Below are 121896 nucleotides of genomic sequence, written 5' to 3'. Positions count from 1 at the left end.
ACGGCATCGCACTTCCACATTTATTGTGTCTGCCTTGAAGGCTCCACCCCACTCATGAATATTGATGAGCGGTCATAGAGAGGCACAATGCATAGAAAGAGTTATACTTTTTGCAGTATGCCGTTGACTCTGTCCTGAGTATTGTCCTTGCTTAACACACCACATCTCATCTAAATCAGTTACCCAGAGTACGACTCCGGATTAACCAGTTTACATAGAAATTCAAGCTCAAGGACGCTCAGGTTCAACACTTAAGGGGGTTAAAGAGACCAACAGCTTCCAAACTCGTCTGCAGTCCACACTGCACATGTGAAAAGCAGGGTGTCAAACAAACAGACACCCCATAACCCTACACTGGACAGAAGCGGCTTAAAAATTGTCCCCACAGGTGGCGCAGTGGTAGTGCTGCTGCTTTGCAGTAAGGAGACTGTGGAAGATTGTGGGTTCGCTTCCTGGTTCCTCCCTGTGTGGATAGCGCTTTGAGTACTGAGAAAAGCGCTACACTAATCCCTCCTCCATCGCGGGGGTTGCGTTCCAGAGCCACCCGCGAAATAAGAAAATCCGCGAAGTAGAAACCATATGTTCATATGGTTATTTTTATATATTTTAAGCTCTTATAAACTCTCCCACACTATTATAAACATTTCACGCACAATTATACAGCATAAACCCTTTGTATTCTCTTAGATATTAGGTAAGATTCGTTGAAATTATGTATGTAAACAGTAAAACCTAAATATTATTTTAAAGATATCGAGCGTCTCCGATATCACATATGTTACAGCCATTACGACAGACAGGCCACCAGCAATAAATACATACAATGCAAGAAAAATTGTGTACAGTAAAATGTGTGTACAGTGACACTAAACTATGTACATGTAATAAGTACTGTACGTCAATAATTAATTATGGTTACTCACCAACAATGACACGACGACTTGTCCGATAACGATGAGTTTAATTTTACTGCACAACAAAGGATAGCGTTACAGCTCTTCTAAAGGAGCCTCTTCAGGCGACTGTGTAGCACCGCCATTGTTCTTCTTCCAGCACTCTTCAATCCAAATCCCTAAAGCAGATTCCATCCAGACTGCTGCCTTATCACGTCCACTTGCAACTCGTTTTGCACCCTGGTTAAAGGACACTGCGGCCATAGATCTTATATGCTTTTCCTCCTTTTTAAATAAAAAGAATTGTGGACTCATTGATGCCGTAATGATGTCCTGCAGCGGTGTAGCTGTTCTCTTCCTTCAACATATCCAAAACTTTTACCTTTTCTGCAATCATTTGCATCTTCTGTTGGCGCTTGGACACGGCCCCTGAAGCAGTAGCACGTTAATGCTGAATGAGTGAGATTAGACTTCCTGGTTAATGCAGCACTCTGTCTCTGAGCCAATCAGCAGCACACAGGAACTTAATTGCGTGCTCTGATTGGGTAGCTTCTCAGCCATCCGCCAATAGCATCTCTTGTATGAAATCAACTGGGCAAATCAACTGAGGAAGCAAAGTACCAGAAGTAAAAAGACCCATTGTCCGCAGAAACCCGCAAAGCAGCGAAAAATCCACGTTATAATTTAGATATGCCTACATATAAAATCCGCGATAGAGTGAAGCCGCGAAAGACGAAGTGCAATATAGCAAGGGATCACTGTATATAAAATGTAATGAATTATTATTAAAAATGGACAGAGACAAAGAAAATAAAAGCTTTAAAGTCGAGAGACAAGTCCCTTAAGCATTAACGCTTATGCTATATATCATTTTTATTAATTCTTCAATTTCAAGTCAGCCAAAACAAGCTAGCAGTGCTTACCGAGATCACCCAAAATAAAATGTGTAGCCCCGCTTACTTTTCAAAATGGCCAGCCTGATGATTCAACTTTTTAACAAGTTCAACTGAAACAAGAGCCATCACTGAATGTCTAATTTATGTTTTTCTGTGTTCCCATGATTGGTGGGTGATTTTGTAAAAGGGGCTGTTGACAGTTTTGAGAAGGTCTACCACCATTTACAATTATCTTGAGGTGCAGATGAGAAATCAGCGAGTAAATTTACTGCCAGTTTGTTTCTTCAAGCATCTCAATCACTAAAATAAAATACATGTCTCATACAAAAAAATAATTTGCTAATAGTAATAACTCACTTATTTTTATACCTCAACCATGATTCTGGCAAATCTATACTGCAGTGAAGCTGGGTTTCTCACCAGCACCAGGCCCTTCCTGTCTGAGGACTGCTGGGACAGCATGTGCAAGAGTCCTGCTACGCTCACAAGGCCCAGGGCCTCCCCGCAGCCTGCCGTCAGGGAGAAATCTCCACGCAGTACAAACCCAATTGTAACTCTGGTGCAGTGAGAAGTTATACTTGGCAAAGGCTCAGGCCACAGCCCGGAAATCAGTTTACTCGGTAACTCCGAACAGCCGATACCCTGAACCTTACAGGAGGCTCCAGGAGAGGATGCCAACTTCTTCTTCTTCAGCTCCTTGATTTTCTTCTTGAAGTGATCTTTGTGCTTGGGCTCTTGAGGACCACAAAATGTAAGGTCTGCACAAAGCATCTGTATATCTCCAGGGTCTGGAATACAAATGAGTGCATGACTTGTAGGGGACCCTTTCTTCAGCAGTGACAGCCGAGTCCAGACAAGACACCGTGGATTATGGGCAGAAATCAAAAGAGCAGCACCACTTGGAATCTGCTGCCTTGAGAAGCTGGCTGGACAATTTGCCCGTTTCCCTTTTCCAGAAGTGGGTAAGCACCAAGCTGAGATCTGCTTCAGTACAGTTCTGTTCCTAGAAGAAAACAAACCAATTAAAATTACTCTTTGGTTACAAACAAACGATCAGATCTGAAAAGGCTATGGGTGAAAAAAAAAAAAAAATCACATGAAAGTTTTTAAAGCTGGGGGTTTGTTTCAAATTAGCAACACTTCTAATAAACACGTTAAACATATGAAAGTACTGGGCATAGCTGGCACACGCTTGACTCCTGCACCCTGGGACCAAAGCAGGAATTTATGACTTTAAACAAAATCTGCTTGAAATAAAACACAAGCCTGAAAGCCACAGCACAAGTTACACTTACGAGGGTGGAAATGAGTGCCAGGTAAGACTGAACAAACCTTAAAATGCTGAAGTCCGCTGCACCAGGACTGCCTTTCATTTCTTCATCTGCACATTTCACCTTCACACCTTTGGACATTTGTTCTCCGCTGCTTTCCGGTGCAGGCAGGGCCCCCCTGCACTCTTCAGGGACACCCCTCTCATCTTCAATCTTTAGTATCATCTCCCATTCCTCAACCAGCTGCTGCCAAGGACAGAGGAAGGGTGCCACGCTGCCATGTTTTATGTAATTTGGTCTTTTGCTAGGTGGTCGTCTGAAAGGAATAATATACTGTAGATTTATAACAATATTAACAATATCTACTGGATTCAAGTAAGGACTTTGCCCTGGACACTCCACACCTTTCATTTGGTTTCTTCTGGGCCTTTCACAGCTACAGACTTGCTTTTGTGTTTTGGGTCACTGTCATGCTGTAAATTCCAAATACGCTTCAGCCTCAGGCCAAGGACACTACACTCATGAATATGAAGGTAAAGTACAGAATTCAAGGGTCCTTCACTAATATCGAGCCTTCCAGGTCCTGAGGCAGCAAAGTATCCCGATACCATCTCACTAGCACCCCCTATGTTGTGTTGTAGGTATGACGTTCTTACTGTCAAACACAATATTAGCTTTATGCCAGGTATAGTGAGCCCCATGTCAGTCAACGAGTTCTACCTTTGACTTATCGGTCTACAGAACATCACCCCAAAAGACTTGGGGGTCATACAGGTGTGTCTTTGCAAAAATGAGTTGACCCGTGATGTCACTGTTGGAAAGCGGAGGGTTTCACCTTGCCACGCTCTTCCAAGGACCCCCTTTTTACTTGGTCTCTATCTTTTTGTTGAGTCATGAACATGGATAACAGCTAAGACATACGGACGCTTGCAGTTGTTCAGGTGCTCATCTGCCATTCTCTACTACGGTATAATAATGCTCTTCACTCTGGTGCGGGGGAAATGACTTTAGAACCTTTCCCTGATTGTCAAGTTTCAACATCTTTTCCATAAATCTTCTGGAACTTCCTCTGATCGAGGCACAGCCCACGTGGGCGACTACTTCACTTTTATGGCAAGAGTCTGTAAAGAATGAGGTGTAGGTTTAGATTCAGTATGGCTGGCTGTGTTCAGTCAGGAGAGCCGGATTATCAATTAAGTTTGGTCAGTGGTCTGAGTGAGTGAACTGAGGGGGCAACGGCCTTCTCACACAGGCAAGAACTTTCTTGTATTATATATATATATATATATATATATATAGCAATGGAGCCGATGGTGTTATGTTTAAATAGCAATGGTTTATGTTTATTCTGGATTCTTTTATGGAAAATTACATTTTGTCTAAAGATCCAAAGTCACTCAGTGTGACAAATATGCAAATAGACGATATCAAGGAGGGGCATCCTAAAAAAAATAATTATATAAAATATAAAACACATACATACACACACAATTACATATACATAAATATCTAAAATGAAGATTACTGTTGTAATAACAGGGATTAGAACACTGATCTTCATACTTTGAGCACTGACAAGAATGACTTACTTAAATGTATTACAATAAAGCTAAATTTAACAAAAATATTTTCAATAAAAAATGTCAGAAAATCTCATCTCCACAGTTCAGGGTTGGGAGAAATCTTAAATATCATCTGTTAATAACAAAAAAATGTATGTTATTAAAATTAACAAAATTTAAAAACAATTGCTACATTTAAGAGATCCTGAAGTTGAAACAGCAGCACCTCTTATATTTGTCCAGAAGCTCCTTTTTTTGTTCACCACTAAATCTCATACCAGCAGCACAGTCTGGGAAGTCATCTGGGAAATGCGCCGTTCCTTTGTGCTGCGAGTGTTTAAGCCCCTCCTGCAGTCCTCCAGCTCGAGCCCCTCTGTAGATCTGTAGCAAGACAAACGACAAGCACAATTCCCACCAGCAGTGTTCTACCTGGAATGCACAGAGGGCCTTGCAAAAAGTACTCAGACCATTTACCAAACAACTCCTGCACGGATACTTTGTTCTCAGTGATATTATTTCAGATGACTAAAAGTCACTGATATTGTTTTATGTTAGAAGTCTTATAAAGAGGAAATAAAATAGGAATTACTGCTGCTTGTGTTCACGCCCCACATGTTCATGTTTTATAGGACTCTATTTTGCACCACTAATGACTTGAAGTCTTCTGTATGTTTGAGCTTTGCACCATGTAGCCAGTTACTGATCTGCATCTTTTCAGCACTGGGGTCTCTTGTAGGGCTGCATGGCTTTGAAAATAAAGAGACCCTGGGTCTCATTGTGCCACCACACACTTTTGTCAAGTCAAGTTTACTGTCACGTCTACTTGGCACAATGAAATTCTTACTTGCATATCTCTTTAGAACAGTTTGCAAAAAAGCAATAAATGGTATACATAGTAGTCCAAAAAATCCAATGATATAATTGTTGCATGCTATTGCATTACACAATCAAGAGTGGAGTGAAAAAACACAAGAGAGAAAATTCCAGCACTTTAAAATCAACAACTGTATCACGACTCATTTGTGAAAAGAAAGAAATAAAAAGGCTATTATACCTCGAATGAACATTCATGACGTGTGTGACTATAATGAGCAATCCTGGCCTTGTACACCCATATCATTGAAAATATTCCACCATATGGAAAAATGCTTTGCTACCTCTCCAATACAGCTAGTTAGCGCCCATTACAGACCACCTTTACGTCCAATTTGATCAACACGAGATCAGCTTCAAAGCTATAAGCTTTGACAAATGTAAACAGAGTTCAAATTAAAAAGCAATCCAAGTCTTTCTGCACATGAAGTCTGTTTACCGGGAACGCCGCTCACCATCACTCACTGACAGCCAATTTAATAACCGGAGAACTGAAAAGAGGGAACGTGTAAACTCCGACAAAGATGGTTATCTGGCTGAGGTCTGAGTCCATGTAATAATGCAGCCACAACTTAGTAGTCATGTCATGTCACAGGAGCCAACCTGGTACATTAGTTAATGGAAGATGGCTGTTAGAGTGGGCTGTACCCCAGGTCTAAAGTGAACAACAGCAGCCAGCTGTTAAATTCTATCCACTGCAAACATGAACCAGTTAGCAAATATGAAAATGTATGTAAACAAGTACTGAGGGAGCAGAATAACATCCATTTATCCATCCAATTTCTTAAGATTTACAGATTTTATTTTTTTCTCCAGCTTTCTGGAGTTTTTTTTTTGTCCACCCTGGCCATCGGACCTTACTCCTTTTCTATGTTAACTAATGTTGTCTTATTTTAATTTCTTATTTTGTCTTTTATTTTTCTTTTCTTCATTATGTAAAGCACTTTGAGCTACTTTTTGTATGAAAATGTGCTATATAAATAAATGTTGTTGTTGTTGTTGACCCACATTTCCTGAGCTGGTTCAAAGAGAAACTACAGCCTGCCCTTACCAAGCATTGGGCGCAGGGCATAAGCAATCCCTGGTTAAGGCCCCAGCCCAGGGGTGGGCAATGTCGGTCCTGGAGGGCCGCAGTGGCTGTAGGTTTTCATTCCAACCCAATTGCTTAATTAGAAACCAATCCTTGCCAATCTCAGACCTGATTTAATTTTACGGCTTGTTAGTCTGCGCTTCTTATATCGCAGATTTTTTCCTTTCTAAGGACATCATCCAAATGATTTGAAGCCTAAAACAGATCATTTTCAGTCTGTCACGTTTTTCTATTAAGTATTTTATTAAATCAAACGGTGTATGATGAACACACACATACTGTATGTAATTGGAAAAAAGCTAGCTGGAGAACTGCTGGCTGCTTTGTCATTTCCATCTTATTGCTAATAAGGAGCCATTAAAACTCTGAAATAAGCACTTAAGGGTGGAGAACCTTAACAAGCGAGACCACTAAAATGAAGCATCAAAATGTCACTTAAGCAATAAGTGCATCATCAACAATAATGGACTTCTCATTTAGAAACTGGGCTGGAACAAAAACATGCAGCCACTGCGGCTCTCCAGGACCGACATTGCCCACCCCTGTCCCAGCCCATTGCAGGGTGAAGACACCCTCACACCACACCAGTGGCCAATTCAGTATCGTCAATTCACCTAACATGCAAGGAGCAACTGCAAGAAACCAAAGCAAATGTGTAACAGGTAAACTCTATGCAGGGAGCACATGGGACATGAACGTTGGTCTGCACCATTTAGCAGAATAGCATAACATTCACAATTCTGCTTAGTCTAATTCATGATTTTGGGGGCAGAACTCACCCTGGCAGAATTAGGTATAAGGCAGAAGGAAGACCACCATAGGCAAATCTAGAACTTAAACTTCAAAACCCTCATACACAAGTGCCAGTGTTCTCATTCTACACACTACTGACGGGCCACCGGGTAATCGCGGTCACCCTTACAATAACACTGCATTCCCGACCAACTCTGGGGGCAGAGGTAAAAGCACGGAGTCACTGCATTTTGAAACAAATGGAAATTTATCACATTAATGTGAAACTTTCTACAGAGCACAGTGTGACCAAATTCTGCAACTTGGTGATCACAGTGAAAACTTGGAAACCTTGTGATGAGCCACCCACTGCAATTCACATTTGCAGTTGACGTGCCTTCCATGTAAGTCTTGCTTTGAGAAATCCGACACTACCTTTAGGCAATAATGGGACTCCCCATTATTAATGTAATAACCTGAAGTCTCACCTACTTTGAGACAGCACTTTAAGAATGCATTAGTCCTATCCCAAGGGTCTGTTGATTTAGCTCACCCAGATAAACTGCTTACTTTCCTGTTTACCAGCATACTGGAAAAGTCTTGTGCCAGGATCAGCACGTCCACGTAAACTAGGCTACCTCATTGGTGTGCACGTGCGTTTTCTAACTCTCATTCGTTCTTCCAAAATAGCGAACGTTTAAAAAACACAGAATGCATCTGTCTTACTTGTAGTTGGTGTAAATGACACTCATAAATTATGTGTATACCCTTTGACGGACTATGATCCTGTCCTGGTTTAAATTCTATTCAGGAAAATATACAGGGAACATCAGCCCATAAAATATCATGAAATGGCCCACTTCAGTTAACTAATCTTTATTAAAAATCGAAACCTTAAAATACAAAAAGCAAAGCCTAAGCTGTAGTCAAGGACTACGTTCACGGAAACAAAACGTTTATACTACCGAGTTAGACACCTGAGCACACAGCTGGAAGGAGGATCGTGAGCGGAGAACATTAACTGTATACTGGAAAAAGTGACTGTTTCATAGACGCTTCAACTTACTTCTGAGTGATCTTAAAAGGGGAGAATTTTGCACTTTCCCACTCTATGTGATGTTGCGATACTGTGAATGATAGCACTTTCTACAATGGAAAAATTAAAAAGCCATGGCTTGAAAACTTCAGAATCCGGAGTTAAGTTCTCTTGGCTATCTGCATCTGTAAATGGCGATTCTCAACAATTAATATAGAGGCAGGCTGTTCATTTCCAAAAAGTCACCTTCAGTCTCAGGGTATCAGTGCAGTATATTATATAAGAGGCAACATGCGTTCCCAGGTGTCACATCAAGCTATATGCAGAAGCCTTTAATCTTTTTTTTCTGGTTGCACCGTAACATATTTAGTATTTCTATAAATGTACTCTATTCAGTTGCTTTACTTTCATCAACACACAAAAAAAATATTAAAAACAGCTAAACCTGAACTTCTTTTGGTCTGGACCCAGCAGAAACCTTGCTTTTCTTTCAAAACTCTGACTAGATATTTGCATGTATAAAACAATGTGGTACTGTAATCCCTCGCTATATCGCGCTTCAACTTTCACGGCTTCACTCTTTCGCGGATTTTATATGTAAACATATTTAAATATATATCGCGGATTTTTTGCTGGTTTGCGGATTTCTGCGGACAATGGGTCTTTTAATTTCTGGTACATGCTTCCTCAGTTGGTTTGCCCAGTTGATTTCATACAAGGGACGCTATTGGCAGATGGCTGAGAAGCTACCCAACCAGAGCGCGTATTACGTATTAAATAAAACTCCACAAATATATTGTGAGCACGGGGGCTCTTCGCGCCCCTACAGGATACGGCCGCTCCTCAAAAAATGCTGAAAGATTACCTTCACATTGCTCTCTTCTTTGCTAGGCTTACATATGGCTGCTTTATCAAGCGATATGCTTCCTGCACAGTGCTTCGCATACTTAAAAGATGAAACAGCACTTATTGATTTTTACTTCTCTCTCTCTCTCTCTCTGTCTTGCTCTGACATTCTCTGCTCCTGACGGAGGGGGTGTGAGCAGGGGGGCGGTTCGCACCCCTAGACGATACGGACGCTTGTCTAAAAATGCTGAAAGATTACCTTCACGTTGCTCCCTTCTGTGCAGCTGCTTCGTGAAGCGACATGCTGCACGGTGCTGCGCATACTTAAAAGCTCGAAGGGCACGTATTGATTTTTGATTGTTTGTTTTTCTCTGTCTGTCTGTCTCTCTCTCTCTCTCTGACATTCTCTGCTCCTGACGGATGGGGTGTGAGCTGCTGCCTTCCTTGCAACTGCTTTGTGCCGTGGTGCTTCGCATACTTAAAAACCAAACAGCCCTATTGATTTTTGATTGTTTGCTTTTTTCTCTATCTCTCTGACATGATCTGCTCCTGACGCGCACTCCTTTGAAGAGGAAGATATGTTTGCATTCTTTTAATTGTGAGACTGAACTGTCATCTCTGTCTTGTCATGGAGCACAGTTTAAACTTTTGAAAAAGAGACAAATGTTTGTTTGCAGTGTTTGAATAACGTTCCTGTCTCTCTACAACCTCCTGTGTTTCTGTGCAAATCTGTGACCCAAGCATGACAATATAAAAATAACCATATAAACATATGGTTTCTACTTCGCAGATTTTCACCTTTCGCGGGGGGTTCTGGAACGCAACCCCCGCGATCGAGGAGGGATTACTGTAATGAGATATGTGGACACTCAAGAAGTTCCAGTAGCACTACTGCAGTAATTACTAGTAACACTCCTCTCAGGCAAAAATCTGGCAACAGAATGCAACTGAATCTGTACTGACTTGCTGCCACCATCTACTGAGATAAAGGCCTTGTCCAACTGGTACGCCATGGTGTGCCACCACCAGCTGCAGTACTGCTACAGGGTCCATTTGCCATTTACACAGGTTCAACTGTAGCTGTCAATCTGTTCCTTTACAAATAAACAGTGCCTGGGTACGGGTGCTAGAGAAACACATAGTTGAATTGTGTCTATCACTTCAGCAAGCTCTGACTCCGGAATATTCTAACAAGATTTGATGCAAATTAATGCACCAAATAATTGCTGTTGTCATTCATTCAACGTAGATGACACCTCATCTTATGATGCTACCTTTGCTGCTACTAAAAAATATTAGCAAGACCCATTTTCCAGAAAAGGTTATTAAACGATTAATTCAAACAAACACTTCTACATGAACCTATTCACTAATTGACTAAGTGCCTTCACTAAGTGAGTAACGATTGAAGGTATGCTAAAAGTTTATTAATACTTTTAATTCATAGGATTTCCATTTATTCCATTATCACATAATAGTAATATTGATAAAGTGAAAGGGAAACTAATAAACAATAACAGAATGACAACTGTTACCTACCAAAGAAATCCAGAAAGCCATTCCCCAGCCTTTTGGAATCAGGATATCCCAACCACTTCCCCAGCCTAGGCACTCCTGTCCTGTTAGTTTTCCAGACTGATGTATCAACAGAATGGGAATTTTGGATTCTTTTGCTCCAAGGTCTAAACGAGAACCTGGTACAAGAATCTCCATTTTCATGCGATTCAGTTCCTGAAATACAGGAGAACATTTAACATTTTCAACAAAACATTCAATGCAAGGCATTTTTCATCCATCCATTGTCCAACCCACTATATCCTAACGACAGGGTCACGGGGGTCTGCTGGAGCCAATCCCAGCCAACACAAGGCGCAAGTTAGGAAACAAACCCCGGGCAGGGCGCCAGCCCACCGCAGGCAAGGCATTTTTCCCCAAGTAAAAGGAACTATAATGTAGGCTTATAACATTTAGGTACTAGTCTTTATAAAGAAAAAAAAACAAAAAATTTTACCCAATCTGTCAGGGCACGTTAAAACAACAGACATCATACAGTTAAGCTTCTCTTTTGTTTGCAAGGTCCAAACCACCCGTGTTTCTTATTCCTTGACATCGTATGATATGCATTATATTTATATATGGTGGAGCATTCATTAGTTGTGAGCTGTCATGCCTAAAAAGCCCACCTCTACACCTTAAGATTACTCTCTGGGGAGAGTTGCAGACTAGTTGGAGTGAGTCACTGGAGGGCCCCGTCAACTCCTAGCAAGACTACTAACTTGATAGTCGGGTTGGCCTTCTGGACTGTCTGTCACTTTATGATGTTGGCTGGAAGGGTGTTTGTAAATAGCCCTTCAGGCACCTTTGGTGACGTCCCAGCGCTGGGAGGACCGCAGCCGCTAAATATTCCAGCTGCCTGTTGCCGGGGTGAGGTTTCCATAACAACCGAGAGGGGCAAGGATGTTTTGGCGGGAAACGTTTTCTTTTTAAGGGGAATGGCGGATCAAGGAAAGGAGGAGGAAAAAAGCAAGGAAAAGGCTGAAGGCAAGGCGGCGACCATCTACACTCAAAGAATCATTCAGGATCTTTCTTTACCCAGGGACGTCTGCTATTTGTGGGTGGCCACCCCAAAGAAATAATCAGGTGACAAAACCCCGAGAAGAGGCCAGGTACTGGTGTTCTCCGGGTGCTCCTGTCTGGCGAGTCGGATCCCTGAGTTTGCATTTCTTCGTGATAGTCCGCGGAGAAGCCGTTTCACCAGAGGACTGTTCTGTTTCCTCCTGCCATACGGGAGGAACTGAACTGTAGGGCTTACTGCTTTCTTATATGTGGACTAAGTTAAATCTTTCTTTTTGCGTTCTCAAAGAACAGTTTTTTTTTATTATTTACTTTTTTTATTGTCTGTGTCAAACCGGGGGTTAGGATTTGGGCGCTGGGGAAGAGGGTTCACTAATGAGCACTCAGGCACCGGGCAAGTATACAAAGCACTTTAAAAACAACCTGAAGGCTGACCAAAGTATTGTACAAAGAAAAACAACACAAACGCATAAGAACTGAAGAGATTCTTAATCGAAAGTATAAAAAGTATACAAATAGCCAACATATTATACAGGGTTAAAAGCCAGACAGTAAAAATGTGTTTTTTAGATAGACAGACAGACAGACTTTATTAATCCCAATGGGAAATTCACATTCTCCAGCAGCAGCATACTGATACAATAAATAGTATTAAAGAATGATAATAATGCAGGTGAAAAACAGACAATAACTTTGTATAATGTTAAATGTTAACGTTTACCCCCCCGGGTGGAATTGAAGAGTCGCATAGTTTGGGGGAGGAACGATCTCCTCAATCTGTCTGTGGAGCAGGACAGTGACAGCAGTCTGTCTCTGAAGCTACTCTTCTGTCTGGAGATGATACTATTTAGTGGATGCAGTGGATTCTCCATAATTGATAGGAGCCTGCTGAGCGCCCTTCGCTCTGCCACAGATGTTAAACTGTCCAGCTCCATGCCAACAATAGAGCCTGCCTTCCTCACCAGTTTGTCCAGGCGTGAGGCGTCTTTCCTCTTAATGCTGCCTCCCCAGCACACCACCGCGTAGAAGAGGGCGCTCGCCACAACCATCTGATAGAACATCTGCAGCATCTTATTGCAGATGTTGAAGGACGCCAGCCTTCTAAGGAAGTATAGTTGGCTCTGTCCTTTCTTGCACAGAGCATCAGTATTGGCAGTCCAGTCCAATTTATCATCCAGCTGCACTCCCAGATATTTATAGGTCTGCACCATCTGCACACAGTCACCTTTGATGATCACGGGGTCTAGGAGACTGCCTAACGTGCAACGGCAAATCGTTTTGGGGCTGCAACTGAAAAAGCTCGATCACCTTGGAGTTTGCATCGTGCCTTGGGAACGCGTAAAACCATCTGGTCTGCTGACCTGAGAGAGCGAAACGATACGTAAGGGTGCAGCAGTTCCAACAAATAAAGAGGGGCAAACCCATTAAGAGATTTAAAAACAAATACAAGGATCTTAAAATGGATTCAAAAACGAACTGGAAGCCAGTGAAGGGAAGCCAAAATCGGGGTAACATGCTCATGCTTTCTTGTGCCAGTTAAAAATCAAGCAGCAGCGTTTTGCACCAGCTGTAGGCGAGCCATGGAGGCCTGGCTAATTCCAAAAAGAAGCGCATTGCAGTAATCTAGACGAGATGTTATAAAAGCATGCATCACTGTTTCAAGGTTGCGCTTAGACAACACAGGCTTGATTTTTGACAGCCGCCTCAACTGGAAAAAAGCAAGATTTTACCACTGTGTTCACATGGCTATCAAGTTTTAAAGTGGAATCCATTTTTACACCTAAATTTGTGATCATAGATTTCTCAAATTGAGCCACAGTGGAAAGGTCGATGCAGGGGGTCCCACTGGTCCTATTGGGCCTAAATAGCATGACTTCTGTTTTGTCCTCATTAAAATTTAGAAAATTTAATGCCATCCAACTCCTTATGTCAATAAGGAAATCAAGCAGGGGCTGGACAGAACATGGACCTTGGCGTTTCAGAGGGAAATACACTTGACAGTCATCTGCATAAAGATGAAAGGAAATACCGTGTTTCCGAAAAATTGCGCAGAATGGCAGCAGGTACAAGGAGAACAGAAGAGGTCCCAGGATGGAGCCCTGTGGTACCCCCCGGGGGAGGGCAACAGAGGTGGAAGTAAAACCATCAATACTGACACAAAAACTTCTAACTGAAAGGTAGGACCTAAACCATTGGAGAGCTAAACAAACCTGTGATGCTCACCCACTGCTCCAGCCTAAAGATGAGGATCTCATGGTCTATCGTGTCAAATGCAGCTGTTAAATCCAAAAGCGTAAGTAGTACACAGTCACCAGAGTCCACTGTCAAAGGAATATCATTAAAAACCCTTACCAGAGAGGACTCAGTGCTGTGGTGACTTTTAAACTCAGACTGGAACACTTCCAGAATTGCATGTTCGTCCAGAAAGGACTTCAATTGGGTATAGATGACTTTTTCCAAGAGTTTGGACAAAAAAAGGTAGCTTGGAAATAGGCCTGAAGTTAGACATAACAGAGTGGTCCAGACCTGTTTTTTTCAGCAGTGGTTGCACGACAGCATGTTTAAAATTTTTAGGCACCACACTAGAGGTTAAACTACTATTAATAATAGTAAGAATAGAAGGACCCAAGGTAGAAAAGACCTCCTTAAGAAGTCGAGGAGGAACAACATCAAGGGGGGAGCCAGATGGCTTCATACTGAAAACCAGCTGCTTTAAAAAGGACAAAGTGACAGGCTCAAAGTGGTCAAACACTGCCAAACAGGGTATTAAAATGGAGGATCATGAGAAGGTGGTGAAATGAGGGCCCTAGTGCTTACAACCTTCAAGAAAAAGTAAAGAAATTTATCGCAAGTTTCCCTAGAGGCTTCCAGAAAGACAGGTTCATGAACATTAAGTACAGAACTCAATGTGTTAAAAAGTACACAGGGGTTGTGAGAGTTAGACCCAATAACTTCAGAAAAAAATTTTGATCTTGCAGCTTTCAAGACTTTGATAACACAAACAACTTTCTCTCAATATTTCAAAAGAAACCTGCAACCTGTCCTTTTTCCACCTCCACTCAGCTCTCCTGCACTCCCGTCTATATGCACGGGTATTAGCATTTAACCACGGCTCGGAGCAGGGCTTTAGTTTCCACAAAGTCCAAAGCAGTTTGGCAAGCAGAATTAAATTGAAGTGTTAGCTCTTCAGTATTGGAAGACACCGAGGGCTGTGAGGTCACTTCATAATTAAAAACAGCTGAAAACTGTTTTTATCTATATATCTAATATATATATCTAATATATTTATCAGTCCCACTTTCTGTTGCACTTTATTTTTCGCCAATTATTTAAAGGCGTGCATGGGGACAAGAGGGGCCGAGGACAGAATATGGTAATGCTATTATAACCTTCAAATATCATCCACTCCCCTGTCGGGTTGTGAAGTCTAGGAATCGCGTTCCCGTATTTTGCGGTTACTACAAACTTGCCAAGATTATGTAAATGAAAAGTACAACTCAAAATTGCTGTCCTTAACAGTGCAGTAATTAGACAAACAAAGGAAACTAAATATTACTGAAGAGAAAATACTAGCACCAAAACTTCAGAATGAAAATAATGTAATTCAGAAGTTAGGACTATTTAAAAAAAACATTTTCTTCAAGAGGGCGGCATGGTGGCGCAGTGGTAGCGCTGCTGCCTCGCAGTTAGGAGACCCGGGTTCGCTTCCCGGGTTCTCCCCGTGTCTGTGTGGGTTTCCTCCCACAGTCCAAAGACATGCTGGTTAGGTGGATTGGCGATTCTAAATTGGCCCTAGTGTGTGCTTGGTGTGTGGGTGTGTTTGTGTGTGTGTGTCCTGCGGTGGGTTGGCACCCTGCCCAGGATTGCTTCCTGCCTTGTGCCCTGTGTTGGCCGGGATTGGCTCCAGCAGACCCCCGTGACCCTGTGTTCAGATTCAGCGGGTTGGAAAATGGATGGATGGATTTTCTTCAAGACCAGATTTAATTGATACATTTAGTGTACTAAAGATTTGACAAGAACCACAAGTAAATGGGAATTAAATATACATAAGGAAAGCACGGAAAAAAGAATTTTGAAAATTTCTTGTAACTTTTCACCTAATAATGTTATCTTCTTCTTTTGGCTATTCTCATTCAGGGGTCGCCACAGGAGGTCATCCGTCTCCACCTTTCACCACCCTTTACATCAATTTCTGCCGTACCAACTGCCTTCCTGTCCTCCCTCAGTGCATCCATAAGCTCCATCTCACTTGGTCACCAAACTGTCATACCTGTGTTGTCCCTCTAATGTACTCACTCCTAATCCTGTCTACCCTTGTTACTCCAAGCAAAAATTGTAACATCTTCAACTCTGCCTAATAAATAATGTTTTAAAATTCTACACACTGGGTTTAAAACAAATTTACATCTTTCTAAACTTCAAATGTATTAAATAGGGAAGAAGATTAAAGGTTAAAATTTAATATTTAGGCTATGAAAAACAGACAACCAATTTATCATGTTTAGTATAAGAAAACAAATTATATCAAAACATCCAGTTTTTTTTTTTTTTTTTTACCTGTTCTGAAATTTTGCTTCTAGTAACATCATCACGTACTGCCTGGTCCCAAATGGGGCTTGCTGAAGTTTCATCTGTAATGCCTTCAACAGTTAATTGCCGAACCTTCTCAAAATCTAAAAAGTAAAGAAAAAAAGTTATAGAAATTGTCTATGCTGAGATTAAGTGCTAAACAAAAACATTACAAACTATACACAGATGTACACTCTATATTTAAGCAGCTACTCTCAGAAAGCTGAACCCTACTTACTTGAACAAATTTAGTAATGAAAGTTCATTCACGTACACTTATGAATATTTTATAAAACCTTCAAAACTGACAATACTACTACTACCATCCAGCACCTTTTTTTACCAAACCAAAAATAAAATGCTTAACAGAATCACATTACAAACAAGTGAAGAGTTGGATTACAATAATTAAGAGTACACAATGCAGGACGTGTTTATATTAACAGAATCCTGTGCCTCAAGTGTTGTGACAGCAATTAGCGTCTTTCACACTATTAATTTATGAGAGAACAGTGGAAGCCTACCTTTAGCCACCATATAAAACTAAGTGTTGAACTTTCAGCAAAACGGACATTAAAATAAGATGGCAAGAACAAACTACTACAGCCACTGTGCCCCACCAGGGCCAGGAATGACCATCTCTAACTTAATGTCAACCATTGCTATTAAACTCTTATTTCACATGCTTCACCAATACCTCTGCTTACAAACTTAGAAATTAACAGATTTACTGTACTTAAAATTATTTTTAAAACTCAGAACAATAGCTATTGTTGTCAAAGCTTTTAATAAACTGGACTATACAATTTTTACAGTACTATTGTGGTTATAACAAGAAAATAAAAGCTAATAACATGAAAAATATAACTGATCTTCATTCCCTAACAAATGGCTCTCAGCTAAGTAGAATATACACTGCTAGGTCCTTCTCAAGCAACACAGTGAGAAAAGCAACAAGGAGCACAGTGTCCAGCCAAAGGACATATCCATTACCCAACAAGAACATGCTTCTAACTAAAATTGACAGCAATAAACGCTTGAAGACATCTAAACTTAAATTCATCATTTCAGGCAAATCGCGACACAAATGAAAAACATTTTTCAATGTGAAAACAACATTTCTGTTCTTATCCTTTCATCAGTTAGAATTAGAGTTTCAGTATAGTTGTGGTTTCTTCTTGCACCGCTTGTTTGGATTTGCTACGTTTTGGCTTTTACTTCTACAATAAAACAAATTTTCATTCTGTACAGTTATCAAGGAGATTCTAAGTTGGGGACATTCTCATTTCAGTGTAAATCACATCAACTTAGGTATACAAGCATTGCTTTTGCTGCAACAAAATGGTATATATGTGAGCAACTGCAAATAAAGTTACTTATTAAACAAAGAAAGAGAAGCAGGAACATCTTGATGGGTTTTACTTCCATATCAATGTCCCATTTGTAGCCTCCACAGTCAGATGCTGCTCATCATTGGTACCTCAAAATGAACATACATAGGAAAAGGGGCTTACAAAGTTAGGACCTATTTTCAAAATGCCTCCCTGTGACCCACTTCCAAGTGGAGACTCACTGTATTAGAACAATGCTTGTTTATCTCATACAGTATGTATGGTATAAACTCACGTATAAGTCGGGTCTTGAAACCCAAAAAATATCATAAAAATCTGACTCCGAATTATACGGCGATCAAAATTTGACAATTTTTTTTTTTTATACATCTTCTTCCTTCCTCAAACCTCACATCAGTTTCTCAGACATCGAATTTTGTTGCAGCAGTGCAGTTACCAAATTCTTTTGCTACTTCAACGACTTAATTTAAAACCAGCTTCATATTTTCTTCTGATCGAACACTCCATCGTAGATAAAGGATGTTCTTACGATAAAGGTGTATGAAGGTGTGAGACACAAAAACACAAAACAGTGCAAAACATCGCTTCGGAATAGTTCAGGTATTACCGTGTGGTCACGTAAGCACAATACATAGGAGAAAAAAAAAAAAAGGCCGTGCACTCCACTGGTTACTCCCTCAGGTGGGCATTAACATATCATAATCTCTTGGACCAATAGAGTGAGTTTTCCACATTCGACTTATACAACCATTATACAATACTGGAAACTATACCATAAAATCAAGCCAGACTTATCCACGGGAGAACTTAAACGTGGGTATATACGGTACTTCACTCTTTACATGTGCACTTCATTCTTTACATGTGCAATTCTTATTCTGTTTCAATGTGAGCAGAACTGTCTCCTTAAATATCAGTGCTCAGATTTTTCATCAAGTAGAGGTAAACCTCAGGATATGTGTGTGTTTTTTTTATACTTGCTGGTGGTTTAGTTCAGCAATCACTGGTTTAATTTTAATATTTATTCTCATTACTACAAAGAAGGAATTTGCTACAAATTTTACCTTAACATTATACTGTATAAGCACCCCAAAATAAAAGGTTAGAAAAATAATATTAATGTTTTCAAATTAACTTTAGTTCGGCCACTTATGCAGATTTTTTTTGTTCCCTTACATGCTAAGTGTTTTGGCCTATAGCACAGCTGAACTACAAGCATAATATCTCGGTCTTACATTGTAAAATGTTACAAGAATGATAAGAACTTTCATACTATTGCAGTTCCAGAAATTTGTTATGTGGCATAATTTTTGTTACCAAAGATGAAAAAGAAATGTGGGTAGATAACTGCCATTGGTGATGCATGCTTGTCAAATCTTTTCTTTACAAACAACTATGCAAAGTAAAAAAAATAAATAATTTTTGCTTTATTTTATATAATATACATTTTGAAATTGCATTCTATTGTACATAACTATTCACACCAAAAGATTACTTTTTAATATTTCAATAAGACAAAAATGTAATAAAAGAAAATATGTATATAGCAGACACTGGTTTACAGAAGGTTAAGGGAGCAGTTAGCACAATTAAGACAAAAAGCAAAACATTTTGTAATCGTGGAACAGTCACCTCATGCACTGTAGCTGAAGATACACCTTAAAGAACATTAACAAACATCACAAACCAAAGCAAAATTGACTTCTTTGGCATAATAATAATAATAATGTGAAATTAATCAATTTCTGCTTAACAGAACTGGATGGTAATTCATAATTCTTCATTCGTTTAAAATGTCACTGTGACACATGTGGAAATGCACCTTTTACCAGGACTGGATCATAATTCTTGACATTCCTTTAAAATACCAATATGACGGATGTGAAAATGTACTTTATTCTGTAACTGAGACAGAAACATCATTTACAAATGCAACAGGATAGCTGTCAATTGGCATAAAATAGGGATTCTACTGAGACTTTTGATTATATAATTTAAGCTTTGTTATTAAGTACAGTACAAGTGTTTCCCCAGGACTCATTTTAAAGTGATTCTGCACGACTCTTGGTTTAACTGAAGCAGCAGCTACAACAACATTTATTTATATAGCACATTCTCATACAAAAACGTATCTCAAAGTGGTTTTGAGCTAGACATTTAACTTATGTTACAGCACATCCTCTCTGCTAAACAGAAAAAAAAAGATGTGAAAAACAATTTTCACATATGTAAATGAGTAATTCTTAAACTAAAGCAAATGTGACAAACCAATCAAATAAACATCTGTACTTTATCTTACACACCAGTAATATTTGAATATTCTAACTTACCCCAACAGATCACTGATAAACACAGGACATTACTGCCTACCTTAAATCATGCTAATAGCATTCAATTTTAAACTTATTACTGTATTCTCTTTGTGTTCTCTACTAACTTCACTAGACTTGAAAAGTAACCTGGACATTAAATTTGGACGAAGTTTTTTTCATATATATCCATAACACAGCTAATGACCACTCCACTTTTTGAGCCATTCTTGACTTCAAATCTGCAGTCCTGACTAAAAGGTTATGAACTTCTGTTTCTTTAGATTATATATAAGATGATTACATATACATATATAATATGTCTATGCGTGGAAGTGTGTGTCTATCTGGCCCGGAAGTGCAAGGCTACAGCATGAAGCTGAAAGAAAGTGACTCCATCGCCAAAGTGAATCCGCTGAAGAAAGACAAAACGAGAGAGAAACTCGCTAACCACTGATAGACAAGGGGGGTGAGCACATCCGCAAAACAAAACCGCCGACCCTGCATTTCAATTTTTTTTCTGACAATTTGAATAGTTTCTGAGAGCCCAGGCATGGGCTTACACAGTTAGTTGTTTAATAAAAACTAGTCATTCTCTACAAAGGCTTTACTTACAAATTCTATTTTATGTACTGCAAAATGGATATAAGGAATAGAAACAAAAAAGTTAGAATTAGATTATGTGCAAAAGGAAACAAAGCATATGATTTATTTTATACCAGTCAAAGGTGAAGTATAACCAAGTTCTAACAAATTGGCACTAAATAAAATGTATAAAAGACCTAAACAAAGTTTAAAAGAGACTGCCAGCTACATAAAAAAGGATGACACCTTCCTCTGGGTTAGCGTAATAGATCAGAGGACACTGAGAAGAGTGCTTTAAATACTGTTTGTAAATGTTATAAAGACGCAGCAAAAGATTCATTTGAAATACATTTTTTCTGCTTCTTGACTGTTTAAGATCACACTGAGTCTACCTAGGTGATCTGCCTCTCCGTCTTCAATTCAAGTACACATTATGGAAAAGCATCTTTCCTGTTTATCTTATATACCAAGATTTATCAAAAAATGCATGCATTTTGCAAGTTTTGAATAAAAGAATGGATATCGGACATGTCGATTATTAAGTGATTTTTTTTCTTTTTACCATGGATGTTTTTCACATCGTTTGGCATTGGACAGAACGGGTTACCATAAAATTTCATTACACAGGTAAAATTCCATTACAACGAATATCTTTACAACAAAATTTTCATTACAACTAAGTATTTTTATGGTCCCGACAGTTTCCCCATATGACAAAGTCTATAGAAATCTTGTTACTACAAAGTACTTTCAGCAGATACTTTCATTACAACGAAATGCCCAAAAGACCTTGAAATACCTGAATGAATCACTCCCAGAGCAGTTAGTTCTGTGGTCGCCACTCAGTTGTGCACAACGATCCCCAAACAAACACTGAAAATTTTTTTTTCTTTCTTCAAAATTTCCTTGTACTGTTTTTTTGCTGTGGTTGTTTCCTGTGGTTTTCAGTGATACCTTTTTTGCTTATTGCTTGTCAACATTTGAAAAACATTGATTGAAATATGACTCATTGTCACCCTCCTATAGAAATGGCAGACATGAAAAAAAACGACAACAGTTCACATTAGAAAAAAACACTTGAAATTTTTGCGGCAAAAAGAAAAGACGTTGCCAGTGAATTTGGAATTTCGCCATCGACAGTGTTAACTTTCTTTTTTTTACTCGGTCTTTCAAGAAGAAAAATCTTAGGTTGCAATCGTATGCAAACTGCTGCATTTGAAGATGTCAAAAAAAAGCAGTTTTTATGTGGTTAAGTGATGCTTGTTCAAGAAACATTACTATTAGTGCGGCACTCATTCAAGAAAAAGCAACGTCACTGTTGTGAGGTTTCTAAACTCTCTTGGGACTTCCCCCCCCCCATGGGACAACACGCCAAAGAGTGTCCTGAAGTGCGATCACTGCGTCTGTGGAAAATTGTTTATCCATTGCCTCGGCAACAGCGGACTCACACGCTGCTGCAGCTCGGTGCCGAAGCAAACAGAAAAGATTTTGATGGGTGATGCAAGGAACTTTGTAACCTAGCCACAACCCTGTGTCTGTGTGGCAGATCCCGCTACAATAACCATGCTGTTCCCGTTTCAAGCTGAAAAAAAGCTGGTTTTGATAAAGTATGGAGACTCCGCCTCATGTTTTAGGGTGCAAGACGGGGGCCTTATAGCGCAACCACAATCTTTTAGAATTTGCTTTTGTGGCGCTTTGCTGCAGCACTGTGAGCCTGCTGTTGACCTACCCCGGCAACGGACAAACAGATGCAGCAATTGCGCCTCGGGACGCACTTCGGCGTGTCATCCCATTGGGTGGGGGCAATCCCAAAAGAGTTTGGAAACCTCACAATATGAAGGAGGATGATTCGGCTTCTGATTGATAACTGTGCCTCGCACAGCATACTTCCATATTTAGACAATGTTCGCGTTGAATTCCTCCCACCCAGTTGCACGGCAGCGCTTCAGCCATTGGATTTGGGCATCATTCACATCCTGAAAGTGTATTATCGCAAGGAAATGCTGAGAAAAATTGTCAGCATAACTTGGACAGGAGGAGATTAAAATTAACGCGAAAGAACACCTGGACACAAGTTAAAGAAAGCACTATAGCAACAAATACAGAATCTCATTACTACAAAATTTTCATTACAACGAAATATTTTTTAGGTCCATGGCACTTCGTTGTAACGGAATTTTTCCCGAATTATAAACTGTTCTCTCTTATTCTGCATGAAGATAACATTTTTTCCTCAGCCATCATTACAAACTAAAAGGGGTAAACAAAATAAAAAAATATTTTTGGGTCAATTATTTCTTTAAAACTTTGTTTTTTAAAGAATGAAAATAAAGTTTTGTAAGACTGGTTAATCATGTGAATGCAAACTATTGTATTAAAAGTATTGCTTACTTGTGCAAACATAGCTTCTATCACTTTCATGTTAAATTAAAAAGCTTTATTAACCAATAATAAAAGTAGCTTTCATATGCGTGTCCATCAATTGTTAGTACAGTAATCCCTCCTCCATCGCGGGGGTTGCGTTCCAGAGCCACCCGCGAAATAGGAAAATCCTCGAAGTAGAAACCATATGTTTATATGGTTATTTTTAGAATGTCATGCTTGGGTCACAGATTTGCGCAGAAACACAGGAGGTTGTAGAGAGACAGGAACTTTATTCAAACACTGCAAACAAACATTTGTCTCTTTTTCAAAAGTTTAAACTGTGATCCATGACAAGACAGAGATGACAGTTCTGTCTCACAATTAAAAGAATGCAAACATATCTTCCTTTTCAAAGGAGTGCGCGTCAGGAGAGAGAGAACAAAGCAAGAAGTCAAAAAAAAAAATCAATAGGGCTTTTTGGCTTTTAAGTATGCGAAGCACCGCGGTACAAAGCTGTTGAAGGCGGCAGCTCACACCCCCTCTGTCAGGAGCAGGAAAAGAGAGAGAGAGAGCCACAGAAAAACAAAGTCAAAAATCAATACTTTGAGCTTTTAAGTATGTGAAGCACCGTGCAGCATGACCTTCAGGAAGCAGCTGCACACAGCCCCCCTGCTCACACCCCCCTACGTCAGCGCAAGAGAGAGAGAGAGAGAGAGAGAGAAAGTAAGCTGGGTAGCTTCTCAGCCATCTGCCAATAGCGTCCCTTGTATGAAATCAACTGGGCAAACCAACTGAGGAAGCATGTGCCAGAAATTAAAAGACCCATTGTCCGCAGAAACCCGCGAAGCAGCGAAAAATCCGCGATATATATTTAAATATGCTTACATATAAAATCCGCGATGGAGTGAAGCCGCGAAAGGCGAAGCGCGATATAGCGAGGGATCACTGTATTGTTGAATGGTTAGTAATATTTGAAAGTATATCATTCTGCCAAAACAACACACAGATCACTATATTTTTCCATTAGGCCTTGCCAGGATTTGAACCTGGTTCATCTGCATGGCCAAGCAGAGGCTCCCAGAGAGCAGAAGACCTGAACAGGCTAGATAGTAATCTGTATGTATACAAAAAACAGAAGCAAAAAGTACCATTTTAGGAATACAACAGAAAACTGATATGACATGCAAACACAAAGAGATGTGCATGTTAATCATACATATATGTAGTACAAAAGCAGACCAAGTAAAAATAGCTGCTACCTGACACCAAGTTAGTAAAGCTTTTAAGAATAATGTTTTACAGTGTGAACTATACTTAATATTAAGAATGCTTGACATGCATGGTCTATAATAATATCTTAATTGTTGCTTTAATGATGTGCGAGCTGATATTATAGAGTAGGTCACTCACACCACAAAAAACCACCAAAAACAAGCCTTGGGAGTCCATGCATTCACTGTCTCATACAGTAGAAACTAACAGGATAGACTACTGCACATGTGGAAAGTAAGTGCAATGACTTGGACGGCCAGCATGCATCTGCCTAAAAATGAGTGAGCAAAACAGTGCCAGGGAATAAAAATAGCCTTACAATCTATACCGTTCGATTTAATTTAAAAGATAGCAATCTGCAAACTATGTTGGACAGCTCGATAACTAACTTGTTTCGCCATCTGTGAACTAACCATTGCACAGAATTTGAAGAATAAGAAAATCTTCAGGAATCAACCGTCCACGACAGATCTAAATCACCCAAAGTACAAGCACTCAAACTTTAGCGGATTCATACGATAAAAAAAGCAACAGATGGCATGACACAGCTACAAGAAGGCCACATGGTTTGCATGACAACAGGCAGTAGGTCTAACGTTGTCAGTGCATTGCAGATTATTGACTGGAAGAGGCTTCCTTGTTCAGATTGCCATTGATGAGTAATTTGGGTTCCTCTATAAAATATCATTTAAGTGAAATTGATCTAGTACAGAGCCCTGCACATGTCGGGGCAAAAAAAAAAAAAAAAAAAAACAGTTCAAACAAATTATGCAGTAAAGGCCTTTCAGCGGCTATTATTTAAATAAATAAATAAAATTCAAAAGGTGGAGAGTATCTGCACACCACCATTAAAAAAAAAAAAAAAAAAAAAGATCAAGAGCTACTTGATACCTGAGGTGGACAGTGATCTAAATCCGCTTGAGTGGTAGAAAACACAAGTAGTACATTCCTCCAAATTATGGAAAATTGCAAAAAAGTACCTGTTAAACCGTACCTCAAGCAGCCCTTCTGAGAGGGCTTTCAGCACCAAAGGAAATGTAATCATGCTGCTCTGAAGCCAGGTGCTGTGGACGGCCAGTTTTTTTTGTCACACAACTTGAAGTTTCCTCAGTAGAATTTTACAATTGTATTTTTTTCTGACATCTTTGTGCAATATTGGACAGAACAAAGTTAATTTGTTTTAAATTGTTATAGGTTTGGGTTTTTTTTATATCCGTGTGCAATATATGACAGAAGTTGTTAACAAATGCTATATTTTTTTTTGTACAGTATTTGACAGAATTTGGGATTTTTACACTATACTACGGTGTGCTAGATTTTTATTCTCACTTGCAAGATGCACAATTTACCTTACAACAGAGCAGTTTATGTTTATACAGACTGTAATTTTCAGGCCCTATAGTTAAATTATAATTGGTGTTTTATTCCCTTTGCTTTCATATCTTGCTTACATTAAAGGTTAAGTGTATGCTTAAAATGCTCTCATTAGAAGAGGTTTGTTGGTCTTTTGTGTAAATCCTGTAGGCCACTTTGAAATGGTTTACTTCACTGTGTAATCTCTAATACTTCAACTTCTGTTTCCAAGTAAATAAGACCTGTTTTTCTTAACTGTTTCCATTAATCTGATTAGTAAGCTGCAATTAATATCCTATTAACAAGACTAGGCTAGATCAGTAAGACCTTTAGATACACATTTATTAAAGGAAGCAAAATAATGTCTAATTATTGTTACTGTCAAGGTCCAAGAAAATAGATATAATTTGCCAATATCACACACCCCTACTTAATATTCAATATCACTTAATTATTAAAAGGGAAATGATTACTATTGTGACATCTACACAAGTCATACAAATTTTTTTAATTAACATTGACTTTTCAATTTACAATTATATGTGATTTCTCTTCAGTAAGAAAATACATGACCTGATGCAAGTTAAAAAAGAGCTACACTTCATACTAAGAAAAGAGTAGTTTAACATGTATTTATTTCCTAGTTACCTGGCAGCATTGAAAGATTAGGCATAGATTTTGTTCTCTTCCTTGGCAGAGTGAGCCTAGGATCATCTACTACAAGCCCAAGAACAGTACCCGCTGATATTTCTGCAGGTGATGCAATACCTTCAAAAATTAAAAAAAACAAATTGCATATGAGATTATATACACACACGTAAATCACACACACTACACAAATTTTATATATGTGTGTTTAAGCATTTGAAATATAATATAAAAATATAAATAAAAAGTAGTATTAACCAATAACAGCAAAACATGCACATTACTCCCAATTTTTTTTTTTCTATACTAGTACTTTTCAGCAAGAGTTGTTATAAAATTCTCAGCAGAACTTTGACAACTTCAAAATATCCAAGATCACACTCTAGTTTTTATTGTCTTGGGAATACCAACATTAATTGGGAGACACAGTATGCAAAACCGAGCGAAGAACTTGCGTACGCCATGGTCTGAGCTACCGTGAAAATGTGCGTGGCTTTATTGCAAGTTTAGGTTTTATGCATCGCGATTTGAGTGTGGAAACGAGAGAACGCAACATTTTTGTGCGTACGCACCATTTATACATGAGGCCCCAGAAGAGTATTAGCTCAGATTTCAATACTTCCATTCTGATTTGGCTGTGAACCATGTGTATGTGTCAAAGACTACAGTCACACAAGGCAAAAAGGATATCGTCTAAATGGTACAAAAAGTAGTAGTTAAGACATGCTATATCAAATTCTTATGTCCTCTTAAATTAGATTTGTCTTATTGCTGAAAAAATTATAGCAACAATTTTTACTTTCAAATGGTGACTAAAAAAAAAAAAAAAACATGTAACTGTGGCTCCTAGGGCTAAAACTCTTGCAGCACTGCCCATAAGATGCCCTTGCATAAAAGCTCAAATATTTCCTCCATACATTTTTAAGAATCCCAGTAGAACCAAAGTGACACCTTGTTTAGAGCTGCTCCCGTTTTCTAAGGGTATGAATGATTGGTAGTAACAAAGAAATTTTGCTGGCACTTTAACTGCTACAAGCTCTAGCTGTATGGAGCACAAATTAAGGAATGTGAATACACTTGCACCACACATAGTCTCAATATAACTTTACCAGCTCCTGCTACTTTCCCAGCCATCAATATGATAATCGAAATTCCAACAGACATTTTTCACAGTCAAGCCATAACCTACATATGCTATTTTATATACTCCAAGTAAGTGGTGACCATACAGGATATATATTTATAAAGACATGCTTAAAAATTAAATAAAACTAATGTAGTTCAACAAAAGGAATAAGGCCAGAGTACCTATCCATTGCACAGAAAGGAAAAATGATTACATATGTAAATAAACCTTCCTAGACACTGTTAACATTGTTAATATGTTAAGAAAAAGAACTAAGTCATTACAAAAGTGAAGTTTCAGAGTCCCAAAACAGTGGAATGTATGGACTTCTCAACTCTGAACTTGATTACTGGGTGATGAAAACTCAAATCATATAACTAAATATATGCTACAATGAATATTATAAAGAACATGTTGTAATTCTCCTTATGTGCTAATCTCTGTATCCATATTCATAAACTTTGGAAATGTGCATAAGAAAAATCACTTTTGTCACATTATCCATGTCATTTATCTACTCAAATGCACACAACATCCAAAACAGCTTTTTTTTAAATATTGTTAAATATTCCAAGAAAATGAAAGCAATGAACAAACATGAAGCTAAATCCAGCTAATTCACGCTTTGGAAAAATATGAAAAGCATAAACTTGTAAGTACTGTCATGTGAAAATTAAAAAATGGCAAACCCACTATAAATGTGCATTATAGTTTGAATATTTAAAACTGACATTTTCAGTAGTTTCCACTTAGTGTCATGTTTTTTCAGCATGCCATTTTATCTTTGTAAGCCACTTTCAGGAACAACCTAATCATGGTTTATGGGTTGAAACAATTTTGCTGTATTGAGAAAAAGCAGTGTTAACTTTCAAATGCAAAATAATTTCTGTTAGTACTTTGTTCTGACCTCCAAAAAAAGCAGATTTTAAATCTGTAAGTAGCTGGTTTTAAATTTAAAAGTCCCATTAGGTAAATACTGCAATCAAACAATGAAACCACTTTAGGTAGTGTCCCATTTGCAAGGGGGAGCTGATGGACTGCAGTATCCTAAGTAGCAAAACATACCCCTTAGTAACTGAAAAAGGTTCTGTTGACGCTCATGCAAAAATAAATTGTCTTCATTGCAATACTCTGGCCACCAGGAGCAGTGCTTTTCATGTTGAGAATGGAAGATCTACAGAGAAAAGAAAAACAAAGTTGGCAAAATTAATTGGTTTTTAAGTTTCACATCTGCCTATTTTCTGAAATAAAAACATGCATCAACAATGAGGTATACTTATTTGTTTATGAAACTGTTAATGCAATTTAATTCTCACAAAGCAGAAATTAAAGACAAGCTCATGAAAACAAATATGTTCCAATTTTTAGTACATTCCTACCTTGCATAATGAAGCAGGATACAAAGCATCACTAAGAACTGAGTGAGACAGTGGGCCAATTAAACGGTATCTTAAAATTTCCAAGGTAAGGTCTCTAAAAGGCAACATACAAAAATATTACTCGGACATCATAACCGTTTATAACCTCTATTATAAAATGTGTTTTTTTGTTTTGTTTTGTTTTTTAAAATTGTATAAAACTATAAATACCAGATACAAAGGTGGTACTTCAAGGCCACCTTTCAGGTCTACAGATTATAAAAATGGGAGCAAATTTCTGCTAGTCTTAAACTGGTCACATCTTCCTACTTTCATCAACCTGTGTGCAATCATAAATTACTAGTGTAGAAAATACCTCTTTAAATTGATTTAAAATAGATTTTATAGCAAGCTTCTGCCACCACAACTAATCTAATAACTATTTTAAAACTTATTATTATTCAGGTTACTGAAGCAGGACATCAGGTCGGGGGAGGACCCAATGGGGAGGAAAATGGTCAGGCCCCAATGAATGGGGTTCAACAGCTTACCCATGCCTTTGGGCACAGGGAAGGCACACGTTGACCAAGACAGTATAGTTCATGAAAAGGATTTCATAAAATGAGCTATACTTTTGTAATAGTAGATAAAGGAATTCACTGGAATGGAACCAGCGGATAATGAGGATTTACTGTATTCCCATTTAGGAGCCATTAATTTTTTGTTGCAAGCCCTGCCCAGCCTAGTAAATAAAAGAAACTCCCCTAACCAGTAAGAGTAAACTGTTTTAATTTTCTACTAGGTATATTTGAATATCAGGGAGTCCAGAAAGAGCAGAGGTACCCAGAGAAATACATTGAACAGCTTATTTATTCACCATTCAATTATACACTTAGTACTAAGGTATTCACTGAAACTCAGTATTGACTAAAGTGTTCAAAAACTAACTTTAATGCAACTGGGCACTGTTGTAACAAACAAATCTAGATGAAAGCATAATACGGTCGTACAGAATGTGGATCAATTTGACAGAGAAACACAGCATCTTCACAACTGTCTTTTGATGAGCAACAACCATAACATTTATTTCTGTATCATATTTTCACTTAAACCATGTAGTGCTTTATATACAAAGAAAAACAAATTAAAATTAGATAACATTGCATAGATTGCCTACAAAAATAAACAATGCACACTTACACAAGATAAACACATAAGAGAAAGTTTTTAATATACTATAGAATTGTTTTTTATGTCACTAAATGACAGTCTGGTAAGGTCAGTTGGCCAGAGAGACCAAAAAAAAAAAAAAAAACACCCAACAATCTGTAGGTGTTCCAGGGAAAAAGACTGTCCAGCCACAGCCGAACAAATATTCTTACATAATACTTTGTTTTTGAAGGCCTTGTCTTGCTTGCAGGATTTGATGGAAAGCAAAGCTACCAAAACACGATACAGAACAAATACTACTCACTATAAAGTCCTGATGACTATTGATTGCCTTTTAAATACTGTACAATGATAAAATCTAAATCCACAAAAGATCATTCTAACCTTAACACAATTCCTGTAGTTTGAGATTTCCAACAAGCTGGTATTAATGTTGGACTTGTTTTTTCTCTAATGAACTTCTTTACAGTTATTTCTTCTAAAGGTGTCCCATCTTTCCTCTTTCTTTTACTTCCAACAGAGACAGGTTCAGGCATTTCTTCAACTGTAGACACTACTGTTGATGGCTCTGGAAGTGGAATACTTTGGACAACTGGCTCCCCACACTGGCAAACAGTCTTAAGCTGTGGTATAAGATCCTATTGAATGTTAAGGAAAAAGACATGTATATGAAGCAATACACATTTAATATAATCATTTCTCCTTCCAAACAAAGTTTGAAAACATACTGCATATTTCAGAAAAGTTACAGTTAAGTGAATGCCAATGGGGACTACTACAGAGCTTTCTTAACTAGTTAATTAAAGGATTATCATACTAAGGGAAAAATGGTTGCACATTATGCGAACATAGAAACAGGAGTTAAGTAGTAAGTCTGGTAAGCCAGTTTGTGTTTTCTATTAATTAAAACTGTTTATTATGAAGCAAGAGACCGTACTTATGATGGTGCCTACAATGGCAGCCACAGTACTTTGGTGCTCCGTCTGTCTTTTAGTGTTAAATTCGTTTTCACCATGCAAAGTTATATAACATATAAACAGGAAGAGCTTCTGGACTCCGGTGGCACTGTGCCACCTGATGCAACTCCAGATATAACTACATCCACGGATCTTACAATTTTGTTGATCACAGGTGCCCATGCAGAGGCAAAAGAGCTGACTTGACATTGGCAAAAAGGCAACAAATTGTAGCTGTTCATACGTACTACAACAGACTTCTCTTTTTTATCTGCTCTGTGCTTTACTGAAACATAGCTGAATGACTATTCCCAACTCTGCATTACACCTACCTGACTTCACACTACACCGAGCAGATCGCATTACCAAACTTTGCAACAAAAGAAAGGGCAGAGGAGTGTGTTTCTATGTTAATCAAGGTTGGTGTAACAATGTGACTGTTCTTATTAAGTCATGCTCACCCAACCTAGAATTGTTTATTATAAATTGTAATCCGTTTTATTTACTGCACAAATTTTCTTCCATAATTCTAGCCCTCATGCTAATACTCACTAAGTGCAGTGGCGATACACCTTATGTAATCACGGAGACTGAAAGAGACAACCTGGACACTCAAATCGTTCATTAATCTGTGTGATTTTAACTAGGTCCTTCCTAAATATCAACAGCAAATAAAATGCCCTACCAGAGATGGAGATATTTTAGATCACTGCTATACAGTTATTAAGGATGCTTATCATGCCTTCTCCCATTGTCCCCTCGTAAATTCTGACTATTCTATGATTCACCTTATTTCTGCTTACAAACAAAAGCTGGAAACTGTAAAATCAGTAACAAGAACAGTTAGAAAGTGGACCAGTAAGGCAATAGAGGAGTTTCAGCACTGCTTTGCCTGTATAAACTGGAGTGATTTCAAAACTGCTACCTCCAACAATCACAAATACACAGATGCTGTAATTTCATATATTAGTTTTTAAGATGTTTGCAAAAACAATTGTGATGCTTAGCAATGATAAGTCTTCGTTCGCCTCAGAGCTCAGATGACTGCATCAGAACAAAGAGTGTGCTTTCAGATCTAGCAATCATGAGGAATACAGGAAAGCCAAGTAGGTCTTGGAGAAAGGGGTCAAAAGGTGTGAAAAGAAAGTACTCCAATAAGCTGCAGGAGCAATTGACTGCAAAATGACAGCACATCAGTGTGGGGAGGTCTTAAAACAGGTCTCAAACTGCAAGAAACAAAAACAGTTCTGCTAATTCCAGTCTGGCTAATCAGTTAGTTTTACAGTTGCTTTGAAAGACATATGGAGCTTATTCAAAAAGCAAAATAAGACAGACCCGTCCTTATTTCTGCTTCCACACTCGGGCACTGTACAGACCTGGGGCCTCATGTATAAACGGTGCGGACGCACAGAAATGTTGCGCAAGAACGTTTCCACGTTCAAATCGCGATGTATAAAACCTACACTTGGCGTAAAGCCATGCACTTTTCCACGGTACCTCATATCATGGAGTTCTCCGCTCGGTTTTGCAGACTGGCGGCACCCAGCGTCAAAGCAGTGCTACTGTTCCTGTGTGGTTACCCTTTCTTAGATCCACATTCACGACAGCGGCTTTATCAAATACACGGAAATTAACCGCATATCGTTCATAAATTTAATGCATCTGATTGTAATTAACCTGTAACAATATAATGGTCCACAGAATGGTCAAACTATTCTAAATACCATAGCTGCTTTAGCGTTGTTACTCTCACTGCACCTTCTTCTTCTTCTGTCAGCTGTTCCCGTTAGGAGTTGCCACAGCGGATCATCTTTTTCCATATTACTCGCACTGCACCACTTGGAGTATTTATATCACTGTATCCGAGTGTGAATCACAGATCTACAGCGATTGGAAAGAGAATTATCGGTACAGCATCAAGCACCCGCTGCCTCAGCCATTCAATATTTGAACTGCTCTCATCCGGCCAATGCTTCACAGCCTTTCCTGTTCGGACCTCGCGGTTCACAAACAGTTTCATCCCAAGAACTATACACTCACTTGATCAGTCCATCAAGTGCTCATTGTAGAACGGTTTGTACTTGCAAGTTACCGTGAGGTAATTGTACTTATGATACAGTTATAATATTGCACAACTTGAGCCACTTTATAAAGCGCGTATTTACATATGATGACGATATAATTTTTAAGATGAAATGCAGCAAAATATGTTGATTATATTATACAGATAAAACTAACTTTAACTACACGGTGTCGCAGCGCTAGCGAGCTTGAGCTTCGTTCACGGATTGTTCCTGCATCGCGCTGTTTTCATGCTGTGGCTGGCGCGACACTGGAAGGATAGATGGATAGAATAATTAAACATTACAAAGATATTTCGATGTTCCTTAAAAGTTTTGAAGAATCGCCGTTCTAAGCTTACAGATGGCTTAACGTCTATTACTGAGCTGATTCTGTGGCGATTGGGGTATTTGGAGAAAGAAAAGTAAGGACAGGAATTGGGGGTTAGTACGTTTGAAAAAGACAGTACTTCTGTAATAAAGCATTTCATTGAAGGTCGCGCATGGCGCAGCAAGCATCTTGCTGTAAGACATGAACAATCACTGCACCACCGTGTTCCCATGTTTAATAACATGCTTTAACTCATATCATCATGAAAATGATATCACATATACTTCTCAGTATTTTAATTACTCAGAGAGCTGTAATATTACGAACGTAATGGATTCTGCGTCCTGTCGGAGGAAGAGCACATAGTGATTCAGGCACATAGAGCATATATAAGATCAAATACAAAACAAAGCATTTAACGTGCTACTTTAGTTACGTTGGGATTTGAGAAACTAGTAAATTAAACGATTTTAAGATTAAGTTTATGATGTTCTACTTTAATGACAAAATAAACTACGTGATTAAAGTGGAAATTTCGAGATTAAAGTTGACATTTCGTGCTTTTTTCACACTGTGTGCCTTTATTTTCCACTGTACCCTAATAAGCTGCACCCGAATTCTACGCAGGGCGTTATGCATGAGGCCCAGTTGTCTACAGTATTTGCAGACATTGATAACCAATCTCTGGATATTTGCACTGTTCCTGCCTGCTTCAAGACCTTCACCATCGTTTTGGTAAATAAATAAAAAGGTCACAGGCCTAAATGACTAGACACCAGTAGTTTAAACCTCTATAGTAACAATTATTATTCTGAATGACCTCAAGAATTCTACAAAAGACTTCCTGGATCCATTACACATTGCATACAGAGCCTACCAGTCTGTGGATGATGCAGTGAATTTAGGTCTGAACTGTATTTGCCATCACCTTGATAAGCCAGGGGCATATGCGAGGATCTTGAAAGCAGACCTAAAGTCCACAAACAAAACAATCATCACAGACCTCCTAGATAAGAAACTCACTAAGTTCAACCTAACATTGGATCACAGACTTTCTTACAGATATGAACAGTATGTACACCTGGGCAAACATGTCTGACCCGTTAACCCCTTAGTACTGGTGCACCACAGGGAAGTGTCCTTTCCCCACTACTCTTCTCACTTTAGAAAAATGACTGTACCTCTGGCGATTTGTCTGTCCAACTTCTTAAATTTGCAGATGACATCATACCAATAGGACTCATTTAAAACAATGATGAGTCCATATACAGACAAGAGATGAGAAATCTCATACTGCTGTGTAGCCATAATAATTCAGACCTTAACATTCAAAAAACTCAGGAGATGATCATAAATTTCAGGAAACAGCTACCTGCTCACACATTACTTGCTATAAATGGCTCAGCCATTGGGATGACAATCATTTAAATTTCTGGGCACTGTGCTGTCACAAAACCTTAAGTGGGACAATAACACCACATTCATTATTAAGAAAGCCCATCACAGAATGTCTTTTTGCATGAGCGGAGAATCCCTCAAGCAATATTGGTCCAATTCTACACAGTTACTATCAAGCCCATTCTGACCTCATCTATAACTGTCTGGTTTGGTGCTGTCTCTCTTCAGGCTAAGGCCAATTTTCAACACACCATCAAAGCTTGTGAAAGGATCATAGGCTGTAACTTACTGTACACTGAAGTCCTAAATGAGTCTAGGGTGGGGCTGGGCAATATGGAAAAGAAAAAAAAAAAAAAAAAAAAAAAAAAAAAAAAAAAAAAATCACAGTAATTTTTTTCATATCATTTAATATCAATATACATCACAATATAAATCAAATCACTATTTCTGTCAAGCTTAAAGGTTCCTTTTTACTCCTAAGTGAGATGTGAAGATACCATAAGGTTAATTATGGTTAAAATATTATACATTTACGGTTAGAAGCTGACAAATGTACTGTTGCACATTATACAACTGCATTTCAAATAAATAAAACAGGTATTATATTATATAATTACATAAATTCTTAATTCTGACCAGTGAAAAGTGTCAAGAGTTACAGGAGAACATAAACAAAGTGGGCAACTAAATTCTGTGGTCAATTCCAAATCATTAGAACATGTAATACTAAAAATACAGTCTCACTTTCTGACCAGTCAAAAGCTTTCGTTTTACAGGAGAACACAAAGTAAATTCTTCAGTCATTTCCAAATTAATAAAGTAGGTATTAATATAAAATAAAATCTCAAAAAAATTACCTCTATACTGTATTTTTCCTTTGTATAGATTCAAACTGTTTTAAATGGTTGAGAAACACACCCACAAAACAAACATTCTGTATATATCCTCGGTACAAATTCAAGCAGCTTTCAAGAAATCCCCATTATTGTAGCACTTGCTTGGGTCTAAGGACTGTAAAGTCTTGAATTGTGCATGCTCTAAAGGATGGCACTGCTTCAGACAGTACAAACAATTAGCGCTACTAACCACCGTTGTGGGAAAATGCTTTCGACAATTTGCAGTGCACACTACTCTGTTTCTTGTCAGACTCTAAACGGCCAAAATATCTCAACACTTCTTTTCAACAATATCCTCGTTTTTTGAGTCTTGGGCTGTCTGTTAGACTGTCTTCTTCGGTAAAGCTGATTTTTCGAGTTTTCGTTAACAGTTTCTGTCATCATTTTCACTTTTGCCTTGCTCCTACTCCCAAAGTATGCGCGGCTTCTGTAGACCAAATATTAGCACGTGTGCTGTTGCCAGCTGCTATGCTACGTTGTGCGTGTGTGTCAACTTAATCTGATGTGGTTGTAACTCTATTCCAGCCACATAAATAATAGTTCAGTGAAACACTACTCTCATTATCATTGTATTTTCATGTTGTCTATCAAAACAGATGGAGCAATTACTATCAACTTCTACTAACCATGTCTTATATTTATCAAGGAAAAGTTATAATATACAGTGCATCAGGAAAGTATTCACAGCGCATCAGGTTTTCCACATTTTGTTATGTTACAGCCTTATTCCAAAATGGATTAAATTCATTTTTTTCCTCAGAATTCTATACACAACACCCCATAATGACAACGTGAAAAAAGTTTACTTGAGATTTGTGCAAATTTATTAAAAATAAAAAAACTAAGAAATCACACGTACAAAAGTATTCACAGCCTTTGCTCAATACTTTGTCGATGCACCTTTGGCAGCAATTTCAGCCTCAAGTCTTTTTGAATATGATGCCACAAGCTTGGCACACCTATCCTTGGCCAGTTTCGCCCATTCCTCTTTGCAGCACCTCTCAAGCTGATTCAGGTTGGATGGGAAGCATCGGTGCACAGCCATTTTAAGATCTCTCCAGAGATGTTCAATCGGATTCAAGTCTGGGCTCTGGCTGGGCCACTCAAGGACATTCAGAGTTGTCCTGAAGCCACTCCTTTGATATCCTGGCTGTGTGCTTAGGGTCGTTGTCCTGCTGAAAGATGAACCATCACCCCAGTCTGAGGTCAAGAGTGCTCTGGAGCTCTCTTTATCATTTTACCCCCAGGCACTAGTCCAGGATAAGGAAGAGGGACACAAAGATCAATCGCTGATCCGACTCACCCTGAGTATCACCTATTCCAAAGACTTTCTTCCGGCAAAAGTCTTCATGCACTGAAAACTAAAACAACACATCACCTAAACAATTTTTTTCCCCCCACACGCACTTATTCTTACTAATCAGTTCTGAGCTTCCACTCATCTGCACACTACACTGCCTAGACATATTAATCCTACCATCTCCATTGTTTTGTATTGCCCTTGTTCACTGAATCATATGTTTGCATTTCATATTTTATCTTCTTATATCTTTTATATTCTGTGTTTCCTTGTATGTTGCACCAATACAATCAAGACAAATTCCTAGTACACATTAGTGTACATGGCCAATAAAGTGGATTCCGACGAGAGAAGAGACATGATACAAGTTGGCCACATATGTTAATAAGAATTTCACTGTAATCTGTACAGAATATGTGACAATATTATTACTACTACACTAGACTAATGAAATCTGCAGAAGGCAGGCTGCCAGTGTAAGATACAAAAAAATAAATAAATAAATAAAAACACCCCAAAAGGAGGGTTTGTCATCCCAATTAGCTGGAAAAGGGTGCAAAAAGTTAACAAATAATCTTTAGGCAGTGACAAGAGCACACATGGAATTGCAAAACGATAATTCCCAGGACATTTTTCAGATATGGAATCCATAGTACACTCTAGTATTGTAAATGCTGATGGGGATTAGCGGTGTACTGATACCCACGGACACCAGAGGGCAGTGTTATTTGGAATACTTTGATTTGTAGATGAAGCAGAATTTAACAATTAATATTTAATACTAATAATTTAATTAATAATATTTATTAATAAAGATTTTTTACTTTCACTTCACCAAGTGCCTGGGCTAAATTAAAGAAATGAGATCAAACACTTTATCCATTGTAATCGCCTCATTACCAGTCATTCAGCCCAAATATTTTAAAACATGAAAATCAAGTCTGTAGATATTGTTGTCAGTATCAACTGGTATTTGACACTGAATATTTAACGTGCAAAAATATCTTATTTACAGGAAGGGAAAAAAAGGTTTATTTAGCATTTGTAAAACATCACTAACAGTCATATACACAAAAGAGTGTTAGGCATCAGAAGAAATTTTAGAAACCTGCTTTAGTGCTGGATGAAACCAGATCCAAAGCTGCCTATCTTCCGACATTTTCTTTGGCTTCCACAAGAATGTTACAGGGCCCAAAGGTTCCAATGGATACTTCTCAGCCTTATAGAGAACTAATGATCCCTGCTTTTTGCCAGAAAGGCACCCAACTGCTGCAAAAGTCAACCCTACAAGCATAAGAACATGACAAAAAAAAATCTGTGGTAATCCGTTAAAAAGACATTTTTGGCAACCTGCCAATTAGAAAAAGCCCTAGAAGGGGGGAAAAAAAAAAAAAGTTGCAAACTTAAATCACTGAAAACTCAAATTTTACAATAATGAAGAAATCACTGAATGAGCAGTACAGTCATCTCACTATATAAAAGCGGTCGGGATTGTCCTTCCGTCCCGTGATGCGCAGTCACCTTCTGCGCACGTCCGAAGCCGAATGCGCAGCCGCCTTCTGTGCAGCTGCCCGAAAAACCTTACGAGACCGACATCGCGGCAGGTGGCGTATTTACGGCCGTGAAAATTCAAAGAGAAAGGCGACTTCGATTAAAGCTCTAGAGGCCTGAAAGGCAATTTCGACTACAGCTCGAGGCCTAATTACGCATTCCTTCAATACACCTATATCAGGTTTGTGGTGCTTATACTTATTACTATTCTACTCGTGCCCGTTTCATCTTACGTTGTCGAAACGGGCTCTTTGTCTAGTGTATTTTAAAAATTGTCTTGAAGTGTCGGGTAAACACATAATATATACTTAAATTTCACCTCTGCATTTTCAGCATTATGAGCAACAACTCCCTATTCAAGTGTTTAGGCTACTTTTACAGAATTTTGGCTTTTTTTATTTTACTTTATTAGCAAACTATTATGTTCTCCATTTCTTCACAAATAGCTACATTGACATTTGATGGACTCACTCCAGTTGTCTAGGTTAGGTTCAAAAACAGCAAGTTGCTGGCAAGGGAAAACCAGTGTTATTCATGGTTGACATCAGTACTAGTGGTTTTAAACTTTACACTTAAGTTTATTTATTAAAAAAAAAAAACCACCACACACAACACACCACTTGGGACTGGAAATATTGTAAAGGTACAGAATGCAGGCTGGAGTTTCTTGACATGCACTGCAACACCGCAGATTAAAGTTTCACTCAAATGCAAAATCTGCAGGTCAGGCTTTTCATTTTCAATTCGAGAAGAGGCAAACTTTTTCATACTTTTACCAATTCTATTTTTGTATATGCTTTGTTTAGTTTTGTAAGGTGTGTGTCATATTTGACATTTTATAGAAAATTAAAAGGTGTGCTTTGTTCACCAAATCACAAGTAGAACAAATACAAATGCTTATGAACAGCTTTGGACCCATTCCAACTTGCAATATGTATTTTTATAGAGTATTACAGTACCTTCCACTACACATCAAATAAGAAAAAGATTAAATCAGACAAATCAGAGCATACAAAATTCCACGGTTTGTCACAGCCAATACAAAAAAAGGAATTTCTTCTTTAAGAATTTCCATGTATTATGTATGCAGAACAGTAAACATGAACTTAAATGAGAATACATTTGTGAATTGATTTACTTAAGTTTTCTTACCTCATCTTTCAGAAAAGTTTAGAAGTTATATTTCAAACTTAAACAGTATTTCATATTAAAAACAAAAAAAACAGCATTATGTAATGAAATTCTATTCCTAATATCACAAATTAAAAAACCCATTATAGCACATTTAAAGCATAATAAAATTTTTCATGTACAGAATTTTAAAAAGTGTCATATTCTATACACATTAAATAAATAGGTCACATTTTCCAAAATGAAAGTATAAATTATATGAAGATTCCTTGGATAACATATTTAATTAAGGTTTTTAGTTGAACTTAAACACTTTCATTAATATACCACAGAAAAACATTTAACACATTGTGATTATAGTCTTTACCAGTTTCTCTGTTGGTAAGTCTGGCCAGTGCTTTTAGTAGTTCATTTTCTCCTCCAGTTAGCTCCAAACAACAGTAATAAGACAAATCCTTATTGAAAAGAAAAATATCTGTGTGAACTTTCAAACCCAAAACTTCAGCATTGTAACCAGCAAAATTATAAACATAACCCGCAAGGAGCCACTTAACAAATATAAAAATACTCAGGAATAATACCACCGATTCTTTAACATAATAATAATAAACATGGAAGAAACCAAGTGTGCTCATTTTCCAATACTGTATTTAAAACCTGATTTCTTGAAATATTTAGACATTTTCAGTATCACTACCATGCTTCATGGTTTTTGCTTAAATTTTAAATGATGCCAAAAGTTTAATCTAATTCTTGCTTAATTTAAAAACACTGTGAAACTTCACTATGTTTAAGAGGAAATTTTGTCAACAATTTTCACAGTAATTTTACTAAAAAAATGATTTCTCACCTGTAAGAGACAGTGTTTTGTCATCGCTCTGTAACATGCCCTGTAACATTTACTTGTTGGTTTGTCTCCAAGACAATACCCCCATTTCTTAACCATATGAAATCTTTTTGCATGCCAGATGTGAGTTTCAAGCCACAGATTTTTCCTTTGCCTTCGATTAAATTCCAGAAGTAGATTTCCATGTCGTCTGCGAGCTTTGCGGCTTTTATTTTTAGACTGCTCCTTCTTTTGTTGTGAGGCTTTTTCAAGCTAAATACAGATAAAGCATCATGAATCAAACACTTCTAATCAATACATTACTGTATTTAACAACATAAATTGCATAATACTCTCCAACTCGATTATCAAATTCAGGATCACAGACCACCAGAGCCAACCACAGCAAGACAGCCCTGAGGTGTGCAAATAGCCATCAATATTGATGGTACATAGAGTAAATCATCACTGAATTTTTAAAGAAGCAACTATATATTAAAAAAGCACAGTAAAAAATACAAACTATAACCACTCTGAAGAACTAAAAGGTTCCCAACCTAAGTTTGCTATTCATTTGCAAATATACAACTTTTTCACCTATTACTAATGAAGGGATGTTTTGTGATTTTAGCTGCATAGAAATTAGCAGTGCTACTTTCAAGTCCCCATAAACCACTGAGTCACTGTAATGCCCCTGTATGTACAGACTTTGCATACTGTCCCTTTTTGTCACCCTTATTAATGCACTCGAAATTTGGCTAAATAACACAACCTTATTTTAAGCTTCAGCATTAGCCAGACACATTTTCAGAGTTTCAAAACAGAATCTCTTATTTCTTCTTCTGGCTACTGTTGGTTGAAAATTTGTCTTATGAAGACTTCTGGTATTGTTAATCTTTTAGCTGTACCAGGCACACTAGTTGACGAAGCTCTTTGTAATCCGGTTGTTTCTTACAGCCTTCAAATGTAATACTTTTACTGACTACTTTATGTGAATTCAGTGTTATCTTTCCATATAGGTAAGCAGACATTGTGATGTTCTGTGCAGTCCAAAACAGATTTTGCTTAAACCTCAGTCCATTTTTTAATGTAATTGCACATCTGGCTTGTATTCTTTTGTTCATGAAATTTTACAGGTGGAATGGTCACTTAACTATTAGAACCATGTCCTCTTCCATTGACCATTTTTAGATTAATTATTTGTAACTTTTGCACTGCTTCAAAAATTAAGGTGAGCAATTCTCTGCTTGTAAGCTACACTGGCTTGATTAAATTGATTAGTTTTAACAAGGACGTAACTGTCATCCTAGAAAACTGGCTTGATTAAATTGATTTGTTTTAATAAGGATGTAACTGTCATCCTAGAATTCTTATAAAATGCAAATCGTTTGAAAAATAGCTGAATTGCCAGGTGTCAGTACAAGTCCAAGGCACCAGTCATTTTTTCAATGTCAAAAATTCATTCTTGGTGTCTGCAGAAAGTGGTAAGCTTTTATAAGAATTCCACTGTCCTGGCAGGAAGGCCCGATGTACTATAAGCCACAGTGAAGAAGAGTAGAGACAACATGATCCTACTATACCAGTGTTTCATAAACTATGGATGACTGACATGTTTATGATGGATCTTCACATGATCGTGTAATACAATTATCTGGATTGCTACAAGCATGAATTCTGTGCTCTGTCAACCTCAATTTAGCATACTATTCATTGTGGTAGTATGCAGTCTGAAACACAACCTACAAAAAAATGCCAGTGATGCACCATAGCAAGCTTTCATTTCTAAGGTACAAAAATATCTATATTTCTAAACGACAGTTGTATATATGCATGGATGCAGGACGCATCGAAGCGCACGCGCACTGTGACTCAGCGCCCCAGAGTCAAACCCAGCAGCTTCCCAGACTCAGTAGATAGCGCCCAAACAACACAACCTGTAAACTAAACTTCAAGTAACAATACAACCGCCTCCCGAACGCGCACACCACCGCATATAAAACCTTCGTTTAGTAATGTTAACAAAGGTTGTATATATGCACGGATGCCAGACACAACCCGTGCCAAAGGCGCACGCGCACTTGCACAGCGCCCAACAGTCAAACCCAGCAGCTTCCCAAAGTCAGTAAGTGGCACCCAAACAACACAACACAACCTGTAAACTAAACTTGACGTAAAGCATGTATGCCAACAAGTTGCCATGGTGACACATTTAAAAATTGACATAGAATAACTAGACGCCTCATGACTAGCAGAATCGTACGTCAACGTCGCCGCCATATTGTGAGTGGCACTGCTGTGGAGTGAAATAATGAATAATGTGCTGCTTGGGATTGTACAAACCGCTGTACGCTCCACACCAGATCCCTGGGGATTACATTTCATAGGTAAGGCTGAACAATTGTTTTGGTTATATTTGGCTGTTAGAAAATCCCATTTTATAATCTTTACTTTAGCTAAGCCAGGCTAAGCTAGCAAAGCTATGCATTTATGTGCTCAAGTGAGCCTCCAAACAACATTTTGGCTAAACGTATTTAGTCACTATGTAGATTGTTGTTAGCTGTTAACATTTGTCAAACTTGATGATGTTTTTTCTCAAGGAGCACATTGAGGAAACACAGTTTGAAATTGACAACCATCATTTTATGTTCATGTCTTTAGTTGTGTCTGTCTTCCACAAACTAAGGCTGCACCATGTTGCCAGACTGAATACTCTCAAATTACAAGATCTGAGTGAGCGAGAGGAGTGTAAGTCTGGAGGAGATCAGTGAGGTTGTGGAGAGCTTTAAATGTTAAGAGCGGTATTTAGTATTCTATTCTGTAGTTAACTGGGAGCCAGTGAAGTTGAGAGAGAATACGTGTAATATGTTCAGTGGATTTACAACAGCAGGATATTATCCTGGCAGCAGAATTTTGAAGAAGTTCTAAGCGATTGATAAGTTTTTGTGGGATGCCAGATAGAATACCATTACATTAATCTATACGTGACGTGACTCGGGCATTAAACAATACAGTGGAACCTCGGTTCACGACCATAATTCGTTCCAAAACTCTGGTCGTAAACCGAGTTGGTTGTGAACCGAAGCAATTTGTCCCATAGGATTGTATGTAAATACAATTAATCCATTCCAGACCTGTACGAACTGTATGTATATATATATTTTTTTAATTTTTAAGCACAAGTATAGTTAATTATACCATAGAATGCACAGCGTAATGGTAAACTAAATGTAAAAACATTGAACAACACTGAGAAAACCTTGAACAACAGAGAAAACTAACACTACAATATTTCGTGCTATAGTGCTAGGAACCGCTCGCTAAAAACACTTTTTTTAATGAGTTTTAAGCACAGGGGAAAAAATGAACATTTGAAAAATCCGTAATTTAATAAACCACCAAGAAAAGTAACATTATTAAACCACCAAGAAAAGTAACATTGCAACAATGCAGGCTACGAACCAATCACTGTAAATAGAACTGAAAACTAAAACAAGCCTTCTCTACCTTATGCGTCCCTTGCTCGCTCTCTCTCGCCTGTGTGTGTGTGTGTGTGTGTGTGTGTGTGTGCGTGCGTCTCTCTTTTGCGAGCCTGGAGCGCCTCTCTCTCTCGCTCTCTCTCTCTCTTGTTCGCTGCACAGGAAATGCACAGGGAGAGACTGAACATGTACAGACCGAAAGGGAACCTGGCTTGTTCGTATACCGAGTGTATGGTCGTGAACCGAGGCAAAAGTTTGGCGAGCTTTTTGGTCGTAAACAGAGTTGTACGTGTACCGAGACGTTCGTGAACCGAGGTTCCACTGTACTTCAGTACTGTGTTGCGTAAGACCAGGACAAAGTCTGGAAATGTTTCGAAGATAGAAGAAGGCAGTCCCCGAAATGTTACTTATTATTAACCATTCCTCCCATATATTATAATTATTTAATAATTGCCATTATTAGTGTATACATGGATGTAAATAATTGCATTTAAACGATTTGCCAAAATCTGTTGTATGTAAACGATACTGTTTTAAACATTATTGTTTTTTCATCAGAAAACCCGGTTTCCACGTCTACCTGTATTAGTTTAAATGGCACTTTTGCCACTCACAATAAGGCTGACATATCGTGTCTACTGGGAAACAAAGTGAATGCGGCGTCTATCTATATATGTGTATGTATTTAAACTTGAGGTAGTGGTGACTACTGACAGTGCCAGCAGTCAGCTACTCCACAGTGCCTGCAGTCAGGGGTTCAATTATGATTCCTAACAGCAAACGACTTCTAGCTAACAACACATCCATAGAAAAACAAACACGAGACTGCATGGATAAAAACAATGAACGAAGACGCCTACAACGCACTTCTGAAACACCAGAACCAAACGAGTCATGACTCCAAAAAGAAACAGCTTTACTACAAATATATTTACTTCATTAAATGAACTTTCCCAGGACGCTCCCACCCTCCATGATCTTACATCACTACAAAGATTGGAGGGAACAGAAAGTAATTGCCATTCTTGTATTTGCGATTCTTTAGAGAATCGGGGGGTTTACTGGTAATAAACTAGCCAACCTGCAGCATAGTATACGCCACATAATTATGTATTGATGGGTGAACACTTCCTGAAAGACACAGTTGTCCAAATGGGGTGGGTTTGAGGATACAACTGTAAGTGAATGAAAAGATGGAACTCTTGAGAGAGCAACATACAATTGTCCGTTACTGAAAACTGGAGGACCGCTGCCACGCCCCCACCTCCCAGAGCGAAGGACAGGGCTGGACGGCGGTCGTGCACGGAGGGCGGAACGGGGTGAGAGGGGAAGGACGCCCTTTCCGCCTCTCCGGAGAGAGGGCGAGGAAGCGGGCCCAAGGTTTTGGGTCTTAACCGTCCAACGACGGGTTGGCACAACCGGTAACGATCCTTCTGCATGTTCACCTACGGAAACCCTGTTACGACATTTACATCCTCTAGATAGGCAAGTTCAATCGTCTGACGCCCATTCCGCCCCGGCACCCCCGCCATTCTAGTCTGCCGATTTCTTAGTCATCGTTCAGTACGCACTGCCTGCTCATGTGCCCGCCCCCAACTCCTCACCTGAATTGCTTTTGTCTGTGTACAGTCCACATGCACTTGTGAGTCACGTTGACTGTTCATTTTCCAAACACCGCCTCAGTCGCTTTCGTCTGTGCTACAGTTCACATGCACCTCTGAGCCACGTTCCGGCCAGGTGAGGTTTCCCGTGTTGAGTCCAATTAAGCCAAAGGCTCCACACCTGGTGGTGCCCTTCCATCAATTTCTTTAAGTTTCAGCTTTGCAACCATACTCCCCCCGGAACCCAAAGACGTTGGTTACCCGGTTGGTTTAGAAATGGCCGCAGCACTAGATGAATGACAAAATGTAAATGATGGGTGGAGCATAAGGAAATGACAATTTCAGCGCATAAACCAGGGGTGTATATAGTACTATAGCAGTGCTGAATGCTAAATGTAGTTTCATTAGCAATGGACAACTGATTGGTTGTTTACTCAGTTGTTAAACTGTAAGCAGGTATTTCTACTACTGTGTCAATAAAGTTGTACTGCTTAGTTATAAAGAGAGTTGAAGCAGAGAAAAGAAGTAGCTTGCGTAGCTCAGTGTTCGAAGTTCATGGATTATCATTAAAAGGACTTAGCAAGTAGTACACATTCTGTATACATTCAACGTTACTTTATCAATGACTCGTCTGCTACATTAATGACATCACTTGAAAGCCAAGAAAAAACCCGAGGCCATAATAAGTTGAAGCTCCTGTCACTGTTCTTAACAACACCACATTAAATAGTACAACTTTTACAAATAAATTTAATTCTACTTTGTATTAATAAATTTGAATCCATAGAATGACAAATTGAAAAGAAAAAAAAAGTAAATTTAGACTATGGACAGAAATTTAGAACCTCAGTACATAAAGTGCTATATTGCAATGATAGATACAGCAAGTCTGTTGCCCATTTCAGAAAAATACTAGCAGAATGTGTAACCAAAAACCGAAAGAGGGCTTGTTTTCTGAGATATTACTTACATTTTTGTATTGTCCAAGGTTAATAAAACCAAAAAGGTGTTAAGCTTCTAATTAATAAGGACATTTCTCCCTGAAGTACCATTCCTTCTGTTATGAATCAACCTTGTGAATTTCCCATTGGGATTAATAAAGTATCTATCTAAAAAAAAACTCCGAACAGCAAAAGGCATACATGTCATTAGGACGTAAAACTAAATATAAAGTAAAATCTGCTAAATCACATATTACCTTAATAGGAATGCACCAGTCAACAACTGACAAAAACAAGCATGAATATACAGGCCTTTAGGAAGGAAATCAACTAGAATGCAGTTCAAGGATACATTTTACCTAAACATAAGGACAAAAGCCCCACACCAATTCCAAATCACAAAAATATACTGGAAAAACAAAACAGCGGTATCAACAGATGAATTAACTTTCTTATTTTTACAACTTTTCAGGCCTTAGCCAGATAAGGGATCTACAAATTCTCCATCATACCTCTCTTTTGGCAATTGCACGGAGCCTTCTGGGAATACGTTTTACATTACTGCTCATTGCTCTTCTCCTCATATGCTTGGGCAAGGCCTGGAAGACCTGAGAATTTGAATTTTTATTCGAAACAGCTTTCAGCATGGCTTTGACTTCAGCTGCTCGAGCCTGAGCAAAAGTAGTTGCTAAGCAGAAAACACAAAATGGAAAAGATATATAAAAACAATTTTATATTGTCAATTATAAATAAAATATTTTTGAAACAGCTTAACCCAACTCAAATATGTAAAGGACCGGTGCATACTAAGAAAGCAAGGGAGCACAAGGTAGGAACCAACCCTGAACAGAGTACCAGTCTGTAGCCGGGTTAACTCATACATATGAATACATGGGAACAATTTGGAAAGCTCAATTTGACTAACAAAGTCTCTGGGGATGTGGGAGACAATCAGCAAAGACATGGGAAAAAAATATGCAGCCTCCAGTCTGACAGTGACCTGGCATGGGATTCAAAGCCAAGACACTGGATTCCCGAGGCTCCAGTGCCTTATCTATGTCCATGTTAACTAAAAGTAAGCTTTACAGATTATAAAGAAAGAAAGAAAGAAAGAAAGTTACTACATTCAAAAGCAAATTGTATTCCTACAGTTAAGGTCTTCATTCTTCTAGGTGTTTCTAGATTGTTCAATAGTTTCAGAGGTTACAGCAAGGAAAAAAAATCCTTAAGACACAAATATTTAACAGTAAACATTGGAAATTGGTTACTACAAAAACTACACTAACAGAACTGGCAAAATAAATTGGTACAAACTCCTGTATTAACAAAAAGGCTGGGTGGGAGTGGGTGGGTTGGATTACTTTATATGCCCATTTAATCAATAAATCCTGTCAATTTGTCTTTACTTAATAAAATGTTCATCCCAAAAAAATGTAAACAATAAACACATTTAAAATGGTTCTTTTTGCTATGAGAAAAGAATATTCAACTGGTGCAAAAAAGTAAAAATAAGAAAATAACAACACTTTCATGTTACAGACACATGTAAACAACTTTAAACTGCTGTGGCACACGGCTGGGGATCCTGCCTAGCCGGGACGCCTGCAAGGACAGGGAGAGGGCCAATACCTCTACTGGACTATGAGAGGGCAGCCGCCCTGGTCTACATCAAGGACACAGGATCAGAGCTTAGAAGCTCAACCCTGTTGGGGCCGTGGCCACCACCAGGGGGAGCCCATACAATTATAGAGCCTTGGACTGCAGCAGCACTTCTGCCACACCAGGAAATACCGCCAGAAGAGCGTCACAAAGCACCTGGGGCACATCTGGGACAGTATAAAAGAGACAGCCTCACTCCCTTAGTCAAGCCGGAGACGGGTGGAAGAGGATGGAGCTTGCATGTGGAGGAGTGAGAGCGGCAGAAAGAGAAAATGAAGGGACCGAGTATTTGGTTGGTTACAGCATTGTGTGGTGTTGTACATCGAAGAGTAATAAACATGTGTTTGTTGGACATCTGGTATCTGTCTGTCTGTGTTCGGGGGCAGGACCTCCACAGTGCATGGTCTTTTCTTCACAGCTGTGGAATTCTAAAAGACTACTGCAAAAATATAGTTGCATTCTTTCACTGATCTTGAAAACACATTTGTGTTTTCCAATACCTTCATACAAGTCAGTGAGTTATTAATTTATTATGAATGAGATCATGCTCAGCAATAAATGTGGTAATATGTATTATTTTGATTATAAACAGTCTGGTGAAGATGCAGCAGCAGCTTTGGGGACATTCTCTCCTGGGGTCAAATTTATTATAAAACTTTAGGTACACACACACACACACACTCACACACACACACACAAAAGAGGCCCAAAACGTGTGTGCAACTTTCCACATAAATGTCAAAATTTATAAAAGAAAACTTGCTGGGAGAACTTGCATACAGTTATGGCCCTCCGACTAATGTATCCAATATTTTGGAGAAATTAGGAAGTGACAACACCCTTGATAAAGTAAGGAAATGCAGCTAAACCTGCTAAATGATGACTTACGTATGTAACCAAGCTGTTATTACAATGTGTGTTGACATGACAAACATATCAAAGCTCAAAAATGATGAATATGATGGATAGATTATGTTATTTCCCTTTTAAGATGACCAATGCTGTGTAATGCAGTGACATCCCATTTGCATACATGTTATCTGTGATGCCAAGATGAGAGTAACAAACGTTATGGCATGGTGGTCTGGGTCAACACACATTTAAATTTATTTTAAGGCAAAGCAGCTTTGGCAGAGGACTTGCTGATGGCACTGAACACTGAGTTTTTTCTAAGGCCTATAGGCTACTATTCATTGTAACAGCAGGCATGTTATTGTTATGTGCCAGATGACGGTGGCTACCCACTAAGACACCAACGCCTTTCCCCAGCCCCCAAAATGCAGAGGAGTGGCGCTATAATGCCATCCATGCTCTTGTTTGCTCTGTTGCACAACACACCGTATACTCCTCAAAGAGAGGCAACCGTGTCTCATTGAATTAGATGGAGGCTGCTTAACCAGCCGATAAAGGTTTGGAGAATCATTAGAGCATATGTAAAAGGTTGATGAGTATAGTTCACATATGGTCGTTTTAGGGTTCAAGATGCATTCATGTACTCACATGAACAACAGTACTGTGATTTACAAAGGGTAAATTGCATATGGCAGGTTTATAAATCTTTGTTGGCACAGGCATTTTCCAGTTTTTTTGTGTACACATTTTCAAACTTTACCAAAACGTTTTATAAATGTAAATTGGAGAGCACAAACTTCCTTTCGCTTGTGTTGTGCTGTTACAGTAAACCATACTATAGCTGAACATACTTTGTTCAGACAAGCACTAGGTTTGTTTAATTTGCCAAGGTGTCGTTCTTCACCCCATTTTTCCACACTCTAGGTTTACTTTTTAACTTGCATATTTCACACCCTTAACTAAGTTCTGTTACATTTGAGCCCTAAATCATGCTCACAACACACAGAAAGTAAGTTACTGATGACTTTTTAATAGACTACCCTACTCACATACTGCATCCATTTCATAAAATACATGGGGACAGTGTTCATCATCATTTTTCTCACATTGCTACACTTACAATTTGTTGATAACCTATGATTTTAGAATTGTATAATTTGTTGATAATATATATAAAAAAAAGTTTGCTAATGAAAATAAAACGTATTGTTTACTTTTAAGGCAACTTTTTCCCCATTAAGACAGACCATTTATTGGGTTAGACATAGTCAGACAACTTATAATTAAAAAAAAAAAGTCAGTTAATTCCAACAGAAAAATAAACTATAAATGCATTTTAAGCATTTTACCTGTTATATACTTAGGAAACCCCTGTGAAGTCTGACCATCTCTATAATGGCTTTGTTCATGATAATGTTTGAAACTAGAGGATGGCGTCCAAGGTTGGTCTCTCTGTGGTTGAATTCCCCCATATTTTCTTTCTATAGTGGAAAGATTATAAAATAAAAGTTCAAATTTGCATTATGTTGGCAAATCAGAAACTACACCATTATGGCACAAACATTTCCACCAAATTTGGAACAAATACTGACAGTGTGGTATGCTATCTTTAGAGATGGGGAAAATGTGGTACAAAATTCTACCTTTGTGTATATGAAAAACAAAAAAAATCCTTAATTCACACAGAAGGATTATTAAAGCAGCTTTGAGTAAAAGGTTGGCGCCAACAATTCCCCCCCAAAAAAACGGCCCAAATTGGTTTTCATATGCACATTACAATGTAAAGTCAAGGTGAATGGTTGCCATGTGTGCGAGTAGACTGCAGTGGATTGGCTTCTATTGGGTGCCGTTCCCTGCCTTGGGTTCAATGCTGTTGGAATAGACTCCCTTGACACATTTTAATGTAGCTGAACACAACTGGAAAACCTACTGGTTTTGCTAATTAATTCTTTCTGTGTCAGATACTTTTACACACAATCTGCATAAATATCCAAAACATAAAGTAACGAAAAAAATTAAGCTTTTACCATAAGTAAAATTACTCATGTGCCTTTCAACAGTTTCATGACATGGGTCAGATAACGGAATAAGTATTATATGACCAGCAGCACAAGCCATTCTACTGAAAAAAGAAGAAAAAATGATTTTCAAACTTGAGTGTACCTTGTTGCTGAGCGCCTGCTCCATTATAGTTTTTAGAAGAGCTCACACCAGGATCGCCAGTGTGGAAAGTAACACTTGTGGGCTGGTGTTTCATCTTCTTCTCATATTTTCTTCCTTTGGCACCAGACATTTTTATCAGTCACAACCCCTAAATCACACTGAAGAAGAAAAGAGTAATCACAAAACAGTAAATTGAAAAATTAACCATTTTTTCACATTTCACTTAAAAGCCAAACAGCAGAACAGTTACGCAATAATGAACTGGGCATTGAAAGAAAATTAGATATAACTGAGAGTTTAATTTTAAATAGTTTTAATTATGGTGTCGGTGTTTAATCTGGTAGCATAATGCGAAAAGCAGGCAAGCTCACCCTGTACGGCGCGCATGTTCATTGGCAGGCATAAACGGAGGCACTGCGGCATACTGGGAATGCATATACTTAACAGGCACGTTTTTGCCCCTTGTCAACTAATATGTAACACTACCGACACTGCAAAGTATTAAAATGTTTTTACATTGACACTGCACTAAAATAATGAGGGTCTGCCTTTTCTGAAATAAAAAAAGAAAAGAAAAACACACGCAAAAGCTACCAAACGTGGTAAAGGTGCACATGTGTCACAAAACCTAAAATATAACTCAGCAGAGACAAACAAAACACAAAGCATGTGGAAAAAAACAACTGGATTGGAACATTAAAAACCGAAAATAGAATTGCGTCACCTTACTTATGACGGGGTACCCCAAACATACCAACACGCCACGGTACTACATTACTGCGTACCAGTTAAGAAAGCTACGAAGAACCCTACGGAAACATATCCGGTTACGTGACGCACATCTGGTGGAGCTTTCTGGGAAATTGAGTCAGGAAGTATTGACTACAAAGGACTAAGGTAGCTAAAGACTGCTAAAAATACTACACCGTACTGCTGACTTCAATGCATATTTCTCATTGGAAAAAATAGTTACAATTATTGTTCATTTCGCAGGTTTAGTGAGCGTGCACTGTGTTTTATTAGAAATAGCGGGTCACACGTATATAATCCTTAACTACTTTATTAACATCCACCAAAACAGCAATAATCTCGTTTTCGTTATCACGTCAAACATAGCAATCCACCACCTGCGTTTTTGGCCAGACACCACCCAGTACTTGTGTGGAATTAACACATTAACCCCGTATCTAGATGAAACCGACATGCGTCAGTTGCTAGTTTTTCCTTCGTACATGTTGGTAATATTACATGTTGGCAATATTACATGTTGGCGTGCTCAACCTTTCACTGGATACAATGATTAGAAAACTGATGGAAAGATCTGAGACAGATATTTAGACAGTACCATTCACCCATGAACTGAATCAGGAGGGTTAAATAATCAATAGATGGGTGGATTTATGCTGTAAATGAGTTTTAAGACTGGTACGCTACCTACATTGCAGTAAAGGATATAAAAAGCCATTAAATGTATAACATTTTGAATTTTCATTAACATTACTTTGAGGAAAATTAACAATAAAGATAATACAAATACATCTAAATAGATTTGAGCAACTGCCTTTAAATGGAGCATAAGAATATCTTCACTAATGTGAGTTACTAAAATGGAAAGGATTACTTATCCTACCCTGACAAATCTCATAAAATGCATTTACCTATAGTCAAGTTTTAATTTCATTTCTGAAGTATGCCAGGCTGATTTATTTAGACTAGGGGTCCCCTACTCTGGTCCTGGAGGGCCCCAGTGGCTGCAGGTTTTCATTCTAACCCTTTTCTTAATTAGTGACCCGTTTCTGCTGCTAATTAACTTCTTTTGAATTGATTTGAATTGAATTGTTTTTTAAGCTATAAGGTCTTGTCAATTATATTTATACATAAATGAATGTCATTTGGAAGATGGTAGGAATACTAATAAATATAGTACAAAGACTGTTATTAACAATGATGTGTAAGTCCAACTCAAAATGATTTATGTCATTATAATAATAATAATAATAAGTTACATTTATTGAGCGCCTTTCACAATTTTAATAATAATTTTTAATAATCATTGAATCTGCTCATTATGCATACACAAGGCTGGCTCTAGGGGTGCCATGACCAAGGGAGAACTAAACAGTAGGCATGCAGGCACCTGCCTCTAAGGTGGACCTTCCCCCCCAATTTGTCGATTTTATATACAATCGCAAGAGTTCCAATCTCCAAGGGACATACTTATTGATTGCAGTTGTGGATCCAACCGTGCAGATCTAAAACAGGAACTCTACTTTGCACGTCTCTTTTAGGGTTGCTTGCAACCGAGTCTGCCTAGGTGCGCAACATACCCTTAAGATGGCCCTGCGCATACAAGATACTCAACATTCACAATAGCTGCTAAATGAAAAGGGGTTCATTTCTAAATTATCAATGAAATTTATTATTCCAGTGAGTTTCAAGTATACACCATAATGACTAGGAACAACTGCAATGAATCAGAGTCCATTAATTAATATTTTCTTTTATTGTACCAATAATATTGCATCCTGGCAATCTTTTCAAAATTGTATTGCCTCTATAAATATTAAGATTTTACATGTAACAATATGAAAGTTAATACAAAGTGCAGTGGTGGTGAAGTTGTTACTGCTCCCCTACAGCTTCTGAGTTCTGTGTTAAAATTCCAGGTGCTATCTGTGTGGATTGCTCTTATCTTGTTTACATGTGTTTTCCTCTTTCATCCTACCCAAGGATGTGTGTTAAGAAAACTAGGTTATCTCAGAGTGGGTATAACAATAGTAATACTCATGCATTTATTTGATGGCACCTGTAAGGTGACAATCTGAGAAAGATTATGTTAGTAGTAATAGAAAGAGTGTTATCCAGAATAACACCAACATGGTTGGCCTTTATAGAGATGGGTATAGTGCATCCAGCAATGGATGGACTGAAGCTGCAAATCTTTGAAGTCCAAAGCCTTAACCACTAACCTACACTGCCTAAATACACACCAACACACGCAGGGCCCATTTAGCATCACCAGTTCACCTAACTTGCATGCCTTTGGACTATGGCAAGAAACAAGAGCACCCAGATGAAACCTACACACAAATGGGGAGAATATGCAAACTCCATCTAAGGATCACCCAGGACTTGGAAAAAAATTGCAAAATTTTACATCTTGAAAAAGAAGCTTAGAATGAAGAACCATTTTATTTGGTATTCATACCTAACAGACAGTTGGTGCACTATTTGTCTTGAGCCATTACCAAAATGTCACAAAGGAAGCTAAATTATTAAAAAGAAAGAAAGGATTATTTACAAAAGTGAATATAATGGAAGAGAACATGGTAGTGGAGAACAAAACATGAAAAGGAATAAAGAAAACCTAAAGCCTTCTGGCCTTTTTAAATGCAAGACTGATTCCCATATTCTCAAGAGGTAACCCAGAAATAACCTGCCAACTCTGCTCTTGCAAAGGCTTTAAACAGAAAGGTTTCTTAAGCCCAGCCAAAAAACATGTCTGGGGACATCCTGATGATAAAATTTGGGATTGAAAAAAGACGTTGTAACCCCTGGAACTATACCCCTGGCACTCCTTATATCAGTCCTACGAGTCTCTGCAACCCTGACCCTCATTTCCTATTTTAAGGGCCAGACAACACTCAATACAATGGATAGCAGAAAGGAAATTATAACTCAAAGAGTCACCTTGCTGCCCTCTATCAGATGGGGAATTCCTAACACACACCTTAATGTTCCCCACTATACTCTCACCTTCTTTATGCCCCAGGAGCACTGAATGCTTAGTTCTCTGTTAGACAGTGGTCCATTTCTACTACCACAGCCAAACAAGCTGCCAGCATCAGGGTGCACTCTAACAGGCCCATGTTCTGTCTTGAATGGAGTAAAATTAACTGTAATCTCTAATCTCAATCTCAACCCAGCCCTTCTCTTCCACATGAGACTCTGTAAGGTATGCTGACTGTGAAGACACTAACTTGTGAACGGATAAATAAGAAAATTACGTTTTAATATGATTATAAAATATACTATTTGTACTAAAGAAATCGTAGTGCCTTCAATATTGAAAAATACCATTACGCCAAATGGTTGTAATTGATCTTCCAACCAGCAGATGGCAGCAGTAAATAATCCTTCTGTTTTCATTTAAAAGGGAGAAAACGAACCACTCGAGGGGGTTCAATGTTATTCATACTGAACTTTGTGTTGTCTGTACAAATGTGACGGGCATATGTAGTCTTTTGAATAAACGGCGGACAGTTGTGTGAACGTACAGGTACGAATAATCGCACGAACGACTTGGTGTGCTCTTTTTTTGCGATTGGTAAAATATCAAATGGAACGAGGTGCAAAGATAATATCGTTTTTGATCGGGGCCCAGCATCGAACCACAAGAAACGGGGCTTCCAAATAACTTTCTTGTCAATTACGTTGATGATTTGTGCGAATTGGTAATGGTAAACGACTCGGGACTGAGGTAAATGAAAGACCTAAAAGTAATTGTTCAGACAGCGGAGCTTTACTTTGTGAAACGCGTGAATCTACTAAGATTCTTTTGAAGGGACCTTTAATGTCTATTTAAATTTGCTTTGATCTAGAAATAAGGGTCGTGGTCAAAAAGGTGGGTTGCATGCTGATGCCAGCCTTCACCTTATTACTGGTTTTCCGAAGCGGCATATGTTCATGCCCACAGGAGAAGTAACCTGCTGTGAAACAGTGTCTATCGTGGTACAGGAAAACTTTTTTTCCCCCTGTATGTATTTATATTACATTTTGCTTATTTCACTGTTTTGCGTTCGCAATCCTATTCATTCTTATGCAAGCAGACATGATACCAATTATTTTAAGATGTACTTTTAAATTTTCTGTAGAGAAAGTCAGATCTGTGTGGAAAGTCGTTCGTATATTTGTGAATTAATCCTGAATATAACCATTTTTCTTATAGATCAACATGGACACTCAAAAGGATGTTCCACCACCTAAGCAGCAACCAATGATATACATTTGTGGAGGTAACTAAGCTTATTTTATTTTATTAAATGTAATTAAGCGGATGCACACTGTTAGGAATTGATTACTTTTATTATTTAATTGGACTAAAGTCTTTATGAGGTTTGAATCACAATTCATTGTATGTCTGTAGTTTGCATGTTCTTCCATACATGAGTTTTCCTTAAATGAGTAAAGTTGTCATCTAGGTTGGAGTTTCTAAACTGACTCGTGTGAATGTGCAGAAGTGATAGACACACAGAAACTTTATTAACCCCAGGGAAAATTGCAACAGAAGACAAAAAAGGCACAATTACTCATAACAAAAGTTATCATTATCTTAAGTATGTTAACCAGATACAAATACACATATAACAAGAATTGCCTGTAAGTAAATGTAGGAATGTGTAAAGTGATTATAACTTGTAAGTTAGTTTTACAGTACATGATGTCGGTCATTGATACAGTGTATTCAGCAGACAGGGAACAATACCACCTCTGCTGTGGGGTGATTTATTATGGAGTCTGATGGCTGATTGTAGAATTATCTTTTATGTGGCATTCCTTAGAGCAACACAGTTGCCTGTCTGTTACTAAATGTGTTTCTCTGTTTAGCCAAAGCCTCATATGGGTGTGAGAGTCATTGTCCAGAATATTAAGCAGCTTCCTTCTTCAAATAAGACCAGCATTTTTAATCCGTTAGATTAGTCTATTAGCATTAATGTGTTAATACCATTTTCCCAGCCCCATTTTCTTAACCATGTCAGATACAGGTTAATGACACATGAAGCCTATCTTGGCAATACTGGGCACATTGTAGGAACACATGTCTAAGTAATGATGCCAGTGCATCTCGGAGTACACTCTTACACACCAGGCTAGTGTAGAGACTCTCAGAAATCAATAATGGGTGAGCTGTGGTGTAGTACTAGTGTCACAGGCTTATCACCATAAAAATGTGAGGTTTCAGTTTATTTTAAATGAATTTCAAAACTTTCTAAAAGCCTGTTGTCACTTTTTCATTCTGGGGTATTGAGTTTTGCTTAAGGGGATGGGGGATAATTTGAATAATTTTAGCATGGGGGAATAATTTGAATCATTTTAGCATAAGACTGCAATATAATGTGTAAAAAGTAAAGGGTTCTGAGGCACTGTACACACATACACTCTCACCGCTTTATTGAAAGCATGCTTTAGGGATTTTAGTCCCTGTTGCCTCATGCCCAATTTGAACGATTTTAGCATGACATAACACAATCTGAAAAAGTGAAGAGGTCTGAATATGTTCTGAATGTGTTGTATGTTATTGTTTAACAAGAACAAAATTTATTTATAGAGCACATTTTTATACAAAGAATGTCTTGCAGTGCTTTACAAGACAACAAAAAAAGTTAAATGAAAAACAAACAAGATTAGGGAATAATAATATTAAAGAATAAGGTCAGATGGCCTGTTGGACAGAAAAACAACAACTTTATTTTTTTTGTTTTGTAAATATTTTGTTACTAGATTTTTGCCTTGATATATGTGTGCTAATGTTGATGTTTCTTTTTCATCAGAGTGCCACACAGAGAACGAAATTAAAGCCAGGGATCCAATCAGATGTCGAGAATGTGGCTATAGGATAATGTACAAAAAAAGAACAAAAAGATGTATCCTTTTATTCCTTTTTGAGCATGCTTAAGGTATTTTAATATTTGGATAAAAATAGTGAGTTTCTTTCTTTCCTCCATTAACGTTATCCACATTTTAGTGCATTTGTCACTTTGACCTTTACCTAACATTTAGAAATATTCGTAGATTTAGTGCCCTTCAGTGATTTTAAGCTACAGTTTTAATAATACAAAAAAGTAGATTGCAATTGTCACTTGATATTCTATTTTATTTATTGCAAAGAAAAGTGGGTTAAGCCACATGTACATGTTTATATGAAGTTAATGATAGCAATGTGACATGCTGTTTTCACAATATACTGTTTATTATATATAATATAGTTTATAATGTATTAAACTTTCCTAGAGATTAAATACTGATTTGTTCTTGGTACCAATAAAAACTCCAATTCATTAACCATCTAGAAGAATCCTACAAGGTGTTGCCCTAACCATTCTGTAAATTATACTTGAGATAGCAAAATAATAAGGATGAAAATAAAACCACATTCTTTGTTTTACTTCTCTGTGTATTGTAATGATAATGATCCGTGTTTCTCAAGCCAGATAGTCCTAATTAGAGTTGCTTGCAACTTTACAGTTACGCATATTTTAAATAGAGACTAGACTGGCCATTTGGTGGTGTAAAACTGATGTGTACTTTCTATCTTTAGCCTTTTATCTTTTTATAGTTGCACAACATTATACTAAAAGTTAGCTTGGACAATTCTGTGAATTTCCCCTTGGGATTAATAAATTCTAAACTGCAAAATAGATGCAAAGCATTTTAAAGGTAAATTGTTTATCCAATCTAAAGTAAACTTATTTGTTTTTTTTGTAACTGATTATTAATTTCATTAATCCACAAACTTTTTAAAATATTAATCCTTAATTTAACATTTCCAGTGGTGGTGTTTGATGCTCGATAATTCCTTATCAAGGACTCATCTTCAAAGAAGAGATTTTTCATTTTAATTTGTAATATTTTCTATAGTTTCCAGTAAATTATTGCAAATGCATTCTGTTACTGTTTTTTGTTTAGTTTTTATTAGAAACATTTTTTTTTGTTTTTGTCCAATGTTTCAACTGTGTATACATTTTGCATCCAGGCAAATTACTAATACAAAGTTAAGTACAAAATAAAATATAAATAAAGCTGCTTTGTTTAAAATCTGATGGGGGGGGGGGGGGGGAATCTGAACAAGTATCAATGCAGCAAAGCAATGCATTCTGTCTACATTCTGTACTAACAAAAGAACAGGTGAATTATAGAAAAGCATTATCCATACCAAGGTTTAATCTCTGACCTGTTTTGGGATGCTATCAAAGGCAGGCCCTGTGGCACTCCTAGAATGTAATAGCATGAAACTTCAGGTGCACAACTTCAAATGCATTTATTGTGGTTGCTTTCAGTAGCATCTTATAAAGATATACCTTAAAATTCCCTATATAAATTAGGAAAGCATTCATTTTATGTTTTGCATTGTTTGATTCTTTGGGTTACAAAGTTTTAATAATGAATGAATGAAGTGTTCCATCTTGAGGTATTGGATGATTGCAGGTAGGTGTTGTCTTCCTTTAGTGAGCACCATTGCTTTGAGACACAGCTGACTTGACTCTTGCAGATAGAAACAATACAAGTCAACTAAGATTACTTTATTTCACATGCATGGGAGGGATTGAGTGCTCATGAAACCAGATATTAAACTGAAGAATCACAACCAGCTTATTTGTCCACATACAGAGAACAGAAAAGCAAGCCCACATATAATTGAGAACAGTTATTGTAGAAATCATTCCTAACAGTAATTGAATGTCCTGGGATACTTGACCTAAACTATAAAACATGATATCCTGATTATCAAACCCGTTTTAATCCAAGTCCAAGTGGGGACAGTGGCTCATCTAGCACAACTAGTTAAAAAGCAGGGAACAGTCCTGAAGGGGGTGCCATTCCACTCACAAACATGGTCAATTTGGAACTGTCAACCTAATCTGCACTGTAAAACATACTTTCAAAGGTACATTAACCGTATATTTTCGCAACAAAATTTAAAAACAATGGGTTACATTTAGTGCTTTAGCTGAATATCAATTCATTGTTTTAGTGTTTAAACATTTTTTTGGATAATTGTCACAGTCTCTCAATGATGCAGTACTAAAGCAGTATTATTATTATCACTAATGCACTGAAGAGGACACATTTAAAGAAAACAAACTCACTGAGTTGTTTTCCCTGCACAGCCACCTTAAATTAATTTCATCCAGAATGATCATATTTGCTACTTTTCCATTCTTATAGTTCTGACAAATCCTTTGGAGGTCTCATTAACAGGTTTAGTTTATGTTGCCATTATCTATCGACTTTCAGTTGGTTTTACTCCAAATGTGGACAGACATGGCTCCAAATCCATCATTAATTTTGTTGATGATGCCACCATCATATGCCTGATCACTGACAATGATGAGACCCCCTTATAGACAAGCGATGTACCTGCTGACTCAGTGGTGCCTGGACAATGATCTCACCCTTAATGTCAGCAAAACCAAGGAACCTCACAAAACAGACCACACTTCCATCTGTATTGGAGGACATGCTCTTAAGTTTTAGATTTCTAGGAGTGAGCATGAGTAATGAACCGAAGCAGCAAGTCTTATTTCAGCTGTTGTCAAGATGGCTCACCAGTGACTCAACTTCACATTTTTCCATCTGTTCTCACAAACTTCTACAGGTACACAGTGGAGTATATCCTCTTTGACCGTATGAAATCCTGGTATGGTATCTGTTTAGCTCAGTATCTTAAAACACTGCAGATGGTGGTGAAGGTGACCCAGAATGTGACGAGCACTAAGTTACCTTGTCTTCCGGACGTAGATAGTGTAATACCTTAGAAACGCTTCAGTTATTTTGGCAAATGATACAAAGCCATTGCCACTGCCAACAGTAGATTCAGGGACAGTTGTTTTTGAATTTCCAAAACCCTAGGTAAAAGAAATGTTCTAATCACCCATCAAAGTACATTATTGGGCAAGTGTACAGTAGTTATTACTCGGACAGACCATGTATTACATCCACTGTATCAAGCGCACTGTTAAGCTGAATCAGTTTAAAGCAGCCAGCCTGTCAGTACAGGAGCTAGTGATCATTAAAAATATGGATTAAGTGGGCTCTGTTTGCTAAGAAATCTAAATGGAGGTCTTGTGAGGGATGCTGTCAAAGAAGGTTTGTGCCGTGTATTATAAACCGGCCACATGTTTTGTTGGCTCTTTTTTCATATCTGCTTGTTCATGCAGGCCGGTGGTAACATAAAGATCCAATAGAAAGGTTTAACACCGGTATGTGTCATTAAACCTGATAACTAAAAATATTAAAGGTTTGACTTTTGAGGGTTTTTTTTCCAGTTGTCAAATTTACTGTCAACCTTCACACATTCTCTTATCTATTAAATTGGACAGTTGGTTGAATTATGATGTCCAACATTCTCTCTCTAAGTGGTTAAAAGATGTTCTGCCATTTTGATAATCAACAATAAGGGATTTACATGTTTAACTTCTTTTAAAAACACCTACAGTGCATCTGGAAAGTATTGCCAGCACATCACTTTTTCCACATTTTCCTTATTCCAAAATGGATTAAATTCATTTTTTTCCTCAGAATTCTACACACAACACCCCATAATGACAACGTGAAAAAAGTTTACTTGAGATTTTTGCAAATTTATTAAAAATAAAAAAACTGATAAATCACATGTACATAAGTATTCACAGCCTTTGCTCAATACTTTGTCGATGCAGCAATTACAGCCTCAAGTCTTTTTGAATGTGATGCCACAAGCTTGGCACACCTATCCTTGGCCAGTTTCGCCCATTCCTCTTTGCAGCACCTCTCAAGCTCCATCAGGTTGGATGGGAAGCGTCGGTGCACAGCCATTTTAAGATCTCTCCAGAGATGTTCAATCGGATTCAAGTCTGGGCTCTGGTTAAGCCACTCAAGGACTTTCACAGAGTTGTCCTGAAGCCACTCCTTTGATATCTTGGCTGTGTGCTTAGGGTCGTTGTCCTGCTGAAAGATGAACCGTCGCCCCAGTCTGAGGTCAAGAGTGCTCTGGAGCAGGTTTTCATCCAAGATGTCTCTGTACATTGCTGCAGTCATCTTTCCCTTTATCCTGACTAGTCTCCCAGTCCCTGCCGCTGAAAAACATCCCCACAGCATGATGCTGCCACCACCATGCTTCACTGTAGGGATGGTATTGGCCTAGTGATGAACTGTACCTGGTTTCCTCCAAACGTGACGCCTGGCATTCACACCAAAGAATTCAATCTTTGTCTCATCAGACCACTCTACCATCCATAGCTAACGATTAACGACACATTCGTAGTAAAATGCTTACAGTTTACCGTGAGAATAGCTTTTGCTATGACAATCAATAAATCACAGGGACAAACAGAAAAACTCGGATTATTTATTTTAGAAACAGAAACAATATTCACTCACGGGCAGTTATACGTTGCGTTGTCACAATGTGTCTCCAAAAAATATTGTTTTTAAGGAAGCTTTAAAGTAAAAGTGAAAATAATGAAATTGAAACAATTCCAAAAAAAACATGTAAAAATCAATCGTGTAAAAGCACATACTACACACAATGGTTTTAAGTGACTGTTAGGTCTGACTGAGGGAAGGCGGAGTACAACATGGAGGACTGATAGCGGGGTATTGATTTCATGCGGTAAGGGGTGGGCGTTGGAGAGGGTGCTAGAAAGTTGCGTTTGGGGTTACGAAGTCAGCGATTGTTCAGGTAAAACTTTTGTGACACTTTATCATGTCAGTCACTACAGTATCAAAGAAAAGATAGAAATGATTGCATTACCGCAAACAAAAGGTGATTAAGCTACGGCGGCCCCACAGGTCCACAATGATACTACGGAAGGCGCAGGCGTCACCGCCATATTGTGAGTGGCACTACTGCGGGTGAAGTTAGGAGTAATGTGCTGCTTGGGATTGTACAAACCACTGAACGCTTTACACCGCATTCAAACACAATACAGCTCAACGATACAAACACGAGCCCACCTGGATAAGATCAATGAACGCAGGCGCCTACAACGCGCGTCTGAAACTGCGGAAGCACAGCAGGCACGGGTTCAAAACGAACGAGCTCGACTGACGGATATACAAACACGAGCCCGCCTGGATAAAATCAATGAACGCAGGCGCCTACAACGCGCATCTGAAATGCCACGGGCAAAGCGGGCACGGCCCCAGAACGAACGAGCTTGAATAATGTATTTCAGGATACCCAACGCCGGGGGTAGGCGAGCAAAGCGAGCAGGGGGCGGAGCCCCTTGTACAGGCCTGATTGGTGGATTGCTGCAGAGATGGTTGTCCTTCTGGAAGGTTCTCCCCTCTCCATAGAGGACCTCTGGAGCTCTGACAGAGTGACCATCGGGTTCTTGGTCACCTCCCTGACTAAGGTCCTTCTCTCCCGATCGCTCAGTTTAGATGGCCGGCCAGCTCTAGGAAGAGTCCTGGTGGTTTTGAACTTCTTCCACTTACGGATGATGGAGGCCACTGTGCTCATTGGGACCTTCAAAGCAGCAGAAATGTTTCTGTAACCTTCCCCAGATTTGTGCCTCGAGACAATCCTGTCTCGGAGGTCTACAGACAAATTCCTTTGACTTCATGCTTGGTTTGTGCTCTGACATGAACTGTCAACTGTGGGACCTTATATAGACAGGTGTGTGCCTTTCCAAATCATGTCCAATCAACTGAATTTACCACAGGTGGACTCCAGTTAAGCTGCAGAAACATCTCAAGGATGATCAGGGGAAACAGGATGCACCTGAGCTCAATTTTGAGCTTCATGGCAAAGGCTGTGAATACTTCTGTACATGTGCTTTCTCAATTTTTTTATTTTTAATAAATTTGCAAAAACCTCAAGTAAACTTTTTTCACGTTGTCATTATGGGGTGTTGTGTGTAGAATTCTGAGGAAAAAAATGAATTTAATCCATTTTGGAATAAGGCTGTAACATAACAAATGTGGAAAAAGTGATGCGCTATGAATACTTTCCGGATGCACTGTATGTCCCAAGAGAGATGGAATGGATTTGCCCTGATCTCCATTGAAAAGGAACTAGCAGCTAGTTGGAACATGAGGATTTAATAGGAGAGTTTGCTGCAAAGGAAGTTAGGAAATCAGAATTTTGAAAACAATCTAGTGGGATTCTTGTAGATAGACTTAAATTTTACATGAACGATACTGACATTTCCGTGATATTTGGTGATAGCATTGAATGTGTTTTGTTACAAAAAAGTTGTTTTTCTTGATAAATCATACAGATAAAGTGATATTTCTATTGCAGAACTGTAAGTCTGTCTGAAAATGAAACTGCCACCTTAGTGCTTGTGGTGTGGTGGTATTTTTGGTCTGACACCCTGCTTGCAATGGCCTTCAGTGCTACACTTGGACAGAAATGGCTTTGGGTATTAAAGCAACAACCATCTCAATGAAACCCAACCACAGTTCATTCAGTTATAAGATTCCCCCAACCCCCCCCCCCTTTTTCTTAATCCTATAGTTGATCTCTCCAAAGAGGGAGCTGAATTATATGGGTGAATGCACAAGAACTTTTTAAAAACATATTGAGACATATTGGTATGGCCATATACAGATATACACATACGGTTCTGAACTTCCAGATTTTGGGAAAGTAGGAACAGCAGTGTACATTCCTCTGTTTAATATAAACATCATGAAGAGATGCTTGCTCAGACCATTTATCTGTGTTTTCAGTGGAATTACTGATTGACTATAAGTTTGGCATTAGTTTGGGTAAAGGAAATAAAACCTTACAAAGTGGTAATCTGTTCAGATTCAATGGCTGCTTTATTATCAGTCCAAAATGAGGATAGTAAATAAACACCTGATATGATTACTGAAATCCTGCATATGTTATGGGTTCTGTACAACCAGTGTACAGTATTAGTCAGTTATTTGTGGGTTCTCGCACATGTAGATATTAGGGGAAATGAAGTGCTATATAGAATTGCTAGGATAGCTTCAAGTAAAACAGATATAGATATCCACAGCGGCACCTGAGTGTAACTGAAATAAAAAATTCTCTGTAAAAGGGAAATTAGAAAACTTATTGCAAGAAAGGTGGGAATTGGGAAATACAACTAGGCATCTTCTCCAGATTCAAAATTCTGTTTATGGGAACACCCTTATAGAGAGCCACAGAAGGGATGACATTGTTCTAAACAGATTAAGAACATGTCACTGTGGTGTAAATGACAATCTAAAATTAATTGGGAAAATAATGAATGGGAACTGTAAGGAATGTTTAATAACAGAATCTGTTGCATGTCATATTGCAGTGTGAAAACTATGAAATAGAGATAACCTGATTGAAAAAGCAGTTAATGTTATTAAGTATCCATGACCTACGTTTAAAAAATATATTTAAAAGGTCGAAGAGGAGAGATACACAATAAAGTAGTAACATTTTTCAAAATGGTCAGGATTATATAAACGGATACTGTTGTGATAGATAGAGGTCTCCGTGACCCCTTGAACCTTTGGATCAGACGTCAGACACCAGATAAAAGTCCAATTATTATTTATTATATAATAATAATGTGCACCAAGCACCCTCCACTCCACAATACTCATATAATTAATCAATATACAATACAATAATCCTCCACACTCCCAGACACTTTGCCACCCTACCTCCCAGCTCAGCTCAGTGTACTGGACTTATACACCCTGACCCGGAGGTGTTCCCGTTCAACAGTCCACAGTTCCTTTTCCCTTCCGGGTCAGGGTAAACAGTCCTTTTCTTCAACCGGGAGCACGTCGTTTCTTCCTGTCATGTGACCATGACGTACTCCCTGGTTATAGATAGATAGATAGATAGATAGATAGATAGATAGATAGATAGATACTTTATTAATCCCAATGGGAAATTCACATGCGAGCCTACGAGCCCCCTTACAGCGACGCCTGGTGGCCCCCATGGTATCCAGCAGGGCTGTGTATAAAAACTACATAGTCCATGAGGCCCTGCTGGAACTCGGGGCATGTCCACGCTGCTGGGAGAGCTCCTGCTGGCGGCCTGGGGGTGAGGGACAGAGAAAGAAGCCGGCAATCCACCACACTGTATAAGGAATATTAACTCCTCCAGTACAGAAGGTGGCACTAATGCACCACAGAGTGTAAAAATTGGCAACAAAAAAGATAGTATTGGAGTGACAAAAAAGACGAAGGCACAAGGAGGAGTAAAGGTGTAAAATCGGACAGGAGATGAAAAAGGACCCTTGAAAATAGTGACAGAATCTGAGAAGCAGGCTTCACAGGAACACACTCAAGAAAGGGAGCGCCGTTTAAGAGACGTTTAGACACACGCGATTACAGAGGAAAAGCATTGAATATACACGCCGGGCAAGAGATAGCAGATATTTTTAAATATATTACCTGTCTTTGACATATACCGTGGCTAGTGTTTTATAAAACGATACGAAATTGTCGAGGCTCATGCCAACTTTTTTCAGCGTGTATTAATAGCCAACATTTACATATTTAAGTTTAGACACGTAACATCGTAGTTTTTAAAATTATATTTTTTTCATCTTCATTTCGTCAGTAGAATACATTGTATCTTTTATGTGCCTTGGCTGGAGTACATTTTTTTATAAATGTTCAATTTCACCAGCGTGTGTTTCATACAGTACTATTAACAGTAGGAACCATTGCTAAATGTTTTAAAGTGATAGCAAGACTACATATACAGTAAACGTGTAATATTTAAGCGTAGCGTAATAATAATAATATTCCTATACTGTTAAGATACATAAAATATAATGTAAATGCACAGCTAGTGGACAACTGCATTGCAGTCGTTAATGAATAACTTTCATCCATCCATCTCCCTAACCTTCCTAAGAAGGGCAGGGTCGCGGGGCAGCTGAGCCTATGCCAGCAAGCGGTGGGCGCAAGGCAGGAACAACACCTGGATAGAGTGCTACACCTTTATCATAGTATTTAAAGAGGGTGCAAGATTTTTTTGTGAGGCTTTTAAGCAAATAGGTAGGGGGAAATTTATAAACAAGCTGCGCTTTGCTACTACGTTGTTAATTGTGGGTTCGCTTCCCGGTTCCTCCCTGTGTGGATAACGCTTTGAGTACTGAGAAAAGCGCTATATAAATGTAATGAATTATTATTATTATTATTAATTATCCAGTCATTTTAATTCAGTTGAAAAACGTGGGACCCGGAGCCAATCCACCCAGTATGTACATGTCTTGTTCAATATCGTTATTATATTTTGATAGAACAAATATCTCAATTTCAGCAGCGGTGGACACAGAACACGAATTTGTGATGTGCTGCCCAGCAGCTTCTAAATAGTTCTAGAATACTACTATATAATGCCGGTGTTCTGCGAATAATTGTTTACACACAGTACATATGCCAAATATAATTGAGGGCTACAGTAGCAGTGTCGTTCTAAACCGAATGGAGTATATAACACATTCTGGTCATGTAGAAGATGGACGTCGGGAGTCGGACCCACACCTCCTCCCGATTCTTTAGCTAAAACTCCCTAAACCGTTTCCCATTCATTCTCTATGGTAGTGCTAAACCACTACCGATGCGATCTATTTTCCGCCGCTTCCGTTTCGGGAGGCGCTGTTCTGCGCTTTTCGCCGCTCTGCCTGACTGCCAGCAGCGTCTGCGTTTATAGATGTGCTGGGGCGTTTTTCTTTTTTTCTTTTCTTAAGTAAATCGTTAAGTTTAAAATGTAGATCTCGCCGTTATTTCTGTTGATTAATTCATGCTTTCATTAATCATAGCTAATACTGTTATCAAGTGGTCGCTATTTTTGCTTATTGTATACAATCTATCTAACGCCTTTCACATCTAACTCCACTCTCACTAACCGCTTGCCTGTGTGCAGCGTGTGTCTACTTGATATATGATTTAATGTATTTCTTTTTGACATTATTCTCCGAGTTGAAAAATATATACTATATAGCTAATGCAGTTAACTGTCTGTCTAGTGCCTTCTCTGTCTGCCTATTATATAGTGCCTTTCCTGTTAATATCTGTCTTTCACATCTATCTGTACTCTCACTGCCTGCTTGCCTGCCTGCAGCGTCTGATGATTAATCGCAGAGATAAAAAATATATATGTGTGTGATACTGTTATCTGTCCGTTGCCTTGTCTGTCTACTGTTATACAGTGAATTCCCTGTCTGCCTATAATATAGTGCCTTCCCTATCTGTCAGTTTATCTAGTGCCTTTCACATCTGTATGTATTCTCAGTGCCTGCTTGGCTTTCAGATATAGTGCCTTTCATATCTATCTATCTATCTATCTATCTATCTATCTATCTATCTATCTATCTATCTATCTATCTATCTATCTATCTATCTATCTATCTATCTATCTATCTATCTATCTATCTTCTCTCCTGACAGTTTTATATTTTCTATTACACAGTGCCTTCCCAGTTTATCTATCTAGTGACTTCTCTGTCTGTGCATTATTCGGTGCTCTGCCTGTCAGTGTATGTCTTAATAATTCTTTCTTTTCATTTATATTGCGCTTTTCTCACTACTCAAAGCGCTTAGCAATTGGAGGTTAAGAGCCTTGCTCAATGGCCCAACAGAGCAGAGTCCCTATTGGCATTTACGGGATTCGAACCGGCAACCTTCTGATTGCCAGTGCAGATCCCTAGCCTCAGAGAACTTAAAAAAAAAAAATTAAAAAAAAAAACAGTTATAAGGACACTTGTTCATGTTAATTGCAGTCTCAATTTTTAAATATTTTAAAAAGAGCATCCCACATCTATTATACAGTACCTTTCCTATTCATCTGTCTATCTAGTGCCTTTCAGACCTATATGTACTCTAACGGCCTTCTTGCTTTCCTGCAGCATCTGTTGAATAGTAAACAGGCTGAAGCATTTTTCATTTTATTGATATAAATCTCAGATATATATATATATATATATATATATATATATATATATATATATATATATTTATCTATCTAATGCTGATATCTATCTGTCTAGTGCTTTCTCTGTTTTATTATATAGTGCCTTCGTTGTCAGCCTATTATAAATGAAAATGCAACAATCTGATTGACTGGCAGTGCATACCAGTTTATAAATTTTATGTCTGTTTGTGGTTAAAAAGGAAAAAAAATAACACTTTCTCCCCAGCGGGGAATCGAACATCAGTCTCTGATGCGCCTCAGGCATTCTGCACAAACTACTCCCCCAATCAGAACGCAACAGGACTGCTTTGCCACGAAGACGCCGGTTCGATTACGTGGTGATGTGAAATGTATTGATTTATGTATTTTTTTTTAGCACAAAAGATAGTAAACGTTTATGAGGAAAAAAAAGAAAAACTAAAAAAAGATGATATCAAAACGTTTTCCTTTATTCCAATAAGAAAGTCACGTGAAATTAGTTTAACAAAAAATAAATTAATTTGTATGTACTGTATTGCCTCCCTTAAAGATAGGGTGAGAAGCTCAATCATCCGGGAGGGGCTCAGAGTAGAGCCGCTGCTCCTCCACATCGAGAGGAGTCAGATGAGGTGGCTCGGGCATCTGATCAGGATGCCTCCTGGACGCCTCCCTGGTGAGGTGTTCCGGGCACGTCCAACCGGGAGGAGGCCCTGGGGAAGACCCAGGACACGCTGGAGGGACTATGTCTCTCGACTGGCCTGGGAACGCCTTGGGATTCTCCCGGAAGAGCTAGAAGAAGTGGCCGGGGAGAGGGAAGTCTGGGCATCTCTGCTCAAGCTGCTGCCCCCGTGACCCGATCTCGGATAAGCGGAAGAGGATGGATGGATGGATGGATGGTATTGCCACTCATTCAAAATCGTGGCATTTTTATGTTTTATTGTTTTAAGGAGTTAAGCCTGGATTTAAATTATATGTGAGGCATTAATTCATTTTTAATTTCACAAAGTCTGTTGGATGCTCTTTTTAAAATATATGTTTATTTTTAAATTGAGATGGTAGTTCACATGAACAAGTGTTCTAATTGTACCTGTAAGAGATACACAGACAGACAACGCATTGCATAATAGACAGAGAAGCCACTAGATAGATAGACAGGGAAGGCACTAGATAGATAGATAGATAGATAGATAGATAGATAGATAGATAGATAGATAAGGTAAGGCACTAGATAGATAGATAGATAGATAGATAGATAGATAGATAGACAGACAGACAGACAGACAGACAGACAGACAGACAGACAGACAGATAGATAGATAGATAACAACATTTATTTATATAGCACATTTTCATACAAAAAGTAGCTCAAAGTGCTTTACATAATGAAGAGAAGAAAAATAAAAGACAAAATAAGAAATTAAAATAAGACAACATTAGTTAACATAGAAAGGAGTAAGGTCCGATGGCCAGGGTGGACAGAAAAAACAAAAAAAACTCCAGAAGGCTGGAGAAAAAAATAAAATCTGTAGGGGTTCCAGGCCACGAGACCGCCCAGTCCCCTCTGGGCATTCTACCTAACATAAATGAAATAGTTCTCTTTGTAGTTCGGGTTTTTCACGGAGTCATTTGATGCCGATGGTCATAGATAGATAAGGGAAGGCACTGTATAAAGATTTAAAACTGTCATAAAAAACAGGGAAGCCACTACATAGACAAATATATAGGAAATTCACTGTATAATAAGCAGATGGAGAAGGCTCTAGACAAATAACAGTATTGGCTATATACCAGTATTTCACAACCTCTGTCCTGGGGGCACACTGTGGCTACAAGTTTTTGTTACAACCAGCTTCTGTTTTTAATTGGACTCCTGGGCTAATTAAGTGATGTGTTATTTCCCAAGTTCTGTGTTTTGGGAAGTTTGGTAAAAAAAAATATATATATATATATATATATATATATATATATATATATATATATATATAAAAGTGTACCAAGCAGTATTCAATTTTTATATACATTAGGCGAGGTGCAGCAATGTAGGGCACGATTGTGGGGGTCAGTTTTAAAAAGTAAGTTGCATTGGCCGGGAATCGAACCCGGGCCTCCCGCGTGGCAGGCGAGAATTCTACCACTGAACCACCAATGCGTTACGAAATATCTAAACCACTACCGATATAATATATTTTCAGCCGCTTCCTTTTTAGAGGCGCTATTGTTCGGTTTTCATTGTGTCTATCGTTTCCATATCAATAAACACGGCGGTGATTATCATTCGTTTTACATTGATCACTGATCATGTTTTACCGTATTCGCCGGGAGTCGATCCTTTATGTCCCGCGCGTGGATTCTTTTCGCTAAAACAACAGTTTCCCATTCATTCTCTAGTGAAGCTCTAAACCACTACCGATGTAATATATTTTTCGCCACTTCCGTTTTGGAGACGCTGTTCTGCGGCTTTTGCCGTACTGCTTGATTGCCTGTTTGCCTAATCTGCCTTCATAAACAGGCTGTACCGTTTTTTTGTAGCACCTTCCTTATCTATTCGATAGCGCCATCCTTGTCTATCTGTCCATCTCTTGCAGTACTTAAAATTGCAGTCTCAATTTATTTTAATATTATATGTTAAAAAAAGCATCCCACAGACTTTGTGAAATTAAAAAAAATCTCACATGCAATTTAAATCCAGTCTTGACTCCATAAAACAATATAAAATTAAATGACTTACCGAACGAAAAGGCCACCATTTTGCACAAGGGCCGAAATGTCATGATTTTATTTGGCTGACAGTGCATATCAAGTATTCATTTAACTGATGTGACTTTTTAAAATACTGTAAAGTTTAAGATGTTTTTTTTGGGGGGGTATAGGTTTTGATACGATTTTTTTCGTATTCAATGTAACGTCCTTTAATTAAGTTTTGTCCCATTCAGGGGATCGAACCTACGTCCCAAGCTACGGCAGGCCTTCTGATTAACTAAGCAGTCTAACTATTCACAATTGGTTCCGTTCTGTAGAACTTAACGTAATTAACCAGAAACGCCGTTTTAATGCGAGACTCGCTGAACTTGACTTGAAGATATGATTTGACTTATAGAAAGTTAACTTTCCATTGGACAACGGCACCAACATATGAACTCCTTTACGTACTATAAAGATTATGGTGTTTCTAATTTTGTTGGAACTCAAGTAAATAATTAATAACATTAAATAAATCATGACCATTACTATTATTTTTACAAAATGTATATCTAGGTCTTTACATAACTCTTATATAATAACTCCTCGATAGTATAGTGGTGAGTATCCCCGCCTGTCACGCGGGAGACCGGGGTTCGATTCCCCGTCGGGGAGAACACATTTTTAAACTCCTGAAATGAGTCCTTCAAAAAATTTTTGGAAACCGTTTAAAAAGAGTGTACAAAAGTCGATTTCCTCACGTGGGCGCTTATCGTAGGTGTGCTCATGGGATTTATGTAAAACTACGCATGACGCCAAAGTGTGCTCAGCCGCAGTGTCTCTTCAACGGCAACGTAAAGCAGACGTTCGTGAGCTGTGTTTTCGTATTACTACAGCGCGTAGTAGTGGTACAAATGCTGAGTAAAAGGATAAGCACAAATTAAACAATTCGGAAAAGACATCGTATTACAGTAATATTTCATACGCAGATAGTGCTCAATAAAATTCTCATATGGCCTATAAGCCAGAATTTTATCAAATGACCTCAAGAGATGAACCTACAGGAAGAACAAAGTGCTTATTACGACACTGTGATTGTGTTGTGGAGAAACATCAGCAAAATAAAGTCAGAGTACTAATAAAATGGTTTGTTGACATTATATGCATTTTGGTCTTCGCTTTATTTGCTTGATACGAATTGTATTTGACGATCACCTTGGAATAAGTCCACATCACCTAACTTATTAGACAATATATTTTTTTCGCATCTTTGCAGTCATTGTTTATATATGAGATAATTTTTACATGTGTGCATTTAATCATTCTAAGCATACGAAGTGTCCACCTTTATATGATCTATATATTGAATATATGTGCTTATGGTGAATATTAAATCTGAAACCACAGCATGACTTGTATGCAGCCTGCCATTTAAGGGTGCTATACTGGTGCTTAAAGAAGTGAAGGCTGCTGCTACTGCATAATGCTTGGCCAACAAGCGCTCTGAGGTGCTTTTCCATCTAATTTGCATCATCTTGTTGACAATCCATCTGCTGGCCCTGAATGTTTGGCAGCCTTTGTAACTTTTAAAAGTAACTTGTGGCAAGTGAGGAGATTACAGGTAGCAGCTGTTCTTGTTTCTTTGGTTAAATGAATGACATTACCAATATTTTAAGGTCTAAAATTCAGGACTAGGAGGAACATGGCGTCAGTGAACTCTTTGAGGAATATACTGATACAGCCACACCAAGGTATTATTGTAAATTTAGTCTAACCAATATTATTTGATACTTGGTTTAACTTTGAAAAATTCAACATGTTAGGAAGGATTGTCATAAGCTAAGCATTGTCAAGGAACGACTGTCACCTGGGGATGTGTCAGATTGGTTATTTTGTTGATTAGAATAAAAGTACCTAGAAAGCTTTTCTGTGGTTTACATATTTCTTTAGCTAGGGTTTTTATCCAGATTGGTGTAGTCTTAATACTCAGTCAAAATAATAGATGTGTACCATAAAGTACAGAGATAACCTCCAGGAGGGCTCAACATAGAACACTGATAGACTTCATAATGAAGGACCATGTAGCAGATGATCACTTGCTGATAACAACTAATCTTCATTATTTTAATAATCTCGCTGAAAAAGTCTAGTCCCAAGATTTTTATATATAATAGAGAAACTAGGGGGCTCCGGCCCCCTGCGCGCTTGGCTCGCCAACCCCAGGTTTTGTTTTTCAGAAAATACAATTTAAAGAGATTGTCTTTTTCATAGGAATTGTTACATATGCATTATGTTCACTTTAAAACTTCAGTAAAAACAATATTTGGAATTAACTTTTATGATATCATTTTTATGGTCTTCCACTGTTAAATTTTCGTCTGCTGTTATCTCTTTCTTTATCTCTGATTCGTTAATTTCTTGTGGAAGTCCAGTTTGCTGCATCGTTAAATCTTATGCTTCTAACATTTCTTTGATGATGGAAAGAGCCGTTTGTTCATTTGACTTTTCGGATAATGGTCATTTGAACGTTTCCCAATTTTAAAGCATCAACTTCACCCGTCATTATTAAGTACACGAAGAAGTGTCTTAATATGTTAGGCATCATTACAGAAGTGGCATCAGACATCATTTCAAACATAAAGTCATCCGATTTACATAACCCAGCTGCTTGTGCCGTAGTTCCATCTATAGTTAGAACATCTTTATACGACGTTGCTCCTTTCGATTTACGTAACAATAATTTTAAATGAAATCGTTCGATATCGAATATTTAATCGAGCAACACAATTGCAATTATTTTTTCTTGGATGCCACACTCATTTTTTTTGTTTCTGCCGTGTGTAATGTTGAGGAATTTGCGCATACGTATATATGCTTTTGCATTTGGGTCTGTTTTATTAAGTTCAAAATAAGCCAATCATTTGTATTTCTATTTTTCGCTAACCTCTAAAGCTTCTGCTTCTTCGCCCTCTTTAAATTGAATCATATTCTGACCTGGTAAATGAATCGGTGATAATTCAACAGAATTACTTCGACCGTGCATTGGCAATTCCATTAAATGCCACCCGTTTTCCATTGCACTGACGTACCGAGTATCTAAATATGCTTGAACTTCGTGCTGAGACTTTTCTTTCGATAAAGTTACGCATAGCCCTTTATGAATGTACGTGTAGATGTACTAAATACTCATAACCGATGTACTATACTCGACATTAAAATGACAATCGAATCGTTTGAGCAAATACGGGTTATATGGTACAATCATTGAATTATCGGACGTCACAATTTTACCATATTTCTTTCCGAGGTAAGTGTGTTATTCGAGACGATAATCTCTTCGGCGAAAATCAGTTGTTTGAACGAACGCTTTTGGAACTTTCTTTAAACAGTTTTTTTCTTTTGAGTCCCAACATACTGAATCTTTAAAGGTGGTCAGTGAGACATGTCTTTAATGACTTTGTACCATAATTCAGGATTGGTTTCTTTGTTTGGAATTTCGTCACAGACAAATCGATCTACATCACGGGTGTCGAACTCCAGGCCTGGAGGGCCGCAGCGGCTGCAGGTTTTCATTCTAACCCTTTTCCTAATCAGTGACCAGTTTTCACTGCTAATTCACTTTTTTCCTTCATTTTCACAGCCCTGTTTTTAAGGATTCAGTCCCCTGAATTGATTCATTTCCTCATTAAATGACAACCAAACAGAAATGAGATGTGAAACGAGCCAAAAGATGACCAGCTAAACTGGGGCTTCAAACTCCAACCAGTTTCTTAATGAGAAGCCAATGCTTGCTGTTAATTAAACCCGTTATTTAATTATTCATTCTGCCACAGCAGACTTTTCCAAAACTGATGATTTTATGTTTTTTTCTAAGAACACCATCAAGATGTTTTGATGACCTGAGAGATCAGCTTTACGGAGACCTCCACCTTTCTCTGTTTTCAGATTCTGTTGTGATGGGCACAGGTGAGTTGGTCATGTGGCACCTTGTTTCGTGTCGCATTATTGTTTGGCCGCTAATTAAGGAAAAATAAACAACTGGCCTGAGTCAAGTTAATTAAAAGAAGTAATTAGCAGCAAAAACTGGTCACTAATTAAGAAGATGGTAAGAATGAAAACCTGCAGCCACTGCGGCCCTCCAGGACTGGAGTTGGACACCCCTGATACATCATCAGCAGTTAATCATTTATTTTGCAAAGTAACCAATAAATGCATGTGAGGCAAACCCCGTTTTTGAAATTCGATCGCGTAAATGTATGCTCTGATTTGACCGAACACCGTTTCGAGTTCATTCTATAAAAATAAGACTTTCTGATAAAACCATCTACTTACGAAAGTGGGAATATCCAGAGCCAAAGTATCCAGTGGCATTGCTCTCAAGAATCTGCGGATTTCTGGCCATTGTGGCTTGCACATCATTGTAATAAATAAAACTGGCCGACCGATAGTTCGGGATATTGCCATTGCATCATGATATAACTGTTGCAATGCTCTTGGAGTACCTTGATATGACGATGGAAATATTACTGGTTTACCTAATTTGAGTTTGTCTGAACTATTGATATTTGAATTTTGAATGTGATCAATGAGACCTTGCATATGTTCCGTTCTAAGTTTTGCTTGATTCGATTTAATAAAGAAAAGACGATTAGCTTCGACTTTTAGATACGCATTAATAATGTAACGTTGCAATCTTTCTTCTTCGCTTAGTCGTTGCTTACTTTCCTTATTAGCAGAATTTGCACATAGATTATTATTGTTCATTTTTGTATTTGTTTGGGCATTCTTTTCTTTCCAACACTTTTGGGTCTCTTTTCGACGCGCTGCTCTTTCATCTTCGCTTAGTCATGGACGTGTCGTCTTTAACCTATACATTTTTTTAGAGCTGCTCTTTCTTCTTCGCTTAGTCGTTTTTGAAGTTCTATTTAACAACTGAGAGGTTTGATGACCGTGATCTTGTTTGAAAATGTTTTTAAGTGTGGCGTGACTTGCCACGGTCATCGTCTCACATGACTGGCTTCCAAAGAATGTCAGTATGATGTGACTTGACCGTGTCGCGGGACGTGAAGGTGTCTCTCTTCTAATCTGTCCCAAGTTTTTTTTATATAATAGAGAGATATAAATTGTCTATATGAACATTGTCCTTTATTTTTCTATGTTTGTGATAGGCTCTTATTAAAGTTCTGAACACAGTTGTGATGATTTCTCTAGCAGAGGCAGATGACGTGTTTATGGATGGCTGTTTATGCACGGAGTGGTATGCCATGTGAAACAAACAAGTTCTTTTTCTTTTTAGCACTATTCTGTTTAACACAATATCATTTATCCATCCATCCATTTTCCAACCCGCTGAATCCGAACACAGGGTCACGGGGGTCTGCTGGAGCCAATCCCAGCCAACACAGGGCACAAGGCAGGGAACCAATCCCGGGCAGGGTGCCAACCCACCGCAGGACACACACAAACACACCCACACACTAAGCACACAAATGATAAATAATTTAGGTAAGAATATAAACTAAATATATGTAAATGTAAGTATATCCTATTTGTTTAATGTGAAATATTAAGTAAGCATTAGTAAAAAAAACTTTTACTATTGATAAAAGCCAATTTCAGAATACTGTACAGTATGTCATAAGTAGGACATATTTATTTTAAACATTACAAGGCCCAGAGCTGTGCTTTCAAATGACTAATACACTGGTCTTTTTGTCTGATATGGTTAGAAATTTTGCTTTTACCCCTGACTGTTGATTTGTGTGTGTGTTTTAATAGTGAGAGACAAGAAATTGAGATACTTGAAATTCCACTTCAAACCCCAGTCCATAAACAGGCCTATTTTCTTGTTTGCCTTTAAAAATTATATTATTTCTGAGTGTTATAAAAGCTTACCAACCATGCATATAATAAAGGACACATTTTTCTGTTATTGCCTAAGTTCCTTGATTAAGTACTGTATATCTGAAATTGTTTGTGTATCTGTTTTTAACCAGTTGATGTCACTTGCATATTTTTCTATAGAAATCTCATAACTGCATTGTACAATTGTATTCCTTTTTGTGCATTACAAACAAACATGTTCAACCACATTCAATTTTTCTTTAATTTGTAAATATATACTGTATAATATAGGAGTGGACATACCATAGTTTTAATGCTTCAACTTGTATAGTTTGTTCCCTGAAATGTCTTTATGCATTTCTTGAATTCAATTGACCCATCATTATTATTGTTAATTGTACAAATTATCCTGAATAGTGATCAATAAAGTTTAGCTTTTGGTAGTCCCAATATTGAGTTTTCCTTGTCCTTTTAAATACAGTTGTGCTGACCCATTTAACTGACTAGGAATAGGCTAGGAATGTAACTAGCATGAACAGATTTTAGCATTTGTAACAAAAAAATGTTTTTGTATTGAAAACACAGTTTAAAAGTATAGGAACAAAATTATAGAATAAGGATTGTGTAAGTCTAATTAATGCAGGGCCAAACATTTTAAAGCCCAACACTCTAAAACCATAACTAACAGATAAAATGTTCTGATTCTAAGGTCATTAAATTAAATGTAGGAAACTGCATTAACGTAAACCACTTGTACAGCATAAACATATGACAAATGAGAATAAAAAAATGCCTCACAAGAAATATTACCAGAATAAATTTCTAGCTGAACAAAATAAATTACTTAAAAGTTGGAAGTAGACAGGGGCTGTGCTGTGTTGTGTTTATAATCAATGCAGCCGAGTTATTTACAGTTGGTTCAGATGGTTAAGTAGAACAGAATCATGTCATGTCAGTAAGAGAGAGCCCTAGGGTCAGTTATAATGGACACACACTCGGTGTGCTCTTAATATATTGTTTATTAAGTAGTCATATGTCCTTATGTGATGTTGATGTTTTAAGGTGCAATAAAATAGTTGAGAGAGGGATTTTTACAGCACGGGCTTACACAGCTAGCTTATTATAATAGACATTTATTTCATGGGTTTAAAGAGGCATTAAAAATTCCAGAACTAATAAAGGTCCAATTAAGTCAAAATGTTGAATAGCTTGACTAACATAGGAAAAAGCCACAAAAACTGCAAAATACTGTATTTAAGACAGAACATTATACCTTCAGAGAGAGTTAAAAAGGTACATTTTATTAAAAAGTAATTACTACTTTAAAGGTGTCTATTAGCATGATAGATAGATAGATAGATAGATAGATAGATAGATAGATAGATAGATAGATAGATAGATAGATAGATAGATAGATAGATAATACTTTATTGACCCTAAGTGGAAATTAAAATTTTACATATGCCTTCAAAAATATACAAATAAAAAACAAACAACAACCACACCCCCAACACACATAAAATCTTCTGGATTGGATAACAGAGAGAGAGCTGCTGCTGTTGATGACAGAGTTGTAGGTGTCAGTAAGATGAAGTCTGTGATAACCATGTTTCTTATATTTACTATTGTTGACATATAGGGGATGCCAAAGGATGCTTTAACTCATAATTTTATTGCCAGCTTCTTAATTTTGCTCTTTCCCTGTTACATGAGTTTGAGTGTGTCAAATATCTAATGTATTGTCTTAATACAAATGAGTACATCAGAGGGTCAGCTCAAGTAGGACAGTTGGGAGATAAAGTCAGAGAGGCGAGATTGCGTTGGTTTGGACATGTGCAGAGGAGAGATGCTGAGTATATTGGGAGAAGGATGCTAAGGATAGAACTGCTAGGCAAGAGAAAAAGAGGAAGGCCTAAGAGAAGGTTTATGGATGTGGTGAGAGAGGACATGCAGGTGATGGGTGTAACAGAGCAAGATGCAGAGGACAGAAAGATATGGAAGAAGAAGATCCGCTGTGGTGACCCCTAACAGGAGCAGCTGAAAGAAGAAGAAGACAGCTAAAAAATGTCACTATACTGCGTCCACGGGCATGTCCCTGCGTCCATATCCGGTTTACCATTCTCGGTTAGTAATATGGATAGTACATGAATATTCATGATGGTAATAAAACAATTTAATAAACACTTGTGTATCCTAGAGTAAAGATTTTACTTTGGTAATATATTCTAAGTTTAAAATGTAATAGGTTTATAGCCCATCTTCAGTGTGCCTTGTTGAATGTAGACTACTATTTCATTTGGACTTTCAGGTAAACAACAACAGTCATATATCTGTATTAATTTGACCGACTTAATTAAGTATAGTTTACACTTAAGTCTCTGTGAACTCACTTAAATTACACAAACTACAAATCTGTATTCATATGTTTATTGAAATCCCAATTCCATTCAGATGTTGCTTATTAACAGTAAGCATCGAGCAACAGTAAACATCACAAATCTAAACTTTTTGTGATCATTATTTTTTAAAATCCCTATCCATAAATGACAGTGGTAAAACAGTAGTATAATCGCTACAATCCACTCAACAGAGTGCTATACTGTAAAATATTGGCACTCGTAGTCTGCCTGTCGAAGGTGTAGCTAATGATTTACCACAATGTTGTTTAAACTAATGCTGAATAGAACAACATGTTTATTTTTGTTTGTAGTCAGAATGGCTCTGTGACTCCCGCCCTTCTTTTTCAATATCGCTAAGGCAATTGGCCGAAGTAGAAAAAGAATTACAAGTACCCCCATTGATGATCTGCTGGATTAAAAGGTGATTACACCAAAGAGCTAATATATAATTGGATGAAGAAGTGAATGACAAAAACAATCTAAATTCTGATTGACTGAATTCTGAAATGATTGACAGATGACCACGCCCAGGCTGCAGCAATACCCTTCTCGGATCAGGGGCCTCATTTATAAAGCTTTTGTACACACGAAAACAGTCTTGAAATGTGTTTACACAACTTCCCACACAGACATTGGGATTTATAAAAGAAAACTTGACAGGGGAACATTCATATATTTACCGCAGCTCTGACTCATGCTCATGCATACACAACATTTCGGAGAAACTGGGAAATGCAGCCAAACCAGTTAAATGATGATTTGCATGCGTAATAATAATTCATATCACTGAGCCGTTACTATAAAGTGCATTGATGTGACAAACATGTTATACCTCAAATGTGATGAATATGGTGTGTAGACTGTATTTTAGTTTTCTTTTAAGAGAGGAAATGCTGCTTATCTGCACTGACGAATATTTTTGTTTTCTCATCACCTTATATCAGCTATCTTTTGTCCCTACACAGGGAACTGGCCGAAAGGTCAGGAATATCTTAGCCAAACTTCACTCCATCATATCCACCATACTGGAAGCCATTAACCAACCCAGTGAGGCACTACATCCAGTTTTTGTATGGTGTGAGTGTACATACTGTACATAAAACAAATTTTTTTTTTGCCAACATAAAAAGGCAATTTGCAGCAGTGTCCAGTTCTCCTAATGTAATCAGAGAAATTGACTACACTCATATTGCAATAAGGGTACACAGCAAGAATGAAATTGCTTTTGTTTGCTGTGAGCAGTTAACTTTCCATTAATACTCAAGTCATCTGTGAAGCCAGGATGTGGCTGACATACATCATGACTCAGTGGCTTGGACCAACCTATTATTCATTTATTTTGTAGCAAAGTAGTTTTGGCAGACGTGACGGTACAGTACATGATGAATGGTTTGCTGGTAAGGTAGCTGCCTGAACCCTCAGTTTTTCATAGGACCTGTGCTATTCTTTGTAATGGCAATCATGTCATTACATGTGCCAGGTAATAGTGGCTATCCACTCAGATGCTGGACCCCTTATGCCTTTCCCGTACCACCAGAAGTGATGTTTTATAATGCTGCACATAATCTTGCACACTCAGTTGTTGAACACAGCCAGATAATCTTGAATGCAGGTGGCACGGTCTCGATACGTCAGGTTAGAAAATGCTCTGCCAGCCAATGAAGTTCTGCAGCATTGTGATGGCATACAATGGGAGGAAAAAGTATTAAAAGCGTCAACATTTTCATTTTTTAAAGTAAATATATTTACAATGAGGCAATTCACATAAAATTCTCACCAGACATTGGTATTAACACGAGAAATCCACAAATATAAAGAATTCAAAACATTAATGGCCGCGTTTATGTATGAATATTAAACAGGGTAATTGTGATGTGTAAAGGGGAAATTGTGTAGTAGTGTGTGTACACAAGGCTTTATAAATCAGATTTTTTTTTGCTATGCGCAAATTGCTCAGTTAGTATCCACACAAGTTTTAAAAATAAGGTCACAGAGCCAGATCTGTAGCATTTTTGCTACCCTAGGCAAAACAATAAATGGCATCTCACACTTGCCACCGCCCCTACTAAAGCTTATCACCCGTTTATGGAACTTTTACATTACAGAGTGTACAGTTACTGCAGTATTAACTTTTGATATTACCCATATACCATTTTGTCTTTAATCTGGTAGTTTAAACGGATTATGAATTATTTACATATTCATATTTATGTATATATTTCATGTGGAATATAGGTATTTCGTTGTGTAGTGCGTGCAGCAATGCACTGTACCGGCGCATGATCCCCAACTTGACTTGACTTGACTATAGGTATAGATTTGTTTTAAAGAACTTTACAATATTTGGGAGAATGATGCCAAAGAAGCTAATAATTTAATACAGATAAATGAATATAAATTTGACTTAGCATTTTAGAACTGAGTATAGTTTATTTCTAAAACGTGTAAACACAAAATTAATAATTTCTCTACTATATAATAAAATGCTAAGGTCTGTGTGTGTGTGTGTGTGTGTGTGTGTGTGTGTGTTTTGTGTATCCAGTGTCTCTGAGCAATCCTTTGTGTCAGTTTGAGTTTGGTGATGTAAACACACAAGGTGGAGTAAAGGTGGAGGAGGCATTTTGAGAGTCGCCTTCAAATATGGGAAGTATTAAAGTGGACAGGAGGCAAGCAAAACACTTCAAAATGACCGAATCTGAGATATAGGAACATGCTCGAGAGACAGAGCACTGGGCAAGAAAGTTTCAGACCCATGATGATACAGAGGAAATAGCGCTGAAGGTATACATAGGGTAAGAGGCAGTAAATATTTTAAAATTTATTCTTTTACTCGTCTTTGACCAGTAATGTGCCTAGTATATAAAAATAATACTGAATAATAGTAAATAAGTTAAATCGTTGATGGAACCCAGCCACAGGGGATACACAAACCAGTGTGTTTCTTCGTGCCGGTCCCAAGCCCGGATAAATGAAGAAGGTTACATCAGGAAGGGCATCTGGTGTAAAATTTTTCCAGTTCAACATGCAGACAATACAGATTTCCATACTGCATCAGCTGAGGTCTGGGTTAACAATGGTCACTACCAGTACTGTTACCCAACATTGTGCTGATGGAAATTGGGCTACTGTTGGCCAAAGAAGTAGAAGAAGAGGGGGAAGGCTTGTCCAGAGGCAGGAGGAGAAAAGGAAGATAAAGAGAGTGGAAGTGAGGGAAGGAACTTTATATGTTTGCATTATGACTGGTAAAAAGAGAGAGCTAGCAGACATGATGGAGAGAAGGAATGTTGATATATTGTGCGTACAAGAGACCAGAGGGAAGGGGAGCAAGACCAAGTGTATCGGAAGCAGGTTCAAATTGTTCTGCCATGGTGTGAATGAGAGGAGAAATGGGTAGGGATTATCCCGAAGAAACAGTATGTCAAAAGTGTTTTGGAGGTGAAATGAGTGTCAGACAGAGTGATAATGGTGAAGCTGGAAACTGAAGCTGTGATGATGAATGTTTTTAGTGCATATGCCCCGCAAGTTGGGTGTATGATGGATGAGAAAGAAGATTTTTGGAGTGAGTAGGATGAAGTGGTGGAGAGTGTACCCAAGGGAGAAAGAGTGGTGATTGGAGTGGATTTCAATGGAAGTGTTGGTGGGGAACACAGAGGATGCAGAGGTGATGCGTTGGTATAGTGTCAAGGAGAGGAAAGCAGAAGGTCAGATGATAGTGGATTTTGCGAAAAGGATGGACATGGCTGTGGTGAATACATATTTTAAGAAGAGGGAGGACCACAGGGTGACGTACAAGAGTGGAGGAAGACGCACACAGGTTGACTGCATCTATTGCAGGAGGGGTCAGTCTGAAAGAGATTGGAGACTGCATAGTGGTGGCAGAGGAAAGCATAGTTAGGCAGCATAGGATGTTGGTCTGTAGGATAACGTTGGATATCAAAGAAAGATGGGAGAGTTGGAGCAGAGCCTAGGATCAAATGGTGGAAGTTGAAAAAGAAAGACTGTAAGGTGGATTTCAGGGAGAAGGTACGACAGGCAATTGGTGGCAGTGATATTCTTTTGGGTGTCCTACCAGTGGGTTGCTGCCAGTCTGAGTACGGGGGAAGACTATAACCTCGGGAAGCAGACACCATCTGTCCTTCCATTGTGGCCTCCCTTCCTAGCCAGAAACCAACTTCCATCCTGGTCAGGACACCCGCCCCTCTAATATAGCACTCACACAATCCATTGCTTGGGCTAGGTCACTCTCCATTGATAAGGTTACTGAGAATTATATACAACTCTATTTCCAAAAAAGTTATGACAGGATTTTGTTTCCCATTGTGGTTCATCACCTTTCCTTTTAGTAACATTCGATAATAGTTTGGGAACTGAAGAGAGTAATTGTTGAAAGTGGGGCTTTTTTTTACATTTTTGTTTGATTTAAGATTTTATTTGACATATTTTGCACTTCATAATGTACCACAGGTCTTCAACTGGAGACAGCTGTGGACTGCAGGCAGGCCAGTGTAGCACCTGCCCTCTCTGACTGTTAAGCCACACTATTGTGATATGCACTGAATGTGCAGTAAGCAAGGACATCCCTGAAAAACACATTGTTGACATGGCAGAATATGTTGCATCAAAATATGTATGTACCCTATATCGTTAATGGTGACATCACAGATGTACAAGTTTACTAGGATTTTAAATTTGATGTTGGTAACAAAAGGTGATTTTATTCTCTTCTGTTCTGGAGAACACAATGTCCATCTTCTTCAAAATAAATTGAAAAGAATGGTTGTGAGGCCACTGCACACACTTCCACTTTGCATCAATCCATGTGAAAATAACTTTAGCCGAAAGAAGTCACTTTCGTCTCTGGATGTTGAAATGTGTATTTCTTCCGCTTTGCATAGTATGGTTTTAACTTCCTTCTGTAGCACCTGCAAAAAACTAACAATGGCTTTTCAAAGTACTCTCAAGGCCATGTGTTCGTTGTTCATTCATTACAAAGGAATGACATTTTTTTATGCAGTGCCATCTGAGGGGCTTGAAGATCATGGGCATGCAATATTGGTTTGCAACCTTGTCCTTTGTGTTTACCTATTTTTCTGGATTCTCTGAATCTTTAAATGATGTTATGGAACATAGATGGTGAAATTCCTGAATTCTTTGCAATTATAAGTTGAGAAATGTTGTTACCAAACTGTTCAAATATTTGCTCAAGCAGTTTAGCACAAAATAGTGAGCTTTCCACCCTTGCTTGTAAATGACAGAGCTTTTTGAGGATGTTCAGTTAATACCCAATTGTTCTATGGTGTAAAAGTGATGACGAAAGGCACTTTAACCTCTGAGGTTCTGTTTATATTGGTAGACAAGTTGATATTGGAAATGCCTAAACTGTTGATTCACACATAGCTTCCTGCAAAATGTACATATTCAACATTCACTCAGCATGTTCAAATACAAAGCAAGAATATCTCAACACTGGCAGAGGCTTGCTACCTCAACTGTGGTACCTTACTAGGTACTAGAAGCTACTCCACACACGATGTGTGCCTGTCGAGATTAGTTTACATGTCAATCCATGCTCAAATTCCTTCCCCTGAAAGTACTATACTTCAGAATACCCTAGCAAAAGCTAGGAACCACTACTCCTGTAAATGGCTACCTTTGAAAGGGCTATACAATCTAATAGAAGCCAAGTGTAAATTGCTACCTCTGTTAGTAAATAACCTTAATAGTCATTGTCAGTAAACAACAAGACAACTTCAGTACTCAAACAATTTCAATCATTACTTATGTTTATTTGAATGAAAAAAACAGGTGTAAATTTTGGAAATGAAAACCTACAGCATGAATGATTCAAATCGGGGTCACACAGCAAGTTTTGTATTGGGTGACTGTAGTTTCAGTTGTTGCAGTCTTTGTTTTCTTAAACCAGGTGTTATGTTTGGGAGCAGATGGGTGGTTAGGTGGCAAACTCTGACAGTTGTCTTCTCTTTAGTTGTTGTCTCTCTCTCCTCCTTCTCATGCTTCCTTTAAAATCCTTTTCATTTTTATTGTCATGCTGGCTGCCTTATAAAAGATATTGAATCAGTCAAAAAAAAATTAATGAACTAACGAGGTCATCTGTATCTGCTTGCTATTTTAGTTACAGTACAATGGTTATAGAAATTTTCATTTATGAGCTCTAAAACGTAATTATAGTCTTGGTCACACTGTTTAAGAGCAATTATCCAAATAATTCTAAACTAAAAACACACTAAAATAAAACTCACCAATAAAATATTACGAGTCATATTTAGCATACTAAAAAAGCATAATTTTTCAACAGCATTACACCAGTCTTGAGTGTGTCACCTGTTAGATCATCACTGTTTACCTGTGGAAAGTTCCAAACAGGATTTTTTGACGTATTTCACAGGTAATTAGGTGCCTGTCCCAAGTTTTTTGGAATGTGTTGAAGGCATTATGGAATTAGCTTTTATTTACAAATTTATTTTAATCTCATGAGGTAAAATATTATATATATTGTACTTGTACTGTTTGTACTGTCAAATAAATATGTGTAAAATTGCATTTACAAATCTCTGCTTTCTGTTTTTATTTGCAATATATATACTTGCCCAACTTATTTGGAAATAGAGTTGTAAATCATGAGAAAATGACGTGCATGTATGTGTGTATATGTGAATATTATATATATATATATATATTTAATATCTATATATATATATATACACACACACACACACACACACACACACATATATATAGAGACAGAGACAACTTTTTTCTAATTTTGGCTCTGTACATTACCACAATGAATTTTAAATGAAATAACTCAGATGCAGTTGAAGTGCAGACTTTCAGCTTTAATTCAGTGGGGTGAACAAAACAATTACATAAAAATGTGAGGCAACTGAAGTATTTTTTTAACACAATCCCTTCATTTTAGGGGCTCAAAAGTAATTGGACAATTGACTCAAAGGCTATTTCATGGACAGGTGTGGGCAAGTCTGTCGTTATGTCATTATCAATTAAGCAGATAAAAGGCCCGGAGTTGATTTGAGGTGTGGTGCTTGCATGTGGAAGATTTTGCTGTGAACAGACAACATGCGGTCAAAGGAGCTCTCCATGCAGGTGAAAGAAGCCATCCTTAAGCTGCGAAACAGAAAAAACCCACCCGAGAAATTGCTACAATATTACGAGTGGCAAAATCTACAGTTTGGTACATCCTGGGAAAGAAAGAAAGCAAGCACTGGTGAACTCAGCAACGCAAAAAGACCTGGACGTCCACGGAAGACAACAATGGTGGATGATCGTAGAATCATTTCCATGGTGAAGAGAAACCCCTTCACAACAGCCAACCAAGTGAACAACACTCTCCAGGGGGTCGGCGTATCGATATCCAAGTCTACCATAAAGAGAAGACTGCATGAAAGTAAATACAGAGGGTGCACTGCAAGGTGCAAGCCACTCATAAGCCTCAAGAATAGAAAGGCTAGATTGGACTTTGCTAAAGAACATCTAAAAAAGCCAGCACAGTTCAGAAAAAACATTCTTTGGACAGATGAAACCAAGATCAACCTCTACCAGAATGATGGCAAGAAAAAAGTATGGAGAAGGCGTGGAACAGCTCATTATCCAAAGCATACCACATCATCTCGTAAAACACGGTGGGGACAGTGTGATGGCTTGGGCATGCATGGCTGCCAGTGGCACTGGGACACTAGTGTTTATTGATGATGTGACACAGGACAGAAGCAGCCGAATGAATTCTGAGGTGTTCAGAGACATACTGTCTGCTCAAATCCAGCTAAATGCAGTCAAATTGATTGGGCGGTGTTTCATGATACAGATGGACAATGACTCAAAACATACAGCCAAAGCAACCCAGGAGTTTATTAAAGCAAAGAAGTGGAAAATTCTTGAATGGCCAAGTCAGTCACCTGATCTTAACCCAACTGAGCATGCATTTCACTTGTTGAAGACTAAACTTCAGACAGAAAGGCCCACAAACAAACAGCAACTGAAAGCTGCTGCAGTAAAGGCCTGGCAGAGCATTAAAAAGGAGGAAACCCAGCATCTGGTGATGTCCATGAGTTCAAGACTTCAGGCTGTCATTGCCAGCAAAGGGTTTTAAACCAAGTATTAGAAATGAACATTTTATTTCCAGTTATTTAATTTGTCCAATTACTTTTGAGCCCCTGAAATGAAGGGATTGTGTTAAAAAAAATGCTTTAGTTGCCTCACATTTTTATGCAATCGTTTTGTTCACCCCACTGAATTAAAGCTGAAAGTCTGCACTTCAACTGCATCTGAGTTGTTTCATTTAAAATTCATTGTGGTAATGTACAGAACCAAAATTAGAAAAAAGTTGTCTCTGTCCAAATATTTATGGCCCTAACATACACACACACAACAGTCCAAAGACATGCAGGTTAGGTACATTGGCGATTCTAAATTGTTCCTAGTGTATGCTTGGTGTGTGGGTGTGTGTGTGTGTGTGCCCTGTGGTGGGCTGGCGCCCTGCCCGGGGTTTGTTTCCTGCCTTGCGCCCTGTGTTGGCTGGGATTGGATCCAGCAGACCACCGTGACCCTGTAGATAGGATATAGCGGGTTGGATAATGGATGGATGGATGATTATACACACACATAAATGTGCATATATTGTGACCTGCAGGGGGCACATCAGCTCCCCAAACACCTGACACAATAGACACAGATACAAGTGCGGTAAAATAAAAGGCTTTTATTCAGTGGGAAACGTTTTTACACCCATTTCCCACCAGCAACAAGCACCGTATAGCCCAAGACTATAGCACACAGCACTTCTCTCTCTCTTCCCTTCTGCCTCCACTCCTCCTGGCAAGCTTTGTCCCTCTTCCTCCCGACTCTGGTTCCCTGAATGCAGGCAGGCAGCTTCTTATATTCAGAATCCTGGAAGTACTGTGGCCCAGGAGCACTTCCGGGTAAGGTGGGAGCCTTATATAAAAGGGCTCAGCACTTCCTGCAGCAACCCTGGAACCCAATAGGGCTGAGCTGACAAATACCAATTCACACACAGCCCTGTGGGAATCCGAGTCACCATTGCATGCCAGGAGGGCTGTCCAATAGCAGCTCGGAGGAGATAGCGCCCTTCATAAGCCAACTCCCCCTGTCCTTCCATCAAGGAAGCGTCCTGGCCGGGTAATAATCTCAGCCATCCCTACATACATATATATATATACATACATACTAGTTGTCTCCCGCGGTTCCGCCCGCGTAGTAGTGAAACAGGACAAACTTTAAAAATCAATAAACAATCAGGTATCGCTAGCTAAGTGGAGGCAAGGTACACTCCAAAACATGGCCTGAGGTAGATTGATTCAAATAGAGGCTGACGCGTGAGTGAGGAGGGCCCCGCCTGGCTCCTTATTCCTGATGTCATGCTTTCTCCTCCCCTCGGCCCACAGTGTATCTCGGATTAGCTTGAATATATTGCTCCTGCAAGCAAATTATGATTCTTAGCGCGATGACAGAAGTCGCAAAATCAACTGGAATGTTCAAGCAAATTATAGAAAAAAACCCGATCTAAATCCGTTAAGTAATTCTCTCATTTGCCAGCTAAGCAGAGGTAAGCCTGGTGCATGAGTGAGGAGGTCCCTGCCTCCCTCCCCTCGGCCCGCTGCAAGTCTCTCGGATTCGTGCAAATAAATCAGTACTGCAAGCGAACTATGATACATAGTGCAATGAGAGAAGTCACAAAATCAACTGGAATGTTCAAGCAAATTAAAGAAAAAAAACGATCTAAATCTGTTAAGTAGTTCTCTCGTGAAAAGTGGACAGACAGACAGATGTTGGATTTTTTTTTTTTTTTTATACACACACACACCCACACCCATCCCCACATCTATGAGTTCCAGTGTACATGTTTGGTCCCAAGATTTAACAAAATACCCTGTTAACATCATATAAAGCAAATATAGTTAATAAAAGATCCTTTATTACTGAACTAATTTCTCCAGAATCCACCTCAGAGGTCTCACAGTTGTGAAGTCATTAATACAGTGAAGTTGTGAAAATTTTTGGGGTGGGATACGGTCATCATTAATATTCTGAAACTATCAGGACAGAAACGATTCTCTCAATTAATCTCTCTCAAAATTAATGTAATTAATTAGATTTACTGTGTATTTATTTGTACTTAAGGGAATCCACAGACCTAACCCACACTGGAAATGTCTCTGACACCATAAGAAAGCTACAAGAAATCTTCACTGAGGACAATAAACAGTTGGACATGTATACTTCCTTTAGTATGTAACACATATACATTTTACTTGTGTGTTTGTTGAGACCAAATGACAGTTCACTCATATGACCTGACTACATTTTCCACTTTTTGTTTCTTTGCACCACTTTGCCCAAAAGAGTGATTTTTTGGCTGTCACTTGAAATTTATGCATGCCAGTTTAGCCATGGAATAGCTCTCTGATGTTTTCAGTAGTCTCTTAGTGATTCACATTTATATGATATTCTGTAGTTTGTTTCTACTGTTTTGTTTCCCAGTTTTATGCATGGACATTACAACCTGGAAGTGTTTCTTTGTACAGCATAATGGGAATGAACTGAATTAGCATCTCTCACCATGATTTTAAGCCAATATCACCCTAAGCCCTTGCTCCTGGTGAAGCATCAACAAGTTGAGGAGTGTTTGCTAATGAAGCTCCTGCCAAAGGACCGCAATAATAAGCCCTGACGTCTGCTCTTAATGCCATGACAGGCAGCATATTTTTTTAAATTACATTCTAATACATTATCGTAAGCATGGTGGCATGTGAACTTCTTTATTTTAATGATCAGGAGTCCCTGTTTTATTTACTCAAGTGTTTCCGTTATTTAGCCTGTTACCTATACAGTATGCTCTTACATAAGGCCCATTATCTCCCTTGCAGTAAGATTTGCCATTTTCTTGGTCACTTTAGGTGTGCAGGCATGGACAAGCTGATGCCTTTTAAATCCACTTTAATAAATGGAAACTAAATTAAACCTCGAGCTTATAGTGAATGGGGAAGCACCTCTGGTTTTAGTGAGGACCTCTGGCATATTTAGTATCAGGATTGAATATTCTTGATTTAAACTAAATGTGGTTAGAAAGCAATTGTGCCTAGAGGCCACTGGGTGGTGCTGCTTGACTAAGATCGCCACTGTCACTGCATGTGTCTGTATGGAAATAACTGAATTTAATTTAAAACAGATACTAGATAAAATGATCTATCCCTGCATTAATTTTCTGAGCAAACGTCCTCTAATGCACAGTTGCTGGAGCTGTTCTGGGCGGTAATGGAATGACTGTACTCAGGTCACAAACACACCAGCATTCATTGACATCCAACTACTGTAGTTTATGTCAGTGAGTCTGATAGCATTGCCACATAGTCCATTACAGAAAACTGCATGTTTTCAACTTTGTTATAGCACTAAATGAAGCTTTGAGTGTCAGGTTCAGGCCATGAAAGGCTAAATTAAATCAAGTTTTCATTCTATCCAGTTTCATAATTAGGAGCTAGTTATTGCTGCTAATGGAACATACTTTTTATTGGCCTAATTTAAGTTTATTTCTTTGTTAAGATCCACAGAACTGGTCAACTGGCTAACTCCATTTTATCAGTGGGTATTCATCATTAAATATTTAGCCATCCATTTTGTAAACCCATTCCTCCAATTCAATGACATTGACAACTGCAGCCTGTTCTGACCTCATCTGTTTCAAAGATTGAAAGTAGCTATTGATGGATTGCCAGCAGAGGGCATACTCACAATGGGCCAGTTTATAGTTGTCAGTGAACCTAACCAAACCCATACAGACACAGAGAGAGCCTACAAATTACAGGCCCCTGGAGCTGTGAGGTAGCCCTACTAGTGAATACTTGTGAATTTCATCTATCTATCTATCTATCTATCTATCTATCTATCTATCTATCTATCTATCTATCTATCTATCTATCTATCTATCTATCTATCTATCTATCTATCTATCTATCTATCTATCTATCTATCTATCACCCATTATGAAATATTACCTTTAACAAAATACTTAGAAAAAAGAAAAGAGAGAAAAAGTGAAGGTCTGACAAATGCTAAAAGTGTATTTGAATGATGCTTTCAGAAAGCATGCAGTATCCGAAATGTCTGATATGGTAGAACAAATTAATTAAATTAACTAAAATAAACTGCATGTTTTCACTAACGGCAAGAAATTGTCTCTAATAAAGAAACTAAAGGAAGCCAAAAACCCACAGCAACTGCAGCTCTTCAGTTAGTGACTTTGTGGGCCTGATATAGGAGCTATTGATGAAGATCCATCCTGTCCATTTTCCAAACTCACTTCCTCCAGTTTTAGAGAGCTAGTGTCCAGGAGCACAACAAACTGTTTTGAGGGGGTATGCAAAATTTATTTTTGGGCCCCCATTCCATTCAAAAACTATATGCAGACATGGGGTAGTGGTGGGAGTGGTGTGGGCAAAAAGATGTAGGCTACAACATAGACAGTAATCCAACAACAAAATTATTATCATCAAACTGTCTTAGCATAGGAGACATAGACACAGCAATAAACTTAAATGATCAACACAACAGAAAGTCTGCAGCTCGCTAACTGCACTGCAAGAGGATGATTTAATTCAAAGTATAGACATCTCTTGAATAGGCTTACAGCAAAACTTGCACCAAACCCCCACAAAATATTGTTCTCAGTTGTTCATCATATATAACTTGACTGATTACACTCTTCACTCCTAGCGCACTAAAAAAGTTCTCCACAGACAGCATCCTTCTGTAAAAAAAAAAGTCTTATTTGGATGGTGATGTCAAATTATTTGCAGTAATTGAAGAGGATCAGTAAACATGAATCATGAGAAAATATTTAAAGATAGTCATGATTTGTGGAGTTACATGATAAGATTAAAATTATGAAGTCAACTTCACCATCAACTACCATTTAAGCTGGTGAATTAAATAGAGAGCTACCCATAATAAAAATCTGTGTAAATAGTTCTGTCAGGGCCATTTTTTCCATTCATGTGATACAGACTTCATATTTTCTGAGAAGAGTGAAAGGAAAAAAATAAACAAAAGAAGAAAGGAAAGTTTGTCAATATAGCCCAATTACTATGTTTTTTTGAAATGTCACATCTCTTGCACTCAGACATTGCCATAATCAAATGTCCCACTCGACATTCTGAAATTGTCAGACCAATTCTTGCTCATTTCTCATGTTCTCAGGTTTCTATGTACAGATATGACAAAGATGATCCTACTCAAATCATCTTTAAGCACTTGCAAGCTGACAAATTTGTAGACGTACATTAATAAAAACAAACTGAAGTCAACATGACAGCAATTAGTATATAGTTGGTGTTCTTCGTTATCTATTAGATTGTTTAATAGTTACTTTTTATTAATTTTGTGGATTCAGGATATATATTGATACATAGTCATATGGGATTTGAATCACTAGCAAAATTAATTTGAACAGTCAAAAACAAAAAAAAATCAGATATGAGAAAAAAAATCAGAATTGAGTCACTTTTAACTGTGGTAGCTTAAGTAACTAGTAGAAACACATAGACTCAAGCATAGCTCATATGGACTTTTCCACTCCTTTTTATTATTGTGACTTTTCTCTAGATTGCTACAGGATTGGGGGACAGGGTGGGCATGTGACTCTTATGCAATGCGTAATCTGCATAACCACTAATGCATTGCAGGGTACATGCTCAAATCAGGATAGTTTAGTCCAATAGGTATGTTTTTAGGGCTGTTGAGGGAAACCAACCTGCCCTAATAAATCCTACAAAGCACAGAAAGGGTGTGAAAACTCTACAGTGACCAGGCCAGTATTTAAACATTGGTTTCTGGGCATAGTGTCATTAGGGGTGCTGTTATATGTGTCAGGGCCCAGGATAGAACTACTTTAATGGGCTCTTCCTTACCCTCAGGTTTACAACATATTGGCCATTTAAAACTTTTTTTCAATCAGAATATTCTCAATATATATATTTTTTGTACATTTCAAGCCAAATGCAAAATATTATCAGGTCAAATTCTGTAAGACTACAAAGCAAATCAGTAATTTACAAAGAAACCATCTATGAGCTAAAAGTCATTAATAACATCTGGAAAATTCACTTTTTGTGCTAGCAACCATTGGATGTGCAAGACTGAAAGAATATTTAGTGTTTCTTGATATATCTTTTGAGAGTAAGCAATTTTTAATCAATATCTCTTATCCCACAATGACTGGTAACACCCAAAAAATATGCAGTGCAACACAAACCTGTGAGTAAAAGCTCTGAAGCTTCATTCCATGTATGGCATTGAGAAATTCAATAGACGTCAGCTCATCTTTAAAAGCAACAGAGTTTATCTTCTTCTTCAGGTGCTTCAATTGACACTCGAAAGCTGCTGTCAAATCACTGGGTACTATATTACTGATGCTTCTATTACAAACACAATTCATTTATACACAGATCATCTTAGGCCACCACTATTCCCCCTACCGTTAGCACCCCTGCGAATCAATAACCACAGTTTCACCAGGCCACCTTGGATAAAATCCTTCAATCCATCCATTTTAGAACCTGTTTTTTTTTTTTTATTTATATCCTGTCAGAATTGGGTGCAGGCCATTCCACACATCCAACAGTTAATCAAGGTAACTGCATATTTTAGAACTGTTGGGAAAACCATGAGAAAGCCCACATCAGAATGAGGAGTACATGCAAAATCTACATTATGGTAAGGAAGCATGAGAAGGAACATAAGAAAAAAGGAGCAGTATGGCCCTTTTATACATGGAGGAGATTTCTGTGAGACTACACAAGAGTTATAGAGTCACCAGAGCGTAAAAAGGTTAGAAGCATTAAAACACTCAAATTGACACAGTCACTAAAGTGAAGTGATGAAGGGCACCTCTCCAAAAGCTCAAATAATAAAATGTGCAATTGCCTGGTCAAGGATCTAACTCAATCAGCAGCTGACATGTCCAGTCAAAGAAAGCTGCTCTTCTTGTTCCTCGTACACATAAAACCGTCTTGCCAGTTTCTTTAGGAGGTTTGTCCTTCTGTTCTGACCCATTTTATGTCCTTTCTTGTGAAATGAAAGGCAAGCTTTTTGTGACACAGTAAACAAAGTAAATGAAGAAAAGACCAGTTCATTCCAACAGACTCCTGATTGCACATACTTTTAATATGGGTGACATTCACATGTGACTGGAGCAAGTGAAGGAACAAAGGCTCTTCTTGCAACAGGAAAAAGTCTATCCATCTATTTTCTGAACGCATTTTTTCCCATTAGAGCCTGATAACACAGCTTAATGGATGCCAATCAAACACAGGGTATACTCACTCAGACCTGGTCAGTTTTTAGTTACCAGTTAAACTAATAAGCATGTCTGTCAGATGTGGGAAACAATTGGGTAACTGGAGACAACCTACACTAACAAGGGGAGAACATGCCAACATTAAAAAGACCGTGAGTTTTCCGCCATCGTAAAGATGAGCATAGAAAGGAGGGAAAGGACCAGGAACTGAATGACAAAGCGTGCACATAAAAAAAATACGGCAGGGAAAAATTCATCAGTTTGTCAAAATACAAAAACAAAATATACTTGAAGTAAATGCTAGTATAAAGTCTTTTTTAATTCACAAAGTTGAACAAAGAAGTAGCCAAAATTGTGACTAGTTATAACGTTACCATGATGATGCATTTGGATGTGACTACCTATGAGGGTGAAGCCTTATTTTGGGTGAGAAAAAATAATATCTTTCAAAAGAAACTTATTTCAAACTGAATTTATTACAGCTTTAAAAGATCAAAATATACTTTAAAAATTCAAAATTCGCAAAAAAGCCCCTTGAGAGAGAGGAACTATCAATCCTCTAGCTTGAAATGGCAAGTTCAAAACAATTTTTTATAAATAAGGAATTGATTACAAAAAAAGTAATCAAAGTAATCAAAGAAGCACAAAATTGGAAACTAATGGGGAAAAGGGAAAAGAAGGGTACGCAGAAAAAGGCAACAAAGTCTAAAACCTCAAACTATTATCAGAAAATCAGAAAAAATATCAAAATTAATAAAAACAGTAAAACAAAATAAACACAAGCCAGGGAAAAAACATTGACTGAATATGATAAAGGAGAACTTATTTTAAAAAAACTCAAAAAACAAACCTGATCATGACCATCCCATTATAACACATATAATTGAAGGATAGGTTTAGTATTTTTCAAGTCAAAGTTATTTATTTACAATCATGGTATATGTTAGTTAGCCAGATGAAAACGAGTCTTAAGTGAAGCATATGTTATAAATATGCTAGAAGCAGCACAAGATGTTGCCTGGTTAAGTAATGCTAAGCTTTGGTTATTTTGTCTGCTTGTCTGGCTTCAGTCTGTTCAGAAGTTTTTTCTTGCTCTGAACCAGTAGGTGGCACAAGTGTACAAACTGCAGCACACAAGGTGGGGATAAGGGGGAACCCACTGGGACCCCCAGGGTCAAAAGTTGGGTTCTAAAGTAGTCTATCTTCTCCATTGGGTCCTAGAGGGCCATTAAGCAAAATTCAGTCCAGATCGGTCAAAAGGTATAGGATTGTATAGGAGACAAACAGACTTTATATTTTATATAAACAGATACTTTATATTTGAATGCAATTTCATGTGGCAAACTAATGTATACCATGATTGTGAAGAAATATATTCAACTTGGAAAATACCAAACTTATCCTTTAATGTTTGTTAAGTACCAATTACAATTTAGCAAGCTCAGTTTTTAAATGTATGTAATGACACTAAAACATAAAACATAGAAATGAGGAAATAACAGTTTGCTCAATTAAGGCAGGGGTGCACAGCTGTATTTATCAATAGCACCTGATGACCCCGAATCTCTTGATTCGCTAACACAATGTCTAACCTGTATTTCAGAATGGATGAATAGTAACTTTCTCAAATTAAATAAAGAGAAAACCGAAATCTTAGTGATTGGCAATAATGGATACAATGAGGCTATTAGAAATAAACTGGATGCATTAGGATTAAAAGTCAAAACGGAGGTAAAAAGCTTAGGGGTAACCGTTGATTGTAATCTGAATTTTAAATCGCATATTAATCAGATCACTAGGACAGCATTTTTTCACCTAAGAAACATAGCAAAAGTTAGACCTCTTATATCTTCGAAAGATGCAGAGAAATTAGTTCATGCGTTTGTTTTCAGTCAGCTAGATTACTGTAACGCACTCCTCTCAGGACTACCCAAAAAAGACATCAATCGTTTGCAACTAGTGCAGAATGCAGCTACTAGAATCCTTACCAGGAAAAGAAAATCCGAACACATTTCTCCAGTTTTGATGTCACTACACTGCTTACCTGTGTCATTCAGAATTGACTTTAAAATTCTGCTTATGGTTTATAAAGCCTTAAATAATCTCGCCCCATCTTATATATCGGAATGTCTGACACCTTATACAGTATTCCAAATCGTAACCTCAGATCCTTAACTGAGTGTCTCCTTAGAATTCCAAGAGCAAAACTTAAAAGAAGTGGTGAGGCGGCCTTCTGCTGTTATGCACCTAAAATCTGGAATAACCTGCCAGTAGGAATTCGCCAGGCTAATACAGTGGAGCACTTTAAAAAACTGCTGAAAACACATTATTTTAACATGGCCTTCTCATAACTTCACTGTAATTTAATCCTGATACTCTGTATATCCAATTCATTATAATAACTATTCATTCAAAATCTGTACTAACCCCTACTCTCTCTTCTGTTTCCTTTTCCGGTGTCCTGTTGGTATACCCAAAGCACCATGATGTTCCAACAATGATGGATGGATTAAAAGCCAGAAGTCTGTATGACCATCAGCATCAAGTGACTCCGTGAGAACCCTAACTACAAAGAGGACTATTTCATTTATGTTAGGTAGAATGCCCAGAGGGGACTGGGCGGTCTCGTGGCCTGGAACCCCTACAGATTTTATTTTTTTTCTCCAGCCTTCTGGAATTTTTTTTTTGTTTTTACTGTCCCCCCTGGCCATCGGACCTTACTCCTTTTCTATGTTAACTAATGTTGTCTTATTTTAATTTTGTATTTTGTCTGTTATTTTTCTTTTCTTCATTATGTAAAGCACTTTGAGCTACTTTTTGTATGAAAATGTGCTATATAAATAAATGTTGTTGTTGTTGTTGTTCAATTAAAAGTAGTATTGATTGGAATAGAAACCTGCAGCCAGAAGGAGATCCCCAGGATTGAACATGAGAACCACTGTACTATAGGACTCGTTTAAGAGGTGTAATGGCTGAAGAAGGCATGGAGATCTGGAAACACCTGAGCGGTCTCAAGGGGAGGGGGTTGGGCACGGTACTTCCTTGGGGTGTTCCTGACCCTTAAGTTACATTCACAAGCTGCTATGGAAAAAGTCCCAGTCTAAGCCAGGTGAGCTTGGATTGAGGATGTGACCTGGACAAGGACACAACTTATTAAAGAAGTAGTATGGCCAGTATAAGCTGAAAAAATAATGGTTTGGGAAGTGATTGTCCCAAACATATGTAATGTTAAGCCTGGGGAGAGTTAGTTTTCTTTCTGCCTACTTAGTTGTTACTTGGTGTTCTCTCACTTTTTATCCCTTAATAGTGTGTTTATCTTGTATAATAAAATCCATTTATGGTAAGGAATTTGTTTTGAGAACATAAGTTCCAATTGAAAATAGCTTACAAAGGTGCCCATCACAGTAATTAACAAGTGGAAGCTCAAAGTTCACTACCAATCTAAATTTTCAAAAATTGTATAGCACCTTCAGCACCTTCAAGGTAGTGAAGGCCACTATGGGCTGACCGGATGCCTTATCATAATGCTGTTCAGTACCTGGATGTGGAAGGTGAGGGCAGCGTGAATGAATGACTGAAGGCCCAACTACTTCTTCAGGGCCAGGCAATGAAACTCTAAAGCCAAGCTTGACCTGACTAAAGGGTAGAGCACAATGAATAACTAAAATGTACACATTTTCAAAAATCAAGACTGAAGTTCACTTTGTACAACAAACATCTCTTCATCTTTGCTTTTGTCCTTAAACCTCTAAAACAAGAGCCCATTTGAAGCAACTGCAGTCCTGCTTTACTAGACAGACACTCAAGATTCTGAACAGCCCCCCCGCCAACCCCCTCCACTGTCTTCTCAGAAGCTATTTTGGGAAGCTCCGCGACAGGGTTGTAACCATTTTCAGTCAATGGAGCCACAGAGGAAACCCTTCTCATGTCCACCCCTGATAAGAAGATGGTCATGACCTGCTCTGCCCCACCCGGTCCTTTTCTATGTCCTTTGCTGCCTAGACTAGTCATCACGTTTCCCTAAGGATTCTGAGTATGTTGTTCTTTAGTTTGAGATCATGCAAGCGTACAAGGTAAAAGGCACTATATATGGTAAATCTTCAAGGCAATCCAGGTTTCTGAAAATGAAAAAGCCAGATACAGTTTGAATGAATTTTGCAAGCATTTATTAAGAAGAAGAATGTGGGGTTTTGAATCAGGATTTTCTGTCATCGGCACCCTGGTCTAGGCCTATACATAAATAGTGCACACCTCACAAACACACAAAATATCAAATCTAACACAAGAAAGATTAAATCTTCAGGCCAATGAAACATTTTTTCAACCACTATTAAAGAAGAGGAAAAAAAACAAAAAGAAAACTGAGACTTGTAATTGAATTTGCTTCCAATTAATTTTTTGACTTGAAATTAAAACTCTGCTAATTTGGTTTGCTGATGAGGACTTTCTTAGGAGTTTTAAAGGCTTAAAGCAGCTGGCAGGCATTTGTGAACCAGCAATTTGCAGGATGCACTTTTGGGCAGATTACACAACCCTAGCTGCTGTTACTTAAGAAGGCGTTGCGAGTTGGCCCCTTGGCAGTAAAGTTAGCTGGCTTTCCAAAAATATCTCTTCCCCGAAAGCTGTGTCATTTGCCATGTTACTGACTTTTTTATCCTTGCTTCCAGTATTTTAATACATGGCAGGGCTGATGTGGGTGGCACAGTGGTTAGAGATTCTGGCTCACAGCTTCAAAGCCCCATGTTCTAATCTTATCCCTGCCAGTCTGTGTGGAGCTTAGTTGTTGCCCACACAACACAAAACAATTGATCACATTAGTTTTCACCCGCTTTAATGTGACACATCTAAATCATGACTGCTGCAGTTGGTTTGTTTTACAAGTTCCATAATTAGTTCATTGGAGATCACCAATCTGTAGTCAGTATGTGGCAAGTCAGTATGGTAGCTTAACCTACATAGTGAAGGCAAAAGAACACTTTAAGTAACTGTGAAAAAGGGGATTGAAAAACACAAGTCGGGGGGTGGAAGCAAGAAAATATCCAACTCACATAATAACCCTTGGAGTTCAGTGAAATTAACGATTAAGAAATTATAATTTTAGTATGGCAGGGATGTAAATCTGTTTACAGCAGGCCATCCACAAATACTGACTGATTGTGCAAGAAGATGACTAGTGAATGAGGTCACCAAGAGACCTATGATAACTATGAGAAGGAGTTACAAGTTACTGTGGAGGAGACTGGAAAGACTATGCAAACAGCTGTGCCTGGGTGCCTCACCAGTCGCAGCTTCATTAGAGAGTGGCAAAAAAGACACTGTTAAAAAAACACACATACTCTACCATCTTTGCTAAAGTTTGCCAGAAGGCACATGGGGGAGTTTCAAGGCAGAGGAGCTTTTTGACCATCAAACTAAATGCCATGTTTGGCATATGCAAAATACTGCACTTTATCAAAAATACACCATCCTAATCACAAAGCCTGGTGATGGGAGCATCTTGCTGTGGGGATGCCTTTTTGCAGCATGTGTTAGAAAGCTCTTCCAGGGATGGTGAATACAGCAAAATACGGGACAATCCTGCAGGAAGACCCGATACAGTCTGTAAGAAACTTGTGCCTTGGGGGATAATAACCTCAAGCATAAAGCCAAAGCTACATGTGAATGGCTTAAGAAATAACATTAATGTCCTGGAGTTGTGCAGTCAGAGTCCAGATCTCAATCCAACAAAGAAATTGAGACTGTACTTGAAAAAAGCTGTTCACTCAGATCCACATGCAAACTGACAGATCTTGAGCAGTTTTGTAAAGACAAATGGGAGGATCTGCAGTGTCCAGATGTACAAAGCTGACAGAGGCTTGAGCACACAGACTCGAGGATTTCATGGGTGCATCTATGAAATTCTTACTTAGAGGGTGAGAATATTATGCAATTGATTATTCTGTATTTCAAATTTGAAATTAATTTAGATCACTTTGCATAGATCTGTTTTCACTTTGACATTAAACAGTCTTTTTTGTTGATTAGTGTTAGAAAAGCCCAATTAAATCGATTGTGATTCTATGTTGTTTCAGAACAAAATGTGAACATTTCCTAGAGGTTGAATTCTTTTTAAAGGCACTATACAGTATGTGTGTGTTGTTGTGCCCTATAAAAATGTTGCTCCCTGCCCTATAGGCTCCAGCTCCCCATAACTATCTACTAGGGCAGGGGTGGGCAGATTCAGTCCTGGAGGGCCGCAGTGGTTGCAGGTTTCTATTCCAACCCAGTTGCTTAATTAAAAACCAGTTCTTGTCAATTATTTAATTTCATGTCTTGCTAGTGCTTTAACTCTGCCATGTCAGGTCATTCTCATATCCTAGATTTATTTTCCTTTCTAAGGATATCATCCAAATGATTTGAAGTCTAAAACAGATGAGTAATTCTCAGTGCTTAACTTTTTTCTCTTCACTTTCCTTCCAATTATTTAATTAAACCCAATGGTGCATGATAGATACACACAGGTGTAAATGGTAACAAGCTAAATGGAGAAATGCTGGTCTCTTTTGTCATTTGCGTGGTATTGCTAATTAGGAGCAATTAAAAACCAAGAATACAGCTGTTTAAGACTAAAATAAGCAATAAGGGTTCAAAATCTTAACGAGGGAGACAACTAAAGTGAAGCTGAAGTGTTACTTGAGCAATAAGGGCTTCTTATTAAGCAATTGGGTTGGAGCAAAAACCTGCAGCCACTGCGGCCCTCCAGGACTGAATTTACCCACCCCTGTACTAGGGTATGAAATATTTTTCCACTGACTTTGAGATCTGCTAAATCTGTTGAACTGTTCAGGTGACAACTTGGAATGCATTTGTTCAGATTGGCATTTGGGTAGCGCTGTCATCTGTGTGTGTTTTTTGTATTGTCACTAGTCTGTATTTTGTTTTAAAATTTAATTTTATCCAATATTTCATTGTTCAATGCTTTGTGACTTTTGTTTGTGATATGCGCTTTATAAATAATCTTTTATATACTTACTTTACTTACTTATTAGATAAAAACAGGGTTACAAAATTAATGAATAAGCTAACCAAAATGCCCCTTTTGCAGTAAACCATAAGGTCAAATATTACATAGCACATTTTTTGAGGAGTACAAGATGACACTCAGATTAATAGAACAAAACTAGTAATCACTACCAGTACAGTACAGTATAGACAACAGGGTGCCAGTCAGCTTCAATTCTCTGTCTTCTTAAATTGAAGCACATGAATACAGAAAATCATCTGGGGTGGAGGATGCCTTCTGTTGACAAGGGCAGTATATAGAGGGTCTTGACGTAATGAATCTTTATTTGACCCTATCTCTGAACAACACTTACACATACAAAAATACATTTAAATAACTTCAATCAAGAAAGCACGTACCAAGCTGTCCGCTGACTTAACATTTTGGCATTGTGATCGGTTTCCTGCCTCTGGGTGACTGCCACTTCAAATTACAGGGAAAGCCCAAAATGGATCATGTGTGCAAAAGTTCAGGGTGTCTGGATTGTATTGTTCAGTTGACAATAGTGGGACAGACTGGAGCCAAACCAGTTCAGAGAGAATAATATGGTCTGGCGGGGCCTCCTTGAAGGTCTTGCACGTGGGCACATGCAGACATGCGCTTATCTCTTTCTAATCAGCAATTGGCATATAAAGTCCATTGTTTCTAGTGTTTACTCCTGATGGCTCGAAGATGAAAGCTAGAAAACACACACACAATTAAATTATAGCTCCTTAAGGAAAAAATTAGAGTCGGAAATTCTTGGAGCAGGCAATGTGGGGAGGCACTGCATTCTTTTTGTGGTTTGGTGGTCCACCCTGGACTGTTGGCTTATCATACATCGCTTTTTCTAACTCTTTGACATCAGAACAAAGAAAAGAGCTTTTTAAGATTCCCGCAAAATTTTGCTGACTTTTGGATGTGCCTCACATTCTTTTGGGGAGACATTCTGTAACCCTGCACACCCTTAGTTCATCAGATGGTCAGCTAGTTGGGCTACATGTAATATTATCCCTCTTGAGGAATCTCATAATAAAACTCTTTTAAATATCCTGTACAATGTGTAGAAACTCAATTATTGTTTAGTTTAATATAGTATAAAGGATGATATATATGACCCAGTGTACGGTGTTTTTAGAGGGTATTTCGTCTTCTAACCACTGTGCTAATCCTATACCAATATGTCTACAAGTACACACTGCACATAACTGAACATTCACAATCCAGAATTCTCTACATCAGTAGACCATATGTGTGTGTGTAAGTATCATAAATGAATTGATGCAAACAAAAAGGAAGAGTTGGGGTACCAAGGTGATCCCCATTTAATGACCATTTGGCAAAATAAACTGTGAAATAAATAGCACTTTAATTAGGACATTGTTCTAGACATAAAGATGGCCGCTGGTCTCTTTGACGCAAGCTGACCCTAACCCATGAAATATTTGAAAAACCAATATGGATGCATCCAGGAAAATCTTTATTGTGCTTGCTCCATCCATATAAACAACAATTGATAATAAAGCATTATGCGGTATTTTGCATATCCTAACACCGTTGCGACATGTCCACTGATAGAAGTTGGACAGTACTTTGTGTACGACTGACTTAATGAGACACAAAAAGACAGAAGTGCTAATAAAAAACATAATACTGCAGCTTTCATTTAGGATTGTAGTGTATGTCACCATTTTGGATTGATATCATTCTCAGTTAGACAAACTTGGACTTGACTGAGTTGGAGATACGACTTAAAGGACATTCCATTTGAAAATTCCAATTAGGAACTCAGAAATTCCAACTTCCCACTTCAAATGGAATGCAGCACAAGTTCTCCTCCAAATCCCCACATCCAGGTGTGCCAAGCTGGTTGCATCAAACCCATGAAGGTTCCAGGCTGCAATTGCTGCCAAACGGGCTTCAAGGAAGTACAGAATGAAGGGTCAGAATACTTGTGTCATTGTGATATTTCAGATTTTAATTTGGAATGAATGTACAAAAAGTACTAAAATCCTATTTTCACTTTGTCATTATGGGAGATTGAGTGTTGTTTGATGAGTGGAAAAAATGAATTTAAATTATTTAGTGCAGGACTGCAACATAACAATGTGTATAAAGTGATTGGGTCTGAATACTTTCTGAAGGCATTGTAACATATACAGTTCACTGGCTGCTTTATTGGAAAAATTCCTAAGAGATTTTAGTCCATGTTGCCTCTACGCAATGATCAAGTTCATGCAGCATTTTTGTCCACACATTAATGATGTACACCTCTCTGCTGAATTAAAATCTGGATGTGCTATCTGTTGAAGTAAACTGTGATGTTTATGGAACCAGCATGAAATTATATGTGCTTAATGACGTTACGCATTATCATGCTGGAAGTATTCACAAAGGGTTGATTGTGTCCATAAAGGTTTGGCATCCATATGATGCTCACTTGGTATTAAATAGTCCAAAGTGGGTCAAGAACACGTTTACCACACTATTACACTAATGTACCTTTGACACAAGGCAGGATGTATGCATAGATACACACTTGCAATTCTAATTTCAGCCCCTGCAATCTGCATGTTGCACAATAATTGAATTTTATTCTACCCTGCAACATTCTTTGCAGACGAGCCTAATGCAGCCTCATCGTTCTATGCGTAGCGATCATGAATGCAATTTGGTGATCTCCCATCCTGTAGCCTGTCCTCTTCAAGGTTTAAGGCTTTGCGCATTCAGCGATGCCCATCTGCTCCCATTGCTGTAGAGATTTTATTTGAGTATATGTGGCCTTTCTCTTGAACAAGTCAGATCATCCTCTTCTAACCTACCTCATTAACAAATTGTTTTTGTTCCTGATAGCTACTTAGTGGATGTTTTTTTTTTTCATTTACCACAAAATGTCTTGTATTTCCAAATTTTTCTTTAACCTGTAGTGTGCAAAATCATAAGGAGGGCAGCTGTTTCAGAGAGGCTGTGTTGTGTTATAGCCAGGATTTTTTTTTCCATGGATTACATTTATTTTTTGTTTTATTATTGTTTTTGTTAATTTTGATTTGTTACTTTTCACATTTTATGTTATGTTTTGTCAGTTTCACTTATCATTTGTTACTTGAGTTTTATCGCTTTTAAATATGCTGCCATTCCATAATGTGTGGAGCCCAAGGAGGGAGGTCTACTCTGTTGTCACGGCTGCCGGGTCTACCTTCTGGCTTTATATACTCTGTCAAAAGCAAGCCTCAGCAGTGGTTTATTGAATTGTAAGGTGTTTATCATAATCATTACTATTTTGTTTTGACTTTTTTTTAAATTTTTTTATTCTGCCTCTGGATTCTGCAATTTGAATAGCGTTTTGGGACATGTTAACTTTGGAATTGCTTTTGGGGCAACTCTTAACTGCTTTTTTGAGCATTTTTTTCTATTCTGTACTTGCTTAGTTTTTGTGTTTTTTCAATAAATATCTTCTTTTATCAAGGTTCTTGTTGCCTTTTTGATTAAAAGCCACAGTTTTTATGTGTTTCCACCTTTACAGGCATTTTGTTAAAGCTGTGACATTATTTTAACTTTTAAAGCAAGCTCCACATTTATAGGCCTGTGTAAGTCAAAAGCTGAAGGTAACTATCAGGGGACTGGCTGGCTTGGGTGAGTCTGTTTTGGGCTATCCATTGAAGGACCTAGCAGTCATATATTCCCATCCAAGTTTGTGAATAATGCCTGTGTTAGTGTGCAATTCATTTGGTGTAAGTTAACGTCCTAGCTTTAGAACTCTGCTTTTGTTTTTAGTATATTGGTTTTTGGATACTTTGGCTTGTACTCTGACTATGCCTCATCTCCTGATCCTTATCATTAAAAAAACTTTTTTCTCTAGGTTAGTACAGTCTGCAAGCAGAAGAAGGGTAATTTCTTTAATACAGAAAAGTATATGTGAAGCATTATAGAATACTTTTTGCCCAGTGATTAATTAACATAGAACTTTTATCAGATATTAAGTAGTGCATAGTGTTTAGCATATTTTGTTTATGTATGAAACTCTAATAACTTATTGATATAATACTATTTTAATGGTCCACATCAGTAGTTCTCAAGTTATTTGAAGCAAGTACTACCTTTGACCAATACAAAGTATCAAAGTACCACTTCACAGAAGTCACAGAAAATGTCAACAACCAACATGGGTATGCAGAAAAGCAAACACCTCCATAAGCAACAATCTCTTATCATGACAAATTAAAAAGATACAATACATGTACATGAAGTTCTCAGACCACAGATAGAATCATGTCTCCAAAAAGACACCATTTCTGATTCTGTTAAAAATAGAGACCGGCATTAAGCTTTACCCTAATACAGAACACACAAATAATAAGAGCACTACACCTTAGATAAAATGGTAGGATATTCATTTCCTCTTTGGGTCCAGAAGTTTAACAGTGACAGTCATTTCAATTCTATCATCAAAGTCTCATCAGATGATAACTCACACAACTCCTCTATTCAGTACAGGTCAGATTGCTTGGTATTCCCAAGACATCAACTGTGATGGTGTTCATAATCCTCTTTGGTGTGGCCTCAAGCGGAGAATACTGTGAGGACTGTTGTTCCAGTTAAAAGAGATGCATACAAATTGTATCTTGAGCAGCATTAAGAAGTGTTATACTGTATGTGTGCAGAAAATTCCCCAAAAATAAAAAAATACAGAGATATTGCTTGTCTTGACTTTAACAAAATTAGCTTTTTTTTCGTTGCAGTGACCTTGTCATATATGCTAAAAATGGTTCAAGAGCAAAATTTAGTGCCCATATTTAGTTCATTGAAATGTGAAAATATATCAGCCAGATAGGGTATGTTTGCTAGTCATATACAATCATCAAATAGATTTTCCAGGTGAAACTGATATTCATGGAAAATATTTGTAGGCTAACTTCTTTGTACCACTAAACATCTGTATATTGCAAAAACTGCCATGTGTTCATTGCCCCCTTATTACACAGCATACCGAACACTCCTGAATTTATTAGTCAAGGCTTAGTAAATGTCATAACTTCAACATCAGATTCTAGCACAGATTTGAAACCCTTGGGCATTTCCTTGACATACTGCAAGTGAGTCAATTTCATATCTGGGGCAACCTAAAACTATAACTGCTCAAACTAAGATTCATGTTTTCAGGGGAGGCCATTCTGTGTCATTAACACATTCAAAATTAGAAATGCTCTCCTGTAGTTTTTGATGGTAATAGCTCACAGAACAGAAAGTCCTCATAGCTAACTCATATTTAATGTAAACAAGCAAACTGGCCAAATCTGCAGTCTCATCTAGGTCTAGTGAAAAGCATCTGCTCATTTTAATGTGCTGTGTCAGTGTACTTCTGACATCATCTGGCCATATCATTTTTTCTGTGTGTGACTGTGTCATTCAAAAGGGGCCCCAAGCCTAGCTGTTTACCATCTTTTTCTCTGCACAATATGACAAAGTTCCTCACCAGTAATGTGTGGTTAAACTGCCTTATCCACAAGTGAACGCAGTAAGATGCTTCCTGACTTTTGGAAACTGGAGTAGCACTGCTCTCTAGGGTGTACATTTGCTGCTTCACATGTTTTGAGTTTTCTCACATGAAAATCGATTGACCCGTCCTTCAGTAACATGACATGTTTTTATTGTCAAATGCCATCTCAGACATTCTGCCTTCATATATATTAATTTCACAGCACATGGCATGCTGTGGCCTCAAGGGTTTTCTTATTATGTGAAATAAATTGACAGATTTAACTATGGGGTAGAATATCAACTATAACTTCAGTCAAATAATTTAGGCATAAAAATTGCAATTTAATGCAGAACTTGTTAAAGACAAGGATAACATTTTGTGAGGCACTTATCTATACAGTATATATGCAATGCCTATAAAAAGTATTTACCTCTTGGAAGTTTTCACATTTTATTGTTATTTAACATTTAATCCCAGTGGATTTCATTTGGGTTTTTTGACATTGATCAATAGAAAAATATTTTAATAGTGAAAACAGATCTCTAAAAAGATAACTAATTTCAAAAACCTGCAGCCACAGTGATACCCCAACACTAAACTTGGGAACCCCTGCTCTAAAGGAAATCCATTTACATAAAATTATAAGCTGTATGGATATAAGTTTGTTCACTAATCACATTAAAAAGGCCGAACCGATTTTCACAAAATTTTGCATGTGCCATTTCCATTAGTCCAGCTTAAAATATTTGGTACATGTCATATCTGGGAGTGGGGTTAAAATGGGAGGGTGTCAACCCAAAAACCAGTGCCGACACAGAGTCTTCAATTCCCATCAGGCAGCAGGAGTACATTATGGCTGATGGAAGATTTCGTCATAAGCACAAAATAAAAAACCTTTCTACCGGCCAAAGCAGGATCTTAAAGGCCAAAGGTATGTATGGTGTTTTCTTCTCAACTTACCTGGATAAGAGTTTTATTGACTTGCTGGATTACAGCTTTGGTCTTAAATTTATGTGTGGTCTCATCGAGGGTTATATTTAGCTGTGTTGAATTTCTAAAACAACGTTCCTCTGCAGTTATACCAGCAATGCCAGGTACTTGGTCTAGTAAATAATAAATATGCACAGTAACAAGTATTAGCAAGTAATGTATAATGAAATTATAATTCAAAAAGAGCCAAGCAATATTCTTTGCCATTTACTGTAAGCAATATCAAAAAAGCAATTTATAAAGTAACTATCTTACAAATCAAAAAGAGGCAGAACTTCAGCACCTTTCACTGTGAACATTTTTTATAGAAATTAACTGTATTGCAGTTTTAAAAAGAGACAAATAATAATAATCTGCAGTGTATCTCACAGACCATGCCTTCCGAAACAAGTTGGAGTTGCTTTTTACTCTACATATCCTGGTTGTACTGAAATATAAAACAAACAGCTTTAACCCTGCACCCATCCTGTTTTCCGGTGCTACGACAGTTTAAACCTTGAGAACACCTCCCAAGTTTTGTTTTAACAATTACATTTTAAAACATAGTAAGTCAGGCATTTGTAATTAAAAGCCACATCTTATGTATGTGAAATATTCAAACACATATTACATATATTAATTTTTTAGAATGATTAGTATTAATGTGGAATCCACTTTAATGATTGAATCTCACATGCCATTACAATGGGCAACAAAAATGCTAATTTTATATAAACTTATTTTGTTATTAAAAACACACACACAGGATTAAGAAGATAATTACGAAACACAAAATGTTTAACAGATAAAAACAAAACCTAGCTGTCTCAATGGGCTTAAATACATAGCGTCTAATTTTTAATTATCAGGAGGGTTGGCTTGTCCTCATGCCCACTGCCAATAAAGTACCTCAAGCATCACAACACTCTCCTATCCATCCGTCCATGCATTTCTAAACTACATCAAACCTGGATGGGGCTTCAGTACAATCATGGGGCACATCAGAGTCAAAAATTAAAAGTCAATGGAAGAAAAATCAGAGTACCATAAGAAAAACTCCACATAGAGAGTGACCAGTCACAGATTTTGAAACCAATACTCTGCAGTTGTTTGACACCCACTGCACACCCAGCCTACCTGAAAAGGGGTCTCATTTTGAACTGCCTTTCCCAAGCTTTCTTCCATTTTTTTCCCAACTAGGGTTATTTTTTTGGAGTTTTTCCTTGTCTTCTTAGAGAGTCAAGGCTGGGGAGGCTGTCAAGAGGCAGGGCCTGTTAAAGCTCATCGCGGCACTTCTTGTGTGAATTTGGGCTATACAAAAATAAATTGTATTGTATTGTGTATTGTATTGTAAGACAGATAACAAATACCCTTGGCTTCAAATTAAGCACTTTTATGGGGGAAAGGTAATTATGAAAAATTGCTAATGTCATTATAGAAAGCAGTGCCACTCCTAGTCACAATTGTGCCTACTGACTTTATTTCCCATGATATTGGTATTGGTTTGCTTGTCACCAGGGAATGACATCACAGAAACTCTAGTGGCATGACAACAACGAATGATACTGCCATAACACAAGCAAAATAAAGTATTAACTAAACAGTAACTCTTGCTGCCATATAATAGACCAACAAAACCATTAGATCCTGAATCCTAACATAGATGACTTCTAGAAAAAGGATTTGGCCTCCTGTGACAGGTGTGTCAAAAGAAGTCCTGCTAGCAGTGTCTGAGTTCCAGAGTTATATTAAAATGCACAGATAGAAGTTCACATCTCTTACATTTTACAAAAAGCTTGGTGCAGTGTAAGTGAGAAATCCTCCCTATGTCACCAAGTATTACTGTTTCATATGGAGTGATAAAGGCTAGACAGATCCAGACTCTTACTGCTCCCACTCTTCTTGGTGTTTCAAACCTGGTCTGATTTTATTATTGCTGCAAGGAGCAGTGTCTTTCTTGTTTAGAGCAGAATTCCATGGCACAGTTATTTACCTGGAAATTAACAACAAGTTTATGACAAGTAGTGTCATGTCAAACTGCACCAAACCCCCTATTTAGACTCCTAAATCGATACCTAATATAACCCATCTGTATTTAAAACGCACTTTGAAATGGAGGTCAGATTTTCCAGAGCACACAACTCAGCCTGAAGCTCAAGATCAAAATATTTACATGTGAAGGTAGAATCAACACACAGCTCTTTACACAATGCTGACTCATCCAAAGGTCATCACGACAAAATGTTCATTTACTTTAGTGACTCTTGACCGCATGTCATGCATTTATTGGTTTTAGACATTCAACTTAATATATCTAGTCAAATGCTAGGCTAAATAATTATCTGTGTCCTTTTCAAGGGCAAATGGTGCTCTCAAACTAAAGCATGTCTAAGAAGCCACTAATTCATTGCTCTTGTGCTTTAGGCACACAAAATAAGGTTAAGATATGACTGATTCATACAGGAAGAGATATTCAAAGGCAAGAGATATTTTTTTTTCCATTGTGTTTTATGCAAATCACATTTTCTGATTTGGACAAGAAAACTCATCAGCTATTTGTTTCTACTTCCTTTACCATATACTTTGGCTACAAAAAGTTTTTATTCCCATGGACATTCCAGTTTTATTGTATTATAATATATTTTTTGTTCATCTCTGTGCATGTTATCAAATCAAAGCTGTAGTCACATCAGGATGTTGCATGACAGTGTGACTAATAAGCACACATATAAACAATAAACCTGATTCACATAATACACAAGCAATACAAAGTTTATAAATGAATGATTTATGACAATGAACATATACCAGTAGTTAGGGAACAATTCAACAAACTTCTATTTGAATAACAGATTTCTCCCAAAAATCACAAATGGCATCTAAACACATCCTCATAGTAAATTAGAATACCAACAGGAGAAATTTTGCAACAGGGTATGTAAATCACTAGGAGAAACCCATAAATGCTCCTCTGGGCCATAATCTCTCCTGTATACTGTGAAGGATGGCCGGCTTCATATTCCGGCCCTCGCCCCCAGGCCGCCAGGAGGTGCTCTCCCAACAGCATGGACGTGCCCAGAATTCCAGCAGGGCCTCATGGACTATGTAGTTTTTATACACAGCCCTGCTGGATACCTTGGGGACCACTGGGAGTCGCTGTTGGGAAGCCTGTGGACTCATATGTGCCCTATAACCTGGAAGTATGTCCTGGTCACGTGAGCAGGAGAGATGACGTGCTTCCAGGCTGAAGAAAAGGACTTCTACCCTGACCCGGAAGGAATAAAGAATTGTGGACTGATGGGCAGGAACACCTCCGGGTCAGGGTGTATAAAGGACTCTGGGAAGCCCAGTACACTGAGCTGAGCTGGGAGGTAGGGTGGCAAAGTGTCTGGGAGAGGAGGAGTGCTTATTTGTGCTTTATTAGAGAGAATTATGTATATGAGTAGTGTGGAGTTGAGGGTGCTTGGTGCACTGTATTATCGAAAAATAAAGAATTATACTTTTACCTGCTGTTTGGAGTGGTACCTGAGGGTTCAAGAGGTGGACACACGCCTCTACTGCTACAATACTTAACAATGAAACTGGAGTCTCTAGAACTCCCCACTATCTCATATTTAGTGCTGACAGGGTACTAGAGACTACTTCTTCAAAAAAGGACATATAAAAAGATGAAACACATTAAAAGCTGTGAAGACTCATCTAATAGGTAACATGATTGACTGGTGTGAAAGGCACATTTTTTTATAAGATCCCACCATGATTAGGCTACTGGTATCACCGGAGAAGGTTTAGAAGAGGCCAGAGGATTAATATACTGTATATCTCTGCTTCCTTTAAGGAAGATGATCCAATCTATTAGTACTGACACAGTTGCTTATACTCACAATCTTGTTCTTTCAGTCACTAGCCAAACCTTGTCACCTTAAGTGAGGATGGTAAGGTAGATCAACTGGGAAACTGACAGCTTCATCTGTGGACTCATGCTTCACCAGCATGGTTCAGTACAATGGTCAAAAAACTTCTGCCACTGCACTGATTCTTTGCCCAGTCTCACCCTCATCTCTACTCCCCCTCATAAACAAGACCCTGAGGTTCAAATGACACTGCTTCTCTAGCTGGGATAGCTGCTACTGGCAAGAAGTAAGCCAATCATTTCTAGGAGAAAACCATGGTCTCAGGTTTGGAGGAGCTAATTCTCATTTCAACTATATCACACACACTTGTGGACAGTACACCAGTGTGCACCAAAGATCACAATCTGATAAAAAGAAAAAAATCATCTGCAAAGAGCAGACACGTAATCCATCCATTTTCCAACCCGCTGAATCCAAACACAGGGTCACGGGGATCTGCTGGAGCCAATCCCAGCCAACACAGGGCACAAGGCAGGGAACCAATCCTGGGCAGGGTGCCAACCCACCGCAGGACACACACAAACACACCCACACACCAAGCACACACTAGGGCCAATTTAGAATCGCCAATCCACCTAACCTGCATGTCTTTGGACTGTGGGAGGAAACCGGAGCGCCCGGAGGAAACCCACGCAGACACGGGGAGAACATGCAAACTCCACGCAGGGAGGACCCGGGAAGCGAACCCAGGTCCCCAGGTCTCCCAACTGCGAGGCAGCAGCGCTACCCACTGCGCCACCGTGCCGCCCCGACACGTAATCCTTAGGTTTCCAAACTGGATTAACTCTAAACATTGGCTATGCTTGGATATCCTGGTGACAATAGGATGATACCAAAAATAAACAATGAAAACAGCATCAGATAATATACTATACATAAGAAAAAAATATTGAACATTTATGCATTTTACAGCAGTGAAAAACTGTATAACAAACATTATTTGAGCTATCTTTGGAGCTTGCTTTACACAGGTTTTTAATTTTATTTCACAGTTTTTATTGTCCCAATAAGTACTCAAAGTTAGCAAGAAACAGAAATGACAGAAGCTTATGTTCTTAATTTATCTACACTGTCACCTATGCACTATATAATATCCCAGATGTTATTTTATAGCCCTTGTGGAGAACTAACCAAACAATCAGCAGCTAGTGTTGTGGTTCTACTCCAGTTACAGTATTTCCTTGATCACAAAGCCTACTTTCTTTTTCACAATGTGTCTTGCCTGATGTTATCTGACAATATCTATTAGGCTACACCTTGAATAACTGTTCATCTGGCCTGCTATCCCTGACCTACAGAAACTCCTGTGGCACTAGGATATCATTATTTTAACAAGAAATTCTAAACTTGAGGAATCCATTCATAAAACTAACCACTGTCAGGATGGTCTAAACAGCACCTCTTTCCATGTTAGTGAGTGAACAATCCAGAGGTGGTGAATTTTGCTATACAATTAAAGGTACAGTTAAAATAAAGGATCTAAGCTATATTTATATGAAGGCTTGGCTGCCACAACTCAGTTATCCCTATTTTAGCATTCCTGGCACCGCATGCCTAAAATCTAAAAAGAGGGATGGCTCATGAACCTCCACTTTCAAAGCTTGTAGTCACACTGACAGCTTTTCTGGTTTGTCTCCAAAGAAGGTAACTGGTTTTCCTGCACTTACTTTAGAACATCTACTTCATAGAATGACATATGTATTCCCCTTGATCAAAATCAAGACATGTCATTGCCCTAGAGAGTCATGCACGGTAAGGTGTTTAATGATATTAGCAAGAATCCTTTTGAACTCTCTTACTGGGTGGGATATCAAACCAAAACTGGCCTGCTATTTCAAAAAACAGTATCAAATACAAGACAAATACAAAGTTAATCTTGTTAGGGTAATCACAAGGGAAAGGGCAGTATTAACAAAGAGATCCCATTAGTAGCATAATGTGGCTGTTAATTATCAGTTTGGCTGCCCAGAAAACAAGCAGACACAGGAGCCTTTCACATGTGAGTGTTCCATTTTTACTTACAGACATATTATCTGGCAACTCCCTCCTTTTTGTGCACCCTGTTACTAGCTGCATTCATTTCTTTTGTATTTACTGTGCTATAATTTATAACAGTACAATGGTTACAGGCATAGGACTCAGGTTTGACATTTGACCTGGTTTTTATTTCAAAGAAATCTGTTTTGCTAGTTTTTCATTGGATATACCAAACTAGTCTGCAGTATAACTTGCACTTCTGGTTAGGTGAATTCTCCTCCCAGGATGAGGCAGCTGCCAACGTTACTATTCACTTGAATGATTGCCATAGGTGCAAACCCATTCAGTAGAGGGAGGTGCAACACAATGAGTCCAAAATTGTCCTTGGCTATTTTGATTGTAGAATTAAGTGTTGGTGATGTGCTGTTGGGATTTACGTGTGTTATTATAAAGGCAGTGGCAGTGCAGAGTGCACAAGGAACCAAGAAATTTTGTGCAACAGAATTAATTTCCAGTCACTTGGAACAGCTGTAATCAAAGCAAATGTTTAATTCGAAATCTGTGAAATTACAACTTCTATTGAGTGGCTTCAGATTAAACAGCTTTGAACTGTTCAAATCTACTCAGGCTTCCAAATAAATACATATGTTGTAGCCAAAAAGTATGGAAAATTAAAGGATGGGCAAACCAGTGGTCCCTTCCCATGGGGTTCATTCGCATAAAGGAGGGTCAGATTTACTGCTTTACTGGGTGTTGTAATCTGCTGAAGCAATTACCACTGCACATGTGCCAACAGAAAACCCCTTTACACAGATCTCAGTAGAGTGTGGTGTTAAACAATATATATTTTACATCAATAAATATTTTGAGGCTTCTTTTATTATCACAGTGAATTCCTTAAACATCCATTCATAATTACAGAACCTGCTTATTTCAATTTACAGTTGTGTGGACTCAAAACCAATAACAGCAGGATCATATTCAAGTTCATCAGAGGACACGCTTGCACATACTAAGCTAATTAGACTTGTGGGCAAACCTAGACTTTGAAACATGGGAGAAAATCTGGAAAAAAAAATGATGAAAAAACATCCAAATACAACATCGATACTGCATGGGCTGGAATATGAACCCAGGATTATCTATCTATAAAAAGGAAGATTTTTTTTTCCCAGTAATTTTTAGGCATGTGAGACTATTCTCCAGATCAACCTGGCACCCAGGAAATGGATGACACTGAAGATACATTCATTCATCCATCAGTTTTCTTAAACAGCTTAGTCCAATATTGGGTCATATGCAGCACAAGGCCTTTTCCAGCAGTCTAGGCATAAGGCAGGAACTAAATCCAAATCGCTGGAAGAGATAATAAGAAAAAAAAAGTACATGTGAATATCATGTCAAGGAGGTGACCTTCACTAATACATATTACATTGTACCCATGGCAAAAGTTACTAACCTAGCAATTGCATAAAACACAATTGTTTCTATCTCACACTACTTGACTCTCAGTACTATACGATGCCATGCTTTTCTTTCTTATCAAATTCTACATTCAAGGTGGTGTGTGTTTTAATATCCTCTAGTGTCCTCATCTAGAAAAGCAATTTAACTTTCATCCAGTGCATCAGTCTTTATAACAAAATACATTGGTAAGTAAATACAGCACACTCAAAAATCATTTCTATTAAAAAGGAATTACAGTACAAAGTTTATCTTTGCATGTGCATAATGGCAGACAGACAGTACAGGAAAGGTAAAAGGGCAAGATATCAGAGAGACAGGAATCAAAAGTGAAATGAAATGCAAATATGGCATTTTAAAGTGTGACAAATCAACTATTCTGGAGAAGCTTTTCTGATAGGCTTGGCTTTCCTTCTAGCTATTGGTCACAAAGCAATATGCTCTCTAAGAGAAAGGCACTGAACTGTGGGCCTAACAGCAAGCCATATCTAAGTAAATGACTTCTGTATTGGACTGACTTAGTAGTGTGCTATTGGAACCTCAGAGACAAAGGAGGTACCACATTTGGAGATTAGAAGGTGTCCATAATAGAAATAGCTACATGTCTGCTCGGGAAGAAGTGCTGAAGGAGGTGGCCCAAAACACCTCAGAAAGAAACCAGGCCTTAGGGGTGCAAAATGGCAGATGACTTCACAGCAACCCTTGACCTCTGAAGTCATTCTGGAGAGACCCTGAATATAGAAAACATGGTGGTGGTAATTGGGGAAAGAGGCAGGGGGTTTTGGGAGGGTGCAAATAATCAACCACCTGCCAGGCGTTTACAAATTTAGTGCAAGAGTCAGATGCAAGAGCTCCCTAGGGGGAGAAAGGCTGCCAACCAAGAGACTGAGAGATACAAGAGCTGAAAGAGACGCAGCGATTATATGACGCAGGCAGACAGGCTGCCCCCAGATTTAGTGAGAGATCTTTGTGTCTAGGAATATAGTCTTTAAAGGAGTTGCTAGGTAATCATTCCATTTTAAATTTTTTTCCCCAATTTTTAACCCTTTCTTATACCCTATTGTAATCTGTTGTCGCACCATTATTTTCTATACTGACTTTGTTGCACTAAATCTCTGTATAGTATGTCCTGTATATTGTATTGTAATCTTGTAATGAATGATGCATACCCATAATGGTACAATGTGAAATAAACACTGATTGTCTGGATAACAAAATGTCTTATTTTTGTATGAATTCTGGTACTTGTTTAATGTGAGACAAAATGAGACAGGTTATTTTTTACTATACCCTATAATCTAACAGAAGAGAGTACCCACTTAGCACCTATCCCCTCCCAGTATCTGGTATATATAAAATAAACAACAGAGAAATAAGGTAAAGAACAGATTATCACACTAATAGCAGTGAAATAAGTAAACCAAACCCTGCTGGTCAACTGAATCTATAATTATATAAGTCTATGAAGGGGACAGACACTTCATGTCCATCTCATTCTGTGGTTTTTGATCCTGTCCTTTGCTACCTCATTTCAACTGAACTGTGATTTGGACTTTGACTCTTGTAAACCAAAAGACATTTTTTTCCTCTTAGTGATTCTGGTATTTCAAAACACATTTTTCCCCTTAAACTATTTTTGAACAATTTTGTTGGAATGTTTAGGGTCAGCATTTTTCTTAAGAAATAACTTAAGGCTGAAGTCAGGTCATGGACAGAGGACCTAATGATCATCTCCACAAATTTTTGGTATAACTTTGAATTCACAGTTCCCTCAATGTTGGAGATTCATCCAGGACCATGCACAAAAAGCTGATCAAATAACATTCTCACTGTCTTGTCTGACAGTAAGGAAAAGGTTATCATAGTGGAAAGAAATGTTAAATATTCATTAAACATGGTATTTTCTTTGTCTTTGTCTTATGTTAAATTATTTCTTGCAGAGAACATTCCTCTAAATATTAACAAGATCAAGTAGATATCACAGAAATTCAGCTAATACTGTATTTTTGAGGCATGAATAGGGACAACAGCTAAAGAAGGAGAAATCAGGTGGCCCTTGGATGTGGTCCTGTAGTTCCCTTGGATATTCAAGATCATTTTGGGAGATTGTGCAAATCTAAAATAAATATTTCTTTAATATTCTCAATTTTCATACTAACTGTCTTACAGTAAACTAATACATTCCAAAATATTTTGTTCCGATTTAACAGCCTTTTTGAAAATGAAGAGCATTTGCATGATGTCACCTTAGACCATGAGTCAAGTGTGTTAAAATAATTAAAGTGGCATGCTAAATCAAGTTTCACATCTTTATACAGGAGAAGACCTCTCTGGCTTTGTTCTGGTGACACTTAACCATGTTAAATGAGCTACTGAACCTTGAGTTGCACTTGCCTACCTAATGTCTTATTTTGTATCAGTAGGATTTTCACTAAGAAATGTATATATTTTGTGGACACATTAGAAAAATAATCATACAGTTGTATTAGAGAGTCGCAAAGGCACAGTGGTTAGGACTGCTACCTCAAAGCTCTAGAAGACTAGGATTAAATGCATAGCTTCCAACATGTCTCTGTAACTGTGTGTGCTTTCCTCCCTAGTCCCAAAGATGAGCAGGTTAGGTCAAATGTCCCCATGTCAGTGAAAGCAAGAAAGTGTGTGTGTGTGTGAGACTGTTCCCTGTGATAGACTAGTACTCCATCCAAGGCTGGTGCCTAACCTGCACCTGATGTTGCTAGGATAAGCTTAGCCCCTGTCACCATTGACTGGGCAAGATAGGAAGTGGACAGATGGATAATTTGTATTTAAACAAAGATTACAATGTAAAAATATTATATGGAACTACAGCTTTCAAACAACAGTATAAGGAATGGAATAAAAAAAGCATCAGAAATGATGTCTAGGACATTAATTCAAAGTGATCTAAAAACTATGAAAAAGATTCATGAGTATAGTATCCTTTCTACAGAAAAGTAAAACATACTTTTGTAAATTCTAACACCACCATATAAAAATATTAATAGGCTACCTAATTAAACAATGAATCCAGGTAGCATCACAGAATATATTCTTATTAATATATTTAATAAACAACAACCAGCATCTAGCAGTATTGAAACTTAATTTTGTATTGAAACCTCACAAAAAGAAAAGAAAAATACAAAACAAAATCTGAAGGGCTATTCTAATCACCATTTGCAATCATCTAAGCATACAGGTGAAGAATCTTGTGACACTTAAACATTGATTGAATATTAAAATGTTTAGTGTACATTTCAGAAATAAAGTGGGAGCAGGAACACATACTGTAGCTTCAATTCACACAGAAAATACTTTTTCAATACGACAACAAATCATTTAAAGCTAATGTGTTTGTTTCACCTTGTCTCTCAAACGCCACATGCTCAGTGAAGAACAAAGTGTTCAAATTCCACAGAAAGAGACACAGCATGTTGCCTGTTAGTGAACTATGGGTAGAATGTTACGTAAGCTGCTTTCTTAACACACACTGTTGAAAACAGGATTTAGAACTCAATACTTCTTTTATTGGGGTCTGTAAAATGCTAATTAGTAAATCATGGAATTTTCAAACTGAATAAACATGAAATGTCACACAATTGTTTCAAGGCTTCAGCAGGGTCTAACAGAGTTGTGTAATTCTGGCCTAGTTTCAAGAAAGCAGATAGAATTATGCTTTCTTCTGGTGACAAGCTGAAACTTGAATGTCAGGTGTATATTTTAACCCAAAAAAATGTAATTAACAAACCCTTTATGATGGTTAACAGGAATAACAAAAAATAGGCATATATAAAGCTATTTACAGTATATGATGTATTAATGTGCACTTTTCCTCCCTATCACCCCGAAAACAAAAACAGTCAGATGAATCTAAAATGTACAAGTTTAGGTTGCTGGTTCAACAAATCAAACTTAATAATTAAGCGGAGTAACACAAACTGACATACAAAATAATCTGTTTTGCTGGTTTTCACTAAGCAATAGCCTAGTACCACATTCATTTGTTGATAATCTTGTTAACTTGCCCAGTCCAAAACACAAAGGAATGAAGCTGCAGTTTTACCTTGTACTCCTTCTCCTCCACTAACTCCCTACCAACAAGCTTTCAAAAAAAACATTACTTTGCATCCAGCGATGCTCCTTAATTCTTATGCTTTACCCATTCTATGTACTGTCTTTGCTCTTTAATCAATGCCTCCGTATCCCCAGGCAGTTCCACACAATATCTTAAATCTGGATTTAAACCCATTGTGAGCTTAGAAGTATCCAGAGATGGTCTTTAATTTTATTTTCTAGTAAATCATTTTACAGGCCCCAACCTCAAAAGTGCCAGAAGCAAATTCTGATGCAGACTTAAGATATGACAATTGCATTTCTATTCTAGGGTTCACTTTCAGAAAACCAGAGTCTGGATATAGTATGAAAACTCCTGGGTCACCACAGTGCTATTGACTGCACTTGACAACCGGTTTCCATTGAAAGGTCCATTCACCTATTAATACCAAAGGACAATTAGTCCTCAGACAACTACAACAGAGGTCTAGCACTTTCTACCTGGGGCTTTCATATGGCAAATAGCAAAACTGATGTGTAAATTTGGCATTCAATCCATTCTCCACATTATCACTTTAAATTTGGTAGCCACAAATGATTCAGTACCAAGGCAGGTAATACATCTCACTTGATTATAGCACCAAAGTACCCTTGATTCTTGGAATGTCTCTTATAATTCATGCTGCCAGTTTATTGTCCTTTTTGTCTTGGTACATTTTGTTAACCTATTACAATTTCTGTGTACTCTTACATTACAATATAGATCAAGTTTCATATTTAAGAAATGTTATCTAATAAACAACAGATAAAAGTAAATCACTGTCAGCTCAGTCCCCACCATTAACTCACTTTGTAACCCTGAACAAGTCACTTGAACTACCAGCACTCCAAATGTAAAATCACGAAAGGATTCACGCTGTGATCCTTTGATAGGTAAATTACTTTGAATAAGTGTCACGTCCAAAGAAAATAATTTAATTTTCTATTCTACTAAATTACATAAAATATACAACAACACTGCACTCTAAATATTTGACTTAGGTGTATGTTTTTTGTGTAACTCTATCAAATGAGTTTATTCAGTGGAAAGGATAATTAGTAAATGAATCATGTCTTCTCCTTGACATGAAAATGTCATATTTGTAAATTTTGACAGATTTTAAAAACAAAAAGCATTGTGATACTCATTTTAAGATTACTGTCATGGTTTTGGGGGACAAGATAAAGGCTTTGTCATTATTAATTAAGTGAAGAATGTTTTGTTCTCTAAAGTTGCACCGGTTTATTAAGTTAGTATTACAACAGAGTATATATTGACTTACCTTGCTAGAGATGCACACATATAAATAGAATTTCCACTTTTTTCTTGCAAAGTAACAACACTTGCAGCTAATTATACAGAAATACTTGTAAATTCCCACTTTCATTTAAAACAGCATAAAACCTAGCCTTTGAATTCTTGAGCATTAATCAGTGGAACCGCATGATCTGTTTATACATAAGCAGTCTGTGTATAATAACTTAATCTTCAGAAGCATAGTGATTAAACAAATAATCAAGTTTATAAAAAAAAAAAAAAAGCTAATACATTGTGCTCTACAGCAAAAATGTTCTGAATATCACAGTACCCGAAATTAACTGAGTTTAGATTACCTCTTATCATTGCATTGCCTAGAACCCCAAACCTAAATCAACAGAAAATCTGTGACTAGACAGTTCTAAAACTCCTTGAAAACACTTGAGTAAAACAAGTAATGACTTACCTAAAATGACTTCTGAATGTGAATACTTAAAAATTAGATTTACCAAGAACTAGTGCTGGGAGGTATACCGGTTCATACCGAAAAACGTTTTTTATTTTTGTTATGATATGGATTTTTCTTATACCGCAATACCGGTTTAAATAGCCTAAACAACGTTTGGAACGTGACACAGCAGGAAATTTTTTAAAGGGGGACCATTTTCATTGCTACACCGCTAAACACGCATGCAACGGAGTACATGCATTTGTGGAGGTATTGAGTGGTGAAAATTGACAGAGAACATTCCGAAGCTGAAGCAGACGATAAAGTTGAACATGA

The 121896-nt window shown here is 38.0% G+C and overlaps 2 protein-coding genes and 2 non-coding genes across 5 annotated transcripts; 2 read left to right on the top strand and 2 right to left on the bottom strand.

Annotated features, from left to right (window-relative positions):
- Positions 1 to 1726: 1726 nt before the first annotated feature.
- pop1 (POP1 homolog, ribonuclease P/MRP subunit) lies at positions 1727 to 51859 on the bottom strand. Of its 2 annotated transcripts, none has more exons than XM_028817302.2 (16): positions 51745 to 51859; positions 51021 to 51178; positions 50207 to 50338; positions 46859 to 47034; positions 40353 to 40601; positions 39870 to 39957; positions 37929 to 38104; positions 30264 to 30517; positions 28731 to 28824; positions 28417 to 28525; positions 26226 to 26345; positions 16331 to 16446; positions 10739 to 10930; positions 4849 to 5003; positions 3122 to 3376; positions 1727 to 2792 (listed from the first exon to the last, which is right to left on the bottom strand). In XM_028817302.2, the coding sequence occupies exons 2-16, from the start codon at positions 51148 to 51150 to the stop codon at positions 2153 to 2155; spliced, it is 2886 nt and encodes a 961-aa protein (XP_028673135.1). In that variant the 5' UTR covers positions 51151 to 51178; positions 51745 to 51859; the 3' UTR covers positions 1727 to 2152. The 2 variants fall into 2 exon arrangements, with proteins under 2 accessions (XP_028673135.1, XP_028673136.1); XM_028817303.2 differs by having other exon boundaries at positions 51750 to 51836.
- Positions 51860 to 55150: 3291 nt separating this feature from the next.
- Positions 55151 to 58695, top strand: polr2k (RNA polymerase II, I and III subunit K). Its single transcript, XM_028817300.1, has 4 exons — positions 55151 to 55299; positions 55969 to 56035; positions 57572 to 57664; positions 58571 to 58695. Exons 2-4 carry the CDS (start codon positions 55975 to 55977, stop codon positions 58591 to 58593), a joined length of 177 nt encoding a protein of 58 aa, XP_028673133.1. The 5' UTR covers positions 55151 to 55299; positions 55969 to 55974; the 3' UTR covers positions 58594 to 58695.
- Positions 58696 to 70727: 12032 nt separating this feature from the next.
- On the bottom strand, positions 70728 to 70798 carry trnag-gcc (transfer RNA glycine (anticodon GCC)). Its single transcript has one exon. It is a non-coding gene; the product is annotated as a tRNA-Gly (tRNA).
- Positions 70799 to 71931: 1133 nt separating this feature from the next.
- Positions 71932 to 72003, top strand: trnad-guc (transfer RNA aspartic acid (anticodon GUC)). The gene has a single exon. It is a non-coding gene; the product is annotated as a tRNA-Asp (tRNA).
- The last annotated feature ends 49893 nt before the right edge of the window (positions 72004 to 121896 follow it).

Source organism: Erpetoichthys calabaricus, chromosome 13 (genome assembly GCF_900747795.2).
Source record: "Erpetoichthys calabaricus chromosome 13, fErpCal1.3, whole genome shotgun sequence".
NCBI classification, from domain to species: domain Eukaryota; kingdom Metazoa; phylum Chordata; class Cladistia; order Polypteriformes; family Polypteridae; genus Erpetoichthys; species Erpetoichthys calabaricus.
Note: the sequence above shows the minus strand (reverse complement) of the source record. Positions and strands in the feature narration are given on the sequence as shown.

Coding starts and splice junctions, on each gene's coding strand:
- pop1 (XM_028817302.2), bottom strand. CDS start 51,150: ATGTCTGGTGCCAAAGGAAGAAAATATGAGAAGAAGATGAAACACCAG. Junction 3,377..4,848: donor CTTCTGGACAAATATAAGAG/GTGCTGCTGTTT, acceptor TATTCCTTTCAG/ACGACCACCTAGCAAAAGAC. Junction 2,793..3,121: donor GCGGACTTCAGCATTTTAAG/GTTTGTTCAGTC, acceptor GTTTTCTTCTAG/GAACAGAACTGTACTGAAGC.
- polr2k (XM_028817300.1), top strand. CDS start 55,975: ATGGACACTCAAAAGGATGTTCCACCACCTAAGCAGCAACCAATGATA. Junction 56,036..57,571: donor AATGATATACATTTGTGGAG/GTAACTAAGCTT, acceptor CTTTTTCATCAG/AGTGCCACACAGAGAACGAA. Junction 57,665..58,570: donor CAAAAAAAGAACAAAAAGAT/GTATCCTTTTAT, acceptor TAACATTTCCAG/TGGTGGTGTTTGATGCTCGA.